Below are 144,179 nucleotides of genomic sequence, written 5' to 3' on the forward strand. Positions count from 1 at the left end.
TGGAGGTAGGTCCTGAGTAACCTTCCCTTTAGTGTCTGAAGCACAGATGACTTGACTGGGTAACAAATTGGATAGGGTGGGGCAGTGTCTCTATACAATTAATAGAGCAATAGATCCATCTTGCCCTTTTTTTTTGAAGGGATGCTTAAAAAAAACCCCAATGGATAGCTAAACTATGAAAGCATTTTCATTTTTAAATTTTGGTTAACTGCATATGTTCTTTGCTTAGCTTAGCTTAAACAGGACAACTCAACTGTTCTGTCTCACTTCCTGTTTACAGTCAGCATCACTTTCTAGTTAAGCACTAGAACAATGGTGCTCTTTGACTTTCCAACACCCCAGCACAATATTTTTACAAACACTTTTTCAAACCTTAAACTAACTTAAACGTGTGTAATATTAGACCCAAAACATAAGCTGCCTTAAAAAACAAAACCTAGTGAAACCTAAATTACTAAAGTGTTGCTTTAAAGGAGAAACTTAGCTATTGAAAACATAACCATGTGGCTGCATCCAAACTTCTAACACTCCCAGAGATACTGTTTCACTGGCTGTAATGTTCAGTGCCTGGGTTTAGCTGAATAATGCCAGGGCAGATTAAGTCATCATTTCTGAGTATTAGACTCTTTAAAAAGTGTATGACTTATTAATAGTGAAGCTGGCCCACAGCAGCCCATTGTCTGACTGAAGCGTGAAGATGGTATGAAAAAAAACAAGAACCTTGGACGGCATTCCATCTTGTAACAAATACATTCTGCTTTTTCATACTTCAGTGACATCTGGTGGCCCACTATCCTGTTGACTTAAACTACACTAATGATGCCAAACAGCCATTTCCTAGGAAAACAAACAAAAAGTATATTGTGTGTTCATTCACATGTATTCAGTATTGAAATCAGTGCACCCCCTTCAATTTCCTTAAAACTTAACTCTGTGTTGGAAGATTAATTACTGAAATCAAAACAGAAGTCTGTCTAGGTTAGGAATACTTAGAAATTCTTAAACTGAGCTTGCATACTTATCTCTAGCCTGATTACCAACAATGGTAGCTTACTGTAATTGCAACAAGGTTCTCTCACCCTTTTTCCTCCCCCAGGTATTTGTAGCCAAAAGGAATGTGACCGTTTACTTGTATGCACTAAGATATAGTTAATCCTTTAGTTACTGGACCAAATATCCTCCAACCCCACTTGAGTGACATGTGAAGCAGAATACTTGTGGCAAAATTAAGCTATTCTACTTGTCATATGCAGTTGGTACAAAGAGACAGTACTGGAGAAAGGTCATGAATTAGGTTTTGGAAGAACTATGAACAAATGAGTTTTTAGAGTATATCTATTGAAAAGCTGTTTGGTATATAATTGTTCTTTAGTTTTTGCAAAACTAAAATCTTGCTTAAATTTCACTAGAGGCAGAATCAAACCCTGTGGTTCACAGAGAGTCAGATCTTCAAGAAAGCAAGACCATAATATTGCAGTTTTTCTCCACTTGCAACTGGGGCCAGATTGTCAAAGGAATTCAGCATGGTAGGTGCTGATTGTCAAAAGAAATCTGGCCCCAAGTGTGAGATGCTGAACGCTTAAAAATGTGACCCTACTGCTCTGTCTCTATGCACAACACACCAATGATGTCATTAGTCATCCCTCCGGGAATACAATTGAAGAATCTGCCTAGCTGTTGCACATAGGACCAGACACTGCACTGTTAATTCACACATTGCTCATGCTGCAGTCTATTAAGGGAGTTTAAAGACTGAAGCTGATAATGTGCAAGAGTGACTCACAAGACCTGTGTGACGCATTACCATTTTTTCTCTAAAACTTAGATATGGCCAGTCTGTGTTCCCAGAATGTTCTTCTGAAGTAGTTTCTAGAGATTTCTAAAATAACTTCAGAAGAACTCTGACTTCTAAAACAAGCACTTCAGAGTCATTACAAGCACTTCAACATGAATATGGTCTAGCAATTGACATTCCTTTAGAATACTCAAACAGTAATTCCAGTACCACTGTAACATCAAGTGTAGTTGGCCTCTGTATGATAAGATCTTTGTGTCTCCTGTACAAGGAAAATAAGTGTCCTTGAGGTTTTTCCGCGTTTTATTCTAGAACTTCATTTAACTACATCACAAACAATTCACAACTTGGATTTCATTTAGTAAGCTGGTCACTGAGCAATACTCAAGTATCTGACCAGAAGCTTCATAGGAAATCACAATATCGCAGATGCTGATGCACTGTGATTTTCAAATCTCTCTTTAGTGTTGTATTTGTGAGGCTCAAAACTAAGCCTAAAAATAAGATTGGAAAGACCACAGTCCACTGCCTGATTAGAGGAGGAAACTGATGGTGATGTTAATGCCTGCCTAATCCTCTCAGAACCCTTTTCAGTACTCAATCTTGAAATGAAATCCATCTATGATCTTCAGCAATATGCAAGGAGAGAAGGAAGTTCCTTCCTTATTTCCCTCCCCCCACCCCAAAATTTGCTAAAGCGTTCAGTTTCTGTGAGCAAAAATCCCTATAGTAAAACATGCTGAGATTGCATTGGTAAATCACATAATTATCCACTTTCCCTTAATCCTGACTTATGTGGAATCTGGCAGCAATATCTGAGATGTGACCTGCATCACCACAGTATCAGAGCATCAAGATCTTTTATTGTATTTATCCTTGTAACACCCCTGGGAGCAAGGCAGTGCTATTATCCCCTTGTTACAGATAGGAATGAGGCAGAGACTGAGATCGCACATCAAGTCCATAGTAGAGCACAGACTTCTAGCCAAGTTTACCATGTCCTCGGCTAGTTCCTTAGTGACCAGACCATCTTGTCTCTCCTCCTTTTTCCTCTCTGCCAAAGAGGCCATCTTTGGTTCTAAAGAGTCTCCCTGAGTCCTGGCATCTGGAAAAGGTTATTATTAAGATCTTCTCTGCTCATTCTTTGAGGCCTTCGAAGACAGAATTCTGTAGTACTTTTTCTTCATGCATAGTGGATTATCTTGTATTTACCTTGTCCAATCTTACCTTGAGTGCAAGGTAGAATATATTGTACAACTTAAATTTCTCAGCAAAAACCACAGGGTTGGATCTCCTTTTCCTGCAGAAGCTCTATCATTGGAACCTTAATTTTCAGTGCAAGTGGCTAGGTTTGTGGGAGGATCATCATTTCAGGAAATGACTACACTGGGTGAAGTTCCTTATAACTTGATTGCCAAATTGAGACTTGACTTAATGCACTTAGAAAATAGTTTGAAACTTGTGTTGTCTTTGTGCACGGTGGATCATGCAGAACTCTGTGCCAGAGGGATCCAGTGGAATGAGTGAGTTCACAGACCTGCAGTCCCAGCAGCACCCAGGCTCACAGAATTATGGAGCTACTGCACCAGCTACAAGTACTGCTCAGTTCTCACAGACAACAGGAAAAATTTCAGCAAAGAGATCTTACCTAGCAGTTGGTGTGCTGTGCTATATTAATTTACTCAACTACATGGACTGGTTTATTGTACCAGGTAAGACTCTTCCTCCTCTCTCATAGAAAGAACAAATAATAGTTCTCAGGAACTCTGTTCGCTCCACAGTTAATGGGGAAAACATCTGGCTTAAAGCTGTTTATCTGTGTAAAAAAAGTAAATTATTCAGAAGCACAGACTGTTTCACTTGATTGCTTTGGTCAGTTGGTCACACTTCCTGTCAAGGTGCCATTTATAGATTTTAATAATTGTTTAAGGTCCATAAACTTTTAAGCAACCTTCAACTATTCATGTCTAACATGCATATAACATGCATTAATCGTTTATTAACTCTTAAATCATTTATAAATGGAAGCCAGGTATAAAATGCAACTGGTCTGGTTCTAAGTAATGACTTTGCAGAGCTTTGACAAAGACGCTTTTCTTGGGCTGTAGACAGGCAGCTCACAACATCTACCTTCAGTAAGTTTTTCTCCCCTCTGCCTAGGGAAGTGAATGGGCAGGCCTGGTGCAACCATTTAGGTGACCTAGACAGTTTCCTAGGGCGCTGGGATTTGGGGGCCGCCATTTTCTTTGGCAGCGACTGCGGCGGCCGGATCTTTGGCCGCCCCGGTTGCCACCGGCATTTAGGCGAAGGGAGCTAGAGCAGCGGGGTGCGGGGAGGGCCGCCTGCAGCAAGTAAGGATGGGGCGGCATGCAGGGGAACTCCCCGCCCCAGCTCACCGCTGCCCCTCCTCCTCCTCAAGCACGCCATGGCTGCTTCACTTCTCCCGCCTCCCAGGCTTGCAGTGCCAATCAGTTTAGGTGCTACAAGCCTGGGAGGCGGGAGAAGTGAAGCAGCCACGGTGTGCCCGGGGTGCTTGTGCTTGTGCTCATGCACAGAACAGGGGTGAGCTGGGGCTGGGGGTGTGCCTCAGGGCGGAGGGTGGTGAGCTGCCAAAAGGGGGACACCTCAGGACGGGGTAGGGTGAGGTGCCTCAGGGCAGGGGCGCTGGGGGGGGGCACAAGGTGGAAGTTTTGCCTAGGGCGCGAAACGTCTTTGCACCGGCCCTGTGAGTGGGGGATTACTGCCCTCTTTGCTTGCTTTAGACAGTGCTCCCATTGGAACTAGTGAGCCTTGCTTGAAAAAGGACTAATGATGAGATCATCCTTGACTCTCTTCTCTTATGGAGGGGATTAAAGGAGCAAAAAACGTACTCTTTTTTGCCAAAATTTTGATAGGGAAAGGCTGGTTTTATCTTCTGGCCCACTGGAAACTATGTGATCTCTGCAGTTAGGAGTTTCACATAACTTTGGCTAAGTTGAGGCTAGAGGAGACCTATTCTCCATTTCATTGCCCTTCAAAATCCCAAATAGTTCTCTGAATAAGATCATTCTGACTTAGGAGGATGGTTTTTGTCAAGGCATGAGTGGGAACCATGATAGAAGTAGTGCTTCTAGTGGAGCTTTGTTGCAATTTGGATATCTGGAGAATGGTGAGGAAGCCATGGTTCTTCAGATCAATTGTGATTTGCGGGATTTCTTCTGGTCTAGGTGTCAAAATCCTATTTCTACTCTGTTCACTCCCTCACCTGCAAACCTCTAGCTTGCCCTCAACTTGGAGGTAAGAACAGAAACTTGTGATGGGTTTCCCAGGCTGCCTGCCAGTGTTTTTCAGTTTCTGATGGGGCATGAAGACTGAAATTGTCTCAGTTTCCTCGATCTAGCAGATGCACGTTTTATTCACAAAATAGCAAATTTAACTTGACAAAGCTGAGTCTCTTGTTTGTCAAGGTCTTTGCGGGTTTGGTCATCAGTCTAGACTTAAATAAATGCCTGATTGCGCTTAACAGGATAGGTTGTTGTTTTGTGCAGTAGGATGAAACTATATGTGCCATAGACTTAATTCACACAGGAAGTAGTTTTTGCAATGGTGAAGGGCTGGGGCTGTACATTGTTTGTGGGTTCAGACTTGTTTTCCCCTGAATAATTGGGAAATGAACATGGCTCCTTTTTCAGCCAGGAATAGGAAACAAATAGGAATATGAGCTGAATGAAGTAGCAAGGCAGTTATTGCCACAAGTCAGTCCTTCATCGGAATTTTGATCCTCCTACTATTTTCTTTTGCTTAGGCATCAAATATTTGGCCCTCTGCTAGGAACCGAATAGGGGATGGACAGAATAACTGGAAGGGGGGGTAAGGAGAAAGAACACACATGGGGGAAAATATTGGATGTTAATAAAATGACAGAGGCTAGGTATGCGAAGTCCTGGCCATGGTCATTGTCATTCGACACATTACTAGAACTGTCCTACTTTAGCTCCTTTCAGTCTATGATATGAAAGTTCTTTACACATATTTGTGAAAGTTTTACAGCACCCCTATGAAGTCAGTGATGGCACCCCAGCTTAACCACTAAGGAGACTGAGGCACAGTTTAACACAACCTAGATAACACAGGAACTCGATAGCAGAGATGAGGCTAGAACCCAAGCATTCAACAGATCAGTCCTGTACCCTAACTGTAAGATAGGAGTTAATTGAAATATGTTTCTATTCTCAGAGTTATATATCCCCTTTTGTTTGCCAGTTAAAATTGCTACCTATACAGTATAGCAATATCCTGTACATCAGCTTGAAGTCAAGCTATATTGCAGAATTCTTGCGTCAACCACCTTCCTTTTTAACTCTATCTCTTTGGCTGTCAGAACCCTTAAGTAAAAGGTATGTCTACACAGCCCATGGCAGCGAGCTTCCCAATGTGGTTTGACAGACTTTGGCTACTGGGGTTTGCAGTGATGCTCTAAAAATAGCTCTGTCAATAGCATGGGAAGTGGCAACTCAGGCTCTGAAGCCTAGAGAACCCTGAGTTCCAGTCTGAGCTGCAACTTCCCATGCTGTCAACAGTTATTTTATAGCACTATTATAGAATCATAGACTTCAAGGTCAGAAGGGACCATTATGATCATCTAGTCTGACCTCCTGCACAACGCAGGCCACAGAATCTCTCCTACCCACTCCTGTATCAAATCTGTGTCTGAGCTTTTGTGAGTCCTGCTAGCCCAAGTCTGTGTAGACATACCCAAACTCTTTGGCTTTTAATAAGTTTGAACAGGAAAGTAGGAGCTGTGTGCATCAACTTGCAAGGTAACTGAAGGCTATGGAGAAGTTGTGGTTTTCTGTTCATAACAGTTCTTTTCAAGATACAATCTGCTTTGCTCTGATCCTCAGCCATAAGAGACCTTTTGTCTGTGTGCAGCTAATTATATGAGGGGATAGGATGGAATAGAATCTGTCAAATGTTTCTTCAAGTGTTGATGATTATGTCATTTGAACTTTGCCCCTCTTGTTTGTAATCCCATTGCTGGGGGTTAAAGTCAATACCTTCCAACTTGGTTCCCACAAAAAATTCCCACAAGACCTAAATAACTGTCCTGAATTTCAGAGGTGCTGATCATCTTTGTCTCCTATTGACTTGTGTGGTTTGGTATATGAAAGCTGAAGAATTATTTAGGTGGATAATTGTAGGTAGCATTCAAATGGAAAAAAATTTAGCCTGGGTTGGAATGCTCCGTTTGCATGTATGGAGAACGCTACTTGCAATTCCAGTTGCAGTTTTACTTCGATACTTTACTTTCTGCATTTCCTGTTGATCATTGGTGCTGTGCATTGACAAATAGCTACCAAGTTCTACCAGTTCTACCCTAGAGGCATGGATAAAAGGATCTAGTTTGATTGCTATTTTGGTTAAAATCTTGACCATTAAAAGTCTGTCTCAATCATTGAACTAACGTCAGGATTTAAATGGGGTTTTGCTCTGAAAAGTGACTAAAAATGTCACTGGATTTCCATGTGTCATACATCAATGGTTTGTTTGCTTGTTTTTTCTCATTTTAAGCCCTGCAAATTTATCCTGGGATATGAAAATCAAAGTCTGAAAGTCGAGACAATCACTAAAAGCAAAGAGTCTGCAGGCAAAGTTCTGCCTTCAATTACATCTGTGTTTTCTGCAATGAAGGCACAGGGGTTGAACGCAGATGGCAGAAACTGACTGGTGAAGGAAAATAGACCCTCCAGTCACTGAGGGAGATTGCAAGAATAGAATCGGAAGAAGTTAAGAATCAAATATGGAATCTCAGTGTTGCTGCTAGTCTCATTTCAAAGTCACTTTAATCAGTCATCAAAGTAGGCAACATTCAACAGTTGCTTGTCTACCACGCTGTTGGAAATTAGAGAGTGGCACAGTGTCTGTTCATTAAAATTCTTTAAATTCTTTTTTCAAAAACATAAAAATAAACTAAGCCAAGTAATACAAGAAGTGATAAATTGCTAAAATATCCTCTATCATCAGACTAAAGCAGGGGTGGGCAACCTGTGGCCTGTGTGCCAAAGGCGGCACATGAGCTGATTTTCAGTGGCACTCGCACTGCTCGGGTCCTGGCCACCAGTCCGGGGGGCTCTGCATTTGAATTTTAAATTAAGCTTCTTAAATATTTTAAAAATGTTATTTACTTTACATAAAACAACAGTTTAGTTATATATTTTAGACTTGTAGAAAGAGACCTTCTAAAAACGTTAAAATGTATTACTGGCACACGAAACTTTAAATTAGAATGAATAAATGAAGACTCAGCACACCACTTCTGAAAGTTTGCCGACCACTGGACTAGAGGAATACAAATACATTCCTGTTTCTTTATTGTTTAAGCCTCTGCTATCTATTTTAAATTTTGTATCGGAAAAGGGCTAGCGTGGGATTAAAAGATAAGTGTGTGCTAGCTACAAATGCAGCCTAAAAATGGTGATGGTCATGATATTGTGTAAATGCCATGTTTTATCACAACTGAATGCATCCATATGATGTCGAATCCTAGTATTTTCTGCTATTTTGTTGCTGATGTAAAGTCAAACAGTTTTGAAAGAAACTAACATTTCTTTCAAGAACATTTAATAAGCTAGAAATGTTCAAATTTTGCCACTAGTCTCAGTTAGTTAAGAGGAAGTGAGGAAGAACATCAACCAGCTCTTCACACCTTTATATAAACCAATAGAGAGATATCAAATAATTCTTTATCACTGCAAGCTTGTGGTGTTTGTCAGTGTCATAGGGATTACAAAAATCCTTTGTCTCAAAATTGCTCTCCTACACGTGCCTCAGTTTACCCCAACAAAGTGGGTACAAATGGTGAAAACTATTTTTAGAGAACTACTACACCAATCACTAGAGTTTTTAATTTTTTTAGCTTTCAACTCGTAATAAGGACTATTGTAACCATTGATACTCTTTTTGGAGAGGCAGAAATCAGAGCACCTCTGTACACTGGAAATGTTAAAATGTTGTCATTAACGGAATTTTAGAAATAACTTTTGGTTATCCTAAACATTTCAGGATCTCGTGCTGAATGCAGCTAAATGCCCACTAAATTAAACTACCATCTATTCTATTCTGTTTCCCATTGGGTCCACCTAAACCAGTGGTTCCCAAACTTGGTTCGTGGCTTGTTCAGGCTAAGCCCCTGGTGGGCTGAGAGACTTTGTTTACCTGATCGTCCGCTGGCACAGCTGCTCACAGCTCCCAGTGGCCATGGTTCGCTGTTCCCGGCCAATAGGAGCTGCGGGAGGCGGCACAGGATGGGCCACCGCTTTCCACAGCCTCCATTGGCCAGGAACGATGAACTGCAGCCACTGGGAGCTGCGAGCGGACGTACTTATGGACACTCCAGGTAAACAAAGTCTCTCAGCCCACCAGGGGCTTAACCTGAACAAGCCACGAACCAAGTATGGGAACCGCTGGTCTGAACCTTGAATTGTAAACTGTTTATGCATCACTATGCGCGCACACATGGCTCTGTGGAACTTATATGGAAATCCTGGCTGAGTTGTGTCTTGCAAGATCTCCAATAGTAGGATGATTATGAATTGCCTGAAGAAAGTGCTGGAAACTTCACCATAACTAGTTTATTAATGTATGCAAGATGCTATGGAGGGTTTAAAGATTACACTTCAGTTTAAAAATTACAGCCCCGAGGAAAATTAATGGGCCAACTCACCACCTCTGTGCAACCCCTTGACTTGAAGTGAGGCTTCAGGTTTGCAAATGAGTAAAATGGTAACTACTGCAGAATGATACACTCTGCTATAGCTGCATAATTGTGATTTTTCTCTTTGTTGCAGGGGTGCTGGTAGATGTAACGAAGTACTTCAACATCAGTGATAGCGTTGCAGGCTTACTGCAGACAGGTAAAGAGATGTCACACTATTGGGAGCAGCTTAGCCTGCTCCACATCCATGTTGCCTGTCTCTAAATCTCAGTCTAGTTCGTCCCTGCTCCTTATTTTTTCCAGTTCCCCACTGTCTTGTTGATTTTGGCTTTGACCTTTCAAATGTTTAGTCAGTTTGATCACAAATAAAAGACTTAAAGTCACTAGCTGAAGTCTGACCAAGTCTGCAGCCTTCCAGGAGTAAAGAAAGCCCTTGACTGTTTGTGGTCACCACTAGAGTTCTTATGGAACTTAAATCATAAGAATTGAGGGGGGTTAAACTTGATTTCTCACCTGAATTTCAACTTGGGCAATAAAATTCTGCATATAAAAATTCTCCTGGAGGTTACCATTGGAAAAGAGATTTGCTTCCTGCCCTGAACCCAACAGTAAAATTCTAATCTAGTCAAATCCATTGACTCCAGAGTATAAATAACCAATTAAATAGCTCTTTTTTCCATAAAGCAATTGGCATGAATGAAAGTTTACATAAAGTGGTCATTGTCTGTAATCCCTTTGAAAAATACCTGACAGTTAAAAGTAAAACAGACTCTCTGTAAAATGATTAGCTCCAGAATTAGAACTCTTTAACTCAATTCAATAGTATTTAAGGGTATACCCTTTTTGGAGCATGTTTTGGGAATAACCAATCCATTCTGGAAGGTGACATGAACTAGTAAGATGGGTTGACAGTGTCTGAACTGTAGCTGCAGAGTCTGGAGGCACAACCTTAGGCTGAATTTTCAGTGTCCCCCTATAGTCTGCGGTACCAGGGAGAAGGGTCTTTCAGCTATGTATATAAAATAGTAACTTAGTAATACATTTCATCCAGCTTATTGCTTTAAACATGTATTTCACTGTTCATGGGCTCTGTCATCTCCATCTGTAAACTTCAGTAGCTAGAAAAGTCACTGCCTAACACCGAATTAACAAATCCAAACATCTTGTATCTAGAGAAGAGTCAGGGATATAAAAATGTGAATTGTTTGGATCTGCAGGGTTGGCTCAGAGCTCTCTACTCATGAATTGCACTTCTGCAACCTCAAAATTGGGCGTTCCACCTAATAAGTAACACATCTCAAGTATCAGAGGGGTAACTGGGTTAGTCTGTATCCACAAAAACAACTAGGAGTCCGGTGACACCTTAAAGACTTAACAGCAGCACATGGCATCTCTCTCTGGGGAGCGAGGGGAGCTATAAGAATAATCTGGCCAGCCTTGTCACTGCTCTTGCTTTGGATTGCAGTCTTCATCTTATGTTTTTTGGTGTCTGCACCCTTCTTCGGATACCTTGGTGACCGATACAACAGGAAAGTCATCCTCAGTGCTGGTATCGTCCTCTGGTCAAGTGTAACGTTAGGCAGCTCATTCATCACTGAATCGGTATGTCACTTGCTTATTTGGAATGGTACTTTTAGAAATCAGCTGCCTGAGTCTTGCAGTGACTCATGGAACTTTTGTTCTGATCACGTTATAGTTTGTAAAAGCTTTCAGGCAGACTCCCTGAAACATGAGTAAATGGGCTTTGTGCAGGAAAGCTCTATAGGAATGATATGCTGACCCTTCCAGTGAAGCTGTTCCAGTGAAGCTGTTCACACCAGTGAAGCTGTTCTGTAGCTGCTGCTGCAGTATCCTTAGCTTTGTTGTTGCCCTCTTTCTGAGCATGTGCATTAGGGTGTAGGGGCTTGGCTGGTGAATCTGTGAAACTATGACCATGCCTTGCAATACTCCCTGGTGACACCCCAAGAATTCACCACGTGCTGCTGCAGAAGGAAGCTTGAAAAGCAGTGTTGTGCTTGGAGAGGTTGCAGGTGTGGGAGGTGACAGCACTCTGAAGTCAATGGGAGTCATGAATGAATAAATACCAAGCACTGCAGGATTTGGCCCAGTTACTTCAGCCGCCCTTCTTAGATCCTCCAGTTTAGTGAGGCTACCTCAGTAACTATAGGGGACTCAAACTGTTCTCCCTGTTGTAAACACTGGTAACTGTAACGACTATGGCAGAGGCAGCTAAGACCTTGCCTACCCTAAGGGCTTGTCTTCACTACTGGCTAGATCAATGCAGCGGGTATCCATTTAGTGACTCGTCTGGTGAAGACGCGATAAGTTGAAGTTGACAGAAGAGTGTTCTCATACCAATACTCCTCCTCCCTGAGAGGCGGAAGCAGTGTTGGCGGGAGAACATCTCCTGTCAACATAGCGCGGTTTAGACATTGCTGTAAGTCAAGTCGACGTAGCTTAGATTAAGTTACATAATTTAACTAGCAAAACTTAAGGCGACTTTAGTGTAGACCAGGTCTTAAACTCCCATCCCATGAGAAACATGCTTCCTTAAAAGGTAGTTTCCATTTCATGTGTGCTTTTTGGATCTTAATGCCTCTTCTGTCCCCAGCACTCCTGGATATTCTTCGTTTCACGAGGACTTGTTGGCTTCGGCACAGCCAGTTACTCCACCATAGCACCTACCATCATTGCGGACCTGTTTGAGAAGGACCAAAGGACCTCTGTGTTGTCTGTCTTCTATATCTTCATCCCAGTTGGAAGGTTTGTCTGCTCACCAGTAATGGAAGCTTCTTGCAGCACTTTCTGAAATGAGTTTTTTCATGTTTACTTTTTCAACTAAGAATGGCTTTTTGACCAAATTTTTTTTTCTGATGGAGAACTTTGATTTTCATGGAAATATTGAAAGATTTTAATAAAACGAAAGCAAACTGAAAAGCAGAATTTTTTCTAGAATACCCAAAACTCTTCAGCTTTTTGGTTTTTCCTTAAAAATATTGTCTGGGAAGTTTCTTTTGTTTGTTTAATTTCCCATGAAAAACTTGCACTTTTCAAACATCTCTACATATAAAAAGAATAAGGTACTGAAAACATGGTTTGCTTTCTTAAAAAAAAAAACCACCTCTGAGAGTGGGAAAATAATGGTCTTATAGATAAGCTGTCCAGAGTCCTACCGTGTGTTAGTGATAGTTAGGACTAGAGCTCAGTCTTGCAGTTAAAGTTAAAGGAACCATTGCAGAGCTTAATTCATATGGTCTACCCAAACAGGGTCTCGCAGTAGTGAAACTGTGTGTGGGCTGCCTGGATTTGGATGCTTGGGTCTAATTACACAGAATAAAGGTTTACTCCCAGAGGAAATACACCTTCTGGCTCAGGGGTGGGCAAACTTTTTGGCTCAAGGGCCAGATCTGGGAATAGAATTTGAATGATGGGTCATGAATGCTCCCAAAATTTGGATTGGGGTGCGGGAGGAGGTGAGGGCTCTGGTTGAGGATGTGGGCTCCAGGATGGGCCAGAAATGAGGAGTTCAGGGTGCATGAGGGGGCTCTGGGCTGGGGCAGAGGGTTGAGGTGCGGGAAGGGGTACAGGCTCCAGCTGAGGGTGCAGGCTCTGGGGTGGGGCTGGAGATGGGAGTTCTGGGGTACAGGAGGGTGCTTTGGGTTGGGATCGAGGAGTTCAGAGGGTGGGAGGGGGATCAGGGCTGGGACAGGGGGTTGGGGTATGGGGAGAGGCTCAGGGATGCGGTCTTCAAGCGGCATTTATCTCAAGTGGCTCCTGGAAGCAGCAGCATGTCCCTTCTCCAGCTCCTACACGGAAGTATGGCCAGGCGGCTCTGCACACTGCCCCGTCTGTAGGCACTGCCCCTGCAGCTCCCATTGGAGTGCCAGAGGCAGCCATTGGAGCATGTAGGAGCCAGAGTGGGCCCAAGCTGCAGCTTCCAGGAGCCATGTGGTGAGGCCCCCGACCCTGCGCCTCAGCTGGAGCACCAGAGCGGGGCAAGCCCCAGATCCTGCTCCCCAGTGGGAGCTCGAAGACCAGCTTAAAACTGTCCACGGGCCATAGTTTGCCCACCCCATTCTATCTGATGCGCTGAATAATACTCTCTCCTACCCTCTTCTTAGCCTTGCCCTTACCTCCCTCCCGCCCCCCATTTACCATTACCTTAATGGGAGGAGGGTGGGCAAGCCAGAGTTGACATCACATTGCTTCCGTGCCTTCGTGGGCCTGGGAAACCTTTTTTCTAGGATAGTCCAATCTTAACACTTTGTTTGAGGTTGCTGGATAAGGGCCAATCTCCCATTGCACTCCAAATCTGTCCTGTGAGGGAAAGATACCCTGACCACCTATGATTCAACAGTAGGGATATGCACAATATGTCTGAACTATGAAAAATCAGTACCTGTTTTTCAGCATCAGCATACTTGGATAAATATTAATGTAAATGTGGCTTGGATATTATCACCATCTCAAACCTGCTCTGAGCAGGTTACAGTGACTAAACCCAACTAATTTCCCTGGGAGCTACAATTGAATAGGCCTCACTGCTAGGAAATGACTGCAAAAATGTTCCTCTATGCTCCTCTCAGTACAAATCCTACCCCTGCAGGGTCTTGGGGTCTCATGGCACCAATGCAAACTAATGTAGTCTTGGCATCCCATTTTGTCTTTTACAGTGGTCTTGGTTATGTTCTGTCATCTAGTGCAACGCAGACTGCTGGCCACTGGCATTGGGCATTCAGGGTGAGTCTTTCCCTTTCTCTCACTGCTCAGTACTGATCGACTCTTTGTAAAATCCTGGTTTTGACTTGAGATCCATATAGCCTATTGGAGTCTGTGTCATTAGGATTTCAATCCTTTATGCAGGGACTTCTCTGATCACTATGTTTCAACAAGAATGTTAAAAGGGTTTTAAAGAAACAAAATATAAGAATAACTGGAGGGGAACATAGTTACCAACAGAGAAGAGAGTTGCACCCTTAGAACCTTCCATTAAAGTCCCCCTTTCTTACATGAATCACTATTTAATGGAACTCTTTCTGGAGAGTGAGTGACGTTTTAAGTTTCCATGACTGTAACTGTGCTCAGCGCAAGGATGGGTGAACTGCAGAGCTGCCATTCAGTCAGTTTTTAGATGAGGCATTGTATCCTCCTTAGCTTCATAGGCACCCCTTAATTAAAGACCATTTGGAAGAGCTACAGTGGACTGAAAGGTAGCTGGTGCTGAGCCTAGAGGCTCTTTCAAACCAAGGCACCTGAAAACTAAAATGGTCCTCACTTTGGCATAGAATCATGTCATTATGCACAGAAATTGTTACAAGAGGAACCAGTTTTGCGAAAATACTGTTGGAAATAACCCCTATTCCAGTCTTGTATTAGTCAGATTGCTGTGATGAATGCTCTGCCATTGTAGGACATTTCACATCTTCAAAGTACTTTGATAAATCTTCCTAATTCACCCGCAAAGTATGTCAGTCAGTATCAGTGGGGCAAAGAGGACATGGGATTTGAGTGACAGCTGGGACTAGAACTCTGGAATACTGGACTTGTAGTCACAAGCTCAGTTCTTCTTCTTATGCTGCTCAAAGTGTCCTGAATAACCCTCCTATTGAGGTACTTGCAGGATTAGAAGTGTGCATGTGGGTGTGAACGCTTTTCTAGGTGCAGCAGGGATGCGACAGCTTCCGTATCTGGTGACCCTCCCGCTCGAGATCCCAACATTGCATTGTGGGGAGCCCTCTCCTTACATTTTTCTCTGGGATCATGGGGAAGGGAACAGTGCCTTTGCACAGGAGAATGCATAAGAGTTGGGGAACATATTGCATCTTTTCACCCTCATCACCAGAAGGATTTCTCCCCTGACAGAAAAGCTAATCATGTCTAGGTACATGCAACTGGGTCTAGGCTTGTCTGCAGCTTCCTCAAAGGTAAATCTTTAGGAGCAATGTCGTGCATTTCTTTTACTATTAACTAGCCTTCAATATCAGAGGAAAGGTGACCGTGACCTTACTCCAGTTTTGTCTCTACAGATAACGCCTTGCATGGGTGTTATAGCAGTGGCTCTTCTAATTCTACTGGTCCCTAATCCAACCCAGGATGCAACTGAAGGACATGGACACCAGAGCTTCACTAGCACAACTCAGGGAGCAGATGAGAAGCCCGGTGCCCAGAGTACTGCCAGCACGACCTGGTGTGACGATGTCAAATCCCTCAGCAAGAAGTAGGTGGCTATGGCTCAAAGGCTACACTCCGCCCCAAAAAGCTATTAAACCAGTAGAGCGATTCCAAATTCAGAAAGCTGCCATATTCTGCATGCAGGTCCTCTGCAGCTACGTGCTGTAGGGCATGTAAGATCGCAGAGATGTCTGTAATGAATCCCCATTCCTTAATTACTGGGATACTACCTATGAGGCTAAGAACTAATCTGCATTGGCCACTCTCCCCCTATGAGGGAAAAGAAAGATGGAAAGCAGCTCGTCTTTGGGACAGAGGGAACAGGGATACCTGGCTCACTCATTACTGGAGAGACCCTGTTAGAATTGCTTATCTAATTTAGAAATGGGCATGAACTCTAGAGCTGGTTCAGTTAGCTGCTACTGTCATGCAGTTTGAAACCTGATCCAAACCTGCCTCCAAACTTAACAGCCCTGGGCCCCTATGTTGGGATTCAGTTCAGGAGTATAACTTCACAACTCTGGCCCATCCCTAGTGTGTACAAATGTTTGTGGTCTCCCCTGAGGCTATCTGTTGCTGTGATTAATTGGAATCAAATGAAATATAAATCCAGTGTAGACCAAACATAATCCTATTCCTAGGTGTACAGCTGATGGGGCTGAGAGTTCAGCCCAACAAACAAGGGGCGGTCCCAGATGTTGGGTATTTTGACAATTAGGTTGCAACATTCTGAATCATGGTATGAGGATGAACAACCCAGATGCTCCTTCAGATCCAAGCACATGGAGCACATCAGAGGGCAGAAAGAGCTGTGCTACAGTCCGTTGATCCCAGTTCAAAGTAGCCTTGCGGGCCCTAGACTTTATGCTCTATAGCATGCTCGGAGGTCTCAAATGACAGGAGATAGTGGAAAACGAGGTGTCTTTATAACAGGTTTGAGAGCCAATTAAACACCTGCAAATTAGGAATAGACCATATAATTCTACACTATTACTGTCTCACTGCTGCCTCATGTCACCTTGTTTGTCCTGTCTCTTTATACTTTGACTATAAGCTCTCTGGAGCAGGGACTGTTTTTTGTTTTTTTTGGCATATTGCCTAGCACAGAGGGGTCCTAGTCCATGACTGGTGTTCCTAGGCACTACAATAATACAAATAACAAATGAAGACAAGCCGCAATTCAAATGGCCGAATGCCCTGTGGGGCTTTCTGATGGAATTTATCTCATTCCTAGTGTTCTGCAGCAGCAGGAGCAGCACACTATTGCTAATAATTATTCAGCCCTGTGAATCTCTAATGCCTTCTGCAATCAGAGTAAAAGGCCCTTCCTTCACATAAGAGCTTCCAGAACAGCGGCCTGCCCCAGCAAGTGCTTACTGTTGGGCATATGTTTGTCACCATTTGTAACTTGAGCAGGGCTACACTTGGTAGTCCATGTTTGCCTTTCCCAACCTTGCTCCTTTAGGGGAATGCTGGGCTCAGGATCTGTTGCCATGGAGTATCAGTTCCTCAGCTCTGAAAAGTGCCTAGAGGAAGACATGGCTGGCAGCAGGGGGAAAATAAGAACAAGAAATTCCATCTCTCTCAGTGGTGCCATTACTTGTGACCAATGTGCTGTTGAACTTTGTGCATAGGTGTTAGTGTTAATACTATTGTGTGATTATTTCCTTTTCATGGTGCTGAATTTGTGGATGTCTCCTAAGGAGTGTTGTATCAGCACTTCTCAGGCAGTCTTGCATGTATTGAATAGTCTGGTGCAGTGCCTTATGATAACAGGGGGCTAAATCCTGCAAGATCAGGACTTAGATTTGTGAAGTAACTGTGCATCCTCTGATGTATGACCAGCTAACCATGTCAGCTTTGGCAAAAGGCTGGAAAAGCTGATTTTCTTTATCCTCTGGGTGGCACTCTTTACCTGCATGAAGTTTCTTTCTCCCAGGCCAGACTAACATTGTAATCTGCCTTCAAATGCATTCCTATCTGCTCCCTTTATTTTAAGGAGAAACTCCCTCTTCTTCTTTCCTAGGAACCAGGCTTGATCATATCTCGCCACCATAGAGTTACTACCTCATCTGGGAGGATGGAATTGTGGTTCTTTAGTAGTGGCTGGACACTAGAGTAGAGCACAGTCCTCCACTTGATGACTGGGATTTCTTTATGTGCACCCTGCACAATAATGGCACTTGAGACCCAAATCAGGATTTTTGTGGTCTGTAGGCAGCTGCTGTCTTAGGTGAGCCAAAAGGGGTCCTGTCCTCGGTTGTTCCAATGCATGGAATGCAAAGCTTTACTCATCAGAAAGTCAGTCTTCAAACATTAGTGATGTAACAGATCTGTGGCCTCCTAATGTCATGTACTGGCTGTGTATGTGTGTGACCTATTAGCCTCTAGTGACTGATCCAAAAGAATAAGGGATCTACTACCGCAAATTTAACTCTTTAACTCGAGTGCTAGAACCATGTGTCTTGAGGAGCTGAGGTACTAAGCTGCTAATCCTGGGTCACTGGGAGGTGGTGACATGTCATCTAGCACATATATCTTACATCAGTGGTTCTCAACCAGGGGGTACGCATACTGCTGGGGGTATGCAGAGGTCTTCCAGGGGATACATCAACTCAACTAGATATTTTCCTAGTTCATAAAAAGCAGTAGCGAAGTCAGTACAAACTAAAATTTCATACAGACAAAATGAAAAAGTAGTACACTGTTTTTCAGTAGTATTGTGCTGTGACACTCTTTTATTTTTATGACTGATTTTGTAAGCAAATAGTTTTTAAGTGAGGTGAAATTTGGGATTTGCAAGTCAAATCAGACTCCTGAAAGGGATACAGTAGTCTGGAAAGGTTGAGAACCACTGTCTTATACTAAGAGGTCATCCTTACTCTATTGCCCCCTTAGTCTAAAGTAGACTTTCTGTTAGTCCTAGGGGCTTTGTGAAACAATTTAACAGTTCTAATTGCTTCCAGTAGAGACAGCTTGTTACATTGCTTACCCTTCTGCTTGAAAACTATGTGGGCTGATTAAGAAATAATGTATACTTTCTATAACACTTTGAGATACAGTAACACTTAACTTCTCAACTCCTTCCTTTACTATTGGACCATCCAAACTGTTGTGCTTGTGTATATTGGCAACAAAACAGATTTCAAATCATGCTGAGGCACTCAGGGATCTCTGTGCACTGTATTTTCAAACTGTTGGCAAGTCATGACATTTTCACCCAGCTTCCAACACTAATTTTTCTTTCAGAGCCTACCTACAGTAAATGTCAGTGTGAATCTTCAAGAGACTAAAGATGGACTTTAACACTGTGAAAGCAATAGTTCACGTAACTAATTAATGCCTAACACTTGCTGGTCTGAGTGTATATATATATATTTGATCTCTTCAATAATCAGAGCTTCATAATCAACAGGGAAGTTACTCCTGTTAACACCTCTCTGAAGCAATCTATTCATATTGATTACTTAGAACACTAGATACCCAGGCTGGACTTCCCTTTCCTTCCTATGCCCCATTCTTTCAAACGATTGATCATACTAGCACTAATACTTATTTCTTTTGGTGTGACAGCCGAAGTTTCATCTGGTCCTCATTGGGTGTGACAGCCATGGCCTTTGTGACTGGAGCCCTGGGATTATGGGTACCACTGTTCCTTGACAGGGCTCAGGTAGTCCATGACCTTGTACCTCCATGCCTTCAGGAGCCATGCAGATCTCCCAACAGGTGAGGCACGCTTCACTCTGAAAAGATCAGACAGGATATAGGAAAGGCATATATGAACACACCATGTTTCTAAATGCTAATGGCTGTCATGTGCTTTCTCTTCCTAAAGACCAAGGGTGGGATGTGGCTGTGAACGCTTATTGAGATGGCAGAAGTGTTGATGTATTGCTCCGTTTTACAGATGACAAACTGAGTCAGATAACTGACTTGTCCAAGGTCACACAGGTAGTATATAATGGAGCCAGGCAATAATGCCAGCATGCCCTCCTTATGAAGGAGCATAATTCATCTGTACGTTGCTTTAAATTGTCTGAGGAAAGAAATGAATTGTGCATATTACGATTAGCAGTGTAATCTCTTGACTAAACTACTCTAGCTGTACACTTCTTGCAACAGAACCTAATAACTGGGGTGCCCTAAGGGACTGCTCCTCATCCCAAGTGAGTGGATCACCTAATTAGGAGAAGATGCTGGCTTGCTCCTGAAATGCTTCTCAAATGCCTTGACTTGGCTTATGTACAATGTGCCGTCTCACTAAAGGGTTAAAATCAGCCACTGGTGAAAGGCTCTGATCTCTCCCAGATGAAGCTGACTTGTAGTGGAGGAAAATCCAGGGCAACATACTAACATCTTTAAACAGCACTTAGAAGACGGTACTAAATCAGTTTGGCTTTGCAGAATTGTCTCCCTTCTTACAAAGAAGTATCAGCCCTTGATCTGCAGTGCATCCCTACTTGGATGCCACTGAATCCCTGATAGGTGTCCCAGACAAGCAGCAGCCCTTGCAAGAAGTAGAAGTCTTAGAGCCAGGAATATGCACAAGTATATCAATTCAGGTGTTCCCACAGGACTTTCACTGATTTTGCTACACTGAATTAGTTAAATCTGTGCAATTTCCATGTGTAGACAAGCCCTTAATTCGGCTTCTTGAGGAGCATCCCAGCTAAAATTATTTTCTTAAAGGGCTTTCCAGTTGCATCAGATTTATATCAGTATTAGAATACTTGGGTTGGAGGGGAGAAGTAATTTAAACATCTAAGTAATGAAAAATTGCTGACTGAAGAAGGGTTCAAACATGAGGTTCAGATTCAGAGTTTAAGGGAGTTTAGTCCTACCTTCAGTGCATATGGAGAACAACTGATCATTGTCCTTTTCCCTTAACATATTTGAAGACTGCTATCAGGTTCCCTCCTCAGTCTTCTTTTCTCAGGACTAGATATGCCCACTTTTTTAAACTTCCTTCATACATCAGGTTTTCAAAACTTCTTATAATTTTTGTCGCTGTCCTCTGGACTCTCCAGTTTGTCCAGATCTTTGTAAAAGTGTGGGCATCCCTATTCCTTTCCTACTATTCTGGTATTAGAATCAACTGCCAACGTGGCAAAGTTACGGTGACTCCAATGTGAATCAGGCTTGATTCATGTGGCACAGTACCATAACCTTTTTATATCAAAATAAGGTAATTTCCACCAATCAATAATTTATCTGCAGGCAGAGCTTTTCTGGAGAGGAATTCTCTGTTACAGATCTTGAAATGCAGATAAAATATCAGGTTCCTTCAGCAAACGATGTGTGGTGTCAGGAGGAAGGGAAGGATTTGTTACTTTGTGTCCTAGCAAGGGAGCAGGATGGAGCATCTGATGCTGTAATTCCGATCTGACATTTCATTGGCTTTGACGTTCTCAGAACCCTTCCTCCTTCAGGGTGGAGGAAGTCGATCCTCCTTGGCTTTCTGCACTTAAGGATAGTGGAGTGTGCTCAATACTGTGCTCCCACTCTTACTGCCTTCCACAACACAAGCTTCAAAATAGCTCCCCATCCCCTCTTCCTCTATGTACTGATTGCCAGATTCCATGCAAGTGTGACTCATCGGGCGTATGATCTGTCTTGGACATCCCAAACCAAGCTATCCGTAGCCTTTCAGGATATTTCAAGGACTGAGTGATTTGCCATATTCTTCATCCCTGTAGGAAGTTTAGAATGAAGTAAAGCAAATCAGTAGAACCCTGGTCATGTCCTGCTGGCTGTGAGATGCAAGAAACCTCAAGGAAGCAGGCCAGACAGTTCTGAATTTGGTGTTTGAGATATCCAGACAAGTACCTGGGGTTTTCAAACACTAAAAGATCCCATGACAATTTTTTTTTAAGACTATCTCCAGAAATGGGTTTCTGCACTTAGCCAAAAGACCTCTTCCACTCCTTCTATCTTAACTGCTCCTTTTCTATCTTACGAGTGGCTATGTTTCAGTACCAGCCTACAGATCACAGCTCCTCTGGGATAAAAAGGGATCTCTAAAGACAATTGAAGGGCCCCTCAGAAACACTAATGTAACCTTAGAGCTTCAAACTTGCCTGTACCAGGCAAATGTATATAAAATAAATCTTTTGACCATTGATGCTCTATCCACGTCATTTCTAAGAAGAACTGTTTAACTGTGATGCTTGCCTAGAGTACTGAAGAGTGGTAAGCCTATTGCCCACTTGAACTCTGCCTAACAGAGTTGTCTGTCAGTTATTGCTTCACCTTGTTAGTGTATAATTAGTAACTAATTTCCTCCTAATCATCTGGGAGAAATTGTAAGAACCAGTGTGCTGCAGTTTAAAAGAACAGATTCCTTGTTTGGCATCACAGCCTGCTATGTATAAGTGCAGATCTCCCTGCTCTAGAGCCAGGGAGAGCCAAGAAAGGGCACCGTTTCTTAAAGGTATGTCTACTCTGCAATTAGACACCCATAGCTAGCCCATGCCAGCTGACTTGGGCTAGGCTAAGGGGCTGTTTAATTGCAGTGTACATGGGCTTGGGCTGCAGCCCAAGCCCTGGGATCCTCCCACCTCTGAGTCCTAGAGCCCAGGCCCGGTCCGAGCCTGAACATCTACACCACAATTAAACAGCCCCATGAGCCCGAGTCAGCTGGCACGGGCCAGCCATGGGTGTCTAATTGCAGAGTAGACATACTCTTAAAGCTACATAGCGTGCTACCAGAATGCTAAAATAGTTAGAGCCTCTTGTGTTCTGAATACTACACTTCTGCCTCCACGTCATTTGATAAGGCTATGAGAAATTATACAATCAGGGACACCAAAATCTTATTTATCACAGAGAAGTTTTATTTTCGTCATCAGAATCTCATCTGAGATAGAGGAACGGGTTTACAAAAGTCCCACTGGAAGTCAAGATAAGTCTTGCTTTCAAGAAGACAAACTGGCTATTCTTCTAAGGAGCACTTCAGCTTTCACAGGCACATGAAACAAAACTGAGTGGCATTTGAAACATTACATTGTGAAAATATTTTGTGTAGTTCCACCTGGATAACTGTTCAGTCTGCCCTGAACTGTCATGTAAAGAAGAGCTGTATCCAGCAGTGGGAGAAGTGTCCCATGTGAGCCAGATTAATTTGAGGGTTATAATGGGTTCTACTAGTATGATCCCATGTGATGGGATCACTTCCAAGAGAGCAGACTGGTACAAAGCTACCCCATCCGTACTGGGGGAAGGAGAGTAGCTCCGTTCATAGCTGGAAACTCCTCTCAATCTATGGCTCTCTAAGGCAGCTCCTACTGAAGGAGCACCCAGTGGGTTGTTAATCTCTCTTCCTCTGGCACAGATAACACCTGCTCTGTGCATGGGCACATCACTGCTTTGGTGGACACGACATTGATAGCAGAATTATAATTTCCAACTAAGCATGTATTTAGCCCTGGAGGACTTGGGTAAAATGGAGCCCAGATTGGATTTCTCCATTAAAATCCTTCTCTGCTTTGTGCAATAAACACCAAAAAAAGGATGGTGAGAAAAGAGGCTTGACACTTTTCTCTGAGACATACAAGAGAAGCTGAGGTCACAAACCAATGATAGACACTTGGACTGATTCTTCTCCCTTAATGTGCCTTTATTGCCCTAGTCATCTCATCCTTTTTTCTTTACTGATAGCCTAATATTTGGAGGAATTACCATCGCGACAGGAATTTTTGGTGTCATCACTGGGGCAGCAGTTGCAAGAAGATATAAGAAGATAAACACTAAGGCCGACCCTCTTATCTGTGCTGTGGGCATGTTCTCCTCCGCTCCATTTCTCTATCTGTCTATCATGCTGGCTGCGCAGAGCATCATTGCCACTTACGTAAGTGTCGATAAACTGTGTAGCCTTGACAAATAGTTTTGTAAAATTGCATGGGTGAGTTGCAGGGTGTGGTCCTCAGAATGGTCTAGTTGAAGGAATTTAGTTAACAGCTTGCAATGGCTCATGCCACAATGTAGCCCGCAGGCCAAGTGCTGCATAGGGGGCTCTAACCTGGTCTGCAGCCTAGGGACTACACACTGTGCAGCTCTCCCCTTTCAGTATGAACAGCCAGAACACGTATGGGAAAGGGGACTTTGCAGACTGGGACTTGGAACCTCCATGCACTTCATCTTTGTACTGAAGAGGGCGGTAAGTTTATTCAGCCTAGTATGGCCTCTTGCTAAAAGACTGCACCTTTAGCTAGGCATAGTTTGACTTTCCCAGGTTTCCAAATGTATATTTAGGTGCAAACTCAAAGTCCTAACTTGGTGTTTAATTAAATGAATCTGCCATGTATGATACTATTTCTCTTCTCTCTCAGAACACTTAATGATTACAATGTGCTTGGCACTGTACAATAAACAGAGTTCCTGTTAAGAAGAATTTAGTCAGCAAGTTGGGTGCCCAAAATCACCAGCTGCTTTTCTTAGACCTGTGGAAATGTAACCAGAAGCGTAAATAGCCTAAATCCTGCTCTCGGTGAAGAGGAATGCAGAAACGTACCACGAGAGATCAGTAGCTGCAGGAACTCCCTGTGAGGATGAACTGAATGCAAACCTTATTTTAGCAATAATCTGTTAACAGCTATGAAAGGAATCCCAAGCCCTCTTCAAGGACTCTAGATCCACCATTACCAGAATTAACATAAATAATAGGATCCATGTAAAGTTAATTACAGTAATCAGCACTTCACTGCAAAAAAGGGTGCTTTCACAGTGCTTTCTCTTCTAAAAATAGCTTTTGTTCAAAAAGGTTTTCCTTTTGCCTCTTCAGCAATCTAAAATCCCAGTGAAAGACCACTGACACTTAAGGGGGAAAGAGGATGAATTTTTCTCACACACAGAGCAAAATGTGGACTTGACTTTAAAAAAAAAAAAAAAAATTCAGAGGAGGTAAATGGCAGAGAATATAATTGTCTTGAGACTCTGCGTGCTGTCTCTTTATAAGAGCCTCTATTTCAAATCTGTTTACAATCCTGCCAATAGCAGACATTTTTACACCTAAAGGTGCGGCACACAATCATAACTGCATATTGCACTAATGTTAACAATCATTATAGATGATTCTGCCAGCCTATCCTAGTGCTTCTCTCCCCCTTCCCGGCCTCTGTTTCTGACTATGGATGGTTGGATGAAAACTCATTTGCTCAGAGGACTTTGTCAACTCCTGTTCCCTAGTTGTTGCATGAGACATCAAATGATGACCAAGCAGCATGAGATGAAAACCTTAATGAATGAAACTTTTTTCACACAAAAATCTTGTTTTAAAGGGTGGAGGAACATACCACCATCCCCTCCAAAATATATTGGCAGAATCCTCCTTTGAATAGAGTTTGGCATCCAGTGCTATGTTCTCAGGATTTGGGAGGAAATCCCAGAGTGGGATATGGACAGCCATAATTTCTCCCTTCTCTCCTCTTCCCCCTCCCCCCCCAGCCAAATGAAGACCAGTGGGTCTTTAAATGCTGCAGCTTTTCTATATGGATAATATATTATATAATATAGAATAATTATTTATTTATTGAGGTCTGTGTAGTCTTGCCACCTATTTCTTCTGATTCTTACAAGTACAGCTGCCTAACTGTTCCCTTTCCCAATACTTACTATGCTGTTGTTTTTTTTCTTTCCAAACTCCATCTGCATAAGTCATAATGGTGTGAGAATTGGGGTAGACTGCCAGCTGGTGCATCTGACTCAAAGATCCCACTGAACTGGACCTTTCCGTGGTGTAGGAAGCAGGCAGAGAAGCTGGCTTTCCCATCAGTGTTAATTGAGCCACATGGAGGCCAGGAGCCTAGTCTATATCTTACAGTATAAGAAAGCTACTGAGGCAAAAACTGCATGCTTCACAGTTTCTTACGAGGGCTTGCTGTATTGCTCTGTCCATAGCTGAATACATTATGAAGGTTGCTTTGGCTGTAGGTAGCTGGTGGGTGAACATCAGCCTTGTGTTGTCTATCCAGACTTACAAAGAAACCTCTTGTGGAAGTTGACATGGAAGTATTTCAAGACTTTTTCAGAATTTTCCTGTGGCAGCTGGATTGGAGATGCCATTAGAACAGTCTCTTTCCTCTGCTTTCTGTCTGCATAGTTCAGCAATTCTTGATTTCAAAATTAGTTTTTGTGCAGGAAGTGCAAATCTCAACAAAGTTGTCCAAATTTTATCCCATCTCAGGATGTAGTTTGGTTTGGTCACCTGTCTGAATCTATTCCACCATCCAAAGCTGCAAGTTTCCTTATGCTGACAGGAAAGGAGTATACTTGTCTGTAGCATTGAGTACTGTCTCCTTAGTGCCTTGATAAGTTTTTGTTTGAATTTTATCTATTTATCAGGAGCCAGATTACAATGAGGGCTGAATTCAAACTGGATTTAAATGGGTGCACCTCCATTGACCGTAGGACTGAGTTTGCCCCAGTGAAGCCAAATTTTGAGCCAACCTGCAGCTACTCTGTACTTAGCCACCGACTGCTGTAGTCCGGTGGGATTAGTACCTGTGGCCTGCACTTAGACTTTCTTGGTTACGTGTGATGTCTGCTTCTTGCCCAAGTGTCACTTTTTTACTTTGTTTAGGAAAGAGGCACCACGTTTTCCTTAAACCAGCCCATTAATTGCTATTCTGACTCTTTCCTAGATAGGTCTTGCTGGAACTGATTTCGTACAAACTTGATTCCTTGTAGCAGCATGTTGGCTGCCCTTAAAATACCTTTCTGAATCTCTTCAGGAAAAAAAATCACGGGGGATTTAGTTTGTTTTTTTTCTAGGACGGTTATAGGGAACCCCAGGGAGACAGATGGTCAGCATGTTGCTGTTCCTATTCACAACTCTCCAGGCCTGATGTAAGTCTTTTCTTTAAAGCTGACAGTACCTTCACATAGAAATTGTAGCCAATGTGCCATGTAAACTACCATCAGGCTTTAAATTGCCCATTTGTCAGGGACTGGGAAGGGAAACCGAGAAAGGAAATAGACAGTTGGAGTGGGCACAGTGCTGGAATCCAGTGGGGGGAGGGAGGGAGAAAGGAGGCTTAAAAATGAGGACAAAGAAAGTGATACAAATTGCCTTTGATACAGTACACACGGCTACCAAGTTCTTGCCCAAACACTACAGCTGTACTAAATATGCAGGATTTAGGGCCACTAACGTAAAACATAATGTATTTGAGGCAAGGTGGGAACGATTAAGACTTAAATAATGGACCAAATGTGCATCCTTGGTGCAACTCCCTTGACTTCAGTTGTTGGAGGAGGGATAAATCTAGCCTATTATGTATTGTAGGCAGATATGATCTAGCCTCACAAGCCATTGTTGCAATGCATTTGTTAGTCAGTCAGTCAGTTTGAAGACAATCATGGAAGATTGTTAACGGTATGTCACAAGGTACATGACTGACCTATAGCAGGGCTTTCCTGAATCTCATTTCATGTTTAAATATCATAGTACAGCATTCAGCCTACTTTATAGGTGCTATATAAGAATACAAATACCTCATTCACAGCATTAATCCTAATAAAATAATAATCCTGTTACTGTGGAATCTTGTAACCATTTCAGTTTAACTAATTGCTGTCTCCTAGTACTGAATATAGGACCTCAGCTGACTCTGTGGTCTGAACAGTACCGTAGCTGGGCTTTCCCTGTTTTGGACAGACATTCCAAACCATTATACTTATTAACAGATGAGGGCTTACTTGCCACAAAACAAACAAGATTGTCTGTAGCTCTGACAGAGCCATTCCCCATATTCATTTAGAGCAGTGATTTGAGAGGTCTGAGGCTGCATTGGGGAATGGCAGAAATAGCAGGGTGCACATGAATAATGCATTGTGTGTAGCTTCTCTGTGTGAGTAAAGTACTTCCAGGATCTATTTCCCTGAACCAGGAAAAAGGAACACACACAATCTCTCTATACTCCTGTGTGCAGCTGAATGGTGAGTATATCTGGGATGTACCATGCTGCATTTATACCATAGGTGGGAAAATAAAATTGGTGCTAGTTCAAGAACAGATAACAACTACAACAACGTGAATCTACAGCTTTAGATATTGCATGCCAAAGCTGGCTGGGATAATATTTTTCCACTCTGAGCTAAAACTACTATCTGCTTGAGACTTTAAAAATGAACTGTGTTAGGCCAAGGTGGAACCACTCATACTACTAGAACGAAATAGGTGTAATAATATGGAATAGAACAAAGTATTTAATAGTCTAAACTACTCTAGTGGAATTGTATGGAGCTGTAGGGCCTGGGGCGTTTGCTGTAGTATGCTATAACTCTTTATCCCTGTTACTCTGCTCTTCCAGCTCATGTCAGTCCCACCACTTGTAATACTCTTGGCCCAGTTCATCTTTGACTTCCCTGTGATGAATTTGGCCCTCTGTCTCAGCACCTTGTTTGGCACATCCTTGTGCTGGAAGAAGTGTCTGGACCTATTTTCACTTGGATTTTAACACTAGATTTTACAGTTTAAAGTTATTCTATTTCTGTATGACAGATGTGCTCCACAGGTCCTCTTTTTTTGGTGCATGTACATTTCATAATGCCTTGTCCTACTGTACTGCCTTTCATCCCTGAATCTCAAATTATTTTACAATTGCAAAGCATCATGAGTCGCCTGTAATGGAGATGTGTAGTATTAACCTGCTACTTCTATTAAAATAGGGATAAATGAGTTGCTGAAGTCCATAGTGTGTTTGTTAGTAGTGTCGAGGAAGAGTCCAGGACTCTTTCAGTCCTTTGGTTCTAATCGCTACACAAACACACACCTCTTCTAGATCCAAAAGATCTGCCACTTTCTTTGTGTCTCTTCTCTACATCACTTGAACGCAGTGATGAGCTGCCAAAATCTTAACAACCAGTTCCCTATAAAAAGTTCTGATTTAAGGGGGGGAGGGAAGCGGGGGAGGGGCAAGGGGAGACATACTTGTGGGACTGGGGGCCCCTGCAGGGCCTGGGGAAAATTGCACCCCCCCAGCGGCCCTGGAGCTCGCAGCCCCCCCACCCCCCTTACCTTGCCTGCAGCTCTCAAAGCAGCAGGACAACTCAGGAGCTCAGCTGAGCTGCCCAGCTGGTGCCGGTGGCTGGTCATGCTACAGCTGGGGGGAAACAGGGGAGGGGCCAGGGGAACCTCAGTCTCCCCAGCTGGGAATCCTGGGAACAACAGGATGGTCCGGCCTGCGGACCGAGTTCTTTGCCTACCCCCTGGCCCTTTAACAACCGGTTCTCCATGGAGGTCTAATTTTAGCGACTGGTTCTTGGGAACTGGCTCCAGCTCACCACTGCTTGAACCTACACTGCCTCTTAGAACCTGCTGCAGGATGGATTTGCATAAAGCTTAAGCTGCACAGCAGGACTCAACTGCATGCAAACACTTGCAGAAAGACCCTTTCCAGTACTGAAATCTGCTCCCTGAATCTGCAGTGATTCTTAAGTATCAAATTACAGTAATGATCCAGTTGAATTTTCATGGCACCAGTAAAAGAGAGGAAGTAAGGGACTTGTCTAGCACATGATCATTTAGGACTGTCCAGGGAGAAATTAACGAAAGCATGGTAGTTTGGGTTGAGGCAGAGAAGGGCTAGTGTTCTCTAATGTTCACAAGGTACTTGGGTATTTGTGGTTATAGCCAGGTGGCTTGACATAGGCAGAGTTGTATGATATTGCTACCCATATTAACAGACATTGTGGGTTTGGTCCAAAGTGCTGCAATGAAAGTATCGCTTGCTCCGCAGCTAAGACTGGCACAGAAAACATTTTTGTGCAGTTTATGGGCTATCTGGAACTGGAAAAGAGACTGCATCCAAGTCTGCAAGGGCAGGTGTGACAGGGCACTCCTCAGCTACCCCATGTGCCATGCTGCCAGGCCTGTTTGTATTCTTGTGTAGTCACAATATACCCACAGTCTTTTGCTTTTCCCCCATGTGTATCTTCAATCTTTAGATTCCTTGCATTCCTGAGCATAGTATGGGCGTATGTCAGGAGGAGCCTTCCACCCAGCTCGCTGTCTAAACTCTCCCTATCATTCCTGTTCCTGCCATTATGTAGCTTCCCTTATTGAGCTAATTACCTCATTAGCCCAATCATTGCCCCCAAGTGTCAACAGTCTCTCATAATAGGTTAACTGCCTCCAGTTAAGCCTGTAATCTTCTTTGTTATGCCATTACCTAAGTGACCAGGGTGCTACAGTTAGCACTGCCAGTGGGCTATAGGGTCCATTCCACCTTCCACTGGAGTAAAAGGAAAGTCTCCAGTTACTTCAGTGTCATTTGGGTTGTGCACATACACACAGGTTCTGATACATCCTGAGCCAGGGATATTGGTATTGGTCACAGTCTGTTAAATTAATAGCATTTCTATTGTAGTAGGTTGCTTAAGTTTCATTTAGCTGAGTTCAGAGTAATGGCTGCAGAGGCAAATTAGGAAACTGCTTTATTAAGTGTCTTGGAAGGAGATAGGCCTGGATTACAGCTGTATCCACATCCCTTTGAACTTTAGGGGATGGGAAAGACTCAGCATCCAAACGCAGGTCAGACTCCATAGCTAGCCCTTCTCTCTAATGGGTCCACCCAGAATCCTAACTCCCCTGGGAAGAGCCTACCCATAAGATTTGGCTGTGACTGAGGGCTGGTCTACACTACAGGGGAAAATCGATCTTAGATACGCAACTTCAGCTACGTGAATAACGTAGCTGAAGTCGAAGTATCTAAGATCGAATTACTCACCGTCCTCACGGCGCGGGATCGACGTCCGCGGCTCCCCCTGTCGATTCCGCAACTCCGCTCGGCTTGGTGGAGTTCTGGAATTGATATAAGCATGTTCAGGGATCGATATATCGCGTCTAGATGAGACGCGATATATCAATCCACGAGTAATCAATTGCTACCTGCCGATACGGCGGGTAGTGAAGACGTAGCCTGAGAGTCCACTGCTAGCCTTACTTCAGTTACACTAGCTAAACTTCTAATGTAAGTGAACTAGAACTAGTTTGAATTGATTGAACAAAGGAGAGACCCTTGTTGTGTTCACCCTCCTCTTTGGTCCGTATGTCTGTCTAAACTAAACTTTTCAAGCAAATCCCTGGCCTAACATTTCTAGCCTCTAGTGTGATAACTGCTTGTCACAACTTCTATGAATGATCCCTTTTGGTGGGTGTTACAGCACACTGCACTTCCAAGGAGGTAGTTCAGTTCTAAGGTGCATGGACTAACGAGGGAGTAAAGCTTGCCACAGCATCTTCCTGCATGTGCTTTAACTGTAAATTTACCCACAATTCTTAAAAATGAGAAGAAAAACAAAGTCACATATTTGTAACTATGCAATCAGTACAGTGATTACAGACATAATTAGCTGTTCACATAAGCACCTGCTTGAACCACTGGACTTAGCTCTCAACCGGAGGTATACGTACTCCTGGGCATACACAGATTCTTCCAGGGGCTACATCAACTCACCTAGATATTTGCCTAGTTTTACAACAGGCTACATAAAAAGCACAAGCGAAGTCAGTACAAACTAAAATTTCATACAGACACTGACTTGTTTATACTACTTTATATACTATACACTGAAATGTAAGTACAATGTTTATATTCTTGTTGATTTGTTTTATAATTATATAGTAAAAAGAAGAGTATGCAATTTTTCAGTACAAGTGCGCTGTGACACTTGTATTTTTATGTCTGATTTTGTAAGCAAGTAGTTTTAAGTGAGGTGAAACTTGGGGTACACAAGACAAATCAAACTTCTGAAAGGGGTACAGTAGTCTAGAAAGGTTGAGCACTACCGCTGTACTTGGTGCATAACTGTGGCCACTGTCACTAAAATCAGATGTTGCCTTCTGAAATTGCTCAGGGTTGAGAGTTTATTACAGATTAACTTTTTAATCCTGTGGTATTTCCATTAGATGCGGTTTGGTCCACACAACCTGATTTAAACCCATATCTAGGGACTGGCAGGGAGAGGGTTAATACTTCCCAAGACCACAGATATAAGATTTATTAGGGACCCAGCATGGTGGGAATTGTGGCATGGTCCATCTGCTGTGAATTAGGGAATCCCCACAGGGTACCATAAGAGGGATGTGATCCAAAGAGTCTGGGCTGGCTGTGTCTAGGAGCCAGTTCCTCCCTCCTCTTGGGAAGAGCCCTCGGAGTGCAGTACTTAAACTTTGCCAGCACAGAGTCATCCTGTTGGTTCCATTTAGAAACCTGGCCAAAAGAACCACATGGAGCTCATTTTAAAACTCATCTGACTGTGGGGAGCTACTGCCACTCTATTAGTTTGGGGTTTTTTGGTTTTTTTTTGACTGGGTTCTGAAATACTTGCTCCCATCTGCTACACCTAAACCTGCCCCTTCTGTTTTGTGTGTCTGAGAGTTTGGGGATTGGGAGTGAGGACTCATGACGCCTGTCCCTGACTCTGCCACTGACAAGATGTGATGTTTGGCAAGTCACTTAGTCTCCGTGCCTCCATTTCCCCATCTTTAAAATGAGACACTATTTGCATTTATCTCTGGGGGTGTTAGGATGCTTAATGAAGGTTTGTAAATTTGATTTTCATGTACAGCACCTCTCAGTACCATAGCAAAGTGTAATTACACTTCAGTGAACTCACCTAGCCACTTTATGGTACAGAAAGTCAATCTGTCAAACAGAGCTACTATGGTTTGTTTTGTTTTTGTTTTTTCAGATTTTTATTGCACTTGGAGAATTTTTTTTAGCCTTAAACTGGGCCATTGTGGCTGACATACTACTGGTAAGTTCAAGTTCATTCTTCCTGCCGTTGTATAGTTTGTGCAGATCATTTTAATTCTGTTCTCAAATCTGTGTACTCAAAGTACCTGCTTTTCCTACTAAGCCTTTTGTCTTCTCCCAAGAATACCATAATTGGTACCCCATTAAAACTAAAAGTTGGCCTTCACCATCAGTAAGAGACTCCATTTCACTGTCCATATTCAAATATTTTACGTTTGTGCTGAAATGGCTTTGAATGAGAGATCCAAGTGGAGAAAACTCAACATCTTTAAATCACTGTTTTCTAAAGAAAATGGCTTATTAGGGAAGTCTGATGAAATATGCATCGTTACTCTCCTTGGCTTGCGGTGTCACTACTGGAACCCCCAGTAATGTAGTGAACTTCACTGTTTTCCTAACACTTTGGAAATGTGGCACTGTTTATTAATTTGATCTGTAAACGCTGAAAGCTGTGTGCACTGTTTTGGAGAACAGAGAAATTTGCTGATAATTGACAGAATGGTGAAATGAAGTGAAGTCACTTGCTTTGTAATTTTAACCCCAGGTATTTAACATTTTGAGACCGTTAACTCTCTGGAAGGGGGAGAAGTGTTCTAGCAGCAAATACCAGTGTTTTGGATGGACATTATGCTGTCGTTAGTGATCTCTACTGAAGGTGTACATGAAGGGGCATACTCAGCGATAATTAATTCACTTGCAGCATGAACCTGAAAGCCCCTTGGAACAAAGGCTTTGCTGCCATGCTGCTGCCATGTGGAGAGACTAGCTTAGGCACAAGCTGGGACTTGGACATCATTCTTGTCATGCATTTGGAGCGTGCATGATCTTGGGACAGTAGCTGTAGTGGAGATAGGGAAGACAATGGCTGCCTAATCAAGTGTGATTAATAATATACTTTTGTTATCACTAATGCTGTCAGTCAGCGTCAAACTCCTTCATGTAGCCAATTAGCAAGAGACTGTCTCTGTAAAATCATCAGGGCCAGCAGGACAGGCCCTATAAACTAAGACATTTGTTTGGTACACCTTGCCTGACGACTTGCAGGCTGCCACTGGAATCGGTGAGAATGAGTGGGTGTCTAGGACATCTCCTTTGATAAGCAGGATATTAGGACACATGATTCAGAAGCCTTCGTGTGGAGATGCTTGGTTTGGTCTGTTCCTGACAAATGCCTTATTGCATTATATGCTAGTAGAAGGAAGAGTGCTCCACTCAGTTCCCATTTCATTAGCAAACATCATGTCCAGTCAGACTCTGACAGAATGAACTGCACAACTGTATAACACTAAATGTTATATATGCGTGAAACCATAAGATGAAACTTATCTCACCTCTTCTTTCTTGTTCACTACTTCTCCTAGCAGCCACACTCCATTCACTCCTTGTAGTTCTGGATATTGGACATCTCTTCAGTTGAGGGACTGCAGCATCAGTGGAATTGAATGGGTGCAAGGCATTGAATTGGGCTATAGATATTTCAATTTCTGGGATGCTTGTTCAAGAATTCTTAATACTTTTCATCTCTATATCATTCAGTGTATAGCTGGCATCATTAGTTGCTTGCAGAGATGGGAAACGGAGTCAGGAATACAACTCAAGTCCCTTGACTCCCTCCAGTGCCTTACTCACTGTAGCATGCACCATGTTATCCACCAATTTATAATTGTATGCAGGCAATCTTTTTGGTCTCTGTCCCTGGAGAAAAGGACCCTTCCCCTAAAGCCACTAAGCACCAGCTGGCACCTTGACAGTCTTTCCAGATAGGCCAAAGACCTCTTGGATCATCAAGAATGAACTTTCTCATCCCTACAGAGCCATACTGGATTAGACCAAGAGTCCATCTAGCCCAGTATCCTTAATATATATTCTTCTATAGTAGATAGCTGCGTACATAAACACACACAATACTTGTGGCAGGAGTCCAGCTTCCCACATTGCCAAACACAAGGGATATTGAACACATCAGTTACTGTAGCCATGGCCAAACAGTATAAGGCATCTTAGAGTTTTGACCAAAGTGGCTAGTCAAATTTGGGGCCTTGCCAGTTGTTCGCACTAGGAGGAGAAATTAATGGTGAAGGCAGGTTTTGTTTGAGGCCAGCTGGATGATTTTCAAAAATTTACAAATCCTGTTTCCCCAAAGATAGGAACAATCAAACAACAATAAGAGACGGTCTCCTGCCTCACAGGTCCAAACTTCTTTCAGCCATTACCCAACCCAAACCTCTCTCTCAGCCTCTCACAGGGCCACACAATGTATCTGTCTCTCTGCTGCCATGCACACCATACGTTTAGCCAAAATGATACCAAGCGAAATTCCATCTATCCAGCTTTGTAAATTCCTGAGCTGACTCACTTATCCCTTTGTTTTGGGCAGTGATCTGTGCTTAATTGTCTCTTGCAGTTATTTTAAATGAAGGTCAGCGGTTAAACTTATAACATTACTCAACATAAAGCTGTTACCTAGATGTAGAAAGGACTTATCTACACACAAGCTGGAACTGAAATAACTCAGCTGGCTGTAATTCATGCCACTAGTTATTTACTTTGAGGCAACTCTGTGTGTGTGGACATGTACTTAGGATAAGTGCCCAGTTATATCTAAATATGACATTTTTATTTTCAAAAAAAGCACCCACACACAGACTCACACCAAAATAACTTGTGGCAAGAATTTAAAAAAAAGTCTTCACTTCACCAGCAAAGAGATGTGCTCGCAGCAAGAGAAGTAATGTAATAGTTAGCTCCTATAAAATCCTAATGGTGACAAAATGCAGACAGTTTTAACCTCACCCATCTACACAGTTAACATTCATAGATTCCAAGGTCAGAAGGGACCACTTTGATCATCTAGTCTGACCTCCTGTATGACACAGGTCATACAAGTTTGAACTAGAGCACATATATATTTCAGAAAGACAGACAAACATATATATATATATAATTTTTATTTATTTAGATATAGATATATATATACACACACACACACACACACACACACATATACACACACACATATATATATATACACACTCACTGTGGCTGACTATGCCTACCTACCTCATAGAAAAAACTGTCTGTTTTATCTCCACTGGAACTTTATGGCAAGATAACTAACATCTACTAGTTGTTTCACTGTAAACAGACACACCTTTTTTGGCTGTCAAGACATGGCCTTAGTTATTTTGGTTCCAGTTTGTATAGGCGTAATGTTTGAAGTAAGATGCCCACTATCAAACCAGCATATACAAACTCGTGTCTGAATAACACATGAGGGAAGGGGCTTTTCATGTGGAGAACACTAGAATTGAAAGATAAAGTAATGCCAACAGCAGTCAATGCTACCTGCCTGGTTAGACCCCAAAAGAGGGCTTTTATGGAAAACCCAGGTACAACAAGGATTGGTATTTATTAACTAGGTCAGGGGTGGGCAACCTATGGCATACATGCCAAAGGCGGCACATGAGCTGATTTTCAGTGGCGCTCACTCTGCCTGGGTCCTGGCCACCAGTCCAGGGGGATCTGCATTTTAATTTAGTTTTAAATGAAGCTTCTTAAACATTTTAAAAATCTTATTTACTTTGCATACAACCATAGTTTAGTTATATATTATAGACTTATAGAAAGAGACCTTCTAAAAACATTAAAATGTACTACTGGCAGGCAAAACCTTAAATTAGAGTGAATAAATGAAGACTCAGCACACCACTTCTGAAAAGTTGCCGACCCCTGAGTTAGGCAGTGCTTTTGTGTGTGTTCGTGCTGAACCCAGTGCCTCAATGTGGTGTGGAAGGAGGCTTTGGGGCTATTGCAGATTATTTCTTAGAAATGTAAAATTGAGACCTGCTCTATTCACCCTTTTTTTTTTTTTTTTTGTACTGACATGGCTATGTCAGTTAGGGAGGTAAATTTTATTTTGAACCAAAATAGTTACTGATCCAGCCCCTAGTGTAGACGCAATTATATCCGTTAAGCTTATTTCTCTTTCCAATATAGGAATAAGCTATACTGGTATAACTGCATAAAATGTTTGTGTAGAGCCTGACGTCTTCTGGTAATTAAAGAGCGTATGGTCCTTTTTGCAAGAGAATTGGTGTTAACCCTGGGGTCCTGGCCAAATTTTCACCTTCAGTTTCAGGTGAAGCAGTTATATGTGGAGTGTTGTTGGTGCAGTGTAGCTGCATTTCAGTGATCGTGGAGTGATCCCTCTGCCAAAGGCTCTGGGATCTCTTTAGATAGGAGACACATAGACACAAAGCATGCTAATGAACTTCGTGTGCACATCAAACATGAAAGCAGATCTTTTTCTAAGACTTCTTCGCCTTGTTAGCTCCCTTTTTTACACAGACAAGAAACAAATACTTCCTTTCTCATAGTAGCTAATGCAGGCACCTTGGGTTTAGAAAGAAAAACACCAGCCATCACATTAAAAATTTTATGAGATGCCCTAAGGTGAGGGACACTTGCTATATTTATGAGCAGAATGTTAATAATTAACAATGCGGCACTATGTCCTTGTCTGGTTCTGTCTCATCTAAGGTTTTAAGCACATGAGCCTTTAACAGAAGAAACTGTCCTTTCACAAAGCACAGAGAAAGGAATATAATATTACATAGCTTCTTTCCAGTCACTTACTGGATGGAGAGGAGCCTCAACTGTGAAGTCCAGAGCAGTTCCCAAACTTCAGGTATGTTTGGATCTGGAGCTTTGGTGTTGCCTCATCTGATTTAAAATCGAAGGGTTCCTTTAATCCAGGGGTGGATTTTCAGTAACCTTATGTAAAAGGAAAGGGATAAACATCTGAGTCCCTTAAACATCTATTAGAAGGTAATGATACAAAGGCTCCAAATGCTGTCCTGGAACAGAATTTTGCCTGCCTCTCTGCATAAAAGTGCTTCATTCCAGCAGCTCTGCTTTGGAAGGGAAGACTGTGCCAATTAAGCAGCATTTAGAGGGTTAGGCAGCCAATAGAAACTAACAGAATGAATTTCACATGTCTGAAACTAAGTATTATAAGTGAATATAGTGAGTTGGGAACAGGATAAGCAGCTCATTCAATTTTGAGGCTTCAGATTCTTCTAGCAAAGGGCTAACTTCAAATTTCAAGGGTTGGAGAGGGCTGCAACACCAGACCTGTCTGTCTGAACCTTGGAGCTCTAGGATTGACTTGTAATGCAGTTACATTGTCTATTCTCGTTGAAGCAGCTTTGAAGACCTTTCCCAAAGGTCGCAAAGAATCCTGTGGCACCTTATAGACTAACAGACGTTTTGGAGCATGAGATTTCATGGGTGAATACCCTCTTTATCAGATGCATCTGACGAAGTGGGTATTCACTCACGAAAGCTCATGCTCCAAAATGTCTGTTAGTCTATAAGGTGCCACAGGATTCTTTGCTGCTTTTACAGATCCAGACTAACATGGCTACCCCTCTGATACTTCCCAAAGGTCTTCATTCTTCAGTGAAAAGTCCTGCTGATGCTCTAGTGCCAGAATTCCTAACTTTGGGCTGATGTTAGCATTGCTGAAATTAGGTTTCATTTGTTCAGGGCCTCTGTGCCCACCTTTTTGGTGGGTTCAGTTCAGACTCCTGTGGCTGTAATCTGTTTCTGGGCTTCACTGAACTTAGAGTAAAACTTGGCTGGACTCAACTATTTTTCTTCCTTCTTTTTTTGTTTTTAAATGAGTAAGTGAGCTGGTAGCAGTAGCTAGACCAGTCACTAGAGAGAAATATCATTGCAATTAGCCACTGTGTTATAGTCCCCTCAGGGGGCACTTGCCTAAGTCTGGGGTCCACAGGAGTCAACTCCATGCAGGAGGCACAACTTCTACCCACTTTCCCCCTCCGGCAGGGGATTAATCTCAAAGTCAAGAAGGCAGCCTAAAACCCCACAGAACTCCATGTTAGTATCCCTAACTTTGAAATCCTGTAAAATAGTTATACATAGGTAGTAGTTTTCTCAGTTATCCTTAGAAGTACTTCATAAACTCTCTGTTAGTCCCGAACAGGACCAAGCCAGGAGTCAGGGCAGACCCCAGTCCCCATGCTTTAAGCCCTGTGATCACTGCAAATCGCCTATGCCCGTCAGCAATCCCCATTTCAGCTGCCTAAGGTGCTTAGGTGAAGGGCACATAAGTGACAAGTGCTGTATCTGCAAGTCTTTCAAACCTAGGACAAAGAAGGAGTGCAATATCCATCTAAGAGTGCTCATGATGGAGTCGGCACTAACTCCAGCACTGGAGCAGCGGTCTGATTCCTTATCGAGCACCGTGGCCTTTGTGTGCAGTGCTCCCCTGATGCTGTCTATGAGCTGGCAACAGTCCCCCTCCACGGCTTCGGTCAAGAAGCCGAAAGAGAATGTGAGGGGAAGATCTCCTACCTCCCGCAAGGGAAAGGAGAGGGCAGGGGGCAAGCCAAGATCTGTGTCAGGCAGCTCAACATCCCCCTCTGGAAGTTGGGCCCTAGCTCAAGTCGAGCAGTGCAGCCCATCCCATGCCTTGCCTGCGACTCCAGACAGCAGTGCAGGCCTTGGGCAGCTTTGGGTGCCATCAACACCCAAAGCCCTTCAAGCAGCTCAGGCAATCCTGACATTCCGGGAGCCACCCTCACCAGCTCCTGCGGTACCGTGGTCTCACGGAAAACCTGCATTGGGACCTATGCGTGTGTCCCACCAGCGTTCACCTGCCCACTGCCATCACACCTCAGGATGGATGAGGCAGGCTCAGTGGAGCCCTCTTCAGTCCCCGCACCAGGGGCACTGATCGAGGGACTCTGACCACAAGTGATTGCTCCATCCAAAGGCAGCCTGCATGAGCTTCCAAAGGTGGGGAACTCCCCAAGTGGACCTGTTCGCTACCAGACAGAACAGGAAATGCCACCGGTTTTGCTCTCAGCAAGGTCTGAGCCAGGGCTCCCTCTCCAATGCCTTCCTCCTGTTGTCAGGGAGCCTGATATACACATTCCATTGGATTCCACTCATTGGCAGGGTCCTGGCAAAGATCAAGAGAGAAAAAAGCAGGTTGTCATGATCGCCCCAGCATGGCCTCGCCAACATTGGTTCAGTAGGCTCATGAGCTTGTCAGCGGCCCCTCCCTGGCCCCTGCCCAACTCCCCAGACCTGCTGTCACAGGACCACACACGGCTCCTACACCCCAATCTCGAGTCCCTCCACTTCTCACCATGGATGCTGCGTGGCTGAACCCGTAGGAATGGACCTGTTTGGAAGGGGTCCAACTGGTGTTCCTGGGGAGTAGGAAGCCCTCAGCCACACTGACTGACTTACCTGGCCAATTGGATGAGGTTTTTCCACTGGGCATCCGAGCGTGGCATCTCTCCCTCGCGTTCTTCCATACAGGCTGTCCTGGACTACCTGCTCCATTTGAGGAACCAGGGCCTGGCACACTCTTCCATTAGAGTGCCTCTAGTAGCCATCTCCACTTCTCACCTGCCTATCCAAGGACAGATGGTGTTCTCCCATGACAAGATGGTCAGATTCTTGAGAGGGCTTGAGAGACTCTTCTCGCAGGTACAGGCTCCTGTCCCGCACTGGGATCTTAATTTGGTCTTCTCTAGGGTCACTGGTCCACCCTTTGAGCTGCTCGGTTCCTGCTCCCTTTCCCTCCTGTCATGGAAGGTCGTGTTTCTGGTGGCAGAGACATCATCAAGACTGGTGTCTAAAATTAAAGCCTTGACCTCAGAACCTCCGTACACGGTCTTCTACGAAGATAAGATTCATTTGTGGCCTCACCCAGCCTTCTACCTTCCATATAAACCAGGACATCTTCCTCCCAGTGTTCTGTCCCAAACCACACAAGACCCTGAGGAGAGGCGTCTTTATGCCCTGGACGTCCAGAGTGCCTTGGCTTTCTACTTAGACCGTACCAAGCCTTTCTGAAAATTGATTCAACTCTTCATCGCTACAATGGATAGGATGAAAGGTCACCCAATGTCCTTGCAGAGGATTTCCAATTAGATTACCTCGTGCATAAGGACCTGTTATGACCTGGTGGGGGTTCTGCCACTGCCGATTGTCAGAGGCCACTCAACAAGAGCGCAGGTGTCTTCTGCAGTCTTACTGGCACACGTCCCTATCCAGGACATCTGTAGAGCTGCAGGGTGGTCCTCTATTCACACGTTTACCACTCCATTATGCCATCGCTCAGCAGGCCAGAGATGATGCTGGGTTCAGCAGAGCTATGTTGCAATGTACACATCTGTGAACTCTTACTCACCTCCAGCAGTACTGCTTTGGAGTCACCGAATATGGAATGGACATGAGCAAGCACTCAAAGAAGAAAAGACAGTTACCTTTTCCGTAACTGGTGTTCTTCAAGATGTGTTACTCATGTCCATTCCACAGCCCACCCTCCTTCCCCACTGTTGGAGTTTCCGGCAAGAAGGAACTGAGGGTGGAGGGAGCTGGTGGTGCCCCTTATACCGTGCCATGCACCATTCCAGAGGTCACCAGAGATGGTCCCCTATGGATACTGCTGAGGGAAAAACTTCCAGCACCGGAGTATGTGGCAAACACACACACCTAACATGGAATGGACATGAGCAACACATCTCGAACACCACTTATGGAAAAGGTAACTGTCTTTTCTTTCAACTTGTTATTTAAAATGTGTCTTATTAAAGCAATCTCTGAGCAATATTAGGTAGAATGGATGGCTCTAGGGATTAATAAAAGGAAACAAATTTAGTCTGTCATCAGAGGTAGAATTGCCAGCATCTGACACCTTTTTGATACCCTGTATGAAAAGTTTGAGCTCCATCCCTAGTGACTTGGAATGCATAACGTTTCATCTCAGCTGGCATCCTTGTTAGTCTTGGCAGAGATTCCAGACTGAGTCTGGAGTCACAAGTACCCTCAATCCATGATGCTGTCCTTCTAGGCTAGGCACCTGACCATATAGTGTGGGTGAAACTACATAGAAAACTGAAGAGCAAATATTTGCTTATGGGTAAGTCAATAAAGCCACAAAGGCTATCATTTGGCATCGTCTGTAAAAGCTAAAATCCATGGCAGAATAGATCGGTACACGCTGCATTGAGAGACAGTGTGGATGAGGTCTTTTATTGGACCAACTTCTGTTGGTGAGAGAGAGAATCTCTGAAACAGATGGAAACGTGTTAACGCCTTATACTAAACAATGGACCATTCAAGGTGAAGTGGCCAGCTAACTGCTCTCCAGTTATGGGGGGCAGAAGGAGAAAGGGGGGAGAAGGCTGTTAATGGAGTGTCACATTCTCCCCATTTCACCCTCATTCTTCTGAATTTTTTTCACCAAATAGTTTCTCAAAACCAATCACAGAAAGTAGTCTGCAGCTTGCAATATTACCTGTAGCATAGATCTGTGCAGGTCATTCACAGAATTATTGATTCTTCCAATATTTATGATCTTCTTGTTTTGTTTCAGTATGTGGTGGTACCAAAACGCCAGTCAACAGCTGTTTCCTTGCAGATTTTTGTGAGCCATTTGCTAGGAGATGCAGGAAGCCCATACCTCACTGGAGTGGTAAGTAATAGGATTTCGGCTACTTCTCTGAAGCTTACCCAAACCATTTTAAATATAAAAAGTTTGGAAATTTCTGAAGAATAGACTGATTCCTGGTCCCAGATTGGAAATGCTTGGAACAGTCTTCCTTGCAGTGTGGAATTGGAATCTAGATGCACTTAAACCAGCACTTCTGTACTAAGTGCTTTTTATCACTGTTAATCTCCTGGCCCTGCAAACCCTTAAATACAAGCGTAACTCTATACATACAATTAGTCCCATTGAGTACAAAAGTGTCTGCATGCTTAGGACTTCACTTTGATATCAGCTATATTAATTCATAAGGATTTGGTAGCAGTCTGATTATGGCAATGGCACTTCTTCAGAATGTTTAAATACAAGTGCAAAACTTTTCTGCCAGGTTAATGGACAAATTCATGGGAACTACTAAAATATCATTTTGCACCTCAAAATGTAAAATACAATTAAATAAAATCTGTGGGCAATATCTCATTCTACAAAATAACCTCTGGAAAACTCAAAATATGGGACTTCTGTAATAGCAGGGGGATTGCTGTAGCTGCGGTTGCATAATGATTGGCATTCCAAGCCCCTGGTCCCAAATGCTTTTAACTTTCCAAAACTTTACCTTTCTGGACTCAAACTTTTCTAAAAAGTCACATTGAAAGACAAGAGGTAGAAAGACAGGGGAAATAAGGAGTGGGAATTAAGTTCGTCACTTCCAAAAATAACTGGAAGGTTCAGTGGCTCCAGTGCCAAAATGGGGTAGCCAATGGAAATTTGGCAGAAATATGCTCACTGAAGAAAAGTAGATGTGAGTGGTCTGATGAATGCTGGTTTTGATTTTATGGCTCTGCTGCTCTGAAAAATCACTCTGATGTACAGTAACCTTTACACAGTAGCACTAAGCTTTTATTGGATAGCTAAGGAAGGCTGCATTGCATACGAGTGCCTGAACAGCAGCGGCACGTTCTACAAGAAGCACCTTGGTATTAGCTTTGAGTTCTTCTTCGAGTCCTTTCCATGTCAGTTCCAATCAGGTGTGTGCGCGCATGTGTGCATGGCAGCTGAAAGATTTTCCCCCTAGCAGTATCTGTTGGGTTGGTCCAGGCACCCCCTGGAGTGGCACCACCATGTGCTCAATATAGGGCCCTACTGACTCGCCACCCCCTTAGTTCCTTCTTACTGCCAGCAATGGTTAGCTGGAACTTCCTGTGTCTTGTCGTGACAAGCACATTTGGTAGTCTGTATATAGTTCTCATTAGTTCTGTAGTTAATGTTAAATAGTTAGTAGGTACTTAGTTCTTAAGTTTCCTTCGGAGGGGTTTAGGAGAGGGAAGAGAAGGTTCTTGCTTAGGAGGATTTCAAAACCTATAGTGCGGCAACTGAATTCTGTATGGATTCAGCATTGTGCCAGAAACTTCAGTTCTGCCTCTTTCATAAATTTATGCTAATAACATCAAGCAGCGCCAGAGGGGATAACCTAATGTGAGGTGTACATAGCAACTTCCAGCTGAGACCACCTTAGCACAGCTGCTAGCAGTCTGGCCAGAAGGAAATTTCCCTTTGGTTCACCTGGTGCAGCTGCTTGTCATGGCCAATAAGATTCCCAGATGAAAAGTTAATCCTGCAGTCAAGATAGTGTTGCCACAAGATAGGAGAATCATATCGTTTGGCACTGTGAAGGTTCCCAAGTTCCATATTAGTGCCAGTTGTAGTGATGCGTTATGGTCTGGATACTTGCCCACAAGGGCCTAGATTGAGACTTCCTACTGAATGCATTGAGGGCTCTGTGAACTGCTGACCTAGATTTTGTTCTGTCATGCGGCTTCTGCAAGCCCATTTCCCAAGCCTGTTGTATCCTGTTGTAATTTACATGCAAACTGCTTTTTTGAGTTGTGTTGCTGGTTGCAAATATATTACCTTGTGTGGAATTTTTAAATTGTTGCTTAAAAGCACTTACGGAAAAAAGTATAAGCCTCCGATGTCTTATCCAACTGTTACTCGTAGAACTGTTTACGTGATGATGCATAATGTTGTAACTGTCCTTGCAAGCCACACTATGCTAAGGAGACGTCATAAGTTAATGACTGAGACCCAGACAGCTGGGATTCTTGTGCAAAAAGCCTCTTTTCTGCAGAATTTCTAGACTCAGGACATTTGGATAAACATCAGACTTTGGGAGCTTGTGTGAACCACACCATCAACCCTTCTGAAATTCACCCATTCCTGATCTCATTGGCCAGACATGGAATATTCCGTGTTCAGGTCTTGCTGTTGCATGCTAACCTGCTTCCTCTAGCTCTTGATTTAAAAAAAAAAATCCACACTGGAAAGCTTGTGAATGGCCTCTTTTTGCAGTGTAGACATACACTCTGAAGGAGATTCCCCCCCACCTCCCCCCTTGGCAGTGACTCTCAGAGCTAGGGTCAACAGAGTCATGCTCTTGCCGTGAGGCTAAAACTAACCATGTAGACATTCCTGCTTGGGCTGGAGTACAGGTCTACACTTCTGTTTTTAGCATTGTAATGCAAACCTGAGCCTGTATACCCAGGCTCTGAGACTCATTACTGCGAGGTTTTTGGTTTTTTTACACCGTAGACATACCCAGAGTCTATATATTTTGTTTTCTGAGGTGCAGAGTTTTCCTTACTGTGCTTTAAATCAATAAAAGCGTTAAGTCTGCTTTTTAGCAAAAACTCATGGTACAACCTCTGGCTGCCTGTTTGCAGTTAATCTTGCTCTGATCTGGATAAATTACCATAAATAATCATATCATATCAGTGTGGCTTTAAGAGGCTCTTGTTTGTGTATGTTTTAAGTCACTTAGCTTATCAGATGTCGCCAACGTAAGAGTAAAAAGAACCGCCCTTCTATATCCATCCCTCAGCTCTGCTCTACGACTGAGGTTAAATACTGAGGATTTTATTGAACATCTTGAAATGAGCACTCATTATCTGGCCACACAGCTCAAACTCATTCATTTGGGCCCATCATGATGTCTACCGCCCCCCTGCTCCATTCCATAGAATATGCAGCTATTAAGACCTCTTTCTTTCCATTTCTTACCATGTCACCCCAGGTCATCTTGAACGCTTCCTTGCTCAAAATCAGACTCCCTTTCATCACCCTGAAGGCCCTTCATAGCTCTTCCCTTCTCTTCTTGTCTCCTTACTGCTGCTTCTGCCTACTTCTGCCAACAGTGCCAGCTTTGACACCCACCCATCTATCAAAAGTAAAAGCCTTGAGGAGGGATGGGTGAAGACATTCTGATAATGCAAGAAATGACTCAAACCTTTGTACAAACTTGAAGTGTAGCTCAAGCCTGTTTTATGGAGACCAAGTAGGAAATTCAGTAAAATGAGTTAATGGCTTCTGCACAAGCACTCTGCCCTGCCATGATTGCAACTATTTCTAACTAACATGAAACTGGAAGCTCTGGACATATGCAACAACCTGATTGCATGAGACTTCTAAGCCGAGTGAATACTCAGATGTGTGAAGGTCAGTTTGTGTGTCACCAGATCTAGCCCATGCAGGCACTGAGTTATCCTTTCCTGCCCTCTCAGTCTTCTTGTCAGTGATAGCATTGCAAGCAACACATTTAAAGCAGGGAGAAAATAAGCCATTGAGTCTCAAGTAAATGACACTGTGTCTCCCCCGCACCACCAGATCTCTGATGCTCTCCATACCAGGCAGAATGACTCACACCTGGGGGCCTTCCGGAGCCTGCAGTACAGCTTCATCTTGTGTGTCTTCATTGATGTCCTTGGGGGAGGCTTTTTCCTCCTGACAGCTCTTCATGTTGAGGAAGATCGTGAGGAAGCCCAGCAACTTTGCAGAGGTTTCTATGTCCATTTATAATTTCCTCTATCAGCCTATCCATCTGCCATAGCTGTTTGTCCCCCAAACTGAAATACACTCTAAGTATATAATATAACAAAGGGCAGTCTGTTCAGGCCAAACCCGCAGCAAAACCAACCACAGTAGCAGACTTAACAAATTCCTTATGCCCCAGAACAATAGGCTTTGCAATGTGCCCTGAAAGTCAGCGAATTGGCATTGTTGGCAATTCCTCAAGTAACCTTGCAATACTACAATAAGAAGACGTAATAAGATAGCGTTCTTGTAAGTATTGCATAATTCAACACCCTGGGAGGGTTTTAGGTCTTTATCTGGATCATGATATCAGCCTTTTTCAGGCAAAATGCCAGATCAGAAGGACCATTTCTGGTCTTATGCAACAATTCCTATAAGTTCTCTCTCATTCCATGCAAGGATCTACGTTCAGATGTTTAAGAATTCTAGTGAAAACTGATGTATAATGTTCCCTTATCACAAATACTCTGTTAAGTAGCCAACTTCTTTTGACTCGGACTCTGTTTTCTAGGTATTGAGAACAAAGGCTACATTTCAACTGAAGATGATGAACCCCAGGATGAAGCGTGAAGGAGCCACTGCTTCCTTTCCTTTTGCCTGATGAAGCTACAGTTGGAGTAAAAGGCCAAATAACAATCACTCCATATGGAAAGAAAAACCTGCATACTCATTTTTATGATGCTTTTGACGGAAAGTCAAAAACTGCTACTGAAATGGCATATGGCAAACCTCCACCCCCAACTGTGAAACTGGCACGAGAGCTCTGAGGAGCTTAGTAGCTCCAGAAGCCAGGAGTATAGAGCTGTCACAGAAATGGATATTATCCCAAAGAAGGCAATTCCATTTAAGGTGGAATGTCTAGTTGAGTTGGGGGATGGAGCTACTGTAAATTCTCAGCAGGATGATGAGTTGTCTGTCTTAAAGCTTGGAAAATCAGGGCAAATAGAAACATAGCTGAGGATTCTGTATCCAGAGCCGACTCCATGCAGCAGCTGAGCAAGCTCATGCTTGGGGCGGCAGATTCTACAGGCGGCATTCAGCCCAAACCTAGGGTGGCATGGTCGCTTTTTTAAAATTTTATTTATTTATTTATTTGCTTGCTGGAGCACCCTGCAGCAAACTCACAGGGCAACCCGTGTCCTTCCCTCCCCGCCGACCAGAGCGGAGTGGAGCCCTCCTGGCAGGTGGCGCAGTGGTTGGGGCTGCGTGGCGAGTGCCCTGCTGAAGTGCTAGCTGCCCCCCTTCTCTCTCTCCCCCCCGTTCCATCCCCTTCCCCTCACCCCCCATTAGACCGGGCACGCACTCTGCTGCACAGGGAGTCCCCTGGCTCTGGCCGCTCTGTAGGGCTTTTTGTTTTGTTTTTCCCCTGCTTTGCTGGCCGCGCCATTGTCCCCGTCCCCAGCTTTGCTGCTCCAGCTACGCCATTTTTGTGTTGTATCCCCAGCCCCCTTTGCTGCTCCGGTGGCCCTGCCCCCCTTTTTCTGCTTGGGGCAGCAAAAACAACGAGGAGTCTTTGCGGCATCTTCGAGACTAACAAATTTATTTGGGCATAAACTTTGGTGGGCTAGAACCCACTTCATCAGATACATGAAGTGAAAAATACAAGAGCAGGTATAAATCCATGAAAAGATGGGGGTTGCTTTACCAAGTGTGAGGTCAGTCTAACGAGAAATCAATTAACAGCAGGATTCCAAGGGAGGAAAAATAACTTTTCAAGTGGTAAGAGAGTGGCCCATTACTGACAGTTGACAAGAAGGTATGAGTAACAGTAGCGAGAATTTAGTACTGGGGAAATTAAATTTAAGTTTTGTAATGACCCAGCCACTCTTTCTTTATTCAAGCCTAATCTGATGGTGTCCAGTTTGCAAATTAGTTCCAGTTCTGCAGCTTCACATTGGAGTCTGTTTCTGAAGGTTTTTTTTGTTGAAGAATTGCCACTTTGAGGTCTGTTACTGAGTGACCAGAGAGATTGAAGTGTTCTCCTACTGGTTTTTGAATGTTATGATTCCTGATGACAGATTTGTGTCCATTTATTCTTTTGCGTAGAGACTGTCCAGTTTGGCCAATGTACATGGCAGAGGGGCATTGCTGGCACATGATGGCATATATCACATTGATAGATGTGTAGGTGAATGAGCCCCGGGATGGTGTGGCTGATGTGTTTAAGTCCTATGATGGTGTCCCTTGAATAGATATGTGGACAGCGTAAGCACGAGGGTTTGTAGCAGGGTTTAGTTCCTAGATTGGTGTTTTTGTTGTGTGGTGTGTAGTTGCTGGTGAGCATTTGCTTCAAGTTTGGGGGCTGTCTGTAGGTGAGGACTGGCCTGTCTCCTAAGGTCTGTGAGAGTGAGGGATCGTCCTTAAGGATAGGTTGTAGATCCTTGATGTGCTGGAGAGGTTTTAGTTGGGGGGCTGAAGGTGACGGCTAGTGGCGTTTTGTTACTTTCTTTGTTGGGCCTGGCTTGTAGGTGACTTCTTGGTAGCCTTCTGGCTCTGTCAATCTGTTTCTTCACTTCACCAGATGGGTATTGCAGTTTTAAGAATGCTTGATAGAGATTCTGCAGTTATTTGTTTCTGTCTGAGGAATTGGGGTAAATGCGGTTGTATCTTAGAGCTTGGCTGTAAACAATGGATCGTGTGATGTGGTCTGGATGGAAGCTGGAGGCATGTAGGTAAATATAGCAGTCAGTAGGTTTCCGATATAGGGTGGTGTTTATGTGACCATCACTTATTAGCACTGTAGTGTCTAGGAAGTGGGCTTCTTGTGTGGACTGGTCCAGGCTGAGGTTGATGGTAGGGGGGAAATCGTTGAAATCTTGGTGGAATTCCTCAAGGGCCTCCTCCCCTTGGGTACTGATGATGATGATGATGATGATGATGTCATCAACGTAGCTCAAGTAGAGTAGGGGCGTAAGGGGATGAGAGCTGAGGAAGCGTTGTTCTAAGTCAGCCATAAAAATGTTGGCATTCTGAGGGGCCATGTGAGTACCCATAGCAGTCCTGCTGACTTGAAGGTATAAATTGTACCCAAATCTGAAATAGTTGTGGGTCAGGACAAAGTCAAAGTTCAGCCACCAGGTTTGCTGTGATGGTATCGGAGATGCTATTCCTGATGGTTTGTAGTCCATCTTTGTGTGGAATGTTGGTGTAGAGGGCTTCTACATCCATAGTGGCCAGGAGGGTGTTTTCTGGAAGATCACCAAAGGATTGTAGATTCCTCAGGAAGTCAGTGGTGTCTCGAAGGTAGCTGGGAGTGCTGGTAGCGTAGAGCCTGAGGAGAGAGTCTACATAGCCAGATAATCCTGCTGTCAGGATGCCAATGCCTGAGATGATGAGGCGTCCAGGATTTCCTAGTATGTCAGGGTCCAAAACGATCTGGATTCTGAAATATTGACCAACTCTTCCCACCCGTAGAAGCCGCTGACATCATTATTATTGAGAAGTGAAATGGTGCAGACGAAGTCAGTGATGGATTCCTAATGCTAAGTGAAAGTGCTGGAACAGCTTGAGCTTGCAACACAATATCATGTGTCCACATACAGCAGCCTTTTGTGGCATTTTCCCAGTGTTTGTACCAGTTAGTGGCAATGCCTGAATTGACAGCTTGGTTCAAGCATGATGGAACTGGTGGAGTCAGCAATGGCTTTCACCCTGTGCTGCTGCACTGATTCAGCCAGTCTTGCTAGGCTTTCCAAAGTGTAGGGCCTCATTGTGGGATGGAGTAAGGGACTGGAAAAATACCCGAAAGCCTCTGGTTATACAGTGTGCTGTGTGGATAAATACAAAGGGCTCTTGCAAACTCTTGCAAGGAGAACAAATTTAATTGCAAGGGCAAGTGAAAAATCATTCATATATTTGATAACTCTGCAGCCATGTCTTCACTAGGCACAACTGACAACAAGCATATCAATCTCTTATGCCCTAAATATACCCTTTTCAGAAAGGGCAAATCCCAGATTAATCTGGTAACAATAGGAAGCTCATTGGAACTTAACATACACACAGTGTAAAGCTCTGACAGAAATAATTAGCAGTACTTCATCTAGAAACAAAAAAAACCCATGGGGCTAATTCCTGAAGTCCTCAGTAAGGAAAAGGATTAAACTAAACTGGAAAAAGACACTGTTCCTCCAGAATAAAAGTGTCCACATAGGGGCTTTTACCAAAATAATTATTCTGGAATAGCTATTCCAAAATCTTCCAAGTGTTGACAAGCCATAATACTTTGGACCAAATTCTGCCTCTGTGGTACTTAAGGAGTTCAATGGCAGGTGTACACCAGAACCAGAGGCCAGAACTTTGTCTTCTGGTCAATTTAATTACACAGCCTTTTATTGGTAGCCACTTTGTATTAATTTTTCTTCATATTATATTTGTGTTTTTTGAGAATTTGCATATATTCATGCTGTCCTAGAGGTTCTACATTCCTTCATAAGTCTGTGTACATATACATATGCAGCCATACACCGTAACTATGAATTGACCAGGGTGTATTCTGTTGTGACTGTTACTACCTTTCTGGCCAAGAATTACATCTTTTAAGGTAGTGTAATGTAGTAAAAGAGTTTGGAGTTTGGAATTTGTGACAATTGGATCACAGAAACCTCCCCTTGGGAACTGCCACCTGATGTGCCAAGACTTCTCCTGCCCCTGCTTTCCCTGCCAGCTTGGGACTCCAGCACCTTGCTGAGCCAGACGTGCCAGTCTGCTCCAACACAGACCCAGGGTCTGACCCACGTGCCCCAAAGCTGCAGACTTAACTGAAAGCAACTCACAGAAGTGTTCCTGTCTTTAACACTCAGATGCCCAACTCCCAACGGGGTCCAAACCCCAAATAAATCCTTTTTCCCCTGTATAAAACTTATACAGGGTAACTTCCCCCTCTGTAACACTGATAGAGAGAGATGCACAGCTGTTTGCACACTCTTTCCCCTGGTATTAATAAATACTCTGGGTTAATTAATATTTAAAAAGTGATTTTATTAAATACAGAAAGTAGGATTTAAGTGGTTCCAAGTAGTAACAGACAGAACCAAGTGAATTACCAAGTGAAATAAAATAAAACACACAAATCTCAGCCAAATACATCTGAGTACAGATAAAATCTCACCCTGAGAGATGTTTCAATAAGTCTCTTTCACAGACTGGATGCCTTCCTAGTCTGGACGCAGTCCTTTCTCCTGGTACAGCCCTTGTTCCAGCTTAGGTGGTAGCTAGGGGATTCCTCATGATGATTCCACCCTTTATTCTGTTCCACTCATTTATATTTCTTTTGCATAAGGCGGGAATCCTTTGTCCCTCTCTGGGTTCCCACCCCTCCTTCTCAATGGAAAAGCACCAGGTTAAAGGTGGATTCCAGTTCAGGTGACATGGTCACATGTTACTGTAAGACTTCATTGCCCATTTGCCAGCACACACCTATACAGGAAGACTTACAGGTAAAACACAGCCATCTGCAGACAATTGTCCTGGTTAATGGGAGTTATCAAGATTCCAAACCACCATTAATGGCCCACATTTTGCATAATTACAATAGGCCCTCAGAGTTATAGTTTATATTTCTAGTTTCAGATACAAGAGTGATACATTTATACAAATAGGATGACCACACTCAGTAGATAAGTTTTGTAATGATACCTTACAAGAGACCTTTTGCATGAAGCATGTTCCAGTTACATTATATTTAAACTTATTAGCATATTTTCATAAAATCATATAGAGTGCAAGGTCACAGAATTGAATGGCTGTGAGAGATTCAATAAAGGAATCTGACACCTTTGATATCCAGGCTGACTCTAGCCTAGAGTAAAGTAGTGATGGAAAGTTGCTACCACTAGATGGCTAACAGGTTTCCACATCACAGAATCACCACTACAATAGGATCCTACCAGTCTTGGCAGAGAGGCCAAGACCTTCAAGGGCCACGGAGCCTAAGGCTATGTCTACATTTACAGAGTTTTTGCACTGTAAGTTTCACTGGTGAAAGTAAAGTGCTGGTTTGTGTACTCACTCAATTCCTCAGGCATCAGAGAGTGTTTGCACTACCAACACTTCCATCACCGATGAGAGCAGCTCTCTCCATAGGTCTTGTGGGAAGGGGGGAGGAGGTGAGTGGAAGGCATTCGGGGTCCCTGCTCAGTGCTCCGTGCTGCCCTGCTTCATGTCTCAGGAGCCCTATTACTTCCTTGTTTCTTCTATAGCATTTTTTAAAAAACCTCCTGCTGTCTGGCTGCTTTCCCCGCCACATCTACAAACAAAGAGAAAGAGAGCTTCAAACTTCCCAGGGCTTGCAGGGGGAGGGATGGACGTCCTTGTGTTAGAGCAGCAGAGATGCTGACCAGAGTGGTCACTTTTGGAACTGTGCGATATCCTCCAGAGGCCAAAAGTGAACGTCTTTTCAAATCCCCAGCAGTGCAAAAAGAACAGTGGTAAGAGCTGTATGCCTCTCATGAAGGTGGCTTTCTTTTTCCGGTGAAACTTCAGAGTTTCACCCCAAAAAGTTATTAACAAGTGTAGATGCTCCCACGGTTTTGGCACAAAAAAGGAACTTTTTGCGCTTTAAATGGTAAGTGTAGACATACCCTTAAGTATCTCTTCTGTTAGAGGGGTAAAGCATGTTTGGGGAAGCATTATGAAGCTTTCCCTGCGCTGCATTGTCTGTTCTGTGAATAATTCCATGACTGTCAAATCAGAACAAAAACCCGCTGTACTTTAAATAAAAAGCAAACTCACTCTTAGAGTGAGAGTGAAAGATGGCAAATAGCTGCTTTTTTTTCCCCAGAATTCCTTGACAAAACTGATTCCAGCTCTGATTTCCTGAAATCTTACCTGCCTGTGTGCAAGTTCCTGAAAACAGGACTTCATGGTAGAAATCAGAGGTGCACAGGTCAACACTTCACTCCAGTATTTCTCGAATGCATGCTTTTTTTTTGTTGTCACGCTGCAGAGAGATTTTTAACTATGCTGCTGATCCCAGCCATCTAAAAGGCCAGATGCCCTGAGTTTTTGCTTGTACTGCCCTGAAACTGCAGGACTACCATATGGCTTGTTGAGACAGGGCTCTTTCAGATTGGCACTGACAGAGTGAGTATAAAGAGCCTGTGGGTAGTTTTCTTGAAAGCTGTGACATTCTTTCCCTGAGCCATTTGAGACTGAGGGCCCGTCTATACTTAAAATGCTGCATTGGCACAGCTGCTGTGCTTTAAATCAACAGGAGAGAGCTTCTCCCATTGGCTTAGTTAATGCACCTCTGCTCTCCTGCTGGCATAGTGCTGTCTACACTGGGGCTTAGGTCGGTATAACTAAATCGCTATGGGATGTGGATTATTCACAACCCCGAGCAACGTAGTTACACTGAACTAATCCTGTGGTGTAGATCAGGGCTGAGAGCATGATAACCTCTGAAACTTTTTTCAAAATTTGCCTGATCAGACCTTCGGGTTTTTTTCTTTGCTCACTCACAGCAGCTAGCAAATGAAATATTAATCAGAATAGAAGTATAACTCCTTGGGTGGGATGCATGAAAGGAACCAGACTTCTTTAAATAAAAAATCAACCTGCTGAAGAATTTTAGTATGCTCTTTAACAGACAGCACCAACATTTACATTGAGAGATGAAAGAAACAATATGGCTACATTGGGGTGGGAGATGGGGTAGGATGAGTGCGTGGAGGGCCATTTCTGGGTATCTGCATACTGAATTTTCTGCATTACTGGGTGAAGGAATAGTGTGTTCATGTCAGCTAGAGGAGAAAGTCTTATTAGAACATGGCATCCCTACTCCCGAGAGCACCTCACCTACTGGCAGCCCCTCCAATCAGCACCTCCCCCTTCCTTCCCTGGACCTCCCAACCAGCTGTTTCATGGCATGCAGGAGGCTGTGGGGAGGGGGAACAAGTGAGGAGGGCACAGCAGGCTAAGGGGAGGGGGCGGGAAGGGGTGGAGTGGGGGCAGGGCTTGTGGCAGAGCCAGGAGTTGAGCAGTGAGCACCCTCCGGCACATTGGAAAGTTGACACCTGTAGTTCCAGCCCTGGAGTGGATGCCTATACAAGGAGCCGCATATTAGCTTCTGAAGAGCCACATGTGGCTCTGGAGCTACAGGTTGGCCACCTCTGATATAGAGGATGTATCAGTTATTACATCTGATGTTATCCCCAAAGTACTGAGCCGTGATAACAGACTTCAAAACTAAATGTGGGGAAAATTGTAAGAAAGTAGTTGCCCCAGAATAAAGTAAGGGCAGTTCTTTCTACTCCCCCCTTTGCTTTCTACTCTAGCCATACTAGCTTGAAAATATTGCCCTTCCTTCCTGTCTCTGCCCTGCTGGCACCAGGAAGAATTGATCTCTGATATCAAGAGCTAGGTATTTAAAGCCTTTTCTGCACACTTCTCATGTCTGTAAAACCATGTGTTAGCCCTAGCTGTACAATTTGGATCTGGATCCAAATATGCAAAACATTGCGGTAAATAAAAGCTGATGTGATAACTTTTAATGTTTGTTTGGGTTTTGGCTTTGCTCATTATGGAATTAGGATCATCCATGATGTTTAGATCTGAACTTCTCAAAGTCTGAGGGTAGTCAGAACTGATGTTACACAGCATTTGGATAATGCATAGCTTAATTTTCAGTTATATGTAAAAAAATCTGGACCCGTAGTGCATAGTCACACCATGGTGTCAACTCTCATTACAAATGTAGTTCTAGGTTTGTGTTCATGATCGAGGGGAAATTGAATTACCTGTTTATAAGGATTGTCTAATACAAGAACATGCACCTACTTATATGGCTCTCAGCCACCATCCTCTTGCTGTCTTTTCCTGGGCTTACTTAATTCTAACATGTTCCCTATTCCTACCATAATTCCTGGAATGAGATTTGATCTCTTAGAATTTGAAATCAACCAAGAGATATTGGGAAGGATATAATATTTAAGATTATACATTTATAGCGTGCCATCAAAAACCTTTGGTAGGCCTGTTTTTGGAACAAAATTACATGCCAATAAAGTAATGAGCATTATTTAGGAGTCCACTGCACATAAGTTAATTAGAATACAAAGTGCCTGCTGTGTTCCAGGTAGACAGAAATGATACCTGGTTGCAATGAATTTTCTAACTTGCACAGGTGTCTGCCCCCTTAGAAAGAGTTGCTGCAGAAGACTGCTGGTTACTGAGCTAGTTCGTTCTTTGGTCTTGGAATCTTCTTTGCATGGTTCAATAAAAGGTTAATATGTTAAGGAAATCGAAGTGGGTGCTCGTAATGTAGCAATGCACGATCACCTGGAAGATTTCAGTTTGTCCCCTGTATTTGGCAAATGAATAAAAATGAGATCAGTTGTGTTTTCTTTAATAAAAAAAAGAAGCATATCTCCTTCTCCCCTAGTATCTCCTTTCTACTCTCCTATACTAAAATAAAAGAAAAAGAAAAAGAAGCAGCAGCAGCATTTTGGAACAGTTCCAAAAGATGCAGTGGTATCATCCCATAAGGTTATGTTTTGCCCAGGAAAGCAAACTCTGGGCTGATGAGTCATGTTGGGTTTTACTGCTCTGTGTATATTAAGATTTTTAGAACTTTACAGGCCTTCAGCTTGATTTGAAAGGGGCGACCAAACCAGAAAACGGCAAACCAGCAGGACAAGTCCACAGTAAGTTTAGTAATGCTACATCATTCATCTCTCTAGATGATTCCTCTCATCAGAAGCAATGCTGATATTACATGCTATTGCTAATGGAAAGACTTTGTTTTCAAAGCCCATTTATTGTCTTGGTCAATGACGCTGGGAATCTGCTCCTGAAAGTGGAGTGTGAGACTAAAGAAGTCCCCCTCGTAGCAATGACTCAAGGTATAGAGATGGCAGTCTATGGCTTTACAGAATACAAAGCCATGCGTTCTCGCAAAGGGCACATCTACACTGCAGCTGGAAGCGTGCTTCCCAGCACGAATGGGCAGATAGATGCTAGCTATGCTTGAGCTAGTGCACTAGGAATAGTAGAGTAGCTGGGGCTAGCCACCCAAGTACAAACCCACCATGACCCCTGGGTACATACTTGAACAACTAGCCCAAGCCACCACCAGTCCTACCCCTGACCACACTACTATTTTTAACATGGTAGCTTGAGCAGAGGTCGCGTTTGTCTGTCTACCGGAGCTGGGCAGCATGTTTCCTGAGTTGCTCTTTTTAAATATCCCTTGTCTTGTTCCTGATCACTCTAACCACTGACACAGCTGAATGATCCTGGCCAGGACCCTGTGTGGAGCAGCAGTCACGGTTATGTGGAATCTGGCTGCAGAAACCAAAGGTGGTCCTTCAGTTTGAAAGGGCAGGGTTCAGGACTGCAGAGAGCTGCCGTCGATACCCGTCTCTGATTGTTGCTGGAGTTCTGTGATATTGAAACAGGTGACCTAGTAGTTCTTTAGGGCACAGACAGCTTGCATTTAATGGACATGGAAGTAGGATTTCTAAGTTAACTTGCTTAGAACCAAGGAATAAGATATGATTAACAGTGATGGGGGTGTTTGAGCCCTTTCTGCACTCTGAGCCCCTTGCTGGTCCCAAGAGCAATTGCACTGAATTTCTCCCTGAATGTTTTCTGGCAAGCTGTAGGCAGTAGTAAAGTGAATGCCTGCTGCTCAACCCAGTATGTGCTTGGAATTTTTCCAGTTCTTTCTAGGTCTGATCTTTTAAACTGAGTGATTTATATGCTGATAGAAGGTGTTGGACTGGCAGCCCTGGAGCGAATGTGTATTTGCAGAACAGAGTGTGTGGGAGATCCCCCATGCTGCCGTGCCCAGCTGCTTCAGTGTAGCTTGAGTGGAAGAGACTGCCTCCCAGGAGCAAGAGGGGAGTTCAGACTACATGTCAAGTGAGGAATGTAACAAACTGCGTGTTTTAGGCTTATTCCCTATGGCTCTACCATTGTCCTATAAGAACCCTCAAGTGTTTGAGAGGGTGGCCTATCTTGAACTATTCTTTCCTTCTTGATTGTTTCCTTACAGTCTGCCATTAAACTAAACCAATACAGTCATACAGTAATCATCCCGATAAGTAAGACAACATACAGTATTCATAAATTATTAGAGAGCAGCTCCATGTCCATCAGTTGTAGTTGGTTTTGTTTTTGTTTTGAGTAACACAGATCCACTGCCATGTAATTCTTCCATTTGGCTGATTAATAACTTTTGTGAAGTCTTCTGTACAGTAATAAGCTGAAAACTTCCTCCATTTCCTATTCACTGGAGATTGTAACCAAGTGATTTTATTATATAATGTGTTGTCCTTCTTCCTTTCAGGACACAAGGGATGATGAAACTGAATTAATGTTCTTGCCACAGATGAGTTCAATAGGTGATCAAATGTATATGTTCAGGTGGGCATACAAGGGAAAAGTTACTACCCCAAGGCTAGATGAGCCACATACACTGTGTAGCCTGTGGTGCCCAATAGAGGTGCACTTTTCGGACTGAACCTTTTTTTCTAAAATATGAGCTCAGATTCTGTGAAAACTGCCAGTCTGAGGGTACGTCTACACTGCACGATTATTTCGAAGTAGTTTAAACCGATGTTACAAAACCGATGTTATAAAATCGGTTTTGCGCGTCCACAGTGCGATCAAAAAATCGATTGCTTATGTCCATGGTCCAAGGCTAGAGAGAATTATACACAGTGATCTATATGATGCCTTGCTCCTATTAAGAGGAACCTGCAAAGCCCAAACCCCCCTCTTTCACATCCACCAACAGCGCATGGCTCCTATCGTATACGATCGCTGCTAGTGATCACCCTACATCACCCCCCGCAGCGCGTTGCTGGTAGCAGGGAAGAATCCTGCTTGCCAGACGCTGAAAACTCATCGCTATCCCTCCTCTCCATCCCCTGCTCTGGCCAGTAGCAAAATCGCCATGTCTGCCCCTATTTACATTCCTGATGTTCTACAAGGTAACAGTGGATGATATCTCTCTCCTGACAATAGCACCGCAGGAGGCAGATCGTTTGTTTCTGCAATGCCTTCCAGTGCAATGCCTTCAATGCCTGCAGTACCAATGCTTGCAAATGCATGGCGTTGAAAAGTTACCTACTATGGGGGCGGAGAAGGCTGTCTGGCAGAAATGTTCTCATATAGCATAAGGTTTTGGAGTTCCTCCACGATCGATTCATGGAGATTAAGTTTGGAGGATTTTCGCCTCCATCCCCAGACATGTTATGAAATTTTCCCTGTAACAGTAGATGGCTGCGACTGCAGCAAAAAGCCCTGGTGTCAAATGCGATCTAAAAAAAACCCGTCCTTGTTTTAAATCCGTGTTTTGGTACAGGAATGAAGGGACACTTACCGGAGGTCGCTTCCATGGCTTCACTGTCTAGGCTTTTCTCGCTTGGGAGCGCAGGGACTGTAATTCTTGGTCTCAAAAAAGATCCTGGCTGTTTGGGGTTTAACGACTGCTGTGTTGCTATTACCACGGCTCATCTTCTCTCAAATTCGTCTCCATCTTCCCCCTCGGCTACATCCTCAGAAACACTTGATATTTCAAATCCCAAAGTCTGATCCACGGACAGGGTGGGGCACTGGTAGCGCTGAACCCCAAAATTGCATGTAGTTTCACATAGAAGCGGCATGTTTTCGGCTCAGAGCCTGACTTTTCCGTTTGCTTCTCTGCTTTCTGGTAACCCTCTAAGTTCCTTCACTTTCACTCGGCACTGAAAGGGAGTCTCTGCTGTGCCCTTTATCAGCCATAGACTTTGAATTCATTTCAAAAATTTTTTCATTTCGTCTTTTGGACGCAGTGCTGTGAGCCACTGAGTCCTCACCCCAGATAGCGATCCAGATCCAAGCCTCCTGTGTGGTCCAAAGCTGGCGCTCTTCTTCGATTATCAGAGACTGCATTGTGAGAGTGCAAATGAGCTCTGTGTGGTCACACTGTTGTGTGTGCTGACCCTTCACCGGTGGACATCAGGAAATGGAATTCAAAAGTTCGCAGGGGATTCAGGCTTTTTTCCTTTTTACCTGGCCAGTGCATCACAGTTTAGTGTCGATGCTATCATGAGTGCCCCTGTGACAAATGGTTCTGAACACCAAATTGGGAGTGGCTCACTTGGGCAGAGTCAATCGCTCCCTTCTGGTTTCTAAAAAATTGAGTATGTCCTGCCTGGACTGTCATAGCCACGACTGCCTGCCTCCAAGTGCCCCCCCCCCCGGTTTATGTCACACGAATAAGTCTATGTTTCTTATTCTTGTATTCCTCACGACTGCATGACCAGAAATGGGGGGTGGCCTGCCACAGTAGCTGCGGAGGTTTGGGAGAGAGATGAAGCAATGGTTGTGGTTCTTGCCAGGGGAAACCCCTGTTAAATACAGCACACGGAGTAGCTGCGCTCTTCTAATACACTTGACTCTTCCTTCAGAGGAGTAGCCGTGTTAGTCTGGATCTGTAAAAGCAGCAGAGAATCCTGTGGCACTTTATAGACTAACAGACATCTGTTAGTCTATAAGGTGCCACAGGATTCTCTGCTGCTTTGACTCTTCTTGTAGTCAGGACTGACTCTATTTTTAGACAGCATAAGGGAGGATTGACTCAGTGGCCAGTGAGTCAATCCCAAAGTTTCTTTTGCGTGCGCCCCGGTTTGATTTTAGCCAGGGGGCACTCATGATAGCAGCAGAACAGTTCAGAGAAGAAGAGATAACCGTCATGTCATTGCCAGTTTTCCTGGCAGTAGATGGTACAGAACGCCTAGAACCATCTCTGCTATCATTGCAAAAGCCATTGAATGCTGGTGTGTAGCGCTCGAGTGTCGCCTCTGTCTCCACGGCATCTATCACAAATGGTGACGGAAAAAAAAAAGCCCGACGGTTCTAGTGCTGCCGTGCTATTGTTTCTGCAAGGGCAATCCAGGAGAAAATGTGCGAAAGGACTGTCTGCTGATGTTTTCCCGAGCAGGAATGACTGACGACATTTACCCAGAACCCCCCGCGACCATTAACATTAGCATCAGGGGTCGGGGGATCATGGAGGACGGAACGGGGGTGCTGAGGACTCCGCTAAATCCTCAACAGTCCTCAGCAGTCTCGTAAAACTATTTGTCATTCTTGGCTTAGCGCCCAGTGTCTGTAGCTTACAACACGGTGTCTTTTACTGGTTCACGGAACAGCTATTCAGTTTCCTTCCCCTACCCAGCACGAGAAATGACAGTTAAATAAAGCAATCCATTTCCTTGAGTACTTACAATGTCACCCTCTTTGTACTTGAATGGTAACTGATAGAGGCGAATCTGCAGCACTGAAGAGCATTAGAGCTTTGCACAGTGGCAGTATCATAACCAATGAAGTGAATCTGAGAATGTGATTATTGCTACTTGAAAATCCGCTTCTCTCCCCCTTCCTGGTGGTAGATGGTACAGTACTACTGTAGACAGCCAAGAAACTGTTACCATTCGCCTCTTTTTGTTAGCACTCACCAGTAAATGGGACAGAACGGATAATAACCCTGTGTAAATTTTTGAAAAAGGAAAATGGGGATTAACTCACTTGGGACTGAGTCAATCCTGCCCTTTACGGTTAATAAAAATAGAGTCCAGTCCAAGACAAGAATAGGATACAGTGTATTAAAAATCAAGTGTAGCACAGGGCAGCTGCTCCGTGTCAGTAATTCACAGAGGGAGTCGCTGCAAGTAACGCAACCATTGCTTCCCACCTACATGGGCTACCAATAGCAGTGCCCCCCCACCCATATGTTGTGCATGATATTATGAAGAATGCATGAATAAGAATCACAGAGTAGTTACTGAGATCAAATGAGAGGGAGGAGGCCACATGGGCTATGACAGTCCCATGCAGTTCAGAATCTTTTCTTTACGCAAGAGAGGAAGGGATCTGATGAAGCTCAGCCCCAGGTGATAAAGATGAACACAGTTAACCAGGCGTTCTGTACCATCCACTGTCAGAAAAAGGGAGTCATTCCATTTTCACCCCCAAGAGCCCTCCGGCCACACTCAGCCAAGATCACTCACTGGGCGGCCGTCTACCCCTGGGGAGGGGCAAAGGAGCAGATACTGCTCTTCACCGACAGCATCGCGTCTGCCAGCAGCATTCAGTACACAGAGGGTGACAATTTACAGTACTCAAGAAATTTATTTCACTTTTTTTTTACCGTGCTGGAAGGGGGGGAAAAACTGACGAGCTGTTCCGTGAACCACGCAAGACACGTGGTATTACGCTGCAGACATTGGGCGTACAGCAAAAATGCAAATAGTTTTCAGAGACTGCTGTGGAGACTGGTAGCTGTAGTCTCATTACCCCTCCCTTCCCTCCATGACCATGCCGTTTGAGTGTCTGGCTTCCCCGTTACTGTTGTCACGCAGCGCTGTGTATCCTGTAGTTTATTTTTCAAAGGCTTTGGCATTTCCTGTTCTTTAACGGAGCTCTGATAAAAGAGATTTGTCTCACCATACAAGCGATGACATCTGCTATCTCCCATAAGGTTCAATGCAGGAGATACTTTTGCATTTGAACCTGCATCGCCACCGGGTGATCAGAGCTGGGACACGTGAAGCAGGAAATGTCACTGTAAAGCTCCTCGGGGATTTCCCTGTTTACCGGCACTATCGTAATTCCGCATCCGAGTTCGGATTGCGGACACAGAGCGGTCAGTGGTGCACTGTCCTGCCTAGAATAATATGGCAAGTGTAACAGAGATCCAGTGTATCAGAGAGCACAGGTGCTCCGTGTCAGTATTCACAGGGGTTGCCCCTGCAAGAAGCGCACCCGTTGCTTTCCTTCCCTCAAACCTTCCTGGGCTACCGTGTCAGTGCCCTCCCCGTTTGTGTCATGAAGTATTAAGGAAATACGCAGAATAAGAAACAGAGACTTGTTAGTGAGATAAATGATGTCGGGGGGAGAGGCACTTGGAGGCAGCCTCCCGGGGCTATGAACAGTCCAGGCAGAATGGACTCTATTTTTAGACACATAAGGGAGGATTGACTCATTGCCAAGCGAGTCAATCCAAATGTGATTGCAAAAATTTTCAGCCCCAAGTTTCAATGATTAAGCTTGTTATTAGCCGTTCTGTCCTATCTACTGCTAGCGGTAGCAATGTTGCCTCAATGTTGAGAAATTGGGCGGTTCTCCTGGATGGTGGGCAGTCCTGCAGGCACCGTCTACCACCAAGAGAGGAGGAGATGGAGAGGAGCGGATACTGCTCTTCAGTGCTGTAGCGTCCCGTCTACCAGCAGCATTCAGTACACATAGGGTGACATAGAAAGTAGTCAAGGAATGATTTCTTACCCTTTTTTTTTCACGTGTGGGGTGGGGCGGAAGAAACTGAGGAGCTTGTTCCTGACCACGCCAGACACTGTGTTTGACCCTACAGACATTGGGAGCTCTGCCAATAATGCAAATAATTTTCAGAGACTGCTGTGGACTGTGGGATAGCTGGAGTCCTCAAGTACCTCCCTCCCTCCCTTCATGAGCGTCCATTTGAGTCTCTGGCTTCCCGTTACGCTTGTCACGCAGCGCTGTGTATCCTGCAGTTTTTTTATTCAAACGCTTTGGCATTTCGTGTTCCGTAACGGACCTGGATACAACAGATTTGTCTCCCCATACAGCGATCAGACCTAGTACTCCCGTACGGTCCATGCTGGAGCTCTTTTTTGGATTTGAGAACTGCATCGCCAGCCGTGCTGATCAGAGCTCCACGCTGGACAAGCAGGAAATGTAATTCAATAAAGTTCGCGGGGCTTTTCCTGTTTACCTGCCCGCTGCATCCGAGTTCAGATTGCTGTCCAGAGCGGTCACTGCAGCATCTGGGATGTCCGCCCGGAGGCCAATAACGTCGATTTCCGTCCACAACGAACCCTAATCCGAGTTATCACTATCGAATTTAGCGCTACTCTCTCGTTTGGGAGGAGTTCCGAAATCGATTTAAGGAGGCGGTTAACTCGATATTAATGACGACGTCAGTGTGAACGATACAGCGTTAATCGGTATATCGGCCATTAACCGATTTAAAGTCGCAGTGTAGACTGGCCTGTTAAGCTGTGCCTGCGGACACGCTCAGGTAAACAAACATCTCAGCCCACCAGCAGCTTATCCTGAACGGTGCTGGGAGCCAAGTTTTTCTGACCCCTGAATTTGGGTAGCTTTATGAATGTTATAAAAATTTTCCCATTTTTGCTTATCCATCTTGGGGGAGGGGGAGTCACTTATAACAAATTACTGGTTATGAATTGAGTATATAACGGTAAATTGAAATTATCTGCTATTTAGAGCTTATTTGTCTTTTGGTGCAAAAAAAGATAAAAGTAATATTTATCTATTTTCGCTATTATATTCAGGTTCTTATATATACCATAGCATTGTGGTCTCTAGAGCTCTTCAGAATTGATTAAGCAATTGATGAATTAGTATATTATTTATGATTCCATCTCCATGCCCTCTCCCTGTTTGTTATGTTATGTTTCCCAAAATGTGTTTGTTTACCGTATTATTCCTGGTATTTTGCGCAACATGGACTTGGTGAAATTGCTCATTTATATCAGACATAAAAACATTTGCAAAAAACAAACAAACACACCTCTGGGACTGTAAAAAAATAATAAAGATATTGCAAGAACTAGTCTGTAACATCAGTGAAATATGGTGATCTCTCTTCATAAATAAATGTTGATTCTAGTATTTGTAATTTCAAGTTGTTCTATTCTGGATTAAAATTGAAGAGGAGAATTTTAGTTCATGCTGAGGATTTGGGGAAAATACCATCAAACAAAGTCTTGGACTTATCTGAATCCAATTACTCAGTTCTGGACAAATAAGATTAATCATCATCCATGCTGCCAGTATGGAAGTCTACCAGGAAACAGACTTTTGAAGAAAAATAAAGCCACATAGGAAGCATGAAGCAAGGATTCAAGTTAATTATTTTTGGAGCATATTGTGAAGAAACAAATATGGGTATGAATATGGACTATTAGTTTTAATAACTTTGTTGACCCTGGCTTCCCCGGTATAAAGCGAATGAGGGGAGGCAAACATTCTAACGTCTCACCATCGAGTTCAGGAGCGGATGCACTGTGGGTAGCGTTCCTCAGCTATCCCATATTCCCACTTCCGTGTTGAGAGCACAGTGCCTGATGTGCATAAAACATTGCCCCGGGTGTGTGGTACAGCCTCACCCCTCCCTTTGTGAAGGCAGCAGACAACCTTTGGCGCCTTTTTCGGAGTGCATTGAGCAAACGCCATAGAACAGCAATCATGGACCCTGAGATCACAAACGTATTCTGACCGTTGTCAACACCTCGCGTACTCTCGTGCTGACTATACTGACAATGAACTGCAAAGCAGGAGGAGAGGAGGAGCAGCTATTGCTGAGCGCGAGGACAGCGATGACGAGATGGAGGCAGAATTCTCCATAACCGCTGGCCCCAGCGTTTTGAGTACTGCTATTAACGGGGCATCTACACCCATTGAAGCCGATTTGGCACGGAAACAAGCACAGACTGGTGGACGATTGTTTTGACGGTGTGGGACGATTCGCAGTGGCTGCGAAACTTTCGCATGCGTAAGAGCACTTCTTAGAACTGTGGACATGCTTTCCCCTACCCTGAACGCCGTAATACAAACATGAGAGCCCTCACAGTGGAGAAGTGAGTGCAATAGCCTCTGGAAGCTTGCAACGCCAGACAGCTAGGGTCAGTCGGAAATCAATTTGGATGGGCAAATTACTGTGGGGGCTGCAGTGATGCAAGTAGCCAAAGCAATCGTTAAGCTGCTGCTACGAAGGTGTGACTCTGGAAACGTGCAGGTGATAGTGGATGGCTTTGCTGTGCATGGTTTTCCGAACTGTGGTGGGGCCATAGATGGAACCATATCCCTATCTTGGCCCAGAACCCAGGGACCCAGTACTGAACCGCAAGGGTACTTTTCAATGGTGCTGCAAGCACTGGTGGACCACAAGGACGTTTCACCCACATCCAGTGGATGGCCAGGAAGGTTCATGACGCTCGCGTCTTCAGGAGCACTGTCTGTTAAACGGCTGCAGCAAGGGAATTACTCCCAGACCAGAAAATAACCGTTGGAATGTTCAAATGCTATAGTTTTTTGGGGACCCAGCCTACCCTTGAGCCTGGCTCATGAAGCCATACACTGCAGCCTGGACATGGTCAGGAGCTGTTCAACTACAGGCTGAGCAAGTGCGATGTGGTAGAATGTGCATTTGGCCGTTTAAAGGGTCGCTGGCGATCTACTTACTCGCTCAGACCTCAGCCAAACCAATGTCCGCTTGCTATTGCTGCTTGCTGTGTGCTCCACAATCTTTGTGAGACTAAGGGGAGACATTTATGGCTGGTGGGAGGCTGAGGCAAATCACCTGGCCGCTGAGTACGAGCAGCAGAGACCAGGCGATTAGAATAGCACACTGGAGGCGCTGCGCATCAGAGAAGCCTTGAAAACGAGTTTCAGCACGGCCCAGGGTACGGTGTGACTCTGTTGCTTCCCTTGATGAACCCTCCGCACTTGATGGTTATTCAGGTAAGCAACCACCTCCCCTTCTTTACAGGTTGGCGAAGGAAATAATTCTGTTCGTTTAAAATCATTATTATTCATTAAAAGTAATTATCATCTGTTAAAACATGAGTTTTTCCTTACTAGATTTCCTGTAAGCAACCACCCTCCCTTTCGATGATATTCTGTATTACAAAGGAACTATAAAAAAAGGCAGAGAATTAGGAAGGTGTCCCTGACTGCTGTGCTTTGGAAGGAGGAGGAAAGGCTACTAAGCACATTGTGGTAATTACAGCCTTTTCCTTGAACTCTGCAGGGTGTGGAGGATAGGCGGGTGCAGAAAGCCTTCCACCACGCGTTCTTACACGTCTGGGTGAGGAGATATGGACGTGGCTTGCAGGGAGGTTATACAGGGGCTGCAGTGCACTCTGCTACTGTGCTGCTTTCCTGAAGCTCCACCATCGCGTTGAGGATTTCGTTTGAGAACGCAGCAGATCCAGCGTTTCTTTCTCCAACGTGGTCTTCCTGCCTAGCCCTCTCAGATCGTTCACTGCATCTTTCCTGTACTTGCTACCACATCTTCCAATCATTCTGTTTATCCCTCTCATTGCGTGTTACTTCAATAATTTCTGTGAACATTTCATCTCGCGTCTTCTCTTCCTCCGCCGTATCACAGCACGCCCTCGTGATGGCATAGGGACTTCAAGAGAAATGTGCAGCTGCATGGGGAAGCAAACCAGGGTGATAGTATTGGAAAATACCTTTTACAGAGCAATGATAGTACTCTTTCACATAGAAAATATCCACTTACAGAGCAATGTAATCTCTATACAAGGTCGTATTTGTATCGTTTAAAATTCATGTCTGTGTGACTGGTGTGGCAACAACAGACGCAGGTACGGCCACCGTACTCCCCGCGACTCGATGGTAAGTGAGGCTTTAAAATTTTGACTTCGCCGCGTTCATATACACAGTGATCTATATATGCCTTGCTCCTATTAAGAGGAACCTGCAAAGCCCAAACCCCCCTCTTTCACATCCACCAACAGCGCATGGCTCCTATCGTATACGATCGCTGCTAGTGATCACCCTCATCACCCCCGCAGCGCGTTGCTGTAGCAGGGAAGAATCCTGCTTGCCAGACGCTGAAAACTCATCGCTATCCCTCCTCCATCCCCCTGCTCTGGCCAGTAGCAAAATCGCCATGTCTGCCCCTATTTACATTCCTGATGTTCTACAAGGAACAGTGGATGATATCTCTCTCTGACAATAGCACCGCAAGGCAGATCGTTGTTTCTGCAATGCCTTCAGTGCAATGCCTTCAATGCCTGCAGTTACAAATGTCTTGCAAAATGGCATGGGTATTTACGGAGGCGGTTAACTCGATATTAATGACGACGTCGTGTGAACGGATACAGCGTTAAATCGGTATATCGGCCATTAAACCGATTAAAAGTCGCAGTGTAGACCTGGCCTGAGAGTCACAAGGCGAGAAATCCTCACTTACCCATAAAGCAGGTACAGCACAGGGCATGCTTTCAAATGCTACCTTTTCGATATGCTCCTTTGAGGCAGGAGAGTTTAGTTCACTCTCCAGGCCCCAGCCAGTCCAGGGACTCTCTGCCAACAATGATGCTTTATAGTGCTGATTTTGAGTGAGTGACATGACACCCTTCCCACTAGGATCTGGAGTGAGAGCACCAGCTCATTTCACACAGGCCACAGAAGCCTTCAGATGGTAATACCTTTGGGTCATCACTGAGCTTGGCTGGCATTCAAATAGATGAAATTGGCTGCATCTGATTACTAAGAGAGCCAGTCAGCCTTTATAGGTTCAAATTACTAATCATGCATTCTTCTCTTTATTGTAAAGTGCTAGAGTCTAGTAATGTTGACTCGAGCACAATACAAAGAGGTTTGCCTACAGTACTAACTCCAGAATATAATGGGATTGTTTTCACTCAATATAACTTAACGATCACTGCAATCTTATTCTAATATCTACAGTTGGGTACACAGCTATGTTTGTAATAATAAAATGGTTATAATTTTGGAGAAATTGTTTGAACAACTGTGAAAACTGTAAATGTACAACTGCCACTGTCCCCAAATGCATCGATATTTTGCTGTTTTCACAGGACAAATGAATCGTAACTGAATTCCAACAGACCTGTGGAACTGGCTTAAAGTCAATAGGATCAGGTGCCTATAATGCATTCATCTTGGCCTATATGCTATAAGACTCTCAGGGCTGGTCTACACTGGGGGCGGGGTTGAACTAAGTTACGCAACTTCAGCTATGCAAATACACAAGTATCTTAGTTGGACTTACCTGGCCATCCTCATGGCGGCAAGTTGACTGCTGCGGTGCCTCCGTCGACTGTGGTTACTCCTCCTGCCAAGGTGGAGTATGGGCGTCGATAAGTGGATCAATTTCATTGCGTCCAGACGAGACGCGATAAATCGATCCCTGTACTTTGAACACTACCCGCTGATCTGGTGGGTAGTATAGACGTACCCTCAGAGTAAAAACAATAGGATTTAAAAGGCCCTGTATTTGGCCCTCATGACAGTACTGAATTCCATTTTGCTGGGCTCTTGTACTGTGGAGCTTCTGTTCTCATGTCTATATTTTTTCCTCATTGCTATGAAAAGTGCTTCTAAACAAAGTTGAAAAATAAAATTCAATTTTTTGTGTTTAGGTATATAACCTTCTACAGTGGGAGGAAATGGGTCAAGAACCTGAACAAAGAAGGGCAGAGGCAACCATTTTTGAAAATCTTGGTTTAAAACTAGGAGTTTAAATCTATATTAAAGTGCCTGAATAAGTGGCCTGATTTTCCAAAGTGCTAAACACCCACTTCTTCCCAATGGTGGGAGCTGCTGCATGCTCAGTACCATAGGATCTTAGGTAAGTGGTCTGATTTTTCTAACTGTGGGCTTAGGAGCCTAACCTAAGGCATCCATTTGTTGAAAATCTTGAGTGGAGGCGTTTAGAAACACACAACTGGAAAAGACCTTCAATCCTAGGTCATCAAATCCTATTGCAGACAACCTATCATACAGTCTCATTTATAAACTTACTGTGCTTCATCTTAAAAGCTAATTAGGTTTTCTGCCCCTTCTTCTCCTACTGGAAGATCCTTGTTCCCTGATTATTAGAAATCTTGTTCTAACTCCCAGCCTAAATGTATTCATGGCCAATTTAAGGATATCTCTAATCTGATGAATGGAAAAAGAACAGGACAATAAGTATTACCTGGGATTAATATTCAGTATGATGAGCCATGCAACCCTAACCCCTTTACTGCTCTTCACTGCTGCAGCTACAGATTAGAGTTAGAACAAATATTCTTAAAACACCAAGACTCCACTGGACTTACAAAGTGCAAGGGGCAGTACTGGAGCTGGAGGTTTTCCAACATACCGGAGATGTGCGAGAGTGCACAAAGTGGATACGATTAATTGAAAAAGCACAGCTCATTTTTCCTTATGGCTATGTTGAAATCTTATTCCACAGCAGGTCCAGGTCAAACCATTTCTGCAAAATACTTGGATCCCCCGGCTGAGCTGCATAGTGCCTGACTGAAGTGCAGGTCAGATTGTAAATGAATAGCTTCATTTATCTCAGAATTTTATGGACACTGTCTGGGGAAAATAACCTGACGGTATGGTGTGGCGTTACCGCAGAAGGTAGAGATGGTAAATATTACACTGGCAATCCCATTCATCTTCCTATACTACATTTTCTAGTGCTTTGTCCACTGTTAAATGCCTCAAGCAATATAAATAGAACTTGCTGTAGATGCCACACTGATAAGGTGCTCTATCCGTATGTAAAAAAATTTTTAGTCGGCACTGGCAGATGGACCAACCCCATGGGCAAGGTGGATAGCTAAACTGCACCCATTTCTCTTGGAAGGCAACCCACGTAGCCTAAATTCACCATAGAAACAGCCACCTGATTTAAACTAGGACTCCCCTCCATGGTGCTCACCCCTGCTTAATTTTCACTGTTCCACAAATTTGATGCATGTCACTCCAAGTTATTTAGTAGGAGTTGTGGAGCTAAATCCTATGCAGGGGACTTAGTTTTCTCTGGCACTTTGTCCTCCTGGAAGTCGTGGAGGACAGAGCTGTTTGCCTAATCCTTCAAATGAGAAGGCACACTTCCTAAAGAGAATTCTGTGATTTGAATTCTGTCTTAAAAAAAAACAAAAACAATTCTGTAAACTGGCATCAGATACACCCGTCTCCTACCTATTTACCTAGACATGCTGTGTGGTCTTATCCTGATTAAATCTGATTAAATATGATTCTTCATCACCTCTGAACAAACTGCTGAGCGCATGCAAGTCGAAGAATGTCAGGGAGTGAGGTAGACACAATTATTTTCATACCAGCTGCTTTCTCCTGTAAATTCAGTTTATATTGTTAAAGCTCTGGCACGTTGTAGCAGGCCAGTGCCTCCTGGTTTAGTGCAATGACTAATGCTCTCTGCCACGCTCTAATGAGCCTGTGCAGTTTGGGAGACAAAGTGGCACTGGGGGACTGGCAGTAACAATGAGATTGTAGTATTCACAGTGGATATCAGTGACTTTGAAGGATGTGGACAGTCTCTGACCTGGAGAGAATGAAACCTCAATACTAATGGTACACTTGTGCCAGATCGTATTTTTAAGGAACTTGTTTTTTGCTTGTCTTAGAAGTGCAAGGGAGGATAAGGAGATGGGGTAGAAGTGTCTTAATTGCTGGTGCCTCTTGAAAGGCAAACTTATTTCATAGTGGAAAGTAAGTCACTTGATCAGAGAGATGACTCTAGTGGGATGCTGCGTGCTCCCTAGAGAAGAAACAATACTGGAAGTGTGAATCTGCTCAGAAATGACTTCAACAAGGGCATTACTGGGGCTTCATTTTTTGTTATCTCAGTGACCTCAGATTAGACCTGTTTTCTAAATACATTAACTTGCAGCTCTTCAAACTTGCCCTAGAGCTGAGACAAACTGAGTTCTCTTTGGCCCCTGTTCCATTCCTGGTGATAGATTTTGCAAGCCAAATACAGTGGGGTTGCACAAATGTAGGAATAGGAACTTAATAATTCCACTCCACAGAATCTTTGTTTGGCTCTGCAGAGCTAGAGGGAGTAAAGTTAAAATCTTACCTCTCATGGGTGAGAGAGCTAGGAACAGCGCCCAGGTTTGTGTTCAGCTTGCAGGGCTGAAACACTGGTCTGGGATGGGATGGGATGCAACTTGTTCAAGTGACCCTGCAATCATGCCGCTAGCAATAGGGGCTACCAGGCAGCAGGTCTGCAGTGCCAGCTCTGCTCTGTATTTCCTGCCCAGACAGGCTTTACTGCCTCACCAGCAAAGGCATGGAGGGCCGGATCTTTCCCTTGACCTGAAAGGCGACAGCTCCAGGCCCCTCCGGATTGATACTCCCCAGCTCTAGTACTTCAGTGGCAACCTGATTTTGTAGAGTGTGTGTGAGCTAGTGGCAATGACAAGAATTCATATATAGGAATGCTGTCATAAGAAGCGGATTGAATTTGCATTTTCAGGAAGGAGCGGATACAGGAATCTTTAGAGTTAAGAACTATACTGCTTGGTTTTTCTCCAGGTCATCCCCATTTCGCCCTCTATTGCTCACCTGGGCGACGTTCTGTGGGCCAGAAGAGAGGCTTTTAAAGCAGCCATCCTCAAAGTTCACTGCCTTAGGTCGGAGTTCATTTCCTCTTCATCATGGTTCCTAGAGCTCTGCCTCCAAGAGCCTCAAAGGTATTTTTAATTCAAAATAAACTGTACTGACATTTATCTTGTTTCTAAAGGGTAACTCTTGGGAAGTAGCTTCAGTGCCACTGGCATATGCATGGTGGCTCACTTGTCCGCTCAGACTCATACCATTGTTTTAAAGGGTAGAAAACCTGCTGTAGAAAAATCAATTGCTGTGTCTCAAAAATAAGATTGGGTGAAACTGGCCAAATTGAGCTCACAGAGATTCATGAGATATTCCTCTCAACATTCAGCTTGCTAAGGGTCCAGTGCTTAATGTGTACCAGGACTGAGCCCCGACTCCTCTAGGCTTGGTAGGTCATACCCCTCGCATCTCTGGGCTTGCTGCGTCAGCTATGAATGTAAAAAAATTGCTTGAGCCCTGGCACCTCTTTCATTACAAATTAAGCTCTATAAGGGTTCACCCTGTGGGTTTGGCCTGTAATTTCAGGAACCCCCACCCCGCAGACACAGTTCTGTATTGTTTTGTGTTTAATAATGCTGTTTTTTTCAGGTTCTTTTACCATGTCCATCACCATCTGTTTGTCACTAAGACGGTTAGTACTTGCAGTTCTATCATAGGAATTTGGCATTCTGTGCCTGGAATTTCCTGCCTAGATTTGGCATTTCCTGCTTAGATTGAATGACAGTGGGCCACATCTTCTCATTGGACATACCCACTGCCTCACAATACTGCTAGTTCCCCACTGCTTGACAAGGGAAATGACAAGGGAGAAATAACAGGCCACATCAGGAGGTTAAGTTGGCCAAGAACCAATGCAGAGCTGATCAGATGGGAGACCTGGGCAGCAGATGCACAAGAAGCACATGGGGATAGGAAGGTGGGAAAGAACTGGTGGTGTTGGAAGGGGCAGAGGAGTAGAAGAGCAGGGAGGAGGTCAGGAAAATGAAAATTACCTGTGGTATCCATTGAAAATCCATTTCGTAGACTGCCAGCATCTCATTTAACAGTAGTGACATTCAGCTTTTTCAAACAGCACATTAATTTATTTCTTCAAAGGTTTTATTTTAATTCCTCATTAAAATCAGTGAAGTACATGGGTGTCTCCCACTTTAATAGGAGATATGTTACATGGCATATGGAGCATAAAACGTATTCCAGTTGTGTCATATATACATTCATAAGCATATTTCCATAAAGTCTTATGGGGGACACTGTCAGAAACAGAATAATACTTTTTGTAAAACCTGGGATTTTTTCGGTAAAAATCAGTTTAAACTGAAAACAAAGGGGCTTACAGAGGTGATATGATGAGAGTGATTGATGCAGCCTGTCATGCTGCGGGAGGCGGCCAGGGAGGGGTCTTGTGCAAAAAGAATAGAGTGACCATGCTTGTAAAATAAATAATACTTCTCAAGTTCATTTCATGCTTGGATCTCAAAAAGCTTTGCAATTATCAAGGAATTAGTCCTTCTGACCCCCTTGTGGTTAAGCTGTATTATCCCCATCATAAAAGTGAGAAAACAGAAGCACAGAGAGGTGAAGGATTTCACTTGTAAGGGAGCTCAGGGCTAGATCTTCAGGTGTGCAGCATCCACAACTGGGGCCAGATAGTCCAAAGAGCTCAGCTCCCATTTATTTTATGTATCAAAAGTGACACTTGTGTATCTTACAAAAGTGCCCATCAACCAGCAGCTCCCATTGTGAAGTTTATGGCCAGATTTTCAGAAGCTCAGCAGCACTCAGCACACTGAGCTCTTCTGAAAACCTGTCTGCTTATTTTGATGCTGAAAGTGGGAGCTGAGCAAGCTTGAAAACAGGCCCCAGTTATGGCAGCAGAGTCCTTCTGAAAATTCTGGCTCTAAGTACCTTGCTGAAAGACATGCACTGACTCAGTGGTAGTGCCGGGCAGGCAATGCAGGACTCCCAGTTCTGGGCCTTAAATAATAGACCATCCTTCCTCCCCTTCAGAAATAGGATTTCTGTTTTTCGCTAGTTTTAAAGGCATTATTTCCCTGGGGAGTAAGGGGGAGGTGTTCACTAGCTAAGTGAGATGGAAGTCAGTGTGTAGTGCTGGATTGGCCTGCCTGGATGTGTGTTCTCAGACGTTACTTGGTGCAAAATAATTACGCCTGACCCAGGAGGGATTGGTGTATAATTTGCCAGTGTTGGTCAATGAGCGCACGAAGATTCTCTGTGTACTTAATCACCAGGGTTTCCTTTGGCCATTAAATCAGCATTTTTTTGACCTTGTAGAGTCACATCATGTACGTGAGAACCCAGCACAACGATAGGTGACGGATGCGGCTTTCAAAAGAGAAGCAGGGAGGTCAGACTGCCATCCACAACAGGCAGGTGGGTAGTGCCTTCAACATCAACCCCAATCACACCTTTACAAGATGGAGATAGAAAATATTACATGGAATATACCTCACCTATGGGTGAGTGTGAAGCCTTCCCTGTAGAAGCCTTCCCTGTAAAAGCTTCTCTTTGGGGAAGGGAATAATTAATTTTCCAGCAGCTCCATCCTAAGGACCAGCTCCTTCCTTCTAGTAGTTACTCATTTGAGGCTGAAGGCAATAGTTCTAATTAAGATAAGCAGGATAGCTAAGTGTTACTTCCCATGCTCTGTAACGGGTTTACCGATGCCTTGTTGGGGGATGAAGGCACAAAGAAACTACAAAATAGCATTGTTCTCTCCTGGATTTGCATGACACAGTTTACAGAGACCTGATTAGAAGACTTTTTGGAAGTCTCCAAATTAGATGCCTCAGAGATGCTAATTAAGCAAGCTCCCAGTGGTATTAACTGATAATGTTACCAGAGCAGGTAAAATTTCAGTTCTCTTGATTTTCCTTTTATAACTTGAATGGGTCCCTAAAATGAGTTCAGGTAGCATTACCTGCAGCAAAGAGCTGACCTGTATCTTAGCTGCTCCTTGGACATAAGAAGCTGACTTTGCCCCTGACACAGTATAGTATCATAAAATCACCCTACTTTTTGTTGTGAGTTTTCTGAAAGGTGCAAAGTGGACACCCTACGAACCTGAAGTCCTGGATTGGCATTACAGGGACATAGGCACAGTCAATGCAAGCTTGGCCTGCAATGTGCCAGGCAAGACCACCTCTTCATACTTGGCCTCTCTGCTGAGAAGGCCGGTCAGGGTGGTGATGGTTTTGTGCGATGCACATCTGTCCACCAGCTTTAGCGCAAGAGCCATCAACTCAGTTGATGTAAGCCAGCAAATAGCCCTCAGATAGTAACGTCCTTTATGGTCAGGTCTTCAAAAGTTTGGAGATACATTTTTCAAGTGCTAAGCACCCCCAACTGGGGCCAGATTTTTTTCAGTAGTGTTCAGCCCCCAGAGCTGACACTTAATGCAGTGTTTGAAAGGAGCTCAGTACCCAAGTGTGAAGGCAGAGAGAAATGACACAGGGGAGACAGTAGTTACAGAAAAGATTGAGGGAACCAGGGATGAAAGGAGATCGGAAGGGGTGGGGCCATGGAACAGGTCAGAGGCAGAAAGTAGGCAAGGCCTTTGACTCAGAAACAGAAGTGAAGGAGAAAAGAAGTTGCCAAATGTCTTCTTAAAAGATACTCTAGTTCAATTGCAAGTTATTGGACTCAGTGCAAGGACTTCTGGGAGAAATTATATTACCTGTCTTATGCAGGAAGTCAGACTTGGATGGTAACGGTCTCTTAGGGCTTAAGGATCTATGAACATTGCTTTAGAAGAAATCTGCTCGATCCTGTGCAGCAAAGAATGTGGAGATAGGAGTTCTGTCTAGCTGGGAAGCCAGTCAGCATGGTATATAAACCTTGAATAAAAAAAGGCTAAGTTTCCATAACCAAAATGAGCCCTGCCTTCGGCCTTCCTGCTGCATAGTACTTTAATAGCAGGGCAAGGTAGATTTTGAAGCAGCTTTTGTTATTGGGGGTAAAGCAGGAGTTAGTGGCAGGAGCTGATCCTGGAAGAAAAGTAAATGCATTCAGAACATAAGAACGGCCGTACCGGGTCAGACCAAAGGTCCATCTAGCCCAGTATCTGTCTACCGACAGTGGCCAATGCCAGGTGCCCCAGAGGGAGTGAACCTAACAGGCAATGATCAAGTGATCTCTCTTCTAACATCCATCTCCACTCTCTGGATAGAACAGAGGCTAGGGACACCTTCTTAACCCCATCTGGCTAATACCATTTTATGATTAACACCATGATTTATCCAGTTCTCTTTTTAATGTGTTATTGTTCTAGCCTTCACATCTCCTCAGGTAAGGAGTTCCACAAAGTTGACTGTGCGCTTGCGTGAAGGACTTCTTTTATTTGTTTTTAAATCTGCTGCCTATTATTTCATTGGTGACCCTGTTCTATGTATTATGGGAATAAGTAAATTAACTTTTCCTTATCCACTTTCTCAACATCACTCTGATTTTATTTCTCTATTTCTATTCCCCCCTTGGTCTCCTCTTTTCCAAGCTGAAGAGTCCTAGCTCTTTAATTCTATTCGCTCTATGGGACCCTCTCCAAACCCTACATTTTATGTTGCACTTTCTTGAACCTTTTCTAGTGCCAGTATTTCTTTTTTTGAGTTGGGAGGACAATATGTACACAGTATTCGAGATGTGGGCGTACCATGGATTTATATAAGGGCAATAAGATACTCTCAGTCTTATTCTTTATCCCCTTTTTAATGATTTCTAACATCCTATTTGCTTTTTTGACCGCCTCTGCACACTGCGTGGACATCTTCAGAGAACTGTCCATGATGACACCAAGATCTTTTTCCTGTTTAGCTGTAGCTAAATTAGCCCCCATCATATTCAGGAAGGATTTGAGAGAGGAAAGAAGGAATTTAAGCATGGAGGAAAGCGAATGTAGTGAAAGCTCCAAGTGCCTGTAGTTAATGTAGAATAACTCAGACTAAATGCAGCTTTTGGCTAGATAAATCTCTGTCAAAACTATACTTGAAATATTGTATCACCAAGGGGTAGCTTCCACTGATGAGTCATTTGCATAACCTCCGTATTTACTTATAAAACGGAAGGATGTTATAATTGTTGTAAAAACATCATCTTGCTTCATACCTTGTAATAAGCATCTTGTCTGTGGTGCTCTCTTTTAAATTGTATTTTGGGTTAGTAACTGCAAGTAATAAGTGTGACTGGTGCTGGTTGCAAGGCAATTTTCAGTGCAGATGCAACTTCTCGGTTACCTGATGCCTAACATCTATATGGAAAATACAGCACTTGAGTTGAAACCCTTACTTTCTAAGGCCCTGCCATTGCCTTCCTGGGTTTTAAACCAACTGTTAGAAAAGACCAGGGCATCTCTGTGGAGAGTTCAATGAAGACGTCTGCTCAGTGTGCAGCAGTGGTCAAAAAAGCAAATGCCTAAGAGAGCTGGAGAAGAAAACTGAAACCATCATGCTATTACATAAGTCAGTAGTACCGCTGCAATCGTGTGGTCACTTTGTGTCACCTGTCACCCAAATGTTATGTCAGAAATGGAGCAGGCCCAGAGATGGGTGCTTAGAATGGTTAGAGAGACAGGAAACTTCCATGTGATAAGAGATTGAAGTTAGCGCAACCATTCCATTTAGAGAGGTAACCAATAAGAAGCAACACAAAGACTGCGTTTGTATAGCGCCTGGGACCTTGGAGTTCTAGTCCAGGACTGGGGCTATTAGGTGCTACTTCAGTGCAAATAATGAGTGGGGTGAGAGAGACTAGTCCAGGCACCTGATTCACCTTCTCTCATAATACAAGAGCAAAAGGATATTTAATGAAATTGAAAGGCAGAAGATTTCATACATAAGAAAAACATTTCCACACAGTGCACAACTGGCCTCATTAATCCTACTAAGCTAGTGAACAGAGTGCTTAGTAGGATTTTAAAAAGAAACTGGATATTTGTGTGGATAACAAGAATATCCAGAGTTAAGAGTAAAGTTCAAATAATTTTTTTTAAAAGTTTTAGATGGGTTATAAATCCTCATGCTTTAGGCTGTAAGCCCAACTAAGGAGTGGAAGGTAGGAAAAACTGGGAGCATGTTATTCCTAGGCCATGGATGCCTCCTGCAGCATTCCTTGCACCTTCCTCTGAAGCATCTGGTGCTGGAGACTGGATAGTGGATTAGATGGACTCCTCCTGTGGTCCTCCTGCCATTGAAGCTAATGCCAAAACTACACTAGGAGGATTCAGCTCTAATTTAGACTGTTAGGAATTCTAACATAAAGCTGTCAATCAGAGAGGGAGAAGATAGCTTATTAGATTTTTTTGTGCCCAACCTAAGTCAGTGCGGAATTGTTCTGCACAATTTCTATCTAGCTTGGCCGCTGATTGTGCAAGGCAACAGTCTGATGGGTGGGTTTGGGCCTAAGGCATACACCTGTGCACCATATATCTGTGTACAGCTGACACCTAGTTACTGGAGAATCGTTTCCCAAATCCCTGTGCCTTTGTTAAATAAGGGAGAAGGGTGAGTAGCGGGAACAGTCAATAAGAGCATCATGAGATTGGGGCTTGAAGGAGAAGAGCAATAGTTTGCCATTCCTAGAACAGTGTAAGGCTGCCCTTTCATCAGGAGCCCTTCAGCTGATTCAAAACCATTTTCTTTTGCAAAAACATAAGGGCCCAATCCAGTGAGCACCACCACCTCTGCTCACTTGAGCAAGCATCGATGACATTCAGTCCCTCAAAGGCCTGGAACCTGAACTGACACCTGTTCAGCTTCTAAATGTGAGCCCAGATTTTCAAGTGCTCAGCCCCCCTCTTTGAGACACCTAAATAAAGGCCAGATTTTCAGAGGTGCTCAGCACCCAAACAGCTTCCACTGTATCCCTGGTGCCCACATGTTCACAATGGATCAGAACCAAATATGCTGAGAATTTGGAAATCCAGCTGCTTATTTTAGTTGCCTCTTTTGAAAATCTGGCCCTGATTGTGGGAACTGAGCACTTTATTCTTATAATGGAAGGCAAGTTCTCTCTTGAGCCACAAACTGCTGCTGAAAGTCCAGTTGAGCTGCTAGGGAACAGCAAAAAAGGGTCCATAGCCTAGAGAGCTTTAAAAAGCATCCCTTGCCCAGGCTTAAACTGAGTTTTGCTTCAGAGTTGGAAAGAAATGTTCTGACAAAACTTCAGTGGCTTCAAGTCCATTTTCTCTACAACAGAGTAAAACAGCCCTAAACAGGGCCATCCAGAGGATTCAGGAGGCCTGGGGCAAAGCAATTTCAGGGGCCCCTTCCATAAAAAAAAATTGCAATTCTGTAGACTACTATATTCTTGTGGGGGCCTGGGGCAAATTGCCCCACTCCTTCCCCCTCCCTGCCCCCAGTGGCCCTGACCCTAAAGGACAATGGGAAAGTAAAGTCTCATTGATTTCCTTTTAAAATAAAATAGCAAGCTGGAGCAGAAAGGTAAGTCAAGAAGTGGAAGGATGAAATGCAAATGAGGATTCCTTTCCATAACTAGCTGGCATGCACTTGAATGTGTCAGGAATCAGTAATTGCACATCAAGGGAGACTTGCCAAACCCACCTGAGGGTGTTCACTGAAACTGCTGTATAAAAAAGTTAAGGCTCTTGATCTGCTCTGTGGCGAGAGGAATTGTTATTGACAAGAAGCAAATCAAAAATGCATCCTTCTACTCGAGAGAACAGATAATTAATTGGCTACAAGGGAATGAAACAAACAAACACCACTGTGAAAGAAAGCGCCCCTTTTCAGAGTGATAGTACACTGCCACCACTGTGCAAGCTGGATTGTGGCTCTGGCATAGACTCCGAATTACTCATCTGTGGGGCACAGTCCCTATGCAACTGCTAAGGGTGCATTCTGTAGCTCTGCAGGGCTGGAATCTTATCCTTGCTTTTGCTGTGAAGTTCCCTGCGGCCATGGAGGGGATTGCAGGGCAGAGATAACTTCCTAGCTAGCTGTTATTTATTGACAATACTACTTCACATTCAAGCGGTTCTTGGACAACATTACCAGTTGACCAGGATCACGGTTCGCTTCCAGCAGCCAGCATCTGCTATCAAATGCTGTAGGAATGCTCAAACCCTGCCTTCGGTAAACCCCAGAGGCCTTCACAGCAGCCCAAGCGCCAGGACATATTTGAGTGTACACAGAGGAACACAAGGCAAGAGCAAGTAGGGAACAATCTAAATTGATTTAGGCGAGGGAAAGAAGGTGTCCTATCATGCAGGGAACATACTGTTTCATTATGTGAGGTCTGTTGCTTGCAGAGGGAAACCTACATTAAGAAGCTAGGTGTTTTTTGTTTCACACATGGAATGAACTGGCCTATGGCTACCTACGGTACCTGGGTGAGAGCACTGGGGATAGAGTAGGATGTAAAGTCTGTCATCTAGATATAATACAGATAGAAGTGGTACTGCTGGTGCTTTTTTACCATGCTGATTTGCTAGTATGTAGCACGGTACACCCAGGAGCTTGTGAGGCTCCATCCAACAACAAATCAGATGCTCCCTTAGCCATGGCTTTTGGAGGCCTCGAAAGATCTTGCCTGGGATTAGAAAGATCCGAGCCTGACAGCATGGTCTCTTTCAGTCAGAGGTATGCTGCTCCGTGCCTAGGCCCAACACAACAGCAATATCTTAAAGAAATAGAGAAGGGGAAGGGAGGGAAGAGACTTGGTAGCCAGGGACACCCAGTTTGATTCACAAATTGACAGCTGATGCCACCCAGACTTCCATGCATGACACTTGAGACATTTCTATTCTCAGTGACATTAAACAAGCAACCTCAGCCAAATCCTTCAAATGAGGCAGCCAGTCACTTGTGGCAATTATGTTGATATACACTGTCATTATCTTCTGTCTTGGCAGAGGACAGTCCGAGTGTCTTTAGATGTAATCTATACTCTGGTGTTCAAGGACAGTAGTGTAATAGTGCTACAATTGGATAGGCTAACTGTAATTTTCCATAATGATGTTTGTATAATGGTAATGAGAGGCTCTGTGATTGTGTGTACCATTGGAATGCCCCTGGAATGAAGCATAAACTACATGTATTTAAATGTTGGTAGGATCCAGACAGATTTCCATCCCCCCAAAACATGATATTTGAATATATATTTGTACGAAGAGGCAAAACTGAATTGGGTTGGCAGGCTCTGTGAATGGGTAACCCAATCCCACGTTGGGGGCACCTCAGGAAGCCCCATCAAATATGGCATTTGTCAGGGATGACCTAAAAGAATCACAAATGTAAAACCAATTGAAGGTGAAGAGTGTGAGGGAAAATATACCCTCCCCCCGGCCCAAATATACCACCCCACCCCTACCCTGTGCTTAGTAGCATTTGTTCTTGTATCACAGGCATTTCCTTAAGGCTGAAAAGATCTGTTGGGCCATCCGTTCTCTGACCAGTTTGCCAATGCAAGATTGTTCCATAGAGTTTTCCCTTGAGTGCTCCCTGCAGTTTAGTTTTAAATGTATTTACCCGTGGAGTTTCTGTCAGTTCCCTCAGATCATACCAGAATCTAATGGATTTCACCAAGAACATATTTCCCCTGATATTCACTTCCCTCTTTTCTTAATGTCATGCTAGTACCCCTTCAATTCTTCTCCCGTTATGCCTTTCAAGCACTTGTAGTCAGCTCCCTTACACTCAGGTTAATTAGCTCTTTTTATCTTTCCTCACCCATAGTCCTTCTAGTTACTTAAACCATGTTTGCAACCTGTGTGTTAAGTTGGTCTGTGCTGCTACAGACCCAGGGCCGGTGCAAGGATGTTTCGTGCCCTAGGCGAAACTTCGACTTTGCACCCTCCCTGTCCCCGAGCCCCCTCCCCCACGGCAGCTCCCCTCCTCCACCCTGAAGCACCCCACCTGCGGCAGCTCACCCCTGCCCCGCCTCCTCCCTGAGCACGCCGTGGCTGCTTCACTTCACCCGCCTCCCAGGCTTGTGGCGGGAGGCGGGAGAAGTGAAGCTGTTATACCAATAAAAACTAGCAAGATCTTAAAGAGGACAAGACATTTGTCACATTTATTGTAAATACCATAATAAAATAAAAGATAACAGCAAACAATGTTGTTTGGTTACTTATTCCTATGATTATATATATATATATACATTCACACAATCATTCATACAAGTTCTGTGTAGATATTATAGTTACCAGCCTAAAGTTGCTTGTGACAGAATACTGGCCAGGTACTCTGTACACAAGAGTGGAGCCGAGTCCGGGTCAGGTGCACCTGATGCTCCTGGAGGCTGGCAGCAGAACCATAGACTCAACATCCTCAGTCTTCAGAGTCCAGCTTTATAGGGATTTTTCCCTATGTTAGTTCATGGGAGTTGCTTCATTCTGCTGTTGTTAAATTAATCAGCAGGTGGCTGGCTCCATGTTGGCAGCAGAATGTTACCCAAAGTCTCTTATCTCACCCTTCTTTTTTACAGGCTTTTAGTTTGGATTCAAAGTCTATAGGTCTTGCTGTGTCACGCTGCCTTTGGGTTTGGATTGATCACCCGTCAATTGCAGGCGTGACTTTCAGCCTTGAACCTGGCTTTGATCTTCCTTCTGTTGTTCTTTTGTCCTTTTCTTTTTAGGGTGGATGCTTTTTACTTTGTTTCACTGTTGTCTAGGTCTTCAGCCGTTGGTAGTTGAACTTCACCTCATCAGGACAGGCTGGGGCTGGAGGTTGATTTTATCATCCATACATGCCTCATTCACACATCTAAACTAACTAATAAGATTACAGCAGGGTTTGCAAAAATGAAGGTTGGAGGAAGCTTTTACAAAATGGAGTGAGCGTTTTAAAATGGGGTTTGAATTACAATATGGCAAACAGTGAACAGAAGTTACAATGCAGGCAAGTGTAGTGAATGGTGAACAGAAGTTACATTAATAAAGTGAACAATTAAAACCAATTTCATTTATCCGTTCTACAACGCAGCCATGGCGTGCTCCGGGAGAAGGTGGGGCAGGGGTGAGCTGGGGCGGGGAGTTCCCCTGCATGCTGCCCCGCCACCTTACTTGCTGCAGACAGTCCTCCCCGCGATCCCCTACCCCAGCTCCCCTCTGCCTAAATGCCAGCGGTGACTGGGGCAGCCAAAGATCTGGCTGCCACGGTTGCTGCCGAAGAAAATGGCGCCCCCAAATCCCAGCGCTCTAGGCGACTGCCTAGGTTGCCTAAATGGTTGCACCGGCCCTGTACAGACCTGGCTTGTGGCTCCAATGAAATTCCTTCTCCCTCTCTGTGTTACATCCCTAACAGAAGGACACTGACATTTTTATATCATCTGTAGATCATTGCCAGCTGGCCTCAGTCCTATGCTCCCATCTCAATCAGGAGATGGCTAACAAGCTCCTCTGGGCTCAGTCCCACCAAACAACACACGGTTGGAGGAAGGAAGCTTAAAAAGGAGAATGGGTCACAGGAAGGGGCAGCAGCCAGGAGGAAAGCTGTCATGTCTCATAAGGAGCTGACTCCTGTTGCAGAGAAGCTGAGAGGGAAACAGCTAACAAATCCCCTCTAGCCCCCAAGACTTAGCAGAACCCAAACAGCCCTTTGAAAAAGGGAAAAGACTTTGAAGCCACCTGAATACGACCCCTGAAAAAAGCCCTGCCTACCACAGTCACTTAAAGCAGGTATTTACCAAATGGAAGTGCTACAATTAGATCTAAATAAACACTGACCGAGGAAGATTATGTGGCTCAGGCACGGGCGTGAGTCCCGGCTTCCAGGGTTGCCTGTGCCACAGACTTCCTAAATCATCTTCTGTAAATCACTTAATCTGTGCGTCTGTTCTCTGTTTATAAAATGGGAATCTGCTACTTGATTTCAGCCGCCCTTTCTCTGCCCTGCTGCTTTAGACTAAGCTCTTCACAGTAGGGACTGTGGGTTTTGTATAATACCCAATGCAATGGGGCCTCCATCTCATTGGGGGCTTGCAGGTTCTACTACCATAAAAAACTAAGCATCAAGTTACCACAACTGGGAGCCACCACTCCGCTCTATTTAGTGGAATAGGAGTTAGATCTTTTCAAAGAGGCATTATGTACAACCGTTAGTCCGTATGATGAGTTCATATTTAGGCCTATTCATTTTCATGTGGAAATGAAACCTCAGTGAACCAGCTGGCACTAATTGGAAGGGCATTCATTTTCTTTCTTTGAAAGAAAGCTGCAGTTGGTTTACATAAATATGTCCACATGATATTGTCAACCGCACACACTGAAAAATCCTGAGTTAGGACTCAATATTGTGATTGGATGTAAAGTACAGGTTTAAAAAAAAAAAAAGATGCTTTTCTATTGTCCACTGCTTTTTGAGGCTCCAGGATACGCTCGTCACATTTTCAAGCTTTTCTCCACACCTGTAAAGATTAGGATCTTTTTCTTTTTTTTGAATGATTATCTTCTCATCTGATGCCATTGGATAGGGCTTTATGAAATCTGGATGCCTTTCTAGAAGATCTGCTTTAGTCAAACTCAATGTATTGGTTCCAATACAGGGATAGCTGAGTGAAATTCTATGCCCTGATAGTAGTGTTGTCAGAGGTGTTGTCAGATGCTACTGGTGTGGTGCTCTGCTCTCTCCTTGTTGGTATCACTCGGCTACGTGCGTGTGTTCCCTCTCTGTGCTGCCCCAGCTCTGCGCAGATAGCTGACACAGCAGACTCGAAGAGAACCCCCAATAACCACAGAGTCTAGTAAGGTACGAAGGCACGTCGGCCAGGTTTATTGCCGTATGGACACAATTGCAGTTCCCCGCAGACTACTTAGTCTACCGGACATACTATGAGAGAGTGGCCCCAGTCAATGGACTCTGCTCAGTCAGTGACGGGACTTTTCACTGCCCCCTAGGCCGGACAAAGACATCGCCCCAGGGATGCATTCTTATACACAGGTGTTGTACTCAAAGTACTATACGGGATCTTTTCAGGGGGATTAAGGCAAAACACCACATTTATTAGTAATACAGGTATTAATTAATACTCTATGGTATGCATATGAGATATATATCACAGTCATGCATTCACGCGCACACAGACACAAACACTCTTTGTCTTGCTGTTGTTACCAACTAGTTGCTCCCCTTAACTGCACTGGTCAGGTGAGTTAGATGGGGAAGGGGTGGAGCCGGGCTTCTGCTGATCCGGATCGATGCTCCGATGGTGACAAGACGAGACCCGGGGTCCTTCTGCAAGACACCTCGTATTTATAGCAGCTTCCCTCTTATGCAAATCCAGACCAGATTCAAAATCTGGGTCTGTGTTCGTCGGTCTCTTGTTGCCTGCTTTTCTCGGCTGGTGTTGTCCCAATGCTGCTCAAAGAGGGCGTTTCTAAAGAAGGTGCTTGTGTCTATCCCTGGGCCGTCAATATGTCTGCTTTTCTTTATCGGGCCCACTGACAAGTTGTATTGTCCTTTGCTCTGGCTCCATTCTCTCTTCAACTGTTTGTAACGGTCTGGAGGTGGGTTTTTCCAAGCTCACTCATTCACCCCTCATTCATCATAGGGCAATTGATTACGAGTGGTGGGGGGGAGATTCTTTACTTCTAGCAAAAACGGCACATTTTCTTTCACTTAAACTATGCATCCTTAGGGCTATAATTTGATACAACTCAATTTCCTATATAGGGATTCATACAAAGTTGTATGAGAGGGCACAATGCCAATCATATGAATACAAAACAACATCATGCAGATGCAATGCTAAAGATAAGATACTTAATACAAAATAACACAATGCACGTTATAAAGATTTATAATAGATGTAATAAGAGATTCTCTACATTGTTGAACCTCAGGGATTAGAGCAAGCACCTTCTTTAGAAAACGCCCTCTTTGAGCAGCATTGGGACAACACCAGAGAAAGCAGCACAAAGACCGACGGACACAGACAACGCACAGACCCAGATTTGAATCTGGTCTGGATTTGTAAAGAGAGCTGCTATAAATACGAAGTGTCTGCAGAGAAGGACCCCGAGTCTCATCCTGTCACCATCGGAGCTCGATCCGGAATCGCAAGAAGCCCGGCTCACCCCTTCCTCACTAACTCACCTAACCAGTGCAGTTAAGGGGCAAACTAGTGGTAACAACAGCAAGACGGAGAGTGTTTGTGTCTGTGTGCGCAGTGTGAATGCATGACTGTGATAATTCTCATATGCATTACACTAGAGTATTAATTAATACCTGTATTATAATATGCGTGTTTTGCCTTAATCCCCTGAAAGATCCCGTATAGTACGTATTGAGTAGTACAACAACAGTACTAACAAGTTAAACAATCTGATGTGCAAGGTACAACCCTCTACGTAGTAAGGTGCCACCTCTCACCTTGTACATGTTGTTTTGAACAAAACAACTCTATCCATCATATTACCTTTTTGGCCTGTCATTGGGATGGTCGGCCAGTTCTTGTTATCTGTGTGAAATGTGCAAGCATGTGATGTTTTGATCTGTAGTGTTCGTACCTTTTAGATACGTATCTTCTTGCAGCATCAGCCCTTTCCTTGCCAGCTTCTGTGAGCAGGGCCTGCCTATAGCTCGGAGCTTCACTTTGCTTTATGTTCGCAAAGTCTTGACCATTATTTTAGTTCAGGCCTCAGGCCTCATACTGGGCCTCTGATACCAAGATTTATATCTTAGGGCCTCCTCTTCCTACAAGTAGATGGTCGAGTAGTCTTTTCTGGCCTTAGAATCTGTGAAAACCTAAGTAGTGTGAGGGCCAGCAAGAGCCTCAGACCTCCATCAGTTAGGAATGGCAGAACTGGTTCAGAGAGAAATAAGCATTGCCTGCTTTGTCCACATAGCCATCCCAATCTGCAACCTCCTTCGTAGGTCCTTGTTTATTTCTGCCTCAAGATCAAGCTTCTTAGCTTCCAGTTCAAGGCTCCCTATTCCTACCTCAGCCCCTAGCCTAGGCCCAGAGCCCTCTTCTCCTCTCATTCCCTGTCTCAGGCTCTCTTTCATGCCACCCCTGATGCTTGAACGCCTGCCTTCCTTCTCCTATGGCACCAAGGAAGCCTCCAAGCTTCCTGAGTTACACATCTTTGCCTCCTTGCATTTGTCCTGCTGTCCCATGGATTGTATTAGTCAGAGCTGGGCTGTAACCATCTCTGGGGAAGGTCCAGTGTACTGTACAGGGTATGGTTATGGTAACCCTAGTATTAGAAGCTTGCTTCAGTGTCCTGAAGCAGCAGGTCCACTAAGTCCTCCATTGTCTTGCACCTCTGTCTCTAATACTTAGAACGCATTCCGGATCTTAATGCCTCAGAGTATATAGGAGCATTCAAAAACCCCTAGTCTGACAGAAGTCTTCTCTCCTACCACTCCTGTTAGGACAGTGGTCCTCCTTGTGCAGTCTTTCCTAAAGCCCCAGTTTTAGGGGCATGCGGGGTTCAGCTGAGATGTGGCTCTTGAAGCATTTGAACTTCTAGGCCCATCTGTCCAACCCCAAATTCTCTCTCTCCCTATCACTATATTATATTCACCCATCTTATTGTTGCTGTGTTGTGTTGTCAGCAATTTACAATATTGCAAGCTTAGGATGATATTTTCATGTTAAAAGCAAGTGAAGCTTGTTTTGCAACACAAAACAGCATGCTTTCCTAAAGGAAACGTAATGAAATCTGAATGAAGCAGACTATCACAGCATGAAGTCACTTGAAAGCTGAAGATGTACCAGAGCACTTAAGAAATACCCATTGACCGATAGCTGGGCAGGTTTAGCATTTGTCCATCAACAACTGGCAGGGACTGATTTTAGCCTCTTTCAGAGGATCAATAATTTAAATCCATTTCTAACAGTGAAAGAAGAAAGCCTTGTTTAAATACCTCCTCCTGCCTCACTGTTTCTATGAATCCCGCCCCTGTGTACATCCCCTCAGGTAGCTGCATCAGATTTCCATCATATTGATGAAAGCACCAGGAGAGAGACAAAACTCTGATCTGCATTGCACACTTCCATGGTGCATTGTATCTAGGCTAGCTAGATCAAACCTAGCTCAGTTATGTCTTCATGTACTGCAGTCACACTGCCAACTGCAGTGTAGACAAAGCGGTCTACACTTCTTCTGTTGAGCTAGCTATTGCCTCTCAGGGAGGTGGATTAACTACACTGACGGCAGAGCTCTCTCCTGTTGGCTTAGAGCAGTGGTTTTCAAACTTTTTTTCTGGAGACTCAGCTGAAGAAAATTGTTGATACTCGGAACCCAATGGAGCCAGGGATGAGAGGTTTGGGATGTGGGAGGGGCTCAGGGCTGGGGCAGAGGGTTGGGGTGTGGGAATGAGGGCTGTGGGGTGAGGCCACAAATGAGGGGTTCATGGTGTGGAAGGAGTCTCAGGGCTGGGGCAGGGGGTTGAGGTGCAGGAGGGGGACAGGGCTCAGGGGTGTGGGAGTGCAGACTCTGGGGTGGGACCGGGGATGATGGGTTTAGAGTGCAGAAAGGGACTCTGGGCTTTGTGCGAGGGGGGTGGGGAATCAGGGCTGGGGTAGGGGGTTGGTGTGTAGAAGAGGGTCGGTGTGTAGAAGAGGGTCAGGGCTGTGGGTGCAGGCTCTGGGGTGGGGCTGGAGATGACGGGTTTGGGGAGCTCAGGGCTGGCACAGGGGATTGGGGCGCAGACTTACCTCCTGTGGCTCCCAGCCAGCAGCACAGCCCCAGTGCAAAGGCAGGCTTCCCACCTCTCCTAGCACTGCGGACCACGCTGCGCCCCGGAAGCAGCCAGCAGCAGGTCCAGCTTGTAGGCAGAAGTGAGCAAGTGGCTCCGTGCAGCTCTCACAGGCAGGCACCCTGCCAATGGGAATGTGGAGATGATGCTCAGGGCGGAGGCAGCATGTGGAGCTCTATAGCCCCCCTGCCTAGATGCCGGACCCACTGCTGGCCACTTCTGGGGCACAGCCTGGTGTCAGAGCAGGTAAGCACTAGCCTGCCTTAGCTGGGCAGCACCACTGATGGGACTTTTGACGGCCCAGCCAGTGGTGCTAACCCGACCAACCCAGTGCCTGACATGCTGTGACCCAGTACTGGGTCACGACCCCAACTTTGAAAAACTCGGGCTTAGAGCGTCACCAGTGCAGCTGGGCCGATGCAGTGTTTTAAGCGTAGAGCTGCCCATAGAAGCCACAGAAGCTCAGCTCCACTGTTGTGATCAGACAGTGCTGAAACGCGTAAGCTATTATTTTGACTATTGCTTTGTTAGTTCACTTTACTCCATTGAGAATTTATGGTTCCGGTGTGCATACCATTCTGTTCTTCCTTTCTCACCCCTCTGATATTAGTCACTGTAAAAATCAACAGCAACAGCATGAATGAGACTTGAGGAATGTGCTTCCCAAAAAGGGAACATTAATTCAAGTGATTTAACACCTCCTTTGAATGAAAGGTTATTTTCCCCCTATGAACAAGAGCTACTTTTAATTTGTGATGTACAGCACCACTTCAGAGGGAGAGGGGGTTTACTTAAAAAAAATTATTAACCAGTTCAGGTTATAGTGTCTCTTTAATTAACTGACAGACCCAGAGCTAGTCTTAATTGCTCTCTACCACTACAAGTGGAAAGGTCAGTTGGTATTTTATGGTTTTACCAGCTTATGAACTTCCCTAGTCCCTCAAAATAGATGGAACAGAATGCTCATGATCCAAGTAATCGATTTTCATGTGGGATTGGGGTAGTATACAAATACATTCATCCACTTGAGCACCAAGTAATTAGACTGAACAAATCAGTGCAAAATTGGGCATTGGTGAGAACAAGACCAAATGGATGAACAACAGTTTTGTGGGGGAAATCTGACATTGATGTAGTGCTTTTCTTTCCTAAGGGTCTCCAAGTGCTTTATTTACAGGTCCATGCAACCACTCAGTTGGAGCGTGACCTATTTGAAATAGAGAATCTGCGTTAGATAAGATTTACTGTGTTACAGTAGATTCCCTACTGCCCCCTGAGGCCTAAGCAAGGTCAGGCCCCTTACTGTGTATAAACACAGAAGGCCATAGTCTTTGTCCCCCACAGTTTGCACAATATGTTTATTTGAAAACTGTTAGGAAACAGGGCTCAATATGCTATTCTAGCAGGAATCATCAGGGGATCTCTGGTTCTATTTCCAACACTAGGTGACTCAAGGTCTGTGTCCAGGTTCTTCACCTGTAAAACAGGGTTTATAATGCGTACCCATCTTTGTAAAACATTTTGCTATCTATAGCTGAAAGGCGATATAAATACTATGTATTTTTAGGCGTATGCTAAGCTGGCTGGTGCTGACTCGATGACCACCATGGTGTCGCAGACTCTCAGGTGCAGGAGGAGGGTGGTAAGATGAAGGTTACAAGATAGAAGAGCTGGGGGGAGCGGAAGGATGTAGCATGTAGAATGCTAGCTGCTGCCCCTCAGGTTTTGATTCTACACTGTTTTCAGACAGATTCCATGCACTCCATCTATAGAACTCAGTGGGAAGTCCAAGCATAGACTGGCTGGCAATATTCAGTTCTAGGCAAGAACATGCATCTTGCTCATTTTGCACCAGGGACCTGATTTGCAAAGGCACCAAGTACCCAGGCTACTCCTGTCCAGCTGCTGCTTATCAGCTATATGCAAATATATTGCCCCTAGAGGAGTAAGGCACATTCCTATTCTGACTGTAATTTGAAGTGCGATTTTTATGAACAATTCTGTTAAACTGCAAAAGTTATTAACTCCCTCCTATTCCAGGTCTGTTTATTTCTAACCCAATACAGCATGCTAACAAAATCACACCTCTAAATATACGCTTCACCTGACTAAGTAACATATGATGACTAATCAGCTGCATTTCAGATTTCTAGGTAATTGATCAACATTTTTATAGTCTGAACCACATTTTAAGACTGAGATTTTCATTAGCCACCTGCTCCATCCTGACCCCACTTCCACAACTTTCCTGGGGAAACTAAAGTAGATGTTGTTGCATCTTGTCCTATATTTTTAGGAAAGTAAAAATCCTTTAACATGGTGTGTTCAGTTATTTGGGTTTTCCATCCCATTTTGGATCTGATGGAGTTCTATGGGGGAGGAGAGGACATAACCATATGTATTAAGTCTCCTCCCAATCTGCTGCCTGTCTAACTCTGCATTTTGGTTATATTCTCTCCCCCATTTACTGTCACCCTTCAGTTTTGGCATCACTAGGATGTTTTGATCAGTTTGTTTTACACTGGGGAAAAAAAAGACCATCACAAAACACACACCTGCCAAAGCAAATGAAGCTGATTAGCATATTCCACTTCAGGTGGAGTAGGCAGAGCCCCAGAAGGTGAGTTCTGCTCCTGAATTAAGGACTTGTCTACGCAAACTCCTAGAGCTTTCACTGTAGTTAAAGTGGCACCCAATTAAGGACATTTATATCTATATGAAGGTGTTCATACTGGTACAGCTATTCCTGTACAGACAAGGAAATAAGCTAGCCCACAATAACCACCTTCACATCAGTATAACTACAGCCACATGATGTTTGTACCAGTAAAGGCTCTTTCAGTAATGATCACACCCCTAACTGAAATAGCGATAGCAGTGCAAGAGCTATGTTTAGACAAGGCGCAAGCCACGCAAGGCATGTGTAATTGAAATGTAGAGCCACCTCCAGTTTCACTTGGCCACACTTTGGGAGTGGGCTGAAAGCAGCACTGTAAGCCACTTCTCCAGTGTGCAACCACTGCTGCAACTCCATTAACGTGAGTTAATATTGGAGAAAGCAATTGATTTCTCAGGTCAGGTGCCCTGCCTCTGACAATGATATTTAGAGAGGTAAACAGAGAGACACCTTCTCCCCTAAGTCTGAGTTATGTACTAATGGCTATGGGAATTCCTCTCCATCTTCCAGCATAGAACAGCTTGTGAAACACAAAACGTAGTAAGCAACAGACCCAAACTGTGAAGGGACAAGCTGGATGCAGACCTGCTCGGCATTTAGAGGTGGTTCAGTCACACCCATTTCTAATTTTTCCCCCTAGCTCAAGCTCACGTTTTCTACTGGGGCTGAAGACATTACTTGGGCCTAACCTTTCTGGGGTACAGTAGTGCTGAGGGTTTGTGGGGTGCTGCCAGCAGCAGCCTGACCTGGTGAGCCTCCTCCCCTTCAAAAGTGAAATTCACCCTCGCACAGAAAACCCACGCAAATCCTATATATTATTTAAAGCTTAAGAGGTGCATAGGCCTTGTTCAAATCTGCACTGAGGGGAATTTTACCCCAACCAGGAGTTGTAATGAGTTTGTCTCAGCTAGTTAAAGTGACTGTATCCCATGGAGGTTATTCTTGCTCAAACATCTAGTTATTTTCTTGAGGCCTGCTAAACTGTCTCAAGGATTCCCTGAGGGAATGAATTCCACTGGTGAATCATACTCAGCAAGGATATTTCCCTTCATCCCACTCAAAACAGATTCTCTTTCAGTTTTAGTGCAGTTGGACTAGCAAACTAGGGTCACCAAATATTTTCCAGTTAAAGCATGTGATCTACATTGCTGGCGCTAGAGTTATTTACTAGAAACAATAACATACTTACAGTAAGCGTACACAAAGTTTAATTTCAGCTTCCATTCTTGGAGCTATCCCAGAAGGTTAGATATAGTAAATTGGTGAGTTATTGGAGCCATCATGAGCTGTGGTTATAAAAAAAAAAAAGACTGTTCTTTAAAGTTCAAAGCATTTATGATGCATTTGCAAGAAATCATTGCACATACATGAGTGTCATAGAATAAGAGCTCTTAGTAGTAGAATTTAGCAACTATTTTCTTAAGTATGAAATGGCATTGAACATACCGTCGAACCAGAAGGAGTCATGTCAGAGGGAGAAATACATCACTTTGTAGAGAAGAGTCAGCATCTATGCAACACTCCAAGGGAGCTGCTTCTCTGAAAGCACTGAGGCTCTGGGCTGTAGGGTAATAAAGAACCATGGGGTTTGTCCATCATGGTTTTGTATTGGCCCTCCTCAGCACAAGGGTGAAGGTTATTTAAAAGTTGATTGTATTTGGTTTTGCTCAAAGTTCCAAAAATAGAATCGTCCTTTCATGTAAAATCTCTTTATTTAGCTAACTTTTCACTAGCTTGTAATATTATTTAGCTGCTTGTCCTCCATTCAGCATTTTCATTTTGTGGATAAGATGAATTTCACTCAAAAATTCTTGTCTCCTGCAAAGCAAAATGGGGGAACCCCAGTGAAAGTAAATCTTATCCATGTTCAGGATAAATAAAATAATTGTAACATAGGAAATATGGATTAGAAACTCAAATACAGTGCTGAGCAATAGGATAGAAGAAGGTCAATATACTATAGAAACAAAGAATTAAAAAATATAATAGGAAATACATTTTGATTACAGAATCTCAACAATACTAGTCAAATGAAACATTCACCCCTTTATAATATTTACCTTTAGAACAGGAAAGCATTAGAAGAAATTTTTAACCTAAAATTACAGCAATACTAACTCTTCATTTACAAGATATAAGGGGAGAGGAGCTGGAGACCAACTTTAGAGTCTCTTGGTTCCACCCTTTATTGGTTTTTGGCCAATCAGCTCTCTTCACCTTTCCATGCAGGGATGTTTTTCACCTGCTTTCTTATTTGTATGGATGCTCCCCATTACCCCCTCTTTTGGCCAGAAAGAGGCAAGGGGTCACTATCAGCAAACTGCCCTTATAAACAAATTGAACATAGAACAAGCAAACCGTTAAATATTTAGCATTTTCCCAGTTTTCAGTGGAGAGCTGCCATCCCCATGCAGTATTGCATTCCTGACACCAGTGGGTGTTCTGCAAAAGTTATAAATAGCAGCACTTTGCAGCCCTGCCCAGAAGCCAAAAATGGAGTCCAATGGCTAGGTGTAAGGGGAGGCATTTCTTAATTCTAGAGGAAGTTCCACTAAAGTATTGCCTTCAGGTAAGAGTGTTGATGTTTTTGCTACTTGAAATAAAAACAATTAGAGGGGGAAAGGCAGATGTTACCTGTGCAACTGGGTTCTCCCCTGTCTTTCTCTTGAAACTTTACATACATTTTTTTTCTTTTTTAAATATAAATGACATACTGTTAAACTAATCCTTTCCTTGGTCTGCTCCTTGGACATCTGAAAACCAGCTTATTTAGTGGCATAGCTTTCCTCACCCAAGTGTGCGAACTATGACCTAAGCTCTGCTGAGTTGCTTGTGGGCTATATGAAGCTATGCAGCTCAGTCCTGAGTAAGGAGCCATGGGGAGCTGCACCACTGCAGGTGGTGTCTAGAGAAGGAAGGAGTTGTAACTATTCAGAGAGATTCATTTACTCCCTGGAAGGAAGGAAACTGTGAAACCCATTCCTAGGGGCCATTTGACTTCTACCTTACAGGCTCCATCTGTTTCTTTTTCCTCTCTGCCTCTTACCTGCACACTTTCTTGCATGGGGGGTGACTGCAAGATGTAGTCTTTGTACCACATCTGCAATTGATATCTGGGCAGGTTCTGGGCAGCCATATGGGGAACAGTAGCAAGATCTTACTTCCCTAGGTGGCTGTCACATGGGAGCACAAGAACTATCTAGCCTGTATAACTACAGTCAGTCATCTAGCTAGAGCAGTGAGCGATATGTTAAATACAGGCCTCATTCCAGATGATGGTCTCAATCTTGGAAGGTGCTAGCACCATGGGGCCCTTGGCGTTTTGCAGAAGGTGGCCTCCACTTTGCAGGACAGGGCCCTGTGTTTAGGGTGCAGTCTCTGTGTCAGTAAGCAAGGCATGCCAGGTGACTGGGAGCTGCTTCTCTCAAAGCACTGTGGCTCTGTGCCTTGGGTTAATACAGAACCATGGGGTTTGTTGATCATGGTCATGAAGCCTATTGGCATATCATCTACACAGTAGCCCCCCATTTCCGGTCCAAGCATGCACTGCACTCAGTGTAAACCTTGGGACAGAGTCTCTTCTGTGGTGGTTGCAAAGGCGTGGTCAGGACTATCAAGGACGTTAAAATAAGAAATGTCAGATGACTTAGAATTTGGATTCAGTTCAGCTTGGCACCCAGAAGCTCAGATGTTCACCTGAACATCAGGAGTCTGGAAGCTTTGGGTGAGAACAGGCTCCCTCACAAGACTTTTGGTCAGGCTGTAATTATCCCCATAGCTGCCTTCCTTAGGGGATTGTTGGCATTTTGGGCTCAGTGTCTGTATGAGTATGGGGGAAAAACCCTGGGGTTAGTGGGAGTTAAGGGAACAATTCAAATCTTCACAGATGCTCCCTTTAACGGTTCCAGTGTGGCACTGGAAATGAGCAGAGGTTTGGGGGGAAATTGTTGTTTTGTTTTCTCTCCAACCGTCTTAGTTCATTCTCCAAGGTTTGGCTAGTCTGTAGGGCCCTAACTTGCAGCTCAGGGACCTCTTTTGTTGTCTTGTATCTGATTACTCAAACCACATAGCAGGTCCTATATTATCTGTTAGTCTCTTTGAAGTTTCTGTATCCTATGGAGAGTGTCTTCACAAGTGTTGCCAATGCATTGATTCTGAGCAAGGGAACAACAGCCATTATCCACTGGCTTTCCAGGTCCAGTGGGGTGTCTTTGATTTAACAGAAAGGCAGAGCTGTTTACACTCATCCCCCACCCAGCACCCAAACTGCCTTCTCACTGGGAGATTCTAAACCCATTTGTTTGTTTATATTAAGAAATCAGGGTACCATTGCAAACCTATAAAGCTTCTGAGTTTATAGCAGGAGGCTTGTCCTGATCGATGGAAAGACTCTCTGTTCAAAGCTAGATAGCACTAAATTAGTCTTCTTCCCCACGATTTAGCTAAGAAGGTGTTGGAACTGTATCTCTGAATCAACTTCCACACACCGGCTACGCTCTTGTATTGTCTCCAGCCTCGGTGTTTGTATAAATGCAAAACGCAACCGTAACTGTGGAGCGCTAATTAAGACCAGAACATGGTACAGTTCAGTGTCTGTATTAAAAATGCTTTATGAAAGGGTGTTGGCTAGAGGAAGGTCTTTATCTCCAAGATACAGGATTCTCTGAAGAAGCTGTCACTTAATTCCAGGCCAACATTTTCAAACCAGGGTGCTTAAAGTCAGGCACCTAAATAAATTGCTGGACTTCCAGAAGTGAACAATACACGCAGCTCTCATGGAAGGTAATGAGAGCAGAGGATAGTCAGCACTTCTGAAAGTTGAGCCTCTTATTTTGGTGCCTAAGTATTGATTTAGGCCCTAACTGTACCCATGTGAGTCTGAAAATATAGGCCAATAAGAAGATAGAACTCCTAGCCCTTACAAAGCACTTTACAAAGATGTGTAAGCTTTGTCATCCCTGTCTTTCAGATGGGGAAGCCAAGGCTCTGAGAGGAGAAGTAACTTACGCAAAATCCCACAGGCTGTCGGTATCAGAGCTGGGATCCCAATGAGCTACCTTCTTATCCACTGGACCATACTAGTAGGTACTGCTGATGAGCTTTGATTTCTTAAAAGTGGCTGCCTGCTTTTGAACTGAAGGTAATTTTATAATTAGCCAGAAAAGATTTCTTTTAATGGACCTCTCACCCTGAGGCAAAAGCTGCTTTCTATGTGGGTGAGTAGTTCCCAGAGTACCTGGTGGTCTGTGGAGAGCTGGCTGATCACATGGTGCTGGCTCTCTTCCTCTTCTGTGGCCAAGGGAAACTGAAAAGGTGGTAGAAGGGAAGAGCGCACACAAGTAGAGTGTGGCTAGCTTTCTCCAAACAAGACAAAGCATTTGTCACATTAGAGGCAGCTAAAAAGGTTACTTTCCCAATATCAGTTTTCCATGTAAGCCATTATTGTTGCCACAGAGATGTCTTGAGAGGGGGAGGTGTATCCACTTGATCAGAAGGGAAGGGGCCCAAATCTTTCTGGCCTGGGTGGGCACTTTGCAATCCAGCCTGAGTAATGCCCCGGGAACAGAGCAGTGGCCACGTTGTGACTCCGAGTCACAATCTAATCCCTTGCCCGAGGGGTAAAATAAGATGCATCTGCCCTTTGGCTGGTGCAGACTGTTCTCCTCACTGCACGGACTTAGCCACACTTGCCTGTGTTTTGGGGATGGGGGCAGTTCCAAGGCTCCATCCACTTCTGCCCACCTGCATGGGATGGGGAGTAGCAGCCTAGCAGCAGCTCCTACTTGACCCTGTGTAGGTCTGGCAATGCAGGTGGCCCATGCAGAGAACTAAGGGGACGCCTTATAATCTCTGACTCCCCTGTGTGGGCATGCAGTTGGGCTCACAGTTGAACCTTCTTTGGAAGATGTGATCCCACACTATAGAAGGATTTGCGAGCCCCTGGCATAGTTCTTTCTGCATACTGTGCCTGCTGGATACAATGTTCTCACTTACGGTGCTGCGCACGTTTTCTGTGGGCCTTGACTCAATTCAAGTCCAATTCTGAAGTCATTGCTTATCGCTCTAGGCTGGCCCAGTTCACTTACGTAAACGACAGCTTTTATCCTGAGTATTCCACTTAGCATGAGCCTTTAGCATCATGTTGTCATGACAATGCAGTACTGTGATCAAGGAAAACCAGCACGTATGTATCTCTCCTAAGGAGTCTCTTTTTTAAAGCAGATTGTATTTCATAGAGACATAAACAGGTAACTATACAGATGAATATACGAGTATAGGTTTGATGTAGCATTGTTATGGGCTCATAGATAATACATATATTTGGCGGGCTACTTCTATACACCACTGGCTGCATACTCATTTGGATTGGTTTAGATGTGTATATCAGGTACACTGGTATTTGTGCTTGTCTTATATGCTGATGAGTGCCTGGAATTCAGCGTAGCATGTTATGCATTTGTATAGCAGGTTACATAGGTTTGGGGGAGTTAAATGGGTATAGTTTGCAGTATGGTTGTACATAAACATGGACCAATGAAATAGTATTTCATATTATTCAGGTCTAAAATCTATCTTGAGAGAAGAGATTAACACCTTTCTGGAGACATCACAATTTGGTTTTAATCAAAGCCATGGTATCTTGCATGTTACAAGTAGATCATAGGCTTAGACCATTCTTGGGGGCTTTCATATTTCTCATATATTCTCATAGGTTGCATTGTAAATGTAAGATGTTTCCTTTATCGTAGTGATGCATTTCCTTGCTGCTGCTGTAAATACAATCTGAATAAATCTTTGACTCTGTAGATTTAGGGAGTATGTGGATTAGGCTCATGTTGAGAAGAAGCTCTAGGGACCTGGACATTCTAGATGATGCAGAGCTTTTCATTTACGTCACTCAAGGTCAAAGCCAACATGGGTCAGTTATGATCAAAAGTGCATCTGATTGGTTGTTGCTCCATGATCTGTGCGCCACAAGTTGTTGGTTTCTGTATACTTCCTAAAGGACGTATGTGAACAGATCAAAAACACCATCACAGCTGGCCTGTATCCTTCCTAACTTAAAAAGAAATAGTATGGTATTTTCAAAAGTGGTCTGCATTGGCCTAACCACTTCATTGCAGTGAACAGTCAAACTGCCTCAGATTTCAATGGGATCATACTTACCTAAGCCAACACTGAAAACTTTTAAATCCTCACTCACAGTGCCTCACAGCGATGGTCCAAACCATCCAGTTTTTTGGACTATGAAGAGTTTAAGGCCTTGAAAGATGGTTGAAGTTTGATCTAATTTTCTCACTTTTTCATACAGACTTTGATCATGGTGTTTCAGTAGCACTCTTGCTACCTGGTCACTGGATCAATGGAATCCTTCAGTCTTCAGGGCAGTCCTTAACGCCTTTTCCCATCAGCAAAGCAGTCACTGAAACTGAAGAACTGCAGATTTGAGTAGTGAACGTTTTGGGTCGGATTCTGGCCTGCCTTACTCCTCATGTAATCCCCTGGAAGGCAGTGGGACTTAATGGGATTGCACAGATCCCAAGTCAGGCACAGGTGGTCTCCTTGTCTGTTAAAGCATGTCACATACTTCCCAAGTCTCTAGGGCTTGCAGTAGATAGTAATGACATAGCAGCTTCACCAGTACTATTTCTCCAGTGAAATCAAAGCAAGAGGCTCATTGCTTGGTAAATGACTTAACAAGAGAATCAAATAAAGCTGGCAAGGATCACATTTTAGGAGAAATATTCAAGCTGTTGTCAGTGCTGCAAGTAATATAACTGTAATGTGGAAAGCACTGATAGACTTTGGAGATAGACACGTTCCATGCAAATCTAATACGTAGCCTGAATCTATTAAATTAGCTTTGCGTGGCTCTTATACAAGCAAGTGTTAATTTACATTATGCTCTGGGGAGATATGTCAAGCATTCCCCCTTCTGTTCATCTCACTGTACAAGGATGTGAAGAAGAAGGTAGCCAGGAGTATCCATGCTTCACATACTCTGAAACCAGGCAATCTGCACAATTGCACATGTGCTCCAAGTGGCTTGGATGCTGTGGTCTTTTCATGGTGGCAGTCATTCATTTCCCATTTTGCAGCTGTAACAATGCACATACATGGGTTTACAGATGTGGAAGGGCATTGGATCTGCAAGCAAAATACACCTTTGGGAGCCTGTATGTTCACCTTCCGTATATCACTGTAACCAGATGGACTAACTGGACTCACAGCCAGCATATCTCATACACGTGTCCAGGCAGGCTCATTATTTCAGCATACAGCATAGTAATGTTCTGTGTCTTATGTTCTTATCACTTATAGGCACCTTACCGCCATCTTGGATGAGCAGATTTCACCTGGGCTCTCCTTTGCATAGTCGATTGCTGAATCATTAAGAGTGCTGCTGTGAGTTACACTGAAGCAAGGATGCTCATTCGCTGGTACCCATCTCCCTTCCCATGACGCCATCATGGCTTTTCCTGCCTATGCATCCTTTAGGTAAGTAGTCTATATAACTCCCTGAAGAGGGAACTGCCTGCGCCCTGACCCAAGCCTTCCAAGGCTTCTTGCCTGCATTTCCCTTTGTCCAAGGCAATTCAGAAGGTCATTGGTAGAACTGGGAATTGAATAGAATCCAGGAATCCTGCCTCGCAGTAACACTCCTTTCCTTGGGCCTCACCATCAATTTTCAGTTGGATCTGTGAACCTTTCTGCTGGGATCCAGTTTGCCACCCATTTCAAACATGCAAGCACTTGACATGGTTTACAGTCACTCCCCAGAGAGCTTTGTGGGCTGCACTGGAAAATCTCACTGTTCCACAGCAGTACATTCATTACACATGCATCCATATATTAAGCCGGTATTTATTGACACTTCACTTCCCAAATTAAATAAGGTCCTTAAGCCTGATCCAGTGTCCACTGAAGACTCCTCATGACATCCATGGGCACTGGACCCTTATTTCAGAAAAGCAAAGAACTTTGATTTTCATAGCTTCTTTTGAGTCTAAATGAATCAGCCCTGTAAACTGCTGAGCACAAAGATATCCTCCTTGCAATCTGGCATGTAGGAGAGCTACAGAATAATCCTGGGGAGATGAAAATGTTCTATTAGATCAGCCATTCTGTGTTCCTCGCCATTGCAGGATTGTATTTTTGTGGGCTTTATTTGATTTAGTTTTAAAATGACTCAAATGTGTTTTTCCCTCTTGTTGCCTTTATTTCTTTTTCCATAAATTCTGTTTCTGCTCTGAAAAGAGACTCTAGAAAACTGGCACTCTTTTGCTCAGAAGATCTGCCTTTTTTGTGCATTGAAAGTCTGATCTACAAACTTCAGTGGCTAATGTCAGTTTTTGCTGCCTTTCACTGCTCTTAACTTTGTCCAGACAACACAGCAATGCCAACAGGAAAATAGAGTGCATCTTGCTCTTAGCTAAGTTCCAGTCATTTAGTGGGATTGCACAAGTGTAAATGAGCATCTCCAAAACTTTGCAGATGCTATGAAATCCAAACTCGGATTTAAATCTGAATTTTGCATCTAGACCCATCGTCACAAAGAGATGAATCAGCTCTGAGTGCTTCTGAATTTTGGTGAGTTCAAAATCTGGACCTTGATCTGAATCTTGTGAGTTGGCCCTCTCTAGTTAAAATGGGAATTTACTGTATCTTCATCCTTACTGAGTTCCTATAGTCTATAGCACAGAAATGTCACCAGTGCCTCTCAGAAGTTACTGGGAAATGGAGAAGAGTTGTGATGGGGGAGGGATGTGCCATGGCTGGGGTAAGGCCTTTGTAATAGATGCCTAAATTGGGATGCTTGGAAAACAGATGATCACAAATTGCATAAAGCTGCAGCTCCCATAATAAAATCTGAGGTTCAAAAAAGCCACCAGAAAAAATTACAGCTATTACCCTTGGGGGAAGTAAAAGAGAAGCTACTAGTAAATGCGGTGGACCAAACTCATTGCGTGTGCAACTCCACTGAGGGCAGTGAAGTTACACCAGGGGTTAACTGAGTCCAATGACATCACAGAATATTACAGATACATGCAATAAACTACTTCTTAGATCAAAGAATGTCATGAAATTCAGGTTCAGATTAATTTCTGCATCATCTTCAAACCTTCCCGAAACAGGATTCAGGTCCAGTTTTTCTCATAGAAGGATCTTGGGAAGGAGTTGAGTGTGAGAGGCAGTGGGAAGAACATGCTACTTTGGCTTATTTCTTACCCAGTCTGTTTTACCTTCCTCTAGTCATCTTTCATTAGCATATAAAGCACTTCAGATATGTTATACCAGGGGTTGGCAACCTGCGGCACTCGTGCCAAAGGCAGCATACAAGCTGATTTTTGGTGGCACTCTGCTGCCAGCTGGGGTCCCGGCTGCCGTCCCTGCTCAGCCCACTGCTGACCTGGATGGATGGAACCCTTGGCTGGCAGTGGGTTGAGCGGGGCTGGCAGCCAGGACCCTGGCTAGCAGGGGCTGGTGGATGGAACCCTAGAATGAAAGTGGGCTGAGCGGTTCAGCCCGCTGCTGGTCTGGAGTTCCATCTGCTGACCCCACTGCCAGTCTGGGGTTCCGTCCGCCAGCCCCATTCAGCCCACTGCCGGTCTGGGGTTTCATCTGCTGACCCCACTGCCGGTCTGGGGTTTCATCCGCCAGCCCCATTCAGCCTGCTGTCGGTCTGGGGTTCCATCTGCTGACCCCACTGCCGGTCTGGGGTTCCGTCCACCGGCCCCTGTAAATGGAAAATGTATTACTGGCACACAAAACTTTGAATTACAGTAAATAAATGAAGACTTGGCACACCGCTTCTCAAAGGTTGCCAATCCCTGCATTATACAAAACGTCGTCCTAGTTTTAAATAACATATGTCCGCCTTCATAGTTCACCAGCCTGAGACTGGAGGTTTAGACAGACACTGAGTCATTTTTCATCTTCCCTTTCACCAAGGCTCCCTTTTGTATGGAGGAGCAAGAGGATTGTGTACAAGTGCCAAAGCAGACCAAGAGCGTACAGCCATATTTCCTTCTGAATGGCACTTACTCAGATGTTCAGAAGCTGGGATTTTAACAAACAAAATAACCAGGTGGTGGTGAGGGAAATAGTGAAATGGTTTGTCTCTTTCCAGTAGATTGCTATTAGTCTCACTGAATCATAGAATCATAGAACTGGAAGGGACCTCGAGAGGGCATCTAATCCAGTCCCCTGCACTCAAGGCAGGACTAAGTATTATCTAGACCATACCTGACAGGTGTTTGTCCAACTTGCTCTTAAATATCCCCAATGATGGAGATTCTACAACCTCCCTAGGCAATTTATTCCAGTGCTTAACCACTCTGACAGTTAGGAAGTTTTTCCTAATGTCCAACCTAAACCTTCCTCGCTGCAATTTAATAAAATGTGAAGGGGTTTAACTGTTTTGAGGATTCCTACCCTGATAGTTCTCTTTCTCTCTCGAATGCTTTAAACAGACAATCTTTCTGGCTTCGTATTGCAAAATCTCTCTGGTCCATAGTAACAGCAGTGCTGGAGGAGTGCGTTTGCTCAATATGACAGCTGCTGTCAGAGTGACCTGAGTCATCCTGATTTACTCCACTTGCTTGGCGGCACAGTAGCTCCCAAGTTAGGGAGTAGCCTGTTGGACATGCTTCACGTAGCATCAGCTCACACCGCGTATCACTTCTTGAGATTGCCAAAAGCAGCACTGACAGCGACAGGAGAGTTTGCACAGTGCCGTCTCTCCAGCGGGTCACCCCTCATTGCTTTGTAACCTCAGGTACAATTGGGGACCCAGACTAGCAACTTGGTTAAAAGGTTAATGAACACAGAAAAACAGCACGTTACAGATGTTATTCCCTCTGATTTTATTATTTGTATTATCACTGTGCCTCATTCATAGATCAAGGCCCCTTTCTGCTAGGTACTGTACAAAAAGACAGTTAGTGGTAGGTTATATGGGCTTGAGGTGCTCGAGCACTAGGAATATTCAAGGCCGAGGGCTGTGTTCCACCAATATTTGGAGCTGGGTTTCTCCCCTAGCCCTGCCTGGAGTGTCCCCCTCACCCCCGCCTCAGAGCTTCCCTGCCTGAAAAAAAAACAACAACAACCAGTGCCTCTTTCACTTGCTTGTGCTGCCTGCTACCTGCAGCTGCTTCTGCCTAAGGCTATAGAGATCAGCGGGGGGCAGACTGTTGGAGCACCGGGGGCAGGGAGAGGGAGAGAGAAGGGGGGAAGAGGTATGCATGTGCTTGGGAGCCCTCTCTCCCGTCCCCGGCACCCACTTGGAAGAGACGCCAAGGGTGGTTCCAGCCAGGAGATGGACATCTGGGGTGGACCTCACTCACCTGAGCAGCTGCTGGGGCTTGGGTGAGGTTTGACCCTGTGATCCACCCCTTCCCCCGCAGCCTCCACTCCTGCCCAATGCTGGGCAAGGGGCAGCCCCACACCAGTGAGACAAGGGTGAGGGGCAGCAGGCTGCAGCAGGGGAGGAAGGAAGCCACATGTGCTGGCAGTTCCCCCTGCCCCCCAGCACCCACCCACCTACCACAGGGGAGATGGGGGAGGGGAGCTTCCTAGACCTGAGCACCTGGGGCATGGGTGAATTTTGTGACACCCTATCCACCCCCAGCCACCACCTGCAGTCCCCGCTCCTGCCCCATGCTGGGCAAGGGGCAGTCCCATCCCCAATGAGGCTATGGTGAGGGGCGGCAGCAGGGGAAGCCACATGTGATGGCAATGCCCCCCCGCCCCCAGTACCCACCATAGGGGAGGCGAGTGGGCTTTCTGGACTTGAGAGAGTCGCTAGGAGCATGTGCAGTGACCGTGGTGCAGAGTGAGTGTGCTGCCGGAGCAGGGGTGAGGGGGGAGAGGAAGGGTCCCTCCCCTGGAGCTTGCTGCTGCCAGTAAGGAGGGGAGTCCTCTCTGGCCCTAGCCCTGGGGCAGCCTGTCTGCACCCCAAGTTCCTTATCCCCAGCCCTGCCCCACCCCAGAGCGTGCGCCCCCAGCACCCCAACCTTGAGCACCCTCCTGCACTGTGAACCCCTCATCCCCAGCCCCACCCCAGAGCCCTCACTTGAGCGGAAAAACGTGCAACTTAAATTTGGTGGTCAGTTTGGAGCATCATTGTGTTTAGCACAATACTTGATTATTTTACACCCTTTAAAGTGTATAACTAGTCATATACAGGTGTTACAAAGTGGGAATGTTCTTAATGTTTTCTCTGAATACTGTGTGGGTGCCTCAGTTTCCCCAATGCATTTCTCAAGGACATAGATGGTGGGATAAGGGGGTGGGATTGTTGTAGAGCCCTAGAGTGCCAGGGTGATGCTGTCTGTAGAGAGAATGGCCGAAACCCTGTCTCCGGGCAACTGATGGCCTGGGCCGCTCTCCTGCAAGGTGCCAACTGAAAGTGTTGGAGAACAAAGAGATCAGGTGACCTCCTAATTCTGGAAAAGAGACAAAGGCCAGAGGAGAGAGTGTCAGTGCCTGTGTGGACTTCTGGGAAGCGCATTGTGTGGAAGGGGATGCTGGGATGCTTTGGAACTACTCCATACAAAGCCAGTGAGGACTCTGGGGGAGCATCCTCTCTCGGAGCACACTGTCTCCAGGGCAAGAAGCTTACACGTTCCAAGGTCTGATCTCGGAGCATTCAGCATGCCCTTCCGCACTGTGCGCTTTCTGCAGCAAGTCTGCCCAGGCAGGTCCTAGGGCAACCAGAGGTCCCTGCACCCCAACTCTGCAATCAGACATGACTCTCAGCCAGCTTGTAAAACAGAAGGTTTATTAGATGACAGGATCACAGTCTAAAACAGAGATTGTAGGTACAGAAAACAGGACCCTTCAGTCAGGTCCATCTTGGGCGGTGGGGAGCCCAGACCCAAGTTCTGGGCCTCTCCCTATTTCCCCAGCCAGCTCCAAACTGACACTCCCTCTAGCCTTTGTGTCTCTTCTAGACAAGGAGGCCACCTGATCTCTTTGTCCCCAACACCTTCAGTTGGTGCCCTGCAGGGGAAACTGAGGCACCCACACAGTATTGAAAGAAAACATTAAGAACATTCCCACTTTGTCACAACAGGTGCAACAAAATATAATACCGTATAGTGAAGCAGGCAAGTGCTGCTTCTGACTTTGCACTTTTAATTGACCATTGTAATCTTGTGGTGCCAACGCGTTGTAGCTTCATTTTATATCGGCTTACAGAGCCGGGGGAGAGGTCACCACCAAAAATTAGACAAACCTGCCGCCTATGTATCCTGTACGATGTCAGCAAATCAGACATCAGTGCAGGGAGATGGACTTGATTCTGAGCTAACACTAATGTACATTGGGAGTAACTCCATGGAGCCACACTGGTATAAAACCAATGAGAGGAGACTCTAGCCCTGCATGCCTACTGGTCAGAACAGGAGTGGGGCTAGGAATCAGGACTCATAGGTTTTGCATCTGACTCAGTTATTGACTTGCATTGTGACCCTGGGCAAACCACTTAACTCTGCTGTGCTTCTGTTTCCCCATCTGTGAAATGCGGATAATATTAATACTGCAACAAACCCATGCCCATCTCATAACGTCACATGTATCTATATGTTGCATAGCTTGACAACTTGAAGAGAGAGGCTAGAACTCGGATCCTCTGGCTTCAAAAGCACAGGCTCCTTTTTACTTTGGGAGCTAATGGAGTATGTCCATTAGCTGCTGGCAATGCAGATCAACAGCTCTGATTGTAAGTACAGAGGTAGTGATGCACATCTACAGCAGCTTGTTCATGCAATAGTGAAGGCTGTTTCGAAGCTTAACTCTTAAGGGTTTCGAAGTGCTCTGGCTCTTTGGATGAAAGGTGCTGTATAAAAGCAAAGTGTTATTAGCAGTCCCCTACTGCTGATTACACTGCTTCTTCAAAAATAAAAATGCCTTTCCTTAACTCCAACATAACTCTTTTTTTGCCTAAGAATTTTCCAGGTAACTATGTAGATGTGGAATGGAATGGGTTAAACCTCTCCCTGCCTGCATTGCCTAGCATGGATGGCGTTAATAGGCAAAAGTGATTACATATGAAACAACTTGGCTGCAGATGATTAACCTGGGGCTAGTCCACCCTAAGGAGCTAGCCAAAGCTAGGAAAATAGGTTTGTTTTCTGAGATGGATTTTTACTGTTAAGGAGATTTGAGTGTGTGTTGGAGATTGTGAATGGAGTGGCATTCAGTGAGGGCAATGGAGAACGAGCTTGCTGCTGCTGGGGACCTGGAATTAGCAGAAGTGGAGGTCTGTGAAGAAAGCACCTATCTCTTGGTTGCAGACTATGTCATGTAGTGGAGTGGTAAGAGTTGATATGCCTGTCTTACATGTTTGGTAGAGGAAGGTTTTCCATTTTTATTTTACCTGGTGGGAGTAAGCATGTTTAGCCCTGTCTCTGATATTTTTGTCTAATGAACTTGGAGACAGTAATATCTGAATAGAGCTGGGGCTTATAGATTGTAAAGTGAGAAGGGACCATAATCATCTAGTCTCACCTGTGGAGCTCATGTTGTAGAGCTTCACTTAGCCATTCCTGTGTGGGAGGGATTTATTTTCCACCTCTGTGAGAGTGAACATTGTTGAGCCCAGTAACCTGAGGCTGAACAAGAGTATCTCCTGAATTCTGTACCTGATATGCTCAGAGACTTTGGGAAAGCCCCTTAATTTCTCTGTGCTCTGGTTTCTCAGCCTGCAAAATAGGAGTATACTTGCCTTTATCAGAGGGGTAAATTGAGGCTTAATTAACTGTACATCACTTTGAGACTTTGGGATGAAAGGTGCTATCTGAATGCAAAGCACTGCTAGGGACATGAAGCAAATCATGGCTTCTAATTGGCAGGAAAGAATTCCATATGGTGATCTTGAGTTGGTCTGCCTATACTAAAAGCATTAATAGTGCTAATGCTAGTATCTGGAGCAATATTAACCAGTCAGATTGCATATGCCAATGAATGCATCCTGATTAGCTGCAGTGGGAGTTCAGTGAAATCTGTTACTCAAGAAGTTACTTCTCTGGACATATAACTTCATCTGTCTTTTAAAACACTGGCCTAAAAGCAATGCAGAAACCTGCTGGCAGTTGATGCAGTCAGATCTGGAATGCCATCTATCATTGTACTGTCAGAATGAATATATATAACAATACACTTAATGATATCATGTGCCTGAGAGTATCAAGATGGGTTGTTTTCAAAGAATAAAGGTAGGTACTTTCATATTCATTGAAGCAGGAATATCTGCTCAATTTTCTTCAGTGCTGTGTGCTATGAAACTTGTAGATGGCCTGTACATATTTGTATTACAGCAGCATTATTTGAAAGAGTGAAGCTGGAAAATCAAATTGCAGGCAGCAGAGAACAAAAGAGACCCAAAATTTATTGTATGAGGTAAGGAAGTGTCCCTTTCATTTGATGTTCCCCTACAGTGGAATGTGTACATGAACCATCTCCCACCTCTTCTAGTCCCGCTAGAAGGAAGGAGGGTCATCGAAGGGCCCTTTACCCAGCCTGAATGCCAAGGAGATGCAAATGAAATGTCAGTGGCTGTGGATTTCACAAGCAGCAGGAGCTGTTTGTGCAGGTGCCTGTCAAAGCTCTGAGTTAGGAGTTCTGTGGGATCAGGAATCAAATTAACCATTATCATGTGGGGGCTGAAATGGCATAAAGCCCCTAGTATTAAGGTGAATGCTGCACTTTGGCATTTGCACCTGCTGCTCCTTAATACACAGACCTTCACCTGTGTAAAGCTTAAAAAATGCAAATAAACAGTTAGTGTGATGTGCTTTTGCAAGTACCAGGGCATAAGAGCTATAGTTTGAGATATTTTTAAACTAGGATCCCTGCACAATTGACTCTTAACAGACAGCATAGAAGTGGGTCAAAAAACTGCAAAGGAACATCAGTTCAGAGACAACCCTGTGAGTTTAATTACAGGGGCATGGGGGAAATACTGAACTTGATCAATATCTGTCTGCAAAGCTCTGTTGGGTGGAGATTGTGCAGGAGCAAATGTGCTGATGACTAAATTTCAGAAACATGGAGAATTATGGATTTGCTAAACTGTATAGACCAGTGTGGAGTTCTGGCTGCTCAGAATGAATCGTGACAGCAATTGAGCATATAGAAAGAAGATGTATTTTTATCACTCAGTATTTTATTTGAGTACATAAATATTTTAGCAAAGCCCTGATCAGATTCCAAAACATGTATTCTGTAAATCTTTGCATCGCTTCTTTGAGCTGCAAGGCTTGTGAGCTTCCCCACTACTTGTCCACCAGAAAGATATAGTTACCGCCCTAGCCTCAGGGCAAACTAGATGGTCCATTGCTTCCTTCTCTAATATTAAGTCATTCCACCTGCTGCCTTTTAAACAAGTCCAAACTGAGAGGCATGCAGAGATCCATTGCAGCTTCTGTGGGGAGCCATGCTTAGAGACCCTCTGTACTTGGCACAGGACCTTGATTCTGAATTTGCTGTGTTCTCTCTCCTCCTTGACCTTTTTCCCCGTCTCTGAGGCAGGGTGGAAGGATGCTGTGTCATCCTCCCTTTTTGCTAAGATTGTATTGGTCAGCGAAAGAAGAAATAAAGTACAGATGTGCTCAGTTAGACAGACAAGTAACTCAAGAGTTTCACCTAGACTTTGCAGAGGCCTATATTAATTGTTTCCTGTAGCTACTTTTCTTTGCCCTTGTGGGTTCTTTTGTGGTAGCCTGTAATTGCACCTCCTTGACGATCATTTGGGAGGACAGCATGGCTTCTCCTCCTGCAGCCTTGTAAGAACTCCCGAGCTGCTAAGTGTGCTTTGACCAGGTTAATGCTATACTTAAATGGAAGACCAAGGAATGCTTGGATGCTACAGGAGCAATGTAAGTAGCATTTTCTCCTCGGATTCATACTGCATCAGTGCCCTATCATGGTGTTAAGAAGTGCTATGCTGCTGTAGGAGGCTGTGAGGCTTCAAACAGAGCATGAGTGGCTAAATCCTCTGGTACCATTGTTCCTCCATAAAAGTAGGAGAATTAACCCCAATGTCCTCTTCATAACCTGGAAAGGCTTGCACATGCAGCTCCAGTTTTGGGCTTCGCACAACTCCATACTGGGCAGCTTGCGTTCGGGTTTGGTAGCGAGTTTTTCATTTTAAGCAGAGCTAAATCAATAACGTCCATAGTTTTATGGCCTAGACGTTTCTTGTGAACTGGCTCACTGGACTGTATCTGTATGACAAGCTCAGGCTGGAATGGACATGACATGCTTCCTTCCAGTGCAGATCCTTCTATCCCAGCCAAGGAAAAGTAAGATGCATTCTGCATGCCAGTGTGAACCCATAGTTCACACCATTGTTAACCCTTTGGAGACCATGAACAGCAATTTAGTTGCTCATGTGATTGTTGTGTAGAACAAAGGCCTCAATCTAATTGGGTCAATAATAAATTTTTAATATTCACATTAATAAGTCTTGCATAACTACGTGTGTTCCAGTTTCTTCGGTGCTTTGCTAGGAGCTGTTTGAAACTGTAATGATTATAATCTATAATGAACAGAAAACTCAATTTTTGCCAATCTTCAGCTTTTTTTTTTTTTTTTTTTTTAAATGAAACTTAGTGGAGCTGCGGAAGGGCTATACCTGACCTCTTTATTATGTGTATTTGTGTACAGATGTGACTCAGTCTAGCAAGATATTTGCTACATGATTGGGCTCTTTTGCAGATTGTGCCAAAACCCTGCTTTTGAAATCAATCGCAAAATTTGTTTCCCTTCGGTGGCACAAAGGCTTGCCCCTCTATTTCCAGTCAAGGGAAGCCACTATCAAGATACCTTGTGCAGTGGCCTTTGCCCAGTGACATGGGCTAGCTTCATATTATCTGTGTTTTACCATAACATCTAGGCGCCCTAGTCGTCATAGCACGCTGGTTCTGTAAGGGGACAGGGTTGCATTTGCTGGAGTGTGTTTCCATCTTCTCTATACAATAAATACACTGCAGTATACCCTACCATCTGGCTGGAGTTTCAGCCAAACCCACATGGATTTTAAACACTGAGCGTATCCCCTCTATATCTGACCATCTGGGAGCAGTGCAGTATTCAGCCTGCCAGCGGATGAGTAGAGACTCAGTGGGCTAATTCTACATAATTAGCTTTTTGGCAATGGGGTCACAAATGGTGGGAAAGCTTTTAATTAAAAAAAAAAAAAAAAGAGAGAGAGAGAGAGAGGTTTAGATTGAAACCCTGAGCTCTGCTGCGTCCCTTACAAGAGCTGGCCTGCTGCAGTGTATGGGGCAGTTCATGCCACACTGAAAGCCTGTGTCTGTAGATAGAAATGAATTGCAAGGAACTAAGTGGAGGTGGATGGGTGATGGAATCCTCATATCCTGCAATGCAGCCCCATTGCTGCTGTCATTCCACCCTCTGGCTTGAACCGTGAACCCCTTTTGACGACTATACAGAGGTTCCTGGCCAATGGATCAGTGTAACTGTACCCTTTCCCTATAGCCCCTTTAATGTTTCTTCTCCGCCAGTCTGTCTGAGCCAGCAGAGGAGCTCACCCCTGGCACCCACAGGTTGTGGCACCATTGCACTTGTGTCCACGCATGTGTATAAATTACCCAGGAGAAGAACATTCCATGAAGATACTGGAAACCTGTCTTGCAGGTGCTACGGTCAAGAGCACTGTAGAAATAAAACGTACTGGTTTGGGTCTCCTCTCTATTGATGATGGTGCCAGTATTCCGTTTCCCACTGTAAATGTTTTTCTCTGTTGGCAGGGATCTGATCGATGGCTGTTTTGTTTTTAAAACTGAGAACTCAATCAATGTTGGTGTTATATACAGTGCTTCATGAGCTGGAAGCTTGAAGTATCACTGTGCTGGGGACTTGGACTAGAAGACCTCTTGAGGTCCCTTCCAGTTGTATGATTCGATGATACATTCATGACTGATGTTTGTGAGTGTATTTTGATGTATTGCTGCAATTTTTATTAGCAAGGAGGTGCTAGACCAAGGAAGGTAGCTCTTGTAGAGACTTTTGCCCCTACCAGTGCTCCCTAGAATTAGGGGGGACTCTTAGATTGGTGCAATAAACAACTTGTAATAAAAATCTCAAGTGTGTGGCACAGGAAAAAATTACCAGAAGCAGACGGTGGAATACTAAATGAATGGGAATTGGCAGCAACCCTAAGCAAATCCATTCCCTGCTTTGATGAAACTGGGAAGAGAAATAGTCAGCACATACCAGTTTGCAGTGACCATGGGGAATCTCTCTTCATTCACTGGAGGGCCTCCCAAATCTAGTCCTTGGCAGGCCTGCATGTAAATTATTACTGTCAAGGACTTTATCTAGTACAATGCCTGTTGGCGTAATGTGAACTCCTCTGTGGCGAGTACATTGTCAATACCAAGCAGCATCTCTCTTCTTTCCCTCTTGATTTTTCCTATATGGAAAGAGCCAGTTACTACACTGGAAAGACTATTTACTGCCAACAAGTTATGCGCATCCCCTATGAGTTTTGAGAGAATAGCAAGAATGCAATTAAATTCACCCTTATTAGCATTAAACCCGCAAGCAACCAAGTCAAAATAGAGCTGAACAATAATCCCACAAGAGCCTGGAAACAGAGGAAGAAGCTGCAGAAGTGTTCTTAATTCAGGCCTCTTGCCCTTGTGGCTTTTGACACAGAGTGTTTTGATGCTGAGTAGTACCTGTTTGATAGATAGAAGTACTGCATAAGAGACACACGAGCTAGCTAATCTTTTTGTGGATACAGACTAATACGGCTGCTACTCTGAAACCTGTCATTATGCAAGGCACTGCATTTAGCCATATGGAGTGGAAATCCCTCAACTTCATGAAAAAACTCGTACAGATAGAGACAGACATCATCTTCCTTTCCAAATGCAAACAGATGGAAATCATACCAAAAGGACTAAAGGTAAAAAATCCATTACAATCTATATATCACACAGACTATGCTGAGAGATTGTGCCACACACTCTCAAAGAAACTGCGAAACCACCTGATCAACATCCTATACAGAAAACAGAGAAAGATTAAGACTGAGCTTTCAAAACTGGATTCTCTCATGAAAAACCAACCTTCCACACAAACTTCCTCATGGAAAAACTTTACAAAAACTAGACTAACTATTTACAACACAAACTTTGCTTCCCTACAGAAGAAAAAGGACACTAAACTGTCTAAACTGCTACATGTCACAAGGAGCCATAACAGTAGCTCCCTTAACCCACCCAACAATATTGTTAATCTTTCCAGTTGTCCTCTTAGGACAGATTCTTCTGCCAGGCTATCTTGGGTCCTCTCCTTTTGTCCTTCCAGGCCCACGAACATGATACAGTTCTGCAGTGACCTAGAATCCTACTTTCGCCATCTCCGACTCAAAGAATATTTCCAACACACCTCTGAACAACATACTAACCCACAGAATCCTTCCTACCAACAGTACAAAAAGAAGGATTCTGCGTGGACTCCTCCTGAAGGTTGAAACAATAGACTACATAGATTGCTTCCATCGACATGCACGGGCTGAAATTGTGGAAAAGCAGCATCGCTTGCCCCATAACCTCACCCGGGCTGAACACGATGCCATCAACAGCCTCAGGAACAACTCTGACATTGTAATAAAAAAGGCTGACAAAGGAGGTGCTGTCGTCATCCTGAATAAGGTGGAATATGAACAAGAGGTTGATGATTACCAAAAGAAACTACACCACCTGCTCAAGAAATTCCCTGAAAAAGCACAGGAAGAGATCTGTACAGACACATGCCTAGAACCCCCACCGGGGTATTCTGTATGCTACCAAGATCCATAAACCTGGAAATCCTGGACGTCCCATTGTCTCAAGCATTGGCACCCTAATAGCAGGATTGTCTGGCTATGTGGACTCCTTCCTCAGGCCCTACGCTACCAGCACTCCCAGCTATCTTTGAGACACCACCAATGGATTGTAGTTTCCTCGGGAAATCAGTGATCTTCCAGAAAACACCATCCTGGCCACTGTGGATGTAGAAGCCCTCTACACCCACATTCCACACACAGATGGACTACAAGCCATCAGGAATAGTATCCCTGATAATATCACGGCAAACCTGGTGGCTGAACTTTGATTTTTTCCTGACCTACAACTATTTCAGATTTGGGGACAATTTATACCTTCAAGTCAGCGGCACTGCTATGGGTACCTGCATGGCTCCACAGCATGCCAACATTTTTATGGCTGATTTAGGGGACGGAAACTAAGGAAGCGTTTGTTCTAATGCCTCTACTCTACTTGCACTACATTGATGACCTCTTCATCATCTGGACTCTTGGAAGAGAAGCCCTTGAAGAATTCCACCATGATTTTAACAGTTTCCATCCCACCATCAACCTTAGCCTAGACCAATCCACACAAGCAGGTATCTCCTAGACACGACTGTGCTAATAAGCTATGGTCACAGAAGCACCACCCTATATCGGAAACCTACTGACCACTATACTACTTAGATGCCTCCAGCTTCCATCCAGGACACACCACACAATCCATTGTTTACAGCCAAGCTCTAAGATACAACCACATTTGCTCCAATCCCTCAGACACAAACAAACACCTACAGAATCTCTATCAAGCATTCTTAAAACTACAATACCCACCTGGTGAAGTGAAAAAACAGATTGACTGACAGAGCCAGAAGAGTACCCAGAAGTCACCTACTACAAGACAGGCCCAACAAAGAAAATAACAGAATGCCACTAGCCGTCACCTTCAGCCCCCAGCTAAAACCTCTCCAACACATCATCACAAATCTACAACCTATCCTGAAAGATGATCCCTCACTCTCTCAGATCTTGGGAGACAGACTAGTCCTTGCTTACAGACAGCCTCCCAACCTGAAGCAAATACCACCAGCAACTGCACACCATACAACATAAACACTAACCCAGGAACCTGTCCTTGCAACAAAGCCTATTGCCAACTCTGTCCACATATCTATTCAAGTGACGCCATCATAGGACCTAATCACATCAGCCACACCATCAGGGGCTCATTCACCTGCACATCTACCAACGTGATATATGCCATCATGTGCCAGCAATGCACCTCTACCATGTACATTGGCCCCTAGGTTTCTGCAGTTATAGAAACTTGTTCCAATAATACTCTATTGCTTTTGTTGCTATTTGATTTCAGTTGATCCAACGAGACTCCTGCAGAATCTAAGTGTCCCCAGAACAGGTAACCATAAACAGCATGTAGGACAGCCATACGTGCTGGGCTAACTTGTAACTCACTTTCAAAGAGACCCCACTTGTGGTAGTAGGATCAGTATCTTCCCTTCTCTCTCTACCTCTTTGCAGAAGCTACATAGTTCCATGTGTCTTTAAAAAGAACAAAGACTAAAGCAAATGTTCTTTTAAAAAAAAAATGAGTGCCAGTTGACCAACACTCATGAGCAGCCGTGAGTGTGAGAGAGAGAGTTGGAAATATCTCACAAGAAACAGGAACATTCATCAGCATCAAGGCTTTTGAGGGGTCGGGGGGAGAGATGTAATGGCCGGCACTTTGACAGTGTTCTACATCATCTGTTTGCTGTGACACAATAGTGTAAGCTGCCTCTTCACACCCCATTTAATTTAGTACCGGAGGATTCCTAGCATGAGCAGGCATTCGGAAATGTCTGGGAGGATGTAGCCAGGTTTCCACTGCTGCTTCTGGCTGCAGTCCTGGGTTAAAGGTCACAGAGTTTGAACAGGTTTTTGCATCTTGATGATGATGAGAGCTTTGTGGGACACAGCAGTACTGCTGGAGCAATGGAAGGTATACAAAGGAATGGGTGGGCAGAGCGGTAATCTTGTGTGGGAAACAACTGGAATACAGGCTGATTACAAAGGAGAGTGGCCCTTTAAAACTGATGGCAGTCCAGTAGAAAGATTGCTGTAGAGAAGTTGGAATACTTTTTATTTTTCCTGACTCTGAAACCAGTCACCTGTAGCTTGGATGATTTTATGTGTGTGGTGTAAAATTGTACCTGCCAAATCCTGCATGGCACTTGGGCAATCTTCAGTGTTGACTGATGTGCACTTTAAAGCAAACTGAATGGCACTTGCTGTCAGCATCCCACAAGTGAATCTTCATTCTCTATCATTTATTATGGGATCATATAGTGTATTCTGTAGTGGAAAGTAATTTCACCTTGTCTCATGGAACATACCGTGATGCCAGAACTAGAGAGTTTGAATTACTGGCTGCAGATAAAGATACCTGACAAATGTAATGCTCTTTTTGTTCTCGTGCTGATCCTCATTTCTGCAAATTGATTGATTATTGGCAAATGCTGACTAGTGTATGTGAATATATGTAATTACATGGGGTGTCTGAACTGGTTACTTCTGGCTCTTTACGGCATGTGATTTATCATCTAAGGTGGGATGCAAACAAATGTTAGAGAGTCACAAGCATCCAGTCTTTCCTGTGTAGGTAAATGGAGGTGGTAGGAAGGCATCCCATCTAGGTTCTGGCTAGATGGGATGTTGATCTTGGGTGAATTCTGGCATGGAAGAATTTGAGAGCTGACCTAAGTCACACTGAAATGTTCCTGCTCCCTGATTGCATGGTTGAAATGCTTTAAAAATAGCAAAATCTGTTGTTGGTGGACAAATACCCTTGTCTGTACATTAACCCCAGGGTTTGTGTGAAGAACAGACATTTCCCCCCAGGCATGTGCAGACAAAAACCTGTTGATTGAAATGTCTGAGAATAACAATGAAAGGATACAAACACGGAAAAAATAAACACTTGTGAATTCAAATGAATGCTGGGGAGGACTGTAGTGGATAGTATTCACTTAACACAATGTGTCTCTAAGGGGGACAACACTAGGCACTACCGCAATGTGAATGTGAAATAATTCTGCCTAGAATCAATAGAATAAAGCATTAAAGAATTCTCCCTGGTGAGAACTGATGGTGGCAATTGCTGCCCTGTTTGGTGCATGAAACTTAATATTGGACAAAGTGCCATGGTGGTTTTAATGTGAACTGAGAGGAGTGTTCCTCTCATGTTCCTCTAAGCCTCTCTGGGATAGGGGAACAGGGGAAGTGTTGTGGGGTATTTTTGTTAGTTTCGTTTTGTTTTCTTTGTAGTTTGCTCTAATGCCAACTAGCAACTATTAGTATTAGTTGAACTAAAAATACTTCATAAAGGCAACCAGATGGTGCAAAATCTGAAGAATTATTTGGTCATGTTGGTGATGTGTTGGGTCCTGGGACCCTGTGTGAAAATGCAGGGATGTTCTACTGACTCCTCCTGAGACTGATCAGTTGGGCCTCGTCGGCTTCAACTCAGAAGACAGGTGGAGAGTCTTCAGGGTAGGACACAGGAGATCCTGCAAAGTGGAAACTTGAGGCTTAGATCCTTTTTTTCAGATTAAAGGAAAACTGATCGGTTTTGGGCACTAAGGTGGCATTTGTGGGCTTGTTGAAAGTAGAGTGAGGACTCTGCTCCTATTTTCCCATCTCACAATCTGCAGCTAATTCAAAATAGGTCTCTAACAACAGCAAATGCCATGGCTGATGTTCCTGATCACCCAACTCAGGAAGTGGCAGGCAGATGTTACTGGTCATGCAGTCAATCTAGTAGCTGAGCAGTGGAAACTGAAGTAAGCATCTACACATCCATAAGAGTTTCCAATCTGACCCACCAAAGCTCAGCTGATCTTTGAATACTTGTATAGTGAAGAGAAAGTTCCACTGATCTCGGTTGGTGTTGGGACTGCTTGGTTAGGATTTTTTCTGCCTTGCAAAACACTCAGCATCCATTCCAGGACCTCACTAGCTCAGCAGGACTAACAGCACTTCACTCCAGGGGAAGGACACCTCTCACTTTTCACCCTGTGTATATGTGGTAGAAGTAGGGAATGGGGCTTTAGGTCCACTAATCCAATCAGATTTTAGCAAGGGCCACATAAGATAAGAGAGCTGAGAAGGTGATAGGTAATCACAGCTGGCACCACAAGAAGGGAAAGAAACAAGTCTGGGGGAAAGCAGCACATCCTGCTTAAGCCTTGAACAGTAATTATGGTGAAGTTTAGATCTCTAATATACATTGGCATCCAATAACTTCCATTATTTAGGTATAATTATTTTTACAACTAATGCACATTAGTTACCTTCAGTAACTAAGTAATAAAGTCTTGTCAGTGGAAGTGGAAATTGCTTCCCCCACTCCCCCAAGGATAGTGGATAAATTACCCAGTCTGGTGGGCAGGTGTTTCCCAAAATAAATGGAGCCAAAATGTCACTTATGAAACTGTTAATGTTTCATACCTGCTATGCTGTATTCATCCTGTACTGACATGGCAGGGTGAATTGACAGGTTTCTTCCTCAGTTCTAAAGTGTGACTTGAGCTTCTGATAGAACATACAGGGAGACACCTGCTTACCCCAGGGGCGGTGGCCCATCTGGCTCTTAGCAAGCTGTAACAAAACTATTGTAACAGTATAATGTGACCTTGTGACTAGAGCATGGGAGTTGGGAGACCTGGGTTCAGTTCTTGGCTCTGATACTGACCTTGGGGAAGCCACTTCCCTTCTCTGTGCCCATGTTTGCCCCTGCCTCCAAAAGCTTACAATGTGTATGTGCACAGCCCCCGGCACAAGAGGGCCCTGATCTCAGCTGGAGACTCTGTAATGCTACTGTAATATTACTGCTATTCTGCATCTTCAGGCTAATTAAATGCAGTGCAGTGCAGTGTGCTGTGCCTTATCTTCAGAGAGCACCACAGCGCGTCTCAGACAGGCGCATAAACAGAAGAGAGTGTGGCTCAGAGGGAGCATGTGTAATGGTGACTGCACATTCAGATAGATGGGGCAGCTCAAATGAAAGAAAACACGCTCGTCTATCTAAATGGCTGCAGTAGGCAGGGCTGGCGCTTCCATTTAGGCGACCTAGGTGGTTGCCTAGGGCGCCAGGATTTGGGGAGGTGGCATTTTGCCACCCTGGGCGGGAGTTCAGCGGCGGGGGGTCCTTCCGCGCTCTGGGTCATCGTTGGCAATTCTGCGGCGGGTCCTTCACTCGATCCGGGACCCGCCGCCAAAGTGCCCCGAAGACTGGGAGTGCGGAAGCCCCCACCCCCACCCCCGCCGCAGAATTGCCACCAACGACCAGGAGCGCGGAAGGACCCCCACCTAGGGCACCAAAAACCCTGGCACCACTCCTGGCAGTAGGGGAATGGAAAGCACTCCAAGGAGAGGCATAGTACTTGTTGTTATAAAGTGCTTTGACATTCTTAAGTTGCAAGGATAAATAGTCTCTCTCTTCTCTGCACTAAAACTAAGCTACAGAGAGGATTTGATGTGAAATGCTGCAAGCTGCCCAAAGCCACACAGCAAATAAGTGGCAGACTGGGGTGTAGAACCATGCCTCCCAATCCTTTTGTTCTCACCAGTGAACCACATGGCCTCCAAAGCTGTGCTGTGTCTGCCTAAGAGCAATAGGAATATTTCCATAAGAAAAGGCTCATCTTTATCATTCCTCAGCTGCTTGCAATTCAAATGGTCAGGTTCTCAGAAGTAGCCCAGGGCTGCAATGGTTAATTGTCCAAGGTGAGTGACATGTAGATTAGATGTACAAAATGTTCAGTGTTAATTAGTTAGCATGCAGTACTAGAAATGTGCTTAGTCTGACAGAGTCCCTGCCTGACGAGAGGGCAAATTAAGTGAATATATTGATGAAGAATGGGAGGGAATAGGATATAAAAGCCAGTGTTTGCTAATCTAAGGTATTAGGAACCTAGGAATGAGACCCCTTAAAATGATATATATGATTAACAGTGTTTCTGTAACCTATGTGCACCTTTCCATACAATAACAATTTGGTGAGGTGCATAAAAATATATTGATCTTAGTTCACTAGTGGTTTGAGATCTCTGGATGGGAAAGTATTGTAGAAGTGCAGAGTAGTTCCCTCCTAGAATGACTCTGTTGCATGTGTGTTTCTGTAGTTCCTGCTGGCGCAAGACTCAAACCAGAAGGCTCTATCCAAACCTGCCTGAGAACAGGGTAATTGAGTGGTAGTACTGAACTAATGGTTTTGAATGGCAAAACATGAGTGGGTCTGCCTCATCTGTAATAATTTAATTATGAGAATACAGATGTGCAGGTCAAAGGCCAAGAGCCACAAAAGGACTATGTATGTCTTTCCAGAAGGAATGAACATTCTCTCTAGTTGAATTTTTCGTTAGGCCACATGAAGAGATGGGAGAAGCCTTGAAATAGCAGAGTGTTTCCCTAGTGACAGTCTAACTCTTAGTCAGTGACCGGGGATGCAGGGCTGGAGGAATGCTACAGAAGTGGAAGCAGTATCCTCCTCCTAAGACAGTATCCTCCTCCAAAGGTGACTGAGAAGAGATTATAGGGTATTAAATTCTCCCCTGAGCCCTGTTTTTCCCCCCTTTAATCTGTTTGATCTATCTAGGTACCTAAGGTCACCGTATCGTGGTGCCTCCCAGATACTTGGAAATATTATTTGTATATTTTTCTTCTTAACTTGTAGGAGGAACAGCTTGGTTAGCTTGGCTGTTATAGACTGGTGTGAGTCAGGAGTGTGTGTGTAGAACTTATTTGAGGGGGAAACTAAGTGGAAGAAATGAGTCTTATGTTTAGCTCTGAAAGATTTCTGAGCTCACTGCAGGGGTGGGCTCACGACTGTTCTGTACATTCAGTCTGTTGGATGCGTTAGCAAGCCAGTCTGGCCTGCTTCAAACCAGCTCTAACACTGTGTGGATTCAAAATTCCAGTTTATGTGTTGCTGAGGTTGGTTTTATGCTTCCGGTTTTGTCTTGAGTGGGAAAAAGATCACGTTTAGCTCCGGCTCAGCTAATATGAATTAGCTAATCCTGAGTTAAACCTGAAGCCTCTTCCTAGAGTCCAGGAAAGGAATGAATAAAGAGGCTAGAGTTAACCACAACTGTTTAGAGACTGAAACAAGTGAGGAGGAGAGTCTAATATTTTTGGGGGAGAGAATCTTTCAATGCCCATGTGTTTCAAGTTATCTTTGAAGGTATTATGGATAAAGCACTTGACTGGGGATTGAGATCTCTGTTCTGTTCCTGGCTCTGCTACATGTGACCTGTAGCAAGCCACTTAATCTCTTTCTGTGTCAGATCCCTATCAGTAAAATGGAAATAATGATTCCTTTCTCCTGCACATTGTCTGTTCAGATTGAGATCTCTGTGGCAAGGACCTCTCATTTGTGTTCGTACAGTGCTGAGAATAGGGCCCTGTTCTGAGCTGGGGATACTGTAATGCAAAGAGCTAATTTACTCTTTTATGGACATCACAGGCTTCCTTTGGCTACAAATATTTTTAAACTAATCTGCTTTAACTAAAAGGGTTAAAGTACAGGACAAATGTTCGCTAACATGAACTAGTTCTGCCAATTCCCAAATGATGGATTCACCTGATCCCACTCCATGAGGTTCACCCCTACTGGTATTTATAGCACAATGAATGATTAAGTGTAGACAAATTGGTCTGTGTATAATGACTGATAAGCGATTCCTGATGTGACACTTAGCTAGTCACCAATAGAGGGCACCATACACCTCATGAAATGAGCTGCCATATCGGTTAGTAAGTCATTGGCACTGTGTTTGCGTAGGAATGCAAGGCTGCTCCAATGCCTTGATCCACCTCTCCCTGGGAATGAATGGATTGTTACATACACCGTGGCGAAGACCTCGACTGATGCATATGTGTAAATGGAATGGGTGGTTTATTCTCCAAAGGTGGGGCCCCGACTCATGATCCTCTGTGTAAGAGCTTGAGGGTGCATTCTGGCTTGGATGGACTCAGTTACTTATCTAATGAACATCTGCTGAAGATGATGCTGGCCCAAGGCCAAGCTGACTTGTCCCTGTGTCTGGGTGTATTAACTAGCATATTTATACCTGCAGAGTTATGAAGTGTGGAGGAGGATCTTAGAAAGTACCTCTGTGACCGGCCATCTCTGTGGGAGTACAAAGGTGTAGGATTGTCTGCAGGGAGCAGGAGGAGAGTATAGTCTGGGTAGGCAGCATATCTGGTCTGGTATAAAGAGTGCCTTTTTCCAGTTTAGGTTATGGTTGCTTTGGAAGCAGTTTAAACAAAGCCCCCAAAAAAGCCACTCTTATTGCAGAACGAGTGTCCCCTTGGGAAGTGATACCAGTATAAATACGGTGGGTTTGCTACCTGGGTATCAGCTTTCCTGCATAAAGTCCTGAATATGCCATTGACTTACTGGGTGACCTTGAATAAGTTGCATTCCTGCTCTGTGCCTTCAGTTTCTGTGCCTCAACTGCAGAATGGACAAACTCACCCACCATTATGAAGCACTTTAAGGTTAAAGGTGGGAAAGTATTATAGGATGGGTTTGATGAGGCCAAATTGTGTAGTGTAGCATTAGACACCCTGATCCCACTTTTAGGTTCTGTTTGCTAGATCGTGATTCCTCTGCAAGGTGTGTTTAGAAACCGTTCGCTTATTCTAACAAGAGTGACAGATCTTCTACCCCAGCTATTCAAGACCTTTTTTGACTGCTTCAGGGATGATAAGATTGCCACGTCTGGCACAGGGAGAAAAATCATTCACTTATTTCCTGCATCACCTCATATCTGCTGCAACGTCCTAGTCTGGTGCTTTACAGCTACAAGCAGCAGGGTTCCATCCATGTAAACAGTGTCTAAAGGAATGTTTTTGCATAGCAGCTGCCAGGTAACTTTACTAGGGAGGTTCTTTTTTTGCTGCACCTTGATTGCAGTCAGCAGATTTTTCCTTCCTAAGTAAAGCGGCTGCTACTTAATGGAGTATTAGGAATGTGAGAATGATTGCAACCCAAGCTTTGGTATTTGTGCTGCTCATACTCCATCTGTTCCGTGGACTGTGTGGGAAGGCAGCCAGGAAAGTACAGTAGTAAATAATACTTCTGCAGCACTTGCCATCAGAGGCTTGCAAAGGGCTTTGCCAGCATTACTGAGTTAAGTCTCTTAACGTCAGTGAGAAATGGGGAAAGCATTGTCATCCTTTCTGTACTTGGGTAAACTGAGGCACAATCGTGACAGGAGTTGTCCAAGGTGTAGTGGTGCATCTGTGACAGAAGATCTGGTTCTATTCCCATCTCTGAGTTTCAGGTCAGGGACTTAAAGTCTAGACCAAGAAATGAGACAGGAGCAAGAAAAGTAATATTCTTCTAATGAATGAGCTTGATATCTTAAAAGAAACTTGTACTGAGACAGAGATCTCAAAACAGTAGTTGCAGGAGATTTCAAGGAGTCAGCACTTATATTATTACCAAGCAGTTCAGTACGGTAAAAATGTGTCTCTCTTAAGGTTGTAAATCTTCCTGCTTCAGGGCATCAGTCAACCACTGTTTGATAGGATTTAGGAAGAAACTTCCCATTTGGGTCTGTTATTCCGTAACTGACCACTGCAGGGATTCTTATCTTCCTCTGAATCATCTGGTGCTGGCATCTGTCACATGGGATACTAGACTAGGTGAGCCACTGGTCTGATCTGTGGCCCATCTCAGGTGGTGGTCTCAAGTGATGTTACTGTCTTATGTTTACTCTTAAAATAAGACACTTCTGCAGTTTCCCTAATTTTAAAGACACTTTGTATCCAAATACTTTAAATAAGACTCTTGGTTACCAACATATAAAATAGCTTTAAATGTTTGTGCATTTCTAGGAGATGTCTCTCCTCTGGCTCACTCCAGTAGTTTCCAAACAAGGGAGCAAACAGTTGAGCTGTAGAAATAGATGGGAGCATCTTGTAATTCCACAAGCACATTCCCTCCACAGATGCAGAGAGAGAGACCTCTAAGCCAAATGCTCCAGAGTCTCCTTTCTCTTCTTAAAAACAAACTAGGAAAGTGTTTGCAGACACTTCCCGTGGGAATGGCTTGTGCTCTGTGCAGTGAGATCCACAATACTGCAGCTATACCATGCTCCTGTGCCACTGAATCCAAAGCACAGGAGCATCTGCTCCTAGTCACCTCCAAGCAGACTCCATATAAACAAGTTGCTTCTGGAAGCAGGCTTGGGCAGAACCGGAGCTGGACAGAGCATTTTCTCTAATCTGCAGGAATGGCAGGTTTGGAGGGTAATGATCTTCCCCAACCCTCCAAAGTGCTCAGGTGAGGATCTGACTGACAGTAATTTGTGTAGAGCCTAATATCGTCCTGGGTGTCTCAGTGTCTGATGCCTGCTGTATTTGGCAGCCTCCTGTTAGATCTTGCAGTGCGGTGATGTCTGGCTGGCTCTCAGCAGCCAGTTAATCTTTCTCTCAGCTACCAGTCTGTTTGCTTCACATGTTCACCCTTTTGCTTACAGGACTGTTTGCAGCAGCTAGTCCCACCCCTGGTGCCAACTGCATCTGTCAGTTAGAAGTGTGGGGAGCAGTCACCTCCTGGCCCCTCCAGCAGGACTCGCCCTTGCCTGTGACTCACATACTGCTTCTGCTAGGGTTTGAACCAGGAACTTTCTGCTCAGCCAGGTGTGCTAAAATTAAGCAGCTTGGCAGCCGGCTGAATCAGCTGCAACTTGGCTGAATTCTTTGGTGTTGGAGGTGGGGACTCATAGAGATCACTGATTTGGTATATGGATATTGGTCATAATACACTCGGTCTCTCTTGGGATTGCTTCTCCTGGCACTGAAATGCAGCCACCTCTGCAGAAGAACGTGGTGCAGAGTGGTGTTCATTTAACCAACCCTCACTCTTTGTTCTTTTTTTTTTTTTTTTTTTTTTAATGAAAGGTGTAAGGCAGCTTGCCTTTTACAGCGATTTGGGCAGCTGGACAGATGGTACCAAGTTCATCTGTGATGTAATTCCACTGCAGTCAGTGGAGTTACATCAGGGATGAATTTGGCTCAAGATTTCTGGGGAGGGAAATGAAGTAATTTCTCCAGTCTCCACTGTAGTATCATGTAATAGATTTGTGGACTTTCCTCATGCTTCCATTCACCATCAGTACCCCACTGGGACAGCCTTCCCCCACGTGTCCCAGCCATACAGCTCAAAGGCAGTTCTGCTCCTCTTCGGTGCCTGGAGTGTCTCGCTCCATTACACAGCCCTGACCATCCCCAGCATTGAGAAGACAAAAAAAGCAAGGAGCCACTTGGGTTGGAAACAGGGGAGCCCACATCCCATGTAAACTGCATCATGAAGGCCAGGCCAGCACGTTTTTGGGGGCCAGGGGCTGTCTTTTTGTTCTGTGTTTGTACAGCACCTAGCACACTGGAGTTTTGGACTGTGACTGGGGCTTCTGGGTGCTCATGCAATACAGATGATGATGATGATAAAGGCCAAAAGAAGGCAAATCAAGATACTTAGGCTAGGATGGCAGGGTATAAACCTGATTGTGTTTCTCTCCTCTGCTCCCACCCTGTGCTCCCCCAAACTAATCCTGACTAAGGATATCATCATCTTTGGCCTTCTTAAAAAAATAAATAGGGCCATACCCTGCCCTTGCAGCTGCTTATCACCACCAGCAACACTTCCCTGCCATGCAAGAGTAGTGACTCAAAGTGCCCACAGATGGAATTTGATGGTGGCAGCATTTAATTGTTCAACTGAACTATGACCAGGACTGAAAAGGGGTTCAGTATTTGCATAGCACTTCAGAGCGCTTTACAGATGTTAATTAATTCATCCTCACAACAATTCTGTTGGGTAAATTGAGGCTTGCCTACATGAGAGTTGCACCAGCTTAACCTGTAGTGTGAATTTAACTGATGATAAACTGGCATTAGCCCCACTGAGGGCATTCTTAGCTTGCTTTCAGAGTGCCTTTTTTCAGCTGAAGTCAATTGAGAGTAAGTTTAAGCTAAACCAAAATAAGTGTGTCCATATAGGAGTTTGTACCAGTTTAAATACACATTTAAATTAAGCACCTTTTTCCATTGAGGGACTAGGCCTTTGTTTTATTTCCACTTTACAGATGGGAAACTGAGGTAGGGAGGTGAAGTGACTTGCCCAGGGTTGGAAGTGAAGTCTGTGTCAGAGCTCTGTTTAGAAATCTGGAGTCCTGGTTCCCAGACTTGTGCTAGGACCACATCTCTTTAGTGAGCTGGATAGCTGGAGCAGGGTATAGTTATGGCATGAAGTCACCCAAGGTTTCTGCAGAGATCTACAGTCTGTAAGACTTCACAGACTAGTTTCCCCACCCTCCCAGTAATAAGTATTGCAATCCAGGCCTTTGCGTCCTGATCCAAAAGGCTGTAAATCAACTCCCTTAAACTTGTGTGGGAGGAGAACATTTCATGCTGCAAGGAGGTGAGCTGGCTTTGCAAGAGGATGGTTATATCATTCAATTGCCTTTGGGCCATGCTTCTGCTCTCCACAGCGCTAACGTGGCTGGGGCCTGAAATTCCCATGGTGCTCAGATGTGGGGAAGCCCAGTGTATTTCAATGAGCCACCCGTCCCTCAGAGAGTTCAGTCCTCCAAAAAGCTAGGAAAACCCAGCTACCAAAAATATTTCTAGTGGACAGAAAAACCACAGCACATTCATGTGGCTTAATGGGCAGGCTACTTCGTGGTGGTGAAAGTCCTGTGGGTTATGCACAGTTCCTTGCAAGTTGTGGTTTCTTTTTCAGAGCAATAGTTTGGAGCAGCTTTAAGAGCAGCATGTCCAAGGCCTTGGTTTGCCCATGGAACCAAAGACTTGGGGAGGCAGGGGCTGTTTTGAGTCTCTTCAGAACGATCGAGGTATTGGCTTCTTGGCAGGGTCAACACTAATAATAAACGAAACAGTCTCGCCTTTTCCTCCCAACCCCCATTTATTTCAGTCTATTGGCTAAAGTCCAGTTTAAAGGACACAGAAATTGAGCTAGTGGGATGGTCTGGCCTGATTGTTTTCCACCATAAAATGTTGACTTTATTGTGGGAATTTTTTTTAAGTTTATTTTTATTGCAACTCTGCTCTGAAGTTGTGTGTAGCATCCTTCTCCAAAATCCATCAGCAATATGCTAAATGTTCCAACTGGGACTTCTTCCCTTTCTCTTTTTGTTGCTGTTTATCTTATGTTAATTAAAATCTAGCATATCTAATTTGCATATTCATCTGTGAACATGAGCCTTTCCTGACAACATCCTTGCTATCCCCACCCCCACCCTCTCTCTCCATCTGCCGTAAAGGAGTATCATCCCCATTTCACAGGGGGAAACTGGGGAAAGGAGCTTAAGAACCTTGTATTTTCATAGAAGTCTGTGCTAAGAGTCAGCATTAAGAACTCTGGAGTTCCTGGATCCCTGTCGTGCTGAGACCACAAGGCCATGTCTTTGGCTTTATTTCTGCCTCGGCCATCCCCTCACACTCATGTGCATGTGTGCACTGATTGTGAGGAAGACTTTGCTCAAAATTTTGAACTGATGGAAGAACAGACCCTGGATGGCCTGATGGGTCTTCTCCTTTCTAACTTATACTGGAGCCTGTAGAGTCTTATGATTCCTGTGGAGTTGTCTTTATTTGACAGCACACTTTGCAACATGTTCTTACCCTGTTAGCCAAAGGGGGGCAGCATCCATTGCAGTTGAGCTCGCCATGAGCTATGATCTTTTGTGTTAAATCAAGCTGAGATCAGTGAGAGAGGATTTCCTCTGCCCTTCAGTGCAGCCTGAGCCACTTTGCCATCCTCGCTGCACCATGCTCCATGTGGTTTGATTTGTAAAATATCTTTCTTTGTTTCTATGCCTGAAAAGTTTTTTGTCCATGGAGGCATTAGTTCGGGGATAGGAGAAGATGAGTTTCAGTGATTGGGAGTTGGGGTGTATTTTAACCTGGGCTGCGAAATCTCCAGCCTGAGTTCTCCCATTTTTATCTCCAGCGTACAAAGGTGGCTAAGTGAGGTGAGAGCCAGGTGGGCATGGCCAGACTAGTGGCATGAGGGAAGGGCTCTGTTGGCAAACATGGCTTGGAGAATGGTATAAGCACACGCACCAGCATTTTCTTTTAACCTGTATGCTGGCAAAGATCACGTGGTATGTAGTAGCTGCTCTCTCTAAAGAACAGAGAGGTGTGTAATGAACACAAGAATACCCTTAGGTGCAGTGAGCCACCAGTGGCTGGCCCATGCCAGCAGGGTTCAGGCAAAGGCGCTGTTTAATTGGGGTGAAGATGTTGGGCTGAGGCTGGAGCCCAAGCTGTGGAAACCTCTCCCCTTGAAGGGTCCCAGAGCCCAGGGTCTACACCACAATTAAACAGTCTGAGTCCCGCAATCCCAAGTCAGCTGGCACAGGCCAGCTGTGGGTCTTTAAGTGTAGACAGACCCTTAGTGTCATCCCAAAGAGGGATGCCGCTGATGCCTGCCCCTATGGAAAGGGACAGAAGCTCGCTGTAAGAGGGGTCAGAGAGAAGGAAGGAGGGTCTTATGGTTAAGGCAATGGACAAGGATTCTGAAGATCAGGGTTCAGGTCCTAGCACTAGAACAGGCTTTTTGTTGATCCTGGACAAATCATTTAATCTCCCTGGACCTTTTCCCCCCCTTCTGTGGAACAGACATTTCCTTTCTCCCACCCATGGTCATGTCTATTTACATTCCAAATTAGGGCAAAGAGTCTCTCTATTCCGTACAACACCAACATGGTGAGGCTCAGATCTCATTGTAATTAATACAAACAATGACTAAACCAAGGGGCTTAATAACAGTGATCAATACTGTACGTTAAGGATTAAGATGGGGGCATCAGTCAGTAGTAGCTGAGACAAGAATGTTGCAGGACCCTTATGGAATGAATAACGTGAACCCTACTGGGTGAGCTGTAATACTGAGAAAAGCTCTGTAGGGAGCCGGGCACATTCTTATTTTTCACAGCTAACTGGAAATAAAACTTTTTTAATATATAAAGGAACAGCTTTTACAAGGAGCTTGGACTGCTCTGTCCTGATGCGTTCCAAGCATCTGTCACCTCTGGGTTTTTTTCATCATTTTCTGGCAGCTCTTCCAGGCCACTAATTCTCCCGGATTTCCTGCTGTACAAATACCCTTTCTTTCCCGGATTATGGCATAGCATTAAACGCAAGTGTGCACTGTCAGGAGGGATGTGCCAAGCTCTCCATTACAATCTCTTCATCGCCTAGTAGAAAACTTGTGTTTCCTGATTCCATGCCACACTGTAATTCAATCAGAGGAACTGCTGATGGAAGTTCACTCAGCTTATGAATGGCAGGAAAATGTGAGTTACAGTTGCATTCAATTAGATCTTCCACTGCCAAAAGCCGGACTTCGCTTGCAAGGATTTTATTTTTAATGCAGTTTACAGTGAAGCTGAAAAATGTCTGGAATTCAGAACCCAGAAAATAGGCGTCAAAGCACAACTGTTGGAATTTTGCTGATTAGCCTTCATTTAGGAAATGATGTAGATTGGGGACTGTCCAATGTTCTTCCTGTTGGAGCAGATTTCTCTATTGTGTAGCTTTTATTTTTGCCCTTCTCCTTCTTGCAGTGAAGAAATTTGCCAATGGACTTGCTGCTGTTACCCGAAAGCTGTAACCATGATTGTGAGCCTAAGCTGTCTTTATGGCATGCCCATCAGGGCTTGGATGGGCACCAGGGACCATGACTAGTTGACCTGGATCAGAGCATGACTCCTGCCCCAGCAGTGGCTAGAATCAAATCATAGAATATTGGGGTTGGAAGGGACCTCAGGAGATCATCTAGTCCAACCCCCTGCTCAAAGCAGGACCAATCCCCAGATGGCCCCCTCAAGGATTGAATTTGCAACACTGGGTTTAGCAGGCCAATGCTCAAACCACTGAGCTATCCCTTCCCCCATAATGTTTTATGGGAAAGTGGGCCCCTGTAGTGCTCCTACCCAACTGTGCAACGTTGAAGAGCAGAATAAGGGAGTGGGATTCCTACCCAATGCTTGTAGACAAATTATTCATTTCCCTGAAGGATGGTTACTCTTATCCTTTCCTTTGCCTTAATGTTAATTTTAGGTACACATGCAAATGTAATTCACCCTTCTCCTAAACCTAATCACATTGGTCTCAATATAAGGTTGTATTTCAGCATGGCTGGGAACAGGGAAATTGCTTGTAAGGCCTCTCCTCCTCTAGCTGCTGCCCTTCTGCCAGTTTTGCCAAGGATCTTCAAATGAGAGGGAAATGCTGCAGTTGGTAAATCACCGTAGCCTTCATCAGCTCGCAAGTTGTCTGGTTCTGTTTCATCCCCATGACACTGACGATGGGGTTTGGTGCTTGTCACCCATGTGAAAGAGACAGTGCACGACTAATGGAGCCAAAGACACACTCTGAATTTCACCGGTGTAAATCAGGAATTGAAACCATTCAGCTCCACTGTGGTTTTGGGGCTTATGTCAGTGTATCTACCTTGGAAACATAATCTGCCAAACAGACCCTGCTAAGCTTGAAGGTGCACTTCCAAGGAATCTGTTCCAAACCTGAAGTTTTAATGCTTCAGCCTTCTCCTCCAGTTTTTCCCTGGCTTTTTACACATTCTGTGGATTATTTAACAAACTTTAAAACCTGCCCTTTTGCCAGAAATTAGTCTTGGTTTGTTATGTTTTACAGCATCAAGCTTAGAAATAGACAAGTGATAGAAATAATCGCTTCCTGTGCTGTTTAGATAGCACTAATCATTGCAGTATTTGGAGACTGATTTTCTCTTTATCTTTGCTCAGCAAGAACACACCTGCTCACACACTTATCCCCAACAATTTAAAACAAAATCAAAACCCTGTCGCCACCTGAGGCTGCACTCCAGTTTCCTTTGATTGTTAATAAGGAAACACAGAATATTTTAGAGACTAGTCCCTCATTTGAGCGATTCAAGGCTTGAAGTTCGGATACAGCTTAAAGAGTGTTCCTTTCCTGAAAAAGCAGGCTGACCCTCTCCAAAGCTGTGGTGGAAAGGGGTTGGGCTGGGCTTGCAAAGAGACTGGGAAAACATTGCTTGAAGAAAAGCAACACAACAGGTAGAAAGCTGATACAAGTGTGTTTTTTGTTTTTTTTTAAAGCAACTGAAGTGATTGGGTGTTCAAAGAACCCAATTAACTTTTTTTGATGAGCTTATGAGCGTGGTTGATGTGATATGCTTAGACTTCTTTAAGGAGCTTAACTTTGTACCACATGACATTTTGCTTAAAGGAAAAAATAAAGGAATGATATAAAATTAACATGGCGCACATTAAACGGATTAAAAACTGGCTAACTGATAGGTCTCAACATGTAATTTTAAATGGGGAATCATCATCAAGCATCTGTGTGTCCAGACATGATGCTTAGTCCCTCACATGTAGCCTACATTACTCTTTTTTTCCTACCTGCTTTTGCAGTACTTGTGAGTGGGATGATTTTGATAATTATTCACTTACTGACACTTCAGATCTTAAACCACTTCCCAAAATTTGAACCATGACATTAGAAAAATGTAACAATTATTGCAATGGAACGCCTTGATCAAATTTCCAATTAGTTTGCCACAAAACCTCCCTAAACATAATCTACCCTTTCATATTGGACATGAACCTGTGACTGCTCCACTTATAAACCTCTGTCCAGACAGACATTTAAATTGTTTTATTTAACTAAAACAACAATGTTATGTATTCTGGATTTTTTTTCTTCAACAGCAAACGCATAATATTTTAACAAGCATGAATTTTTAAATTTAGTTAAACATTCAAGTTCTTTTAAATCAGGTTTGTTTTTGTTAAATTTGTTTTTAACTAATACTTAAATGAAATAGTTGATTTAATTTTTGTTGTTTTTTTTTAAATATGTCAGCCAAATCAACATAAGAAACTTAAAATATTGGCTTCTGCAGCTAACTCAGTCATCTTCACCTTCATTTTCCTGTTTGTTCATAATCTGGAAAAGAAAAACAAGCTTTCCTTCTTTTTCAGTCCCACACAATTTTTCAATTTGGAATGAATTAGTCCAAAGGAAGAAATTATTCTTTCTACACTGGCAGAAGAAGCTAGTGCTGTTGAAAGTGAGATGATCACTTCAACAGTCTCTGAATCCAAGTGCTTAAGTGACATCCACCAGTTCACTAGTGTGACTTTCTTTAAAACATGGTCAGCAAACATATATTTCTTGAATGGTTCACCCTGCACTCTATAAATTTTATTATAGTTGGCATTATGGAGGGATGATTGCTGGATATCCATGTCATAGCCAATTCCTCTTCTTCAGCAGTTAAGGTTTGACCCTGGTACTGAATATAGAGAATATTTGCAAGAAAATGAGCTGGAGATAGTGCTTGTCCCATTCATTTTTTTTTTTAATGCTTGTAATTTAACTCTGTCATTGCATATTTCTCTTTTTAAGATCTCACTCAGTTCCTTCCAACTTTCAGCAGCATCAGCAATAAAGCAGCTATTTTCCTGCATTTTGTCAAGGTTACAGAAATAGGCTTCAGGGTACTCTGCATGTGTTCAACATTTCTCTTAAGCCCAATGTTAAGAACTTCAGCTGTGACAGTGCCATCTATTTTTTTCACGATTTTGTTCACAAATTGTCATCCAATTATTAGGCCAGTTCTTAATATAGTGCTCAGAACAGTCACTACTGAGTTCCATCACACGTCTTGTGGGAGAGTTAGCTTGGTTACCCCCACTTTTTTCAGAGCAGCTGCTGCAAAGTGGTTGTTACAGAAGTATTTTGCGATTTCAACAACAATAGCCTTTATTTCTGGAACACTGAAGTCTTTGGCTAGGAGGTGCATCAAATGTGCACTGCAACCGTATGTTATTAGCTTGGGACTCTCTTCCAAATAATTTCTTCTCATCTTGGATACATTTGCAGAATTGTCTATGACCAAGCTGCACACTATACATTTGAATTTTTTTCATAGTTTGTTATAGCTTTTACAGCTACTTCTTGTAAGTATTCTGCTGTGTGTGCATTTCTTGATGTATCAGTTGTTTCTGTAAGGAAGACATTCCCTTCTTCTGTTGTCACACAAGCACATACAACAGGATTATTGTGGACATTGCTTCACCCATCAAGACTCAGGTTAACAATTTCACCCTCTAGACCTTTTGCACACTGCTCAATTTCTCTTTCATACACTTGATTGAGCAATTTGCCTGTGACATCTGCTCTGTTGGGTGGACTGTATCTTGGTCTTAATGACTGAACCATGTTTATGAAGTATGGGTTCTCAGTCATACTGAAAGGAGAGTTTTTGTGGTATAAACAAACCGGGCAATTTTTCATCAATTACCTCTTTTTGTAATCTGCTAGTTCTTATCACAAAAATTTATCTATGGTTGTTTCTGGATGATAGAGATTTTTTTTCTTTTTGCTACTGTGGCTATATGATATACATGATGTGACTGAAACAATATCATTGGCAGATAACTCTGAAACTATAGAAAATGGTGGTGATCTTGAAGGTGCATAGTCTTCAGAATCCTGTATGTTGAGGATGGATTTTCCTAAACAAAATAAGTCAATGTAGTTACTTAATTATTATTACCATACTGTTCATTTAGTATTCCTCATTGCATTCACTGACACTCAGTACTACTTTAAAGGTGAAATTGTAAAAGGAAGATCTGCCTATTTCAGCTATTTATTTTTTATCACAACTGCATCTAAAATGATAGTACCATAGAGTAATAAATATATTTTTTGCTTAAACATGAGAATTCAAGAATAGTCCAGAAGGAAGACAGGCAGTCCTTAAGAAAGAAGTATGAAAAAAAAAAAAAAAAGTTGACCAACCTGAAGATCCTGCATGTTGAGACGTGTTCCTTTCATCATCTTCAGCGCCGCTTCCTCCTGAGAAGGAACACTTCTCATGATGTTATTTCACTCTGGCAACCAGGCCTTGCATTTCTTTGTTGCACTGTCTGCATTTTGCACGCATGCGTGTCTTACCCACAGGTAGAGGAACGTAATTGAAATATTCAAACTGGGTCTCTCTTGTGGCCTGCTGCCATTATAGGTTTCTCCTTCTTCCATACCATTCTCTCACTAGATCTCAAATCAATGAAGGCTACACTCAGACCTTAAGATGTCTGGAATATGCTGCTCAAAGAATTTCACTTTTGTTTCTCCTGCCTGTCCCTCCCTTCTCACATTTATCTCCAGACTTCTTCTCCTTGTCCAGATCTATTCCGCCCCCAACAATCTTCTATTCATTTAACTTTCTGAAACATAGCACATTTAGAGAGAGAGGTCAGAGATTTACTCTGTGTACACAAATTTGCAGAGGGACAATAGGGTTGAGGTCTGTTATTTCTCACATCTGTATATTATTCATTTATTTATTTTAAAACATCTTTGCTATTGACAAGCATGTTATCTCTGGAGACACAAATCCACAGTTTGAGAACTGCAAAACTAAGCATCTTTGATGGTATCTTCTAGACTGAGCACTGAGTCCCATTGGGTAGATAGAAAGATTAAACTAAATAATCTATACAGAAGCCCTTGAATCCCATATGATTGGTTCCCTAATCCATGAACTACTGGAACTCATTTACAAAACTTTTTTTAAACATTACATGAATATATGGTCTCATACTATAGAATTAGAATTTATAATCCCTATTCTATGATGAGATCTTTGAGCTATAATGTTTCTTAATTAAAGCTATCTTTAGATAGGTTTTTTCCTCAAAAAGCATTTTATCAAAAAAATCCGATTTAAATTTAAAAAAATCAGATTTTATTTATTTATTTCATTTTTTAAAATAATTGATTTTTATCCACCCTGGATTCTCACCTTGGCTTGTTTCACTTTGTGTAACCTCATTTCTTTTCTCTTCTCAATGATTCTCATTCCTTTCCTGTGCGCTAAGAAAAATGATGGAAGCCTTTTGTTGACACTGTTTTTTAAGGATCTTCTCATCTGTCTCGAGTCCTTTAGTGAAATGCCAAGAATCCAGTTGTAAGTTGGTAATTGCTGGGTCTGTCCATATTGTTTTGTGATTCCTCCGTTCCCACGAGGGGTTGGCAGTCCCATCCTGTAATGCTGGGGTGGTGTGGCAATACTATTTCTGTAGCTTTCTGCTCCACACAGGATTCTTAAATGCTAGTTAATCAGACCTCAACTATTTGGCAGCTCTGAGGAGCAGAGATGCTTTCTAACAGCAAATGCCCATGTCATTGTTCAGTCTGAGGCCTCTAGTGGGAAGAGGCAGTATTTCAGGTCAGTTGAGGCAGCGTTCGCCAAAAATGTGCAGTATATGAAATTACAGTCTCCATTGGGAGCTGAGCACAGACCACAAAACTCATTTTATTTGGAACATTTTCATCCCTCTGAGTGCAATGAAATTCAGTGCTTCTGGCGATGGATTACAACATTCAACAAGCCATCCCAGACATCAAAGGCTATTCACTTAACAGTTCCAAAGGATGAGTGAGCTATTTGCCTGCTGTAGCAACTGCCTCTGGACACTGTGGTTCTGACAGCAGCCTGATACGATTGTGACTTTTTTTCATTTCTACTTGGCACTGGCCACAGAATTCCATGCATATCGGAACAGAATACAAAGTTATTTGATTGCAAGATGCACAAACAAATATACGGTCACTCACCTAGAGGAGCCAGGCAACTGCTTGTATTTTCGGTCTGCAGAATTTGTTTTTGGTTTTTTTGGTGTTTTTTTTAATAATTTCAATGGATATAAATGTTTATTTTTAAGCTTCTTTCAATTTTTATCTATTTAAACTTTCACAGTTGTGGGAAATAATGGAGGAAGGATGCCAGACAGTGGGATGGGGTGGGTCAGACACTTTTATTTAATAACGGTAGACATTGAGATTCACTTTTAAATCACAACATATGTCAAAATATGCAAAGTAAATATCCTTAAATCAAACTTTAATGCATTCTCAAGCAGCATTTTGATTATCATGGATGGAAGTGTGTGTGTGTGTGTGTGTATGTATGTATATTTTTTTGGTTTGTGCAAGTATGGTGAAATTGGCATTTACCGACATTTTTACCAATTTTAAAATCTAATCCTTCCAAGCAGGGGTGGGCAAACTATGGCCCGTGGGCAGGATCCAGCCTGTCAGGGCTTTGGATCTGGCCCATGGGATTGCCTCCCAGAAGTGGCCAGCATCATGTCCCTGCTGCCCCGGAACAGGGAACCATGGCCAATGAGAGCTTTGGGGGAGGTTCCCACAGGTGAGGGCAGTGCACGAAGCCCTCTGCTTTCTCCCCCACACACACTCCCGAGGGGCCGCAGGGACATGGTGCCAGCTGCTTCCAGGAGTGGCGTGGGGCCAGGGCAGGCAGGCAGGAAGCCTGCCCTGGCCCCGGTGCACGCCGCTACCACCCTGGAGCCGCTTCAGGTAAACAATGCCAGGTCGGAACCCGCACCCTGAACCCCCTCCTACACCCTGCACTCAGACCCCTGCTGCACCCTGCCTGCATCCCAACCCCCTGCCCTGAGGCCCCTCCCGCACTCAGCACCCTACCCCCTGCCCTGAGCCCCCTCATACACCTTGCACCCCTGCCTTGAGCCACCTTCTCACTCTGAACCCCAACCCCCTGCCCTGAGCCCTCTCGTACACTGTGCACCCCTCCTCTGCCCAAATCTCTTGCTCTGAGCCCCTTCCTGCACACCGCACTCCCTCCCGCACCCCAACCCTCTGACCTAGCCCTACATTCATGGCCCTGCATGCAATTTTGCCACCCAGATGTGGCCCTCGTGCCAAAAAGTTTGCCACTCCTGCTTCTTATATTGTTTACAGAGCATGAACTTCTTCACTGCAACATAGCTTATCTTGTGTGCCTGACCTGCTATTTAAGGTGGCTCAAGCAGCAGGATTGTACCCAGGACTCCTGGTTCCTACTTCTGAAACTTCCCCTGATGCAGTGTATCTTAGTCTCCACCCCAACTTCACCTGAGTCCGGGGACACAGTTACAACATGGATCCATTGTGACTTAACCTTGTTTTAACAATCTCCTTGGTCTGTGCTAATGCACTGGATATGTTTGAGGGACACTTTTCATGCTCAACCAAATGTAACCTGGCTGTTTCTGGGGAGACATTGTCTTACTGTGTGTCTATACAACACCTAGCATGAGGGAGGCCCTGATCTCAGCTGGGACCTCTAGTCTTTTTGATAATACCTGTGCTAAATAACTGGGGGGATACCCATGTTGTAACAGGGTCTGCGAAGTGGCAGTAGCTGTAGTGTAGTGGGTGCTCTGGCGATATGGATTGTGTTACGTAATCTCTTGTGCCTCAATTTACCCTACTGTGAAATAGGAATATAATGCCTTGCTTGCATTGAGCATTTGCCCAGACTTCAGCCACCAATGGCTGAAATCAGCGCAAATCCCCCAGGTTGGTCCTTATACTTACTGTGGTGGAGTGGGTCATCATATGTGCACAATTGGGGGAGGAGATGTGAATATCATGAGGATTTTACTGGTGTTTGCAAAGCACTTTTACATCCTTGGGGGGAAGGTGCTACTGTTGTGCAGCGTATTATTCTGTAAGTGCAGTAATGTAAAATGTAGGACAATAAAATGAATGTGGTATCACCTCGATGTGTAAGCTCTTTTGGGGAGGGACTGTCAGTGACTATAGAGGACTTGGTACAGCACAACTTGGTTCAGACCTGGATGAGGCATCTTGGTGCTACTGTAATGCATGAAAGAACTGAATGAAAAACTCTTCTAGTGGAAGCTGTAGCTTGATAATAATTGGGTTCTCCATCCTCCCTCCCTCCCCATTCCTGTGGAGCAACGGGCCACTCAGTCACGCACAATGTTCGCAGCTACAGTATTTTATGTCTAACCTTCCTCCTTCTGTTTGTGTTATTGCAGCATTGTAACAACCCAGTGATGTGATACGTTGTAAGATGCAGTCAAGTGGATACTCTGCTCAGGGTAAGCTGAAATGCTAGATTTGGGGTCCCAAAGATTAGAATTCTGTAGCTTTATTTTTGCATAATGTCATGTGTGTATGTGTGTGTCTGTGTCTGTCTGTCACTGTCCTGAATTTAAACCACATTATATAGGATCCCTGGTTTAAGCAAAATGTGGGTTAGGGACATACTCTCTTGGACCATAATTATTTTCTTTAGAAATCTAAAAATAACTAGCCTACATGAGGCACTTCTTCCTTCTGGGAAATCAAGAATTTTTGTCCTTTTTGGTGGTGGTAGCTGTGGTGTATGTGCATTTCAGCTGAGCATTGTTGCAATGAGACCGCCGTCCTTAAACAATCCTGTATTAACAGGACATGGCTGAGGCTTTAAAGTCCAGAAGATGACCTTCCTTAAAATTGCTGTTAGCAGTGGGGTATCTAGATTAAAAATAAACTGGCTGGGAATTGAAAGACTTTTTAAAACTAATTTTAAAAAAATCTTTCCCCCTTTATATTAAGGCACATGGACAAATTTCATAAAGGTTTACTAAATGATTAACTATTATACATTGTGAGTAACCTACTGGACTGACAGAAGGAGAGAGATTATCATCACCTTCCACTGATGTGCTTGTCACAGTCTATAAAATGTTTCTTAAGTCTGTTACATGCTTGAAATATCTAATAATTTAACCCCCTTTAAACTGTTTTTAAAAGTACCTATTAATAGTGTCACCAGCATCTGTCCCAGTGCAATGCATATAATATAATATTTTAAAACCGCAGCTCTCAAAACTGTGCTCCCCGGCTTGTCCTGCAGCAGAAATTCTTGACCCTCAGCCTCTCTTCCTGGGGCTGTGCTGACAGCTTAGCTTGTGTTGGTGCAAAAAAAAAAATTGGTTGTAGTTGTCAAACAAAACCAGGCTTGTTAATATTCCCTTCATTTAAAACTTAGGGGTGGGGAGAGGAGAAAAATCAATGACCACAGACCAGAGCAAAAGAATACCAAAAAAAAAAAAAAAATTGTCAAGCTTTTAAGATACCATTGAAATAACAGAGGGAAAAAAAAAGGTTAAAGAGCCCTTTTCTTTTGACTGTATCTGGAGAGGATGGTTCTGCTAGGGAGCAGCTCTGTTCCTTGCTTGCTGAACTTTGTCAGAGGGATGTTGGGCAGGTCCTTTTCCCCAGGGTGTTGTCATGGGGTCTCCTTGTCCCCTGGCCTGTTCAGTGTGTGTCTGGGACTATGGGTATGAGTTAGGGGGCAAGTATGGACTGTGATGCTTCCAGTGATCTCATAATGCACACAGGGCTAGCTCCTCTCACTCAGAAATGCCTTACCTAGAGTCTGGCTGAGATTTGGGCATGGATGAGAGCTGGCCAAAGCTCAGTCTGGAGAAGTCAGAGGTGGTATTGGTTGGCTGGAGGAAGCAGTTGGGAGATATGGCTAGGATTATAGCTATTCCTTCCATTGACAGTATATGTCCACTTTCAGTTACATTGTCCTATTCACCCTATTTAGTTTCATCCTAGTTCATTTTTTAGTTTAAACGTTTTAATACCAAGTTAATTATAGTTGTAATCTAGTTACTTTATAAAGTGGAATACCTGGTTATATAGTGCTATTTCCTTAAGTTTAGCTGTTAATTTGTTAATAATGCTTAGCTACTAGTTTTATAGCTGAACGTAAAGAAATAGTTCTATATAACCAAGTATAATCTTAATAAAGCAACTGGATTACAACTACTATACCGGTTGAGGGAGTGTTCTTAGCGAGTTGATAGGCTGGCAGAGTACTGGAGAGAGAGACTGGGAGTGGTGTCTGAGTTAATTGGCAGAAGAAGGAGAGATGATATTAAAGATAATACCATATACCAGCGAGTAAATACTGTACCACTTCAGTATTGAAAGAGATGGATCACAAAGTACCCTGCATTTGGTATTTAAAACAGACAAAGATAAAATACCATACTAAGTTGCCATACTCAGATTGGAATGAGGCTAGTGTGGAGTGTAAGGTATTAAACATTAGATAACTCTGTGGTTAAACACACAACCCAATTAAATGTTTTAAAGTTTCTAGCACACACAAATAATGACTGAAGTGATATTTTGAAGTTAGAAGGTACGTTGTCTTACTCTCTCTCACACATAGTGTTACAAGGGAGAGCGATCCGAGGCTGCTTCTCATTGGCAAGTAATTCACGCTCTCAGATGCAACAGCAGCACAACTGCAAAGGTCTGTGTAAAATGCAGGGCAAAGAACAACAGTGATTTTACAAAGCTGCTCGTTCTTAGTAGCACTTTTAAAGTGAGGAATTGAGTTGAAACAAGACAACAAAACAAAGTGAATCGTCAAATAATTAATTTCCACAAACATATAATGTAATAAGTACATCTGAGATTTAGTTATGTATGTATTAAACCAAAGATTCTAAACCAGATAATTTAGTAAATCAAGTGAAGTAATCTCAGCACTACACACGAGGTGTGAACAAGAACTCTGGAAATTACAGGTGAGGACATGCCATTTAAATTAGCACCAAATCAGTTTTAGTGAAAATGTTGTTAGATTTAAATTTTATAACTTAGTTCCGTTATATTTTAGGAGACTTTTTCCCAATCTTTAGAGCTATTATAAGACTCTATTTTTTTCCTATTTCTAGTATAATTTTTTAATTTTGTTTCTTTGGAATCAGGATATTTTAATAGTATCTATGGAAATTGTTAAGTTTATGACTGGTATTTTCCAGTTCAGAGTTCCCGTCAGCCCAAGAGTCTGGTTTTATGGAATAGGTTTGAACTCTAATGGGCTCACTGTTCTGAGAAAATTATAATTCCATACTCCAAGGCCAATTTCTGACATTCTTTGATGCACAGAAATTCCCTGTGGAATTATAACAATAAGCATTGATTTCCTAAATCATTCTGTACCTTTAAGAGGTGGAATCTCTTACCTTTCCTTCTGTTCAGTGTGCAGTTTTTATTTTTCATAGTGGGGCTTAGGGGCTTCAGTCTTCAGAAAGATATCTCTTAAAATGCTTACAAAAATGCTTACAATTGGGATTCTGGACTTCTGTGTCCGAGGACCCAAAATTCTTCTCCATAAAGGACTCAGTCACAGAAAATCACTCTCTTAGGGAAAATGTAACACTTATTTTGTGGAATGGACCAGCTCCTTTGAATCAAGCATTGATCTGTTGAATGTAGGTTTTGCCAGACAAAGATTTGGGGCTTGGCAATCATTTTAATGTATTATCTCCCTCATTTGATTGGGGCTTGTCCTACCTCAAAAGGACATATTTAGCCATTTTTATTGGCTCTTTTTTCTTTTGAAGAAGTGGTCATTCATTAACTGGACAGGTCAAAGTGTCATGGCAAGTTTTCTGCCCATCCAGTAGGTGGCATTCAAGCTTTACACAAAGTTCCTTTCCAAGGGTTTCCAGCCTTTCCTCAAAATCCTTAATTTTTCCTTTAGCATTGTTAGTTAAACTATACACTAACAGAATTGTTTTAAAAAGTCTTTTGGCTCATTTTCTGTTTCTTGTTCTTGAACCATTTAATGCCAGGATAAAGTTTTCTTATATTGTTTTAACTTGGTAATGATCTTCTGGAAACTTTATTATTTTTTCTTCTTTTAACTTTAATTTGAGAAGAGTTTTATTCCATTCCACTTCCAAATGCAGGAAGAAATTGTTCCCAATTTGATTCTAATTTTAAATAACTTCTAGATTCATTATGCAATTAATATCCTAACTCCACAGGGTTAGAATATCTAGCTTGTATTAAGTATTGTCCTAGATACTAGAAAACACTAGCAATGCAACCAGGCTACTAATTTTTACTAAGAAGGACTTCTTCACAATTGCTACACTTAAATTTTATATGTTTTTAGATTTACTAATATGTGAACAATTACTATATTCTTTACACCCAAATCTATACATTTTGTTAGTAAAAAGATTTTTTTATATGTATGTGAACTTATTTTTCCTATATGTATATGAACTTTAGGAAGGAGATACACCTCTACTCCGATATAACACGACCCAATATAACACGAAATCGAATATAACACGGTAAACCAGAGCTCCGGAGGGGTGGGGCTGCATGCTCTGGCAGATCAAAGTAAGTTAAATATAATGCGGTTTCACCTATAATGCGATAAGATTTTTTCCCGAGGACAGTGTTATATAGGGGTAGAGGCGTATTGTCTGAATAGACACAGAGAAAACAGATTGTAGCATCCTTTGTGCGGGTTTCAATCTCACATATTAGGAGATAGATTGAAACATTTATTTTGATACTGAGTGTATTGTGAGACCTTTTGTCATGTTGTTGTTTTTTGGACTTTGTTAGTATTTTAGTTTAATACAGGCTGATTCTAAATGATAGAAATCTGGATAAAAGGGGGAGGAGAGGGGGAATCTGGAATTTGTGGACACATTGAGGCCTTGGTTTATTGTTTCTCGTACAAGGACTATAAAATTGTAGTGTAGACATTCAGATTCAAGCTCAGGCTCCAGCCAAAGCCCACATGTCTACACAGCAGTTTTATAGCCCTGCAGCCTGAGATCTGTGAGCCCGACTCAGCTGCAGCTGTGCTGCAGGTTTTTAATCACAGCATAGATGTACCCTAAAACTCTTCCCAAGTGAGAGAGCCTGCTTGTAGTGGAGAGGGGTCTGGAGTAAGAGTTAGGAGTAGAGGTTAATAAGGCAAATCACTGCACCTCTCTCTGTTCCTCTGCCTCTCCTCACACCGTTTGTGTATCTGTACACACTCTATGCTTTTCCAGGGAGACACTACTTGTATGTACAGCATCTAGCACAGTGGGGCCCTGATCTGAATTACGGCCTATAAATTCTCTACTGCACGCTCAGTCATTGCCTTCACTGTTAGATTGCAGGCACTTACTGGATAAAATATGGTAGCTATTTAATACCAGATAGCCCAACTGTTTGGAACAGGAAATGAAGAAAAAATATGGCACCAAGTTGAAGCTGCAAGAGCAATTTAAGGGTACATAGTTAGCTCTACTGGAATTTGAGTAGGACACTGGGGCTAAGCCTTACCATCCATGGCATCTTTTTAAAGACCCCCTAGAGCAGGGGTGGCCACCCTGTGGCTCCAGAGCCGCATGTGGCTCTTCAGAAGTAGACATGCAGCTCCTTGCATCGATGCTGACTCCGGGGCTGGAGCTACAGGTGCCAACTTTCCACTGCTCAACCCCGGGCCCTGCCCCCACTTCACCCCTTATCCTAAGTCTCCTGCCCCCTCCCTTGAGCCTGCTGCACCCTGGCTCCTGTCCCCTCCGTCCCAGAGCCTCCTGTACATTGCAAAACAGCTGATTGCGGTGAGCAGGAGGTACGGGGAGGGCGGGGGAAGTGCTGATCCTCAGGGCTTCTGGCAGGCAGGAGGTCCTGGGTGGGTGGGGTGGTTAAGGAGACTGATGATGTTTACTGTGGCTCTTTGGTAATGTATATTGTTAAATTCTGGCTCCTCCTCAGGCTCAGGTTGGCCACTGCTGCCCTAGTGGCCAGTCATATTCTGTTTGTTTGTGTCTTAAGCATGTCACCTAAGAGGAATTGATTCAAACACTGACTCAGATGGAAAAGTGCTATCTGTTGTGCTGTCCATCTGGTGCAGCATCCTGAGGTTTCCTTTGGAGTGTCTATTGCAGGAGTGTGTAGGTGAGTTTCAGGTCAGACTAGATGATCATGATGGTCCTTTCTGACCTTAAATTCTGTGAGGCTCATCAGAGTACTGACTTAGCTCAACTCTGGGGTAAGCACAGCTTAGCTGCTGCTTACTCTAGTTCCACCTGTCAGTGAATGGGTGTGACAAAGCTGTACCTATTAATGCAAACACTACTCCTGTGCTCTTCCCAGAGTAGCACCCACTGCCCCAGTTTGCTTAGGGCACGGCAGATGATTTATAAATACATTTATTTCAAGTGTGTCCTGAATATGACGATTCTCACTCTCATGTTGTAGCAGGTTCAGTGTGGGTAAGAAGGCTCTTGACTGGAAACCCACTTCTCCTTGGCAGCTCCATGGTAGCTCATTAGATGTCCTGTATTCTGGTAGCTATTTGTGTATAGCACTGTGCTATGCGTACATGAACTTTCATTCTGAACACTTATACCTCTTCACTTTTTGAGCTCAATTTTCTCTTGCTTGTTCTTAGTGCAGAGATGAATCTTTGGGGAGAATGTGGGTAAAAATTGTGTGGTGTTGATTTTCAGCAGGTGGAATATTTGAGCAGTTTTCAGATGCTTTGACAGAATTGTTCCAAAACCAACTTCTTTGGGGTGGGAGTGTTGTCTGGAGCTAGAGCACGGAGTTAGAACTCTGCTATTCCATTTCTAGCCCTGCCATAACTTTGTCTGTGACCTTGGGCCCTAATCCAGCACTGAGAGCTCTGTGTGTGGCCTCCTGTGCTCAAGATGAACCCTACTGCAGTCCCTGGGCATCAGTTGGGTGCTCATTGTAGGATCACCATTGCCCTGCACTAAGAACCAGTGCTTTTAGCCAACAGGCTGTAACATGCTATCCGTGACTGGGTAGTGTTTTACAACTGCTGTGTAAGGGTGTAAAATGATGACTGAAGGTACGGGGCTGAGTCAAGGGGGCCATCCCTACCTCAGTCTCCAGGCCGTAAAAGTGGAGGTAATAATAATGCACAACATGCCTCCCTTGAGAGCATCTGAACCCCCTCTTCCAGGAATCTGAAACTGTTGGACCCCAAATCTAGGAATAATCTTAAGCCCTCATGAACAGGCGGTGACTTCCACTCTGTTAAAGTTTTAATCCTGTAGACAAGTGCGGAGCGCTGTGGGTCCATGTGCATGGTTATCCAGCCTTGGTGTGCTTGCAAGGAGCCTGTGCCTCTGGGAAGAGGTCTGCACGCTGACATGAAAGGCCAGCCCCAGGGGTCCATGTGGCTGTTGGGAGGACGATCACTTCTGAGCAGTGTGGGGGGCCTTAGGTGGAAGGGCCCCTTTCTGGGCTGTGCAGTAGGATGGTGGGTAGAGGTTGGAGGATGCTCCACTGTGTATCAGAGGGGCAGTGAAAAGAGAGGGGGAGTATGGGACACCAGGTAGGACTGGAATGGGTAAAGTACTGGGTGGTGAGTGCTGGAGGGGTGGCAGTGGAGGCTCTCTGTCCAGGGTAGGGTTCCCTGGATGCCTAACTGCAGGAGGTTGCTTGTGAGGGGCAGGCTGTCTGGTGTGTGCTGGGGACGCATTTCCCCTTGGCGGAGCTGGGCAGGGTGCGGGACACAGGTTCCCTCTGGGAGAAACCGTGCGGGGCGCTGGGGAACCGGGTTTCCCCTCCGGGGGCGCCGGGCGGGGTGCAGGGGAGCAGGACAAGGTGCGGGGGACGCGGGTCCCCTCGGGCAGGGTGCTGGGGATCCGTGTTTCCCCTTGGGGGAGCTGGGCAGGGTGTGGGGCGTGGGGAACGCGGGTCTCCTCTCAGGGGAGCCGGGCAGGGCGCGGGGAACGGGGGTCTCCTCTCGGGGGAGCCGGGCGGGGCGCTGGGGATCCGTGTTTCCCCTTAAAGGAGCCGGGCAGGGTGCGGGGCGTGGGGAACGCGGGTCTCCGGGGATCCGTGTTTCCCCTCGGGGGACCCGGGCGGGGCGCTGGGGAGCCAGGCAAGCTGCGGGGCGCCCAGGTGCGCGCTGCGCTCCTGTCAGCCGGGCGCAAGGGCGGGCGGAGGCGGAGCCTGGCTGCGGGGCCGCCGCTACGCCACCGCTGTCAGAGGCTGGCGGCGGCCGGTCCCGCAGGCAGGAGGCTGCTGCTGAGCCGGCTGCGGGATGCGGCGTTGAGCCTGCACCGCTGGCGTCTGTGCCCGGCCGCGCTGCAGAGCGAGCGGGCTCCTCCCTGCCCGGCTGCCTCCCGCAGCCCATGATGTGCCTGGAGAGCGGCGGCTCCGCGGCCGGCAGCCCGGGCTGCAGCGGGCGGCTCCGAGCGGGGGACGAGGAGGAGGAG

General features: G+C 44.1%; 2 protein-coding genes and 1 pseudogene across 2 annotated transcripts in view; all 3 read left to right on the top strand.

Annotated features, from left to right (window-relative positions):
- Positions 1-3,228: 3,228 nt before the first annotated feature.
- SPNS3 (SPNS lysolipid transporter 3, sphingosine-1-phosphate (putative)) lies at positions 3,229-54,303 on the top strand. Its single transcript, XM_032786926.2, has 12 exons — positions 3,229-3,507; positions 9,622-9,687; positions 10,954-11,090; positions 12,100-12,251; positions 14,162-14,228; positions 15,515-15,705; positions 19,233-19,385; positions 23,316-23,505; positions 32,352-32,417; positions 41,835-41,933; positions 45,606-45,777; positions 46,324-54,303. The coding sequence occupies exons 1-12, from the start codon at positions 3,282-3,284 to the stop codon at positions 46,380-46,382; spliced, it is 1,578 nt and encodes a 525-aa protein (XP_032642817.1). The 5' UTR covers positions 3,229-3,281; the 3' UTR covers positions 46,383-54,303.
- Positions 54,304-60,095: 5,792 nt separating this feature from the next.
- On the top strand, positions 60,096-60,315 carry LOC142045792 (U4 spliceosomal RNA; annotated as a pseudogene).
- An 83,780-nt stretch (positions 60,316-144,095) lies between these two features.
- Positions 144,096-144,179, top strand: part of LOC116828607 (SPNS lysolipid transporter 2, sphingosine-1-phosphate) — a 166,484-nt gene continuing 166,400 nt past the window's right edge. Inside the window, exon 1 of the mRNA XM_032786962.1 lies at positions 144,096-144,179. This exon is cut by the window's right edge and continues 211 nt beyond it. Within this exon, the coding sequence (XP_032642853.1) occupies positions 144,096-144,179 (84 nt within the window).

Source organism: Chelonoidis abingdonii, chromosome 20 (genome assembly GCF_003597395.2).
Source record: "Chelonoidis abingdonii isolate Lonesome George chromosome 20, CheloAbing_2.0, whole genome shotgun sequence".
Classification (NCBI taxonomy): Eukaryota; Metazoa; Chordata; order Testudines; family Testudinidae; genus Chelonoidis; species Chelonoidis abingdonii.

What these genes read in the sequence shown, in the direction of transcription:
- SPNS3 (XM_032786926.2), top strand. Translation starts at nt 3,282, where the DNA reads ATGCAGAACTCTGTGCCAGAGGGATCCAGTGGAATGAGTGAGTTCACA. An exon ending in TGCAGGCTTACTGCAGACAG is followed by an intron (nt 9,688 to 10,953) that starts GTAAAGAGATGT and finishes TTTGGATTGCAG; the next exon opens with TCTTCATCTTATGTTTTTTG. An exon ending in GCCCATACCTCACTGGAGTG is followed by an intron (nt 41,934 to 45,605) that starts GTAAGTAATAGG and finishes CCGCACCACCAG; the next exon opens with ATCTCTGATGCTCTCCATAC.